This window comes from Mauremys reevesii, linkage group 16 (genome assembly GCF_016161935.1).
Source record: "Mauremys reevesii isolate NIE-2019 linkage group 16, ASM1616193v1, whole genome shotgun sequence".
Classification (NCBI taxonomy): domain Eukaryota; kingdom Metazoa; phylum Chordata; order Testudines; family Geoemydidae; genus Mauremys; species Mauremys reevesii.
This window is the reverse complement of record NC_052638.1, coordinates 40,085,557-40,191,569: the sequence shown is the minus strand read 5'-3', so window position 1 is coordinate 40,191,569 and position 106,013 is coordinate 40,085,557. Positions and strand designations below refer to the sequence as shown.

At 45.6% G+C, this 106,013-nt stretch overlaps 4 protein-coding genes across 12 annotated transcripts; 2 read left to right on the top strand and 2 right to left on the bottom strand.

Moving 5' to 3' along the window:
- Positions 1-2,295: 2,295 nt before the first annotated feature.
- TRAPPC2L (trafficking protein particle complex subunit 2L) lies at positions 2,296-7,274 on the bottom strand. The gene is made up of 5 exons (XM_039502520.1): positions 7,127-7,274; positions 5,763-5,935; positions 3,530-3,617; positions 3,294-3,373; positions 2,296-2,462 (listed from the first exon to the last, which is right to left on the bottom strand). Exons 1-5 carry the CDS (start codon positions 7,157-7,159, stop codon positions 2,417-2,419), a joined length of 420 nt encoding a protein of 139 aa, XP_039358454.1. The 5' UTR covers positions 7,160-7,274; the 3' UTR covers positions 2,296-2,416.
- A 25-nt stretch (positions 7,275-7,299) lies between these two features.
- On the top strand, positions 7,300-81,574 carry GALNS (galactosamine (N-acetyl)-6-sulfatase). Of its 9 annotated transcripts, none has more exons than XR_005588658.1 (15): positions 7,300-7,446; positions 12,929-13,052; positions 14,199-14,273; positions 16,030-16,132; positions 21,666-21,809; positions 24,203-24,269; positions 24,396-24,523; positions 25,362-25,501; positions 28,227-28,330; positions 36,689-36,825; positions 38,958-39,060; positions 50,665-50,786; positions 63,763-63,880; positions 66,756-66,941; positions 81,483-81,574. XR_005588658.1 is itself a non-coding variant. In XM_039502513.1 (15 exons), the coding sequence occupies exons 1-14, from the start codon at positions 7,333-7,335 to the stop codon at positions 66,840-66,842; spliced, it is 1,566 nt and encodes a 521-aa protein (XP_039358447.1). In that variant the 5' UTR covers positions 7,300-7,332; the 3' UTR covers positions 66,843-66,873; positions 81,488-81,547. The 9 variants fall into 9 exon arrangements, 7 of the variants coding, with proteins under 7 accessions (XP_039358447.1, XP_039358448.1, XP_039358446.1 ...); XR_005588659.1 differs by lacking the exon at positions 81,483-81,574 and adding an exon at positions 72,341-72,929; XM_039502513.1 differs by having other exon boundaries at positions 66,756-66,873; positions 81,488-81,547.
- A 664-nt stretch (positions 81,575-82,238) lies between these two features.
- APRT (adenine phosphoribosyltransferase) lies at positions 82,239-88,859 on the top strand. Its single transcript, XM_039502519.1, has 5 exons — positions 82,239-82,448; positions 84,230-84,333; positions 85,292-85,425; positions 86,533-86,611; positions 87,064-88,859. The coding sequence occupies exons 1-5, from the start codon at positions 82,258-82,260 to the stop codon at positions 87,204-87,206; spliced, it is 651 nt and encodes a 216-aa protein (XP_039358453.1). The 5' UTR covers positions 82,239-82,257; the 3' UTR covers positions 87,207-88,859.
- A 3,347-nt stretch (positions 88,860-92,206) lies between these two features.
- CDT1 (chromatin licensing and DNA replication factor 1) lies at positions 92,207-100,984 on the bottom strand. Its single transcript, XM_039503990.1, has 10 exons — positions 100,286-100,984; positions 99,218-99,376; positions 98,576-98,781; positions 97,402-97,596; positions 96,358-96,503; positions 95,599-95,702; positions 94,797-94,985; positions 94,372-94,506; positions 94,075-94,276; positions 92,207-93,224 (listed from the first exon to the last, which is right to left on the bottom strand). Exons 1-10 carry the CDS (start codon positions 100,835-100,837, stop codon positions 93,061-93,063), a joined length of 2,052 nt encoding a protein of 683 aa, XP_039359924.1. The 5' UTR covers positions 100,838-100,984; the 3' UTR covers positions 92,207-93,060.
- Between the last annotated feature and the right edge of the window lie 5,029 nt (positions 100,985-106,013).

The window sequence follows — 106,013 nt, the reverse complement described above, 5'->3', positions numbered from 1 at the left end:
TTGGAATCTTTGACTCTAGAATCCTTTATAACCAGGGCAACCTACCCATGTTGTGTTCTGTTGTAATGGTGGTTACACTGGCATGGTATGAGCACTGGTGCTAGATGCCCTGAATTTACTACTACCATCCAGCCTCCCATCTAGTGTACCTGTACTGGTAAGTCTGTTCTAGTAATAGCTCGCAACACCTTGCATCCTGTGGGTAGGATACACCTTGTTGCAATAGGTACAGTCCTTTGTTTTGGTGCATATACCTGCTTCTAATCTGATTTCCATTTAAGAATTCACCTTAATTTGTTCAAATGCCTACTGCCTTTGGTAGGTTTGTATGTTTATTTCAACCTTTCACCTATTCTGAGGGAAGAAAACAGGAGACTAATGGATGTTAGACAGGTATTAGTGGGGTTAGTGTGCAATCCTCAACGTAGTCCAGAAAATGAACAGAGAATTCCCTAACACACCCTGTTTCTCTTCTGACCAAAACAGGATCGTCATGTTACGGTCCCCTCTGCCAGCCACTCAGGTATCTGTATATTCATGCAGTGCAGTGAGATTCTGACATGTGATCCATACAATGGGCTCTTAGACTGATACAATGACAAGCTGGAACGGGAAATACAATGCACACTATCTCTGCCCTCAGGGTGGCTATTTTTCTGCTACCTCAGGACTGTAACCCCACCTTCTTGGGCTTTGATCTTAAAGTGGAATTAGTTATGTCTGGATTAATTTGATTAAAGCAGCATGCATGTCTCCGGGGCTGTTGAAATGCAGATGGGTGAGCAAAGAACACAGACGAGGTACCTGCATAGGCTGTTCTAATGCCCCAGTATAGTATGAAGGAATGCCAAGCTGTTGGCAATAGTGAAGATGAGACAAAACAAGAAAAAGTAGAGGGTCAGTAACCCCCTTTGTAACATCAAACGCTAAACACTTCAGTTTAATGTGGCTAAGGGGGGGTGGGGGATAGTTAGGTGGTTTGAGCATTGATCTGCTACACCCAGCATTGTGAGTTCAATCCTTGAGGGGGCCACTTAAGGATCTGGGGCAAAAATCAGTACTTGGTCCTGCTAGTGAAGGCAGGGGGCTGGACTTGATGACCCTTCAAGGTCCCTTCCAGTTCTAGGAGCTAGGTATATCTCTCTCTCTCTCTCTATATATATATATTTTAAAACATCTTCCATAGCTGCTATAGAACCACAGACTGGGTGTTTGCAACTACTGGTCAAATTTCAGGCAGGTTTGCAAGCACTAAAGAAAATACCAATGTATGGTTTGAGTAGACTCTTGCACACTACCCATACTTAATGCCATGTGGATCGCCTAGCACTCTCCCCCATGAAGGAGGGGATTAGGTGAAGGCACTGGATGGGGTTGCTGGAAATTGGGGTCCACTTACTGGCTCTGCCCCAGCCATCTTGTGTGACCGTGGCAATCTGTGCCTTGCATAAAATGAAGCCAGGTGTGTTATGGTACTTGGGATGTGAGTATCCAGTGATGGGACCTGTTGTATTAAGCACTTGAAGCTGTTGTCGCCTCTTTTCAAGTAATACAGTTTTTTTGCTGTGGTAGTTATGGGCTTCAGTATGTGCCCATCTCACTGATCTGGAAGCTCCTACCACGATGAGGAAATATGGCTAGGGAGCCAGACTTGGTTTAGTTTAAAACATTGTCAGAAAAGAACAGCATGCTCTGGCTGCAGCTCAGGGAACGCAGTGTTGTAAGTGGCAATGAGCAGAAAAGGCTGGTCCAGATTCTGCCTGAACTGCATCTGTTAAAGCCAGTGCGTCCTCTTATGACTAGATTTAACAACTGCATACAGCAAGAGGAGGTGTTCCCAGTCCTGATGAGAGCAGTAAACCAGTCCATTGCAACTCTCCCAAGAGTGGGATCAACCTAAATTTGCCATTCACAGTCTGCATTAGATGTCTATTTTGCTGAACAGTTGAGCTGGCTGCTGTTCTCTGATCATACCACACCAGGCACAGCTATTTCAAGCATAAGTTAGGGGCAAGATTTTTACAGAAGCATCTCAAGGTTGCACGCCTAACATACAGCTACGTCCACATACACTCAACTCTGCATGCAATTTGAGCAGACAACTGTGTGTGCAATTTAACATGCAGCCCTGGGCTTTACTAAGATCGGACATGGACAGTGATCAATAACTCACTACCTTTGTCTTTATTTAGGAGCAAGAGACCCTTCCATACTTTTGTATACTAGTTAAGAACAAAGCCTATAGTCTACTAAGCAAGTTGTGCCACTGGCCACAAGAACACAAGCAGACATAGATCCAAACAGCAATGGGTTTATTTTACATAGAACAAGTTTAAAGACTATATACACACAGCTTCAAAGATACACTTCTGTACAATAGAGAATGTTCTCAAACACAAAGAGAATGGCTGGAGCTTCAGCACACCTGCATCATCATGGAGGTCACCATATTATCAAAGGCCCTAGAGAAGGAAGAGTACGAAATATTAAAGGAAGAGAAGACAGTCCACCACACTGAGATCTCTCTTATACAAAGTAGGTAAGACATAACTTCTATTTAAGCATTTTTAATGGCAACTTCCCACAGGCTTGACTATAAATATTTCATTCCTTACCACTTCACAAACAATTACTTTCCTTCTAATAAAGCTGAAGTAACCGTGGTTCTCGCCCTGTCAGTAGACTACAGTCATTTTAGTGGCAGGAATATAGAATCTGCTTTTGCATATGCAATGATGGTGGGAGGGGAACAACACTCATTGGTCCCATAAAATGATTTTTAATATGAAAAGATGGGCACTGTCCTGCCAACTGTTTTGAGAATTATGCATTCTGGAAACAGTCTCCTCATCCATACTCCTCTACAGAGGCTGAATTTTGGAAAGCTACAGCCTGCCTATTTAGAGGTGTCCAGCCGACAAGACTGACAAAGTGTTATCCACCACGTTTCAATAAGAAGAATATTTAAGTGAGATCCATTGGTAACTTTTTGTAAGTAACCTCAGGTTCCTGAGTCAGCATTTCTAATATCAGTTCATAGAGCTACTGAGTGTGAAGTCTGTGGGAGATGGTTAAATGTAGCCTCTAATGAGGATGGTGCAATGGTAAATTTTCTATTATGTAGAAGTAGTCCAAAGAGAGTACAGCTGCCTGTTTTTGGAAAGGAGTTTGCAGCTCCCAGCTTTAAACTGATCACTCACAGAAGTTACATTCTTAAGAGCTAAATCCTAATAGCTTTGCATGGCCCAGAAAGGCAACAAAATCAAAAGGCTTAGTGGAAGCAGCTCACTCACCTGGAATGAATGCAGTCCCCAGGGTTATAAAAGGGGTTGCACATTACATCTGTGTATGAATTATGCAGCTTTCGGAACATCTGAAAAAAGATCATGGTTTGTTTTTAATTAAAACCTAGAAAATTACTGCTGTGGGGGAGGGGTTGTTTGTTTCTTGGCTTCTCAGCATTTTATGAATAAGTGGAAGGAACAAAAATACTGATCTGGCAAGTTACATTCTGATTTCCTGCACTTACGCTGCGGATCTCATTGTCTCGAAGTGCTGTGTTTGAAGAATCTACCACCATAACAAACTTCACCTTGGAATTTGTCACGTAGCCATATCTGTGCAGTTGATTAAGGAACACATTTTTGACACACAAGTGCCTGGAAAAGCAACTAAAATAAGACTTGAGTACAGTCAAAAGAAAAATGTACAAGTGGATGTCACCCTTCAACTGGTCACAATATAATCTATGTGTAGATGAGCTAAGCAAGGGATGGGTCCTAGAAATTGGACTTATTTTCTACCTTAGTGTTACCGTTTCTGAAAGGATGATAATAACTGAGCCTCACAAGCATAGAGAGGGCTGTTTGTATAAAGATTTATAACTAGAAAGTTATGACAGGTTGTATTTTTAGACAGAAGCTACCTTGCCTGCCTCCCAAGGTATGTATTACTGTTCAGTAATTGCATAAATGGCCTTCAATCATCAGTCATTTTGATGATAATTTCTTTGGCTCTCAAGAACCTTCCTTCATCAAAGAATTCTGATTATTCTTTGCAGCCATGGCCATTCGGGTAGCTAATATCACAGACTCAGTGATCACTCAACAGCAATGTTACAATATGGAATCTTCGAAGTTAGCAGCAGAATTATGAAGACATGGCTATCTGCTGTCAGTTATGTTAGTCAGAAAGTGAGGACATGTGATTAAAAGAGAAGCAGAAGGCTAGCCACAGAAATGTTAAAAGATCCACTAGTCTCATAACTATCAGGTATAGCTGCAGTCCTGAAATACCAACTTTGTATCTGTGAAAGCTTCTGCAGTCTTACCACAGTCAACAGCATTACCATAGGGAGTCCAATTCTGCAGCCTCAGTCACAGACAAGTTGTCATGATTTTAGCTTTGTGAAGAACTAGATACTATATTTATAAATTGTGAAATCTGATCAAACCATAGCTAGCTTCAGATGCACCAAACTTCCTTGTTGCAGACCGGAAGAGTAGGTCACTACTGCTTAAGTCGATCTATCGTGTGCCGTTCAGGTGTGTGAAAAAAGACACCCTCCCTGAGTGACGCAAGTTAGATTGACCTACGCACTGTCTACACTGGCACTATACTCTCCCACCGACATAGCTTCCGCCTCTTGCGGAGGTGGAGTAATTGTGCAGACGGGAGAGAGCTCTCCTGTTGGCATACAGCGTCTTCAGCAGACATGCTACAGCAGCTGCATCCATGTAGCGCTTCTAGTGTAGACCTGCCCTAAGAGACCGGGCCAAGAATAAAGAGAACTGATACTATTCAGACAAAACCACAGCTAAACAGCCCTTAGGACTAGGGCTTCTATATGACACTGCAGCAGCAAATCCTGTTTTGAAATACCTGCTCTGTGTGAACAGACCAATGCATGTTGCCACAGTGCCTTCAATGTGGCTTCAAAAAGCCACAGTGGTTGCCTGCGCAGAGCAGCTTGCAGGACTGGGGCTAAGCTAACCCATAATTGCATTGCTCAGTTGTATGGATGCTGAATGTCAGATGCCAATACCCACTTAATGATTACAGATACTGTGGTATAAAAATTAATATTTGAAGTGAAGGGTTTCTAAAAAAATAAATTTAAAAACACAGGACCAGATGTTCAGCTGCTGTATAGTTCCACTGACTTCAGCTGATTCACACCAGCCAAGGCTCTGACCCCTTTTAATCTTCACCTTTTGCAACAGTCATTGGCTATTTACATTCCTTGTATCAACCTAGTTTTACAACAGCCAGCAAAAGGGATGGTTGTCTGTTTAAAGGTTTCATGTCTAGGTTTTTTCTTGCTGCAGTGTTTGTGTTTCAAACAGTTTAAAAAACAACCGTTTTCATTGTTGTTGTTTTCCTTTAATGGAGGAAACATTTCTACTGGTCTTAAGTTTCCAAAACACTGGTTTTCACAAAATGTTAACTGACAGTGTCCCTTTAAGCTCTCTCTCAGGTGGTTTTGGTCAAATGAAAGTACCAAAATCTATAAGATATATGCATACTTATCCTCAGCACACTCACCCATTAACCACTGTGCAGTTTGCTTTTTATTTCACAACACAGGATTTACAGCTGCAATGTCAAATGAAAACAATGGTAAATTCTAGAACTGGAAGACAGATAAATTTAAAACCTAACCCTGCATTCCTTGCTTAGAGAAATCAGTGGAGTTCTGACTGAATAAGGACAGATTGTAGGAACAGGCCCTATAGAGCACACCTGTTAGGCATTAAAGATACACTTTGTAGTCTTCAGTTGGGTACAGAAGTCCCAGATAGAGCTCTCTCTGATCCACAAGGGCCTTCCCCATGGCAGAGATCTTTTCATCCACAACATCCAGGGAAGTGTGCACTGTATAATGGAACTTCAGTTCATTTTCTGTTGGGATGCTTCGGATGTACAGGGGGTAGTTCTAGAAAGGATGACAACAAATTGTGCTAACTGGGGCTACCTATTCTGTGCCCGAATAGATTAGCCATTGTAAGTGTAGTGCTCTGAGGATGCAAACTGCTATTATTTAAAAACTAGCTATTTTTAACCACAAATTCTATTTAAAGATATCACAGAATGCCACTGGTCTACACTTGTATAACACAACATGTATTTACACTGCAGATCTAGCTTTATCCTCTACTATTAACAGTCTTTAGAAGGGGATTATTGCCAGGTTTACATTTTCTCATAACACAAAGGTAACAAGTGACCATCCATCCATCCCCCTAGGTGAGACTGTCCCCAGCTCATTTGGTCATCTCATCGGAACCATCCTTCCTGGAAGAAAGTCCATAAAAGGCTCCCACAGAGCGACAAAAACCTGGGGCTTCCCAACCACTGCTCCACCAACCCCTATGCCAGCCTCTAAACAAGCTCCTCACTTCCCCTCAACCCAGTATCACTGCTTCCCTAGGGCTCCTGCCCACCACTACTGCTCCTGCCTTCTCCCCCATCTCCCAACCCAGCCCCCCATCCCTACTGCTCCTGCCTCCTCTCCCAGCCCTGAGCCCTACTGCTCCTGCCCACCAGCCCAGCCTCCCCATGGCCCACCCCTACTGCTCCTGCCCCCAGGACCCACATCCTATTACTTCTGAGTCGTGCCCCCTCCCCCAACCCAGCCCTCCACTCCTACTGCTCCTGCCCCCCCGCCTAGCCCCATGACCCACCTCCTATTGCTCCTGTCCCCTCTCCCAGCCCCCCATCCCTACTGCTCCTGTCTCCTCTCCCAGCCCCCCATCCCTACTGCTCCTGCCCACCAGCCTAGCCCAGCCCAGCCTCCCCATGGCCCACCCCTACTGCTCCTGCCCCCCAGCCCCCCCCATAACCCACCTCCTACTGCTCCTGCCCCAGGACCCACACCCTATTACTCCTGTCCCCTCTCCCAGCCCCCAGGACCCACCCCTACTGCTCCTGCCCCCGCCTAGCCCCATGACACACCTCCTATTGCTCCTGTCCCCTCTCCCAGCCCCCCATCCCTACTGCTCCTGCCCACCAGCCCAACCCCCGACCCACCTCCTATTGCTCCTGTCCTCTCCCAGCCCCCCCCAGCCCAACCCCAGGACCCACCCCTACTGCTCCTGCCCCCCAGCCCAGCGGGCCCCGCCCCCACCTCCTTGGCGATCACGGCAATGCACACCGCCATCTTGGACGCCGGCGCCCCTCCCCTATCACGTGATCAGGCGGGACGCTTCCTCCTCTTCCCCCGGCGCGCGGGATTCAGGTCATGTGACTGGCCGGGGAGACGGGCTCACGTGACCCGGTCCCGCTCCCGGCGGGCGAGGAGGAGGGGGGAGTGGGCCGGTGGTGTCAGTTGCCATGGAGAGGCGCCTGCTGCTGCTGCTGCCGCCCCTGTGCCTGTGCTGGGCCCTGAGCGCGGGGGGCGCCGAGCGCAGCGGGCCCCCCAACCTCCTCATCCTGCTCATGGACGATGTGAGTGAGCGGGGGAGGGGCGCTCTGTCGTGGGGGGGCTGAGGGGTTGTCCCTGGGGGTGTTTCACTGGGGGTGTGGGGGCTGGGGAGGGGTTTCACTGGGACTGTAGGTGGGGGCTGGTCACGGGGTGAGGTGGGGGTTCACTGGGGTGTAGGTGGGGGCTGGGGAGGAGTTTGCTGGGAGTGTAGGTGGGGGGCTGGGAGGGAGTTTGCTGGGAGTGTAGGTGGGGGCTGGTCACGGGGCTGGTGGGGGCTGGGGAGGGGTTCACTGGGGTGTGGGTGGGGGCTTGTCACGGGGTGGTGGGGGCTGGGGAGGGGGTTCACTGGGAGTGTAGGTGGGGGGCTGGTCCCGGGGGGGTGGTGGAGGCTGGGGAGGGGGTTGTCACCTGGCTACTTGGATGAGACAATGGTGTAGGGAGGAGGGGTTTAGATTTACTAGGAACTGGGGAAACTTTTGGGATGGGGGAGCCTATACAGGAAGGGGGGGTTCCACCTAAACCAAAATGGAACCAGATTGCTGGCACTTAGTTTAAAAGCTGCTCTATGACCTTTTTAATTTTAAGGGCTGGGGGAAAGCTGGCAGATGCAGAGAAGTGTATGGTTCTGATCCCTTAGGGAAGGGGTCTCCATTGGTAGATCTTCCCCTAAGGCGGGGTCGGCAACCTCTGGCACATGGCTCGCCAGGCTCAGCACCCTGGTGGGCTGAGCCAGTTTGTTTACCTGCCGCGCTGATCGCGGCTCCCACTGGCTGCAGTTCACCGTCCCAGGCCAATGGGGGTGGTGGGAAGCCACGGCCAGCACATCCCTCGGCCGCGCCGCTTCCCGCCACCCCCATTGGTCTGGGATGGCGAACCGCAGCCAATGGGAGCCACGATCGACTGAACCTGCCGACATGGCAGATAAACAAACTGGTCCGGCCTGCCAGGTGCTTACCCTGGCAAGTCACGCGCCAGAGGTTGCTGACCCTGCCTTAGGGGAAGATCTACCAATGGAGATTCTCTATGTCAGGGGTTCTCAAACTGGGGTTCGGGACCCCTCAGGGGGTCGCAGGGTTATTACTTGGGGGGGGGGGGAACGCAAGCTGTCAACCTGCATCCCAAACACCACTTTGCCTCCAGCATTTATAATGGTGTTAAATATATTTAAAAGTGTTTTTGACTTGGGTTAACTATTTGAATGACATTTTATCTGATACCAGTCATTGTTTCTGTATCAGATTAAAAAATCTTCACTTGTATTTTGAAAATTGGAATGCTCTGATGTTCCCTTTCAAGCCCTTTCCAGATTTTATGTAAAAGTTATAAAGAGGTGAAGAGGAGTGTCTGGGCCCTGAATAGTGTGTTTGCATTAGTGCATTACTGCCCCAGTCTCTACGCTGGGTACGTCTACACTGCAGTTAGACACCCACGGTTGGCCTGTGTTGCCAGCTGTCTCGGGCTTGCAGGGTTTGGGTTATGGCACTGTTTAATTGTGATGTAGAGGTTCAGGTGCCAGCACTCTGGGACCCTCCCATCTCGCATGCTCCTAGAGCCCAGGCTTCAGCCTGAGCCCAAACATCTACGGTGCAGTTAAACACAGTCAAAGCCCACAAGTCTGAGTCAGCTGGCATGGGCTAGCCACAGGTTCCTGATTGCAGTGTAAACATACTCACTAAGGCTACTACTATCTTGCAAAAAAACTTATGCATGAATTTAACTTCACACACACTTCAATAAGACACCCATTAGTAGTCTTATTGAAGATAAATGGGACAACTCAGATGCATAAAGTTAAGCATGTGTGTAAGTCTTTGTGGGATCAGGAGCTAAGCACCTATGCATTTTTTCTAGTAGTCTAATCATTGACACCCCTAGTTATTGTGATTCAGCTACAGCCTTTGGAAAATTATTCCATTGACTGACTGATCTCACTGTTGGAAAATGTTTCTGAATTTCTCACTTGATTTTTTCAGGGTATTACTTCTTCTTGTTCCACCCTTAACCTCCTGAAATAAGTGGCTTCCCCTTTTGAAGAGTCATTGTCACCAAAGCCTTGTCTATGCTACAAGAATATCTGTTGGTGTTAGCAATGGGTGTGGTTGAACCAGGGCAGAACAGAGTGCAGCTGTAAGTGTGACAAGGACAAACCATGTTCAGCACAGTTTCAGAAACTGGTTAAAATTCATAGAATCATAGAATATCAGGGTTGGAAGGGACCTCAGGAGGTATCTAGTCCAACCCCCTGCTCAAAGCAGGACCAATCCCTAGATAGATTTTTTTAGAACACCATTTATTTAAATATTTGTGGATATTTTCTACATTTTCAAATATATTGATTTCAATTACAACACGGAATACAAAGTGTACAGTGCTCACTCTATATATTTATTTTTGATTACAAGAATTTGCACTCCAAAAAACCAAAAGAAATAGTATTTTTCAGTGCACCTAATACACAGACTGTAGTGCAATCTCTTTATCATGAAAGTTGAACTTACACATGTAGAATTATGTAAAAAAAACCTGCATTCAAAAATAAAACAATGTAAAATTTTAAAGCCCGCAAGGCCACTCAGTCTTACATCTTGTTCAGTCAATCACTCAGACAAACAAGTTTGTTTACATTTGCAGGAGATAATGCTGCCCACCTCTTGTTTACAATGTCACCTGAAAGTGAGAACAGGCGTTCTCATGGCACTGTTGTAGCCAGTGTCGCGAGATATTTACGTGCCAGATGCGCTAAAGATTCATGGCCCTTCATGCTTCAATCACCATTCCAGGGGACGTGTCCATGCTGATGGCGGGTTCTGCTGGATAACAATCCAAAGCAGTGCAGACTGATGCATGTTCAGTTTCATTCTCTGAGTCAGATGCCACCAGCAGAAGGTTGATTTTCTATTTTTGGAGGTTCGGGTTCTGTAGCTTCTGCATTGGAGTGTTGTTCTTTCAGGACTTCTGAAAGCATGCTCCACACCTTGTCCCTCTCAGATTTTGGAAGATATTTTAAATTACCTTGAGTGCTGTAGCTATCTTTAGAAATTTCACATGGTATCTTCTTTGCATTTTGTCAAATTTGCAGTGAAAGCGTTCTTAAAATTAACATGTGCTGGGTCATCATCTGAGACTGCTATAACATGAAATATATGTTAGAATGCAGGTAAAACAGAGCAAGGGACATACAATTCTCCCCCAAGGAGTTCAGTCACAAATTTAATTAACGCATTATTTTTTTAATGAGTGTCGTCAGCATGGAAGCACGTCCTCTGGTATGGTGGTTGAAGCATGAAGGGGCATATGAATGTTTGGCATATCTGGCACGTAAATATCTTGCAGTGCCGGCTACAAAAGTGCCATACAAATGCCTGTTCTCACTTTCTTGTGACGTACATAAGAAGAGGGCTGAACAAGAAGAAGAGCTGAGTGGACTTGGAAGCTCTGAAGTTTTACATTGTTTTGTTTTTGAGTGCAGTTATGTAACAACAAATCTACATTTTTAAGTTGCACTTTCATGACAAAGAGATTGCACTACAGTACTTGTATGGGTGAATTGAAAAATACTATTTTTTGTTTATCATTTTACAGTGCAAATATTGGTAATAAAAAATAATATACACTTTGATTTCAGTTACAACACAGAATACAATATATATGAAAATGTAGAAAAACATCCAAAATACAGTATTTAATAATTTTCAAAACGGCAATTAATCGCAATTAATTTTTTTAATCACGATTAATTTTTTGAGTTAATCGGGTGAGTTAACTGTGATTAATAGACAGTCCTAGTTAAAATCCAAACATTGCACCACTAAGAACTTCAAAATGAAACAAACAATAAGAAGGAAGCTGACTTCATTAATTTTCAGTGCCCATACTGAGAAAAATGCAAAGAAAATCAAATTAAATAAAGAGCAAAAATAATCACAGATGAATTAATCTTAAAATTATTTGCCTTTAACCATCTATGATGGTGTTAGTAACATAGTTAAATAAATGTATTTGTTTACAACATAGGATTTTTAAGTGTGCAGTATCCCCTCAAGTAACTTCTCTTCGAAGATCTGCATTTCTTTCTTTCGATTCTTTCTTGGCAGGAATGTGTTGCATGTAGTTTTGAGCTTCTCAGAAAGCTAATTGAGGGTGTCTATGGCACAGAGGTAGTGTGCCAACTCACAGCTATCACCTACCTGGCCACATTGTGATGACTTGATATAGCTGCCCACCTATGTTTCCCATTTCGTGTTCAGGATTATTTTCTCCCAAGTGAACTTTAATTTTTTTCTGTATGTAAAGCCCTTTGGGGCAGGGATAATCTCTCCATATATCTGTGTAGAGCACCCAGCATAATGGGGCACAGTAATAAAGATAATACCTTCCCTTGGGCTTTTGCCTATTTCTCTGATCTTACTGAAGTGTCTGTGCCTCCTCCGTTGTGTCAGTGAATTTGATTACTGGACTATTCTTTTCTCCTTCCTTATCATTGGTAAAGATATTGAACAATACGGAACTCAACACTGACCCCTTTGGAACTCTTCTGAATTCCACTTCTTGGTTTTATGTTGTACCATTTCATTTCTCTCTGCTCACAATCCATCAGCCAGCTTTGTATATATTCTGCAGGATTCTTTTCCAAACTGCATCGTTCTGATGTCTCTATTAGACTCTCAAGTGGGACTGCACTGAAAGCCTTCCCAAGGTCTATATGTATTATGTCCTCTGCATTTCTTTTGCCCACCTGATATGTGACTGTAGTAAAGAAAGCTTTTGAATATTTAAGGTAGAGTATAATCTTTAGGCAGGCACAGTGCCTAATTCCTCATTAAGTTGCTCCCTTTTTGGTTCAGTATTATTTTTCAATATTGAAATTAGCCAGATGGGTTGGTAATTTTCTAGAGCTCCCTTTTTTGCACAAAATAGGCTCCTGAACAGGAGCTGTGTGGTCACATTAGCCACACATCTTTGTCCTAAGCCACACTATGGTAAGGCCATCATGTGGCACACTGGCAGAGAGAAATTATGTGGTAACGGTGCACTTCTCTCCTGAGCTTCGCTTTTAAACTGTACCCCTCAATGCCCTCAGTTATTATGCAACCCTACTTTTTTACTTAGATCTTCACTGTGCATTTCTGGTTGCATATATCTAGTATTTGGAAATGTAGGCCTGCAGTGGATAATTTTATAATGAAGACACTGGACTGAGACTGAAGAGATCTGGGTTCTGTTCCCAGTTTTGTAATAGATTTTTTTGTCACCTTGGGCAAGTCACTTAATCTCTCTCTGTCCGTTAGTTTCGCTCTGTAATTGGTGACAGTAATACTTCCTTACATCACAGAAGAGTTGTGAGGATAAATTCATATTGTGTATGTGAAGTGTTCAGATATTATAGTGATGAGCACTATAGAAAAGCTTATAAAAATAAAAATGTTACTCTGGTCTGGAAGGTAGTACAGTAGTTTATAGAAAGCGAAAATACTTTAATGTATTTTTGGTGTGGTCTTTCTGCAGATGGGTTGGGGTGATTTGGGAGTGTTTGGAGAGCCCTCTAGAGAAACCCCTAACTTGGACCAGATGGCTGCAGAAGGGATGCTCTTCCCAAATTTCTACACTGCTAACCCTCTGTGCTCTCCATGTAAGTAAACTTCAGCTTTAAACTACCATGTAAAATTGCTACCTTCTGGGAAGATCAGGATGTTTGCCAGCATCTTACATAAACTAGCAACCAAACTAGTGATTACCCTTAAGGAAGTGTTAGGATTTGGAGCTTTCATCTTGCATTTTGCTTCCTTTTTATTTTTTTCTTGAGGAAAAACTACAATCTTCTGTTCATACAAAACAGTATTTTAGTCATCAAAACACTTCATTTAAAGGATTTTTTTTTATTCTGTTTTAGCCTTCAGGCCTCTGCAGCTGAATTATTTCATCTCTTCCCTCTTTGGGGCAATCAGACAAAACAGTATCTAAATCTTTGTTGGAGAAATCCAACAGGAAGGAAGCGCACAATGGGCTTGATTCTGTTCTATAGGCAGAACTTCCATTGACTGGGACTTTCATGCGTGGAGCAACTACACGTTCTGGCCCATTGTTGTCATTGTTAGCCACTAAGAGATTTAGAGAGGGGGAAAAGGGACAAAGCCATTTGAGTCCAATGTAGATTTTACATCTTTGTCACTGTGTCTGGTTCTTCAAGTCTGATTGCCAGCTGACAGCTAAAATGTAAAGGAGAAAAGAGGACTTTCTGAGGCCTCCATTTGGGAAAACATGTAACCATATGTTCAAGTCCATCCCCATTCAGGAAAGCACTAAAACACCTGCGTAAGTCCCATTGACTTCAGTGGGATTTAAGCAGATACTTAAAGCTAAACATCTGCTTAACTACTTCGTGAATCAGAGCCTTGATCTCTATCATGCTAGAGCTGGATACCTTGCCTTTGTTACTTGTAGAAGTAGATTAAATGGTTTTGCCAAGGCAAGATAATGAATGGAAATTTAGCAAATAACTGTTTGCTAATCTGAGCTAGATTAAGATGTGTCTCCCATATACTCACCCCAGAAATGCTGTTTAAAGTTACTTGGCCAAGTATGTGCATCACTTTAGGATCCTTTGGGTTGATTATTACTCTTATCAGCTAAGCAGTAATCTGTAGCAAAAATTCCCTATGATCTCCAGTCATCATGCTGTCATCAGCCGAAACATGACCTCTGAAGCAGAGAATTTGTATAAAGAAAAGAAGACACCCTATTCATGCTTTCTTTGTTTTGATTGTTTTATCTGCAGCACGAGCAGCGCTGTTGACGGGACGTCTCCCCATCAGGAATGGGTTCTACACCACGAATGCACATGCCAGAAATGGTGCGAACATCAGTGCTGCTTCTCCTAGAAATGCCTTTTCTTCCTTTATTCTTTGCCTTTTGGCTTGGCAGCAGGCGTGGCTGAATATTGGCATTTGGCCCTGTGCTCTCCCTTCATGGGTTTTCCAGGAGGTACATTTTCAGAGTGACAACATGCGATTGGCATGTAGCTCCACTGCAGTTAATAAGAAGTCTATTGCTTCTTAGACATGATACTGGAAAGGAAGGACATCGCTAAAGATGTTAATCTGTTTGCTTCTTCTGGCTGAGATGTTGGTTCCTTGAGTGGGCTAATTAACGTGAGTGAAAGAAAGTGACATGGGATGTGGTGTTAACGTCTTAACTTAAGAACAAGCTGTTTAAAATCAAGTCTGTCATGGGGTTTACTACTCACTGCTGGGGCGTCTCCTTGTAGTTCATCTGGGGATTAGCTCTTGATCAGTCTAACGCCCCCTCCTTCAGTTGCTCACCGCATGGTCGGTCTCTCTGGCTCAGGGAGCTCCCTCTTTGTGTCTCAGGCAGTCTTCTGATCCTCTGGCCAGTCAGTGCCACTTTTCCAGTGGCCAGTAGGGGAATCCAGACATGCCCACTACTCGGGGTCCCAGCCCAGGGACTCCATGCCCAGCAACAACAGTCTGCTCCAGCTCCAACCTTGTTGCCAGTTCCATGGCCTCTTTCCTGCCTTTCTTCCCTACCTTCTGCCCCCCCTCTGCTCCCTGTGGCTATTTCACCCCTCCCTTGGGTTCTTGCCAGAGTTTGTATTCTAAGGCAGGATCCCAGGGCTTACTCCCTGCTAGGCCACCTCCTCAGCTCTGACCAACTGCCCTCCTCTCTAGGGAGTGAGGGCAGAGCTCCTCCCTGCAGCCCTTCTCCTCCCATCAACTTCCTCTCTTTATAAGCCTATCCCAACTCCTCCCCCAGCAGGGCTTCATCAGCTGTTAGGCTTTAGTAGTCCCTGCCTCTCTTCCTGATGCAGCCTGTCCTGTAAGGTTAATTGGCCATTTTTAATGGTTTCAAGTCTTGTGTGGGGTGAATACCCCATCATACAGTCTTACAGAAGTAAACCTTTCCCGGCCAGTTAAACAAGGAGTTACATAACACGATGCTGCCTGCCAGGAGAGCTCTCCTCCAGCACTCATGAAGGAATGTACCTGCTCAGAATGTCTTTGGGTTGGTCTAATTCTAAAATTACAGCTGCTTTATGAGACCACACAATCTGGGCAGACACTTACAGCTACCTGTTGGTTCACACTATCCATCAGTGGGAGAACTTGGGTATCTCCTAACTCACTGACGGTTGTGCCCTGTGTTCTCAACTAGAAAATATTGGAGACACACTATTTTGAATCAACCAGTGCACTTTGAGCAAGTCCATTTGTCCTTTATTTAACTAATCCTGTGAGTTATAAAAATGCACTAATTGTAGATAACTTCAAGCAGTTTGGCAAAAGTATAAATCAAACGGCCCCAACTTGCTGTCCTTACAGCCACCTGCATCCACACCGTCCCTCCAGCCAACAAAGGCTGCATGTGTGAAGGGCTCCCTTCCCTGGGGCAGTGAGTTTGCTGAGTCAGCTTGTTCTGAGACCTGGTGGGCTGGAGAATTTGAATCCTTTACTACAGTATTGTTGGACCATTGAGCTAGCCCAATTTTTGGTCCTGTCAAATAAGCTTCTAAGGATGAGTGTCCATAAGCTTTCATGACCTGCTTGCTAGCCTTAGTGATGAGTTAAAATACATGTTCTTGTTTTATACAGCCTATACACCACAGGAAATAGTAGGGGGAATCCCAGGTTCTGAGCTGCTGCTTCCAGAATTGCTGAAGAAGGCAGGATATGTCAGTAAGATCATTGGCAAATGGTAAACTTGTCTTGAAATATCTTGTTTGTATGTGTGTGCGGTTTAGTAGTGTGGAGAGACTGGGAGAACCAGAGTTTGAAAAAACTCTTTTGAAGCTCAAACATCTGTCTTTTCAAATCTGGGCAGGATTTTTCCACCTGCTGTGATTAATTTCTCAGTAGAGTGCTATTGTTTTATAGATAGATATAGCAAAAAAAAGGCCCCAAACCCTCAACCCTTTGTGCTTTCTTGGCACCACATTGTACTTACTTTAATCAGAAATTGCAGAGATGTTTTGTTGGAGCATTTCCCTTACCCTCTACAATTTTTTTGTCTTTGGCCCCTGCTGTATATCATTGATTCTCTGCAGATAAGTCTGACTTGTAAACTCTGGAGGCATATTTTTTTTTTTAGGCAGCAGAATGTTAGGATAGAAATTAAGATACAGTCACATGAAGGAAACATGCTGATATTAGACAGAGCTACAGAGAAGAGTGATGACTTAATCTAGCAGAGCAAAGGGTAAATAAATAGACAGTGAAAGAGTATTGACCAAAGATCTGAGTGAACTACATCCCAAGAATTTTAAGAGGACTAAGGGCTTGATCCTGTTCTCATTGAAGTCACTGACAAAACTCCATTGACTCTTATGGATGCAGGCCCAGATCTTAGCAAAGGAAACATCAGAACTTGTGAACCTAATCTTCAATAAATCATGGCAGGCAGGAGAGGTACCTGGCAACTAAATGCAACTGTGGTTCCTGTGCAAGGTAGGAGGGAAAAGCTGGAGAGCTGCCAAACAGATACAATAGTCTTCTTTGATGGGATTACTATTGTAGTAGTTGAAGAGAAGCCAGCGGGCATAGAACATCTGAATTGCAATAAAGAACTTGTGTGACGTGATTGAGTCCCATTGGGTTTCTAGGTCTCCATGCTGGTAATTCACAATTCATAGTAGTACTATGTAATAAATAAATGCATAAATAATAAACTTCAAAACTGCATAGATACCAACTGGATATAACATGTCATCAACAGAGTAATTGTTAATAATACAACCTTCAAGTGGGGACCAGTATTAAGGTAGTCAGTTATGGAATCCGTGTTATTTAACGATATTAACAATATAAAGAAAGGTATAGATTCAACTGTGATCAAATTTTCCAGCAACCCAGAAATTGGAAGGAAAGTAAACTAACCTAAAACAGTGAATTATTTATTAGCCCAAATCCAAACAACAAAATGGTCAGGAAAAATCGGATCAGTGGGCTGAATGCAATGAGATGCATTCAGTGCTAATAAATGTAAATCCATACAGCTAGGGAAAGGAAATAAGCAGCACAAATACATATTGGTTCCAGACAGTTATCTGGAAAGCAGCGAGTCTGGAAAACCTTCTAGTGATAATAAAAAGCAAAGTAAAAATGAACTCACAATGCAATGTCATTGTGAACCTAAGAATTGCTGTACATCAGCTGCTTCAGAGAAGGGTACTGGAAACGGCAGATGTGAGATAATCTGACCCCATTAAAGTTTCATCGTAACCCCTATTGGTTAGAGACACTAGCCTTAAACATGAGGTTTTATATCTCTTTTAACCCTGTCTTTTAAGTATTTGCTATTTCAACTCGGTATATCATTTGCAATGTTGTTATAGCCATGTTGGTCCCAGGATATTAGAAGGTGGGTGAGTGGTGGGACCTTCTACCACCTGCTGAGGGTGCGGAACCCCCGGTGGGCCAGCCTGTATGCCACCCTGGACTCATAGCCCACCGGGGATATTGGTTGGCAGCTTCTTCATGGAGCCATGAGCACGGGTGTGTATCTAGTGTGGTTCATCCCCATCCCAACGCCCGCCCCTTTTGCAGTGTGAGGTAGATCCTGGTACATGCCTATCTAGAATGCGCCAGGTTGCAGCACCTAATCTGACTCCTCCAGAACCTCCTGTTGAGGTTCTGGCTGCACTTTTCCTCACATCTTTTCATATATGCACACCCTGTCTGTGGCCCCACGAGATCGTGAGACCTCCTCGTCAACCTCCTCCTGGCACTGGCCAAAATAGCCATCTTCAACACCAGGAGGAGGATGCTGGATGGGGAGGTGCTTTGCATCTGTGGGGCCTATTTCTGTTCCTCCCTGGACTCACTCATCCATGCAGCGTTCCTCTGGGCGGTGTCCACTGGCTCCCTGAACAGCTTTGAGGAGCAGTGGGTGCTATCCGGGGTTCTCTGCTTGGTGTCCCCTTCTGGATCCCTAGTTTTGAACCTGTGACCTCCACTCCCTGCCTTGTTATTTCTTAGTTGTCCCCTATATTCAGTTGAGTCCTAAGTCCCGTGACTCCTCCCCAAAGACTGTGCCCCTCCGCCTCCTGGAATTTCAATAAGGCCTCTTATTGGACCACTTCTGTTGGTGAGAGACACAAGCTTTTGAGCTTATGCAGAACTCTTCAACTCTGGGAAAGATGCTCGGAGTGTCTCAGTTAAATACAAGGTGAAAAAGATAAGGAGTTAACACATGTTGCAAGAGGCCATTCAAGGTGAAGTTGTTAACTGAAGGAGAAAAGAGGGTTTGTGGGTTCCAGATTGTTGTAAATGAGCCATAAATCCAGTGTCTTTATTAAGCCCATGATTTTTGCTATCTAGCAGAGTTATGAATTTAAAAGCTTCCAGGCTCATCTTTTGAAGGTGTTTATGCAGAGGACTGAGAGGTCAGATATGGAGTGATCGTTCTGTAAAAAGTGTTTGCCCACAGGTGATAGTGTTTTTGTCTTATCATTTTTCTGTGTGAGTTCATTTGACAGCATAATGACTGTCTGGTTTCACCCACATAGATTCTATTGGGACATTTAGTGCACTGGATGAGGAAACCATATGTTGTGATCCACATGTGTAGGAACCATGGATCTTGAAAGGTGTGTTGTGGGGGTGTTGATCATCGCAACAGGTGGAGATATGTCTGCAGGTTTTGCATCTGTTGTTCTGGAAGGGTGTGGTGGTGCTTTGAGGTAGTGTGTCCTGGTCTGTAGGGAGCTTGCCTCTGATGATGAGCTTGGCAGGGTTGGGGGGTTGTTTGAAGGCCAGAAGAGGGAGTTCAGGAAAGATTTCTTTCAACATGTGGTCCACCTCGAGTCTGAGTTATAGTTGTTTGATGACATCCTGTATGGGTTCCAGTGCGGGGTGGTAAGTGACAACTATGAGTGTGCAGTTGGGCGGGGGGAGGGTTGCTGTATTGAAGCAGGTTCTTTTGGAGTATTTGGGTGGCCCATTCCATGATGTGATCTACTTCTTTGGTGAAGTGTCCTTGTGTGGTGAAGGTGGTTTTAAGTGTGCTGCGGTATGTATCCTGGACTTTCACAATGGGGCATATTCTGTGGTATCTGAGTGCCTGACTATAGATAACAGATGTCTTGGTGTGTTTGGGTTGGTTACTGGATTGGTGAAGGTAGGTGTGGTGATCTGGGGATTTCTTGTATGTAGTTGTCTGTAGAGCCCCATTGTTGAAGTTGATCATGGTGTCCAGGAAGTTGGTGCTGGTGTGGGAATGATCTAGAGAAAGTTTGATGGATGGGTGCTGGTTGTTGAAGTTCTAGTGGTAATCTTTGAGGTAGTTTAAGTTGTCTGTCCAGAGGATAAAAATACCATCAGTGTATCTCAGATATATCACTGTTTTTGTGGTGCATTTGCCCAGAAATTCTTCCTCAAAGTGGCTCATGAAGAGGCTGGGCAAACAAAACCTGCACAACGCCTTCAAAAGACAAGCCTGGGAGCTTAAATTCATAACTCTGATAGACACCAAAAATCATGGGCTTAATAAAGACTCTGGATTTATGGCTCACTATAACAATCTGGAACACACAAACTCTCCACCCGCTTCACCTCAAATGGTCTCTTGCAACGTGTTAACTCCTTATCTGTTCTACCCTGTAGTTACACTCTGAGCACTTTTCCCAGAGCTGAAGAGGAGCTCTGCGTAAGCTTGAAAGCTTGTCTCTCTCACCAACAAAAGTTGGGCCAATAAAATATATTCTCACCCACCTTGTCTCTGAATTTCATGTTATCCTTATAAATCTTCAGTCCCTCTTTGAATCTTGCCAAGTTCTTGGCCTCAGTAACATCCTGGGGCAGTGAGTTCCAGTCATATTATGCTCAGTGTTGATAAATGCAAAGTAATGCACATTGGAAACATCCTAACTATACATATAAAATGATGGGGTCTAATTTAGCTGTTACCACTCAAGAAAGAGATTTTGCAGTCATAGATAGTTCTCTGAAAACATCCACTCAATGTGCAGCAGCTAACAGAATGTTGGGAATCATTAAGAAAGGGATTGATAGAAGACAGAAAATATCATATTGCCTCTATATAAATCCATGGTACCCCCACATCTTGAATACTATGTGCAGATGTGGTTGCCCCATCTCAAAAAAAGATATATTTGAATTGGAAAAGGTACAGAAAAGAGCAACAAGAATGATTAGGGACAGCCGGAACAGCTTCCATGTGAGGAGAGATTAATAAGACTTGGACTTTTCAGCTTGGAAAAGAGACAACTAAGGGGGAATATGATCGAGGTCAGTAAAATCATGACTGGTGTGGAGAAAGTAAATAAGGAAGTGTTATTTACTCCTTCTCATAACACAAGAAATAGGGGTCACCCAATAAAATTAATAGGCATTTGTTTAAAACAAACAAAAGGAACTATTTCTTCACACAACGCAAAGTCAACCTGTGGAACGCCTTGCCAGAGGATGTTGTTAAGGCCAAGAGTATAACAGGGTTCAAAAAAGAACTAGATAAATTCATAGAGGATAAGGTCCATCAATGGCTATTAGCTAAGATGGGCAGGGAAGCTGGGAGTGGGCGACGGGGCAGGGATCACTTGATGATTACCTGTTCTGTTCATTCCTTCTGGGGCACCTGGCATTGACCACTGTTGGAAGGTCAATGGGCTAAATGGACTAGGCTAAATGGACCTTTGGTCTGACCCAGTATGGCCGTTCTTACTATGTGTTGGGTGGTAAAAGTATTCCCCTTGCTCAGTTTTGAATTTGCTGACTTTGAGTTTCATTGACTTCCTTCATTCTTGTGTTTTGAGAGAGGAAGAACAGGAGCATCTAATCTACCTTCTCTACCCCATTAATTATATATTTATTTTTGTATGCTTTTCTCATTTTCCTTCTTACTCGCCTCCTTTGTAAACTGTCCCACTTTTTAAAGTGCATCCGACGAAGTGGGTATTCACCCACGAAAGCTCATGCTCCCAAATGTCTGTTAGTCTATAAGGTGCCACAAGACTCTTTGCTGTTTAGAGAGAAGAGAAGTTGGACATTGACTTAATGGAGCTACTGGAACAGTGGCAGGGATTTCGATAATCTCCTTTGAATGCATGGTTTTGTCTAGTCATTATTTATTTGGCTATCTAGAGGACTGTAACTAATCACTGAAGTTTTCCTTTAACGTCATTGAAAGATGTTTCTTTCTACACAGTTCTGGTAAGATTACTATTTACTCCTTTGCAATGGACTCCTGAACTCTTTGTGGCTTTTGTTCCTAGGCATCTGGGTCACAGACCCCAATTCCACCCCTTGAAGCATGGATTTGATGAATGGTTTGGATCCCCTAATTGCCATTTCGGACCTTACGATAACAAAGCCACCCCAAACATCCCTGTTTATAGGGACAGGGAAATGATTGGCAGGTAATTCAGCTGTTTGCTCCATGGCTCGTTTAAAAAATATATTTTGGAACTTATCAACGGCTCGTTTTCTTTGCTTTCTCTGTGGTCTTACTCAGCTGTCCTGTGGTCGACTGAAAGACAAGCATTCAATCAGCAAGCTGTCTTCAGTTAGGAGAGGCAGGCAAATACTCCTGGATCAGACACAGCAGTAACCCCATGGCTAGGTTGGATGGGCAGCAATCTCCAGAAACCTCACGCCATGCCAAGAGTTATTGGACATGAGCGAAGGAAATGTCAGTCATCAGGGATGAACTGGTTCAAATATCATCTGACATGTACCACACGGCGTTTTCAGCACATATAGTGAATTGGCAATCCTAGAATTGTTAAAGTGGGAAAGGGACCCACTGAAGGGGATGTATTTCCTCTCCCTTCCTACCCCCATTCTGTTTGCTCAGGACTTTTGTCCCTAGACCAGAGATGGCTGACTGTGAGCAGTGTAAGGCCCAGGTGACTGTTGCAATCATGCCAAGCCAGAGGTGGGCAAACGACAGCCCGCGGGCCACATCCAGCCTGCAGGACCGTCCTGCCTGGCCCATAAGCTCCTGGCTGGGGAGGCTAGCCCCCAGCCCCTCCCTTGCTGTCTCCCCTCCCCCGCAGCCTCACCTCGCTGTGCCACCAGTGCTCTGGGCAGCGGGGCTGCAAGCTCCTGCCTGGCAGCACGGCTGCGAGAGTATTAAATTGCTCCCCGTAGGAATGTGCTGCTTACGGCTGCCAGTCCTGGTGCTCCGTAAGTACCACATTCCTACGGGGAGCAATTTAATACACTACACCTGGCCCTCCATACAGTTTTGGAACCCCGATGTGGCCCTCAGGGAAAAAAGTTTGCCTACCCCTGTGCCAAGCCAAAGTGAGGAGGATTTCTTATAGGAGAGAGTGCAAGAGGATTTTGGCATCTGTGGGAGGATGGTGTTAGATTTAGAGCTTTTGTCGCTTAGGGTACGTCCACGTTACCCACTGGATCAGCGGATAGCGATCGATCTATCGGGGATCGATTTACCACGTCTTGTCTAGACGCAATAAATCGATCCCCGACTGCTCTGCCTCGACTCCGGAACTCCACCAGGGCTAGAGGCGGAAGTGGAGTCGACAGGAGCGCTGTGGCAGTCGATCCCACGCCGTGAGGATGGGACGTAAGTCGATCTAAGATACGTCGATTTCAGCTACGCTATTCTCGTAGCTGAAGTTGCGTATCTTAGATCGATTTCCCCCGCCCCCCAGTGTAGACCAGGCCTTGGAGTAGGAGGATTTTTGCAGCTGAGAGGGCAAGTCAAGATGGGACACTTATTATTGGAGGCGGAAATTGTTTATGAAGGAGGATCTTGGCAGCCAGAAGGATTCAGAGCGTTTGTGTCTGGGCAACACCTGCTAGATCTTCCAGCTTCCTTTCCCATTCCCAGACTTACCTGCTTATTGAGAGAGATGCATAATCCAGTGGTTAAAGCACAGGGCTAAGAAACAAATTCCTGAGTTCTAAGCCTGGCTCTCATATTGTATCTCAGTTTTCCCATCTGTAAAATGGAAACATTAATACTGCCCTACTTTTATGGGGTTGTTAATGTTTTTAAAGCACCTTGACGATTATAAGCACTAGATCTGTGCTAAATTTTAGTCTGAACTCCTCAGCTGTTCCCTGCTGGGATCCTGGCATCCTCATCCCACCTCAAAAGATGAACTTAAAGCCCCGCTGCTTTAGTGCTGGGCTTTTATCTGGCATCTTGCTTTTTAATGATGCAGTGCTCTGGTGCTCAAGTCTGAAAGGCTTCAAAGGGGCCAGAGCACTTAAGAAAGGGACAAGGGAGTGCCCAATATTCCCTGATGTGCCAGAGTGTTCACATATTCAAACCAGGTATTGCACCAGGCATTTGTCACAAGCGATGCAGCTACGGCAGGGGTGCATGTTGGCTGCCAGGGGTTGTGGCAGGCTAGAGAGCCAAGAACAAACTGCATGTTGCCGAAATGTGCTCATGGACCACTAATAGGCCATTGCTGCTCTAAACTATCCCAGAGGTGCTCATCCAGCTGTGCCTCCTTTGGAAACTGATTCCATTCCCTTAGTGAAGGCATTTTTATTTCTCCCCTCCCTGTTTGTGGTAACCCTTTCTATATTTTCATCATGACAGCCCACCATTTCTTCTGACCTTGCAATTTCACTGTTCTCGCTAACATAAAAAACCATAATGAACTTCTTTTCAGTTTCTGAAGAGAAATGGCTGGTTACATAAGTGGTGGGTCTCTGCCCTTTTGTTGAGTAACAACAATGACCTGCCCATATAAGTAATAGGGAAGAACAGCCCTTTCGTTCTGTGTTCCACGGGTATTGATTTTTTTTCGTGGCTCTGCTTTATTTTAAGATATTATGAAGATTTCAAAATTAATCTGAAGACAGGGGAAGCAAACTTAACTCAGATCTACTTACAGGTATTATACATTTTCTTTATACTCCTATAGCTTTATAACCCACAGCCCTTTTTGGTTACTTTTGGTTGAGGGTTTTAGGTAGCGGAGGAAGATCCTGTTAACATTAATTTCTGTTGTCATTTACAGGAAGCTCTCGACTTTATTAGCCGGCAGCAAGCCAGTCATCAGCCGTTCTTTCTCTATTGGGCTATTGATGCCACTCATGCTCCTGTTTATGCCTCCAAACAGTTCTTGGGCACTAGCCAGAGAGGGTTGTAAGTCACCTTTATTTGATTTATGCTGCCTACTGTGATAGTAGAAAACCACAGCAATATTTATTGGACTGAAGTAACATAGATCACTTGTTAAAAGTGTGTGTGCGCATGCGTGTGTAAATACACATACTAGCTAGCATAGAATTTCCTTTCAGTATTTTTTTTTCAAAAAAACTGTGTCTAGTTTGATCCTTAATATATTTGTTGTATTTGTTGTAAGCCAAAATAAAGAGCGTGACACAAATGTGGGTGAAATCTAAGCTCCCTGCCCCACCGTGTGAGTAATGAAACGCTGGTCTGTGGAATGGGTGCTTTTGTTAGTCTGTTGACATAGTTTGATTAGAGCCTGGCTTAAAAGCCTGTAAATCAGAACAGCAAACAGGCTCCACATGATGGAAAATGCAATTTACAGTGGGAGAAGGATAGCTCTATAGATATAATGGACCTTGCTTTTAAGATCACGGTTTCAAACTAGCTTCTATAAACAAAATTACTTTATTAGCCTCAGTTCATGGCAAAAGTGGCCTCTGCTTATACTTGGCTTCATTTATCTCAGTTGCTGGTCTCTATCCAAGAATGCTCAGATCTTAGCAAATTGGAGAGTCTGAGTATCCAAGAGAGGCTGCTTTCTGCAGATAAGAGACATAAGTTCCGAAGTGACACTGGTAAACTTCTATTCTGGTACCTGATGTGTAGGTGAATTATTTCCCTCTTCAGCACAATTAATTCAGTATTCTTGTGGGTTTCAGTGGAGTGCTTTGTGTTCTGTAAGGCTACCTGGTTTAAACTCTTTCTCCTCCTTGGCTGGCTTACATATTTGTAATCTCTACTGTCTCAGGTATGGTGATGCTGTGCGAGAAATTGATGACAGCATTGGGAAAATCCTAAAGTCCCTTCAAAACCTGGGCATCAGTGAGAACACTTTTGTGTTTTTCACATCTGATAATGGAGCTGCTCTTATTTCAGCACCTAAACAAGGTAAGTGTCTAATGAACAGAGCTGGACCCCAGCTATGAAGTTCGGGTCCAGATCCAAACAGTCTCAGAGTTTGAAGAGAAAGACATCTGAGGTTTTGGTTTGGTCCCTTATATAGATGAGAAGCCTCAAAGTTCAGGAGTGTTCAGAACTAGAGTTCTGCCTCCAGTCCATGCTCGTGTTAGTTGCTCACCTGGGCACACTCATATTTAGACAAGCACGTGTGCATTCTATACTGTGCCCTGGTGCTGATGGGTATATTGTTTTATTTTACTCTTAAAAGCAGTACATTAGCTTCCTACCGACTGTATGTTTGCTCCCACCTTCTCTCTTCATCTATTATTGGTACTGTGTGTGCAGAAGTGACACATACAGGGAACTGCTAGGTCTCCTGTACTAGTTAATTAGGAAGACGAATTAGAGGGCCATTATTGAATGCATATCTGAGTTTTCTGGATCATTATAAAAGATCCAGGAGTCCCAGTGTGTTTAGCTCTATGAAACTATGTTAAAGAGAATAAACATTCCCTGCTATGGACAGCGTTGCTGCACTTCTCAATTTTTCTCTTGTTTTCAAGCTTCTGTCCTTGAGCAAACTGATTTTATTTCCCCCCACTCTTTCCTCCCCCCCCCCATTTGGAGGTCAGGTAGTCTTGTGATTATCAGGCCACAAGATGTGAGGCTCCTGAGTTCTAACCTTAGCTGAGCCACTGAATCTGTGTGGCCTTGGGCAAATCACATGACTTTCCTGGCTGTTCCTCAGTCAGTGCAGTTGTAAGGCTGCATAAAAAGTGGGGACCTTCCATGCAAACCAGCTGCCGTCTCTGAGCCGAGCTTTCCTGGGGAAATAAAATGTAATCTCACTTTTGTCATCATCATGTCTATATCCAACGAAACTCATATCTTAAAAGGACACTAGAAAATCACATTTCAATCTGAAAACGTTCATCGAATCATAGAAATGTAGGACTGGAAGGACTCGAGAGGTCATTTAGCCCACCCACCTGTGCAGAAGCAGCACCAAGTTTACCTAGACCAGTGGTCACCAACCAATCGATGGTGATTGACTAGTCGGTCCTGGAGACTCTCCCAGTCAATCGCAATCTCCACTGATGCAGCGGGGCTGCTGCTAAGGGAGGCTCCCTGTTAAGGGAGGCTCCATACCACTCTCAGAAGCGACCAGCACACCCCCGCAGCCCTGGGGGAAGAGAGGCGGCAGGGGTCTCCGCACGCTGCTCCTGCCTGCAAGCACCTCCCCCAGAGCTCCCATTGGCTGGGAACAGGGAACTGTGGCCAATGGGAGCTGAGGGGGTGGTGCCTGCAGAGAGGGGCAGCACACAGAGCCAGGTGCCCCCCCCCCCATGGGCCACAGAGGCGCGTTTGCCCCTTCCGGGAGCGGCACAGGGCTGGGGCAGGTAAGGAGCCTGCCTTAGCCCCGCTGCACTGCTGACCAGGAGCTGCCTGAAGTAAGTGCTGCCCAGCTGGAGCGCATACCCTGTACCCCCTCCTGGAGCCAGCATCCCATATCCACTCTTGCACCTCATACCCCCTCCTGCACCCCAACCTCCTGCCCCAGCCCTGACTCCCTGCCCAGAGCCAGCACCCTGTATCCCCTCCTGGATCTCAACACTCTGCCCTAGCCTGGAGCCCCCTCCTGCACCCCCTCACCCCCTCCTCCACCCCAACCCCTTGCCCCAGGCTCAGCCCGGAGCCCCCTCCCACACTGCAAACCCCTCTGCCCCAGCCCAGAGCCCACATCCCCTCCCAACCCCCTGCCCCAGCCCAGTGAAAGAGAGTGAGGGTCGGGGAGAGCAAGCGGCGGAGGTTGGGGGGATGGAGTGAGCAGGGCAGGGCTTCGAGGAAGGGGCAGGGCCTTGGGGAAGGAGTGGGGTAGATCCTGGGTTGCCCTTAAATTCAAAAAGTGATCTTTGGCGTAAAAAGGGTGGAGACCACTGTTCTAGACCATCCCTGACAGGTGTTTGTCTAACCTGTTCTTAAAAACCTCCAATGATGCGGTTTCCACAGCCTGACTTGTCACCTGTTCCAGAGCTTAACTATTCTTACAGTTAGAAAGTTTTTCCTAATATCTAACCTAAATCTCCCTTGCTGCAAATGACGCTCATTCTTTTCCTGCCTTCAGTGGACATGGATAACAGTTGATCATTGTCCTCTTTGTAAGAGCCCATAACGTGTCTGAAGACATATCAGGTCTCCTCTCAGTCTTTTCCCAAGACTAAACATACCCAGTTTTTTTAACCTTTCCTCATAGGTCAGGTTTTCTAAATCTTTTATCATTTTTGTTGCTCTCCTTTGGACTCTCTCCAGTTTGTCCAGGTCTTTCTAAAAGTCTGGCACCCAGAACTGGACACAATACTCCAGCTGAGGCCTCACCAGTGCTGAGTAGAGCAAGGCAGTTACTGCCCATATCTTAGATCCAACACTCCCGTTAATACACGCCAGAATGATATTGGCCTTTTTTGCACCTCTGTCCCATTGTTAACTCATTCAGTGTGTGATCAATTTTTACCTCCTTCATTCACGAGAAACATTTAAGATTCCTATAAATGAAAGAAGTTAACAAAAAATTTTGTTTTGTTTGTTTCCTTTGTGCATTTGATAGCACTCCCTATCTAGTCTACTAATCAGTCAGTTTCTTCCCTGCTGAAAAGACCTTCACAAGCATCCACAGGAAAAACATCATAGTGTTTATCAATTTTCTTTCCTATAGGAGGTAGCAATGGTCGCTTTCTGTGTGGTAAACAAACCACTTTTGAAGGTGGGATGAGGGAGCCAGCTATTGCTTGGTGGCCAGGCCACATACCTGCAGGACACGTAAGTATCTGGCCTTAACAATTTTAGGCCCAATCCAATGCCAACTGAAGTCAATGGAAGGAGTCCCATTGGCTTCAATGGTCTTTGGTTCAGGGCTTTTAGCACATTCTCAATGGAATCACTGTGTCAAAACCTGGGATCTGATTAAGTAAAGTATTGGTTGATGTATATACAATAAGATCAGTTAATTACATTATTGCAGTCTTATACCGTGAATGCACACGACTGGATTTTTTATGAACAGTAAGGGGTTTGACTTTAGCTAGCGGATACCTTTTTGTTTTCCTGGTCTGTTTAACCCCTTCACCTCTGTATCCCTAGCATTTTTAGTGGGTTGTCGATGCGATCAAATGTGTGTCCTGCTGCAGTGGAGAAACATGCATTCTGGACATACTCTGCGTGTCCTGCAGCATCGAGTGATTTTAAGCCTGACACTCTTGTTTTTTGTGGCTAGATAGCAGTTTCACTCAGGGAGGTAGGTCTGTGTACCAGAATGTTGCTATTTCCTGCCTGCACAGAGATTAAAATGATGCTCATTCTAAAATAATCCTCAGATGGCAATACCAGCATGTGCAGGAAATTGTCCCAATACTCATTAAAGAAAGATCTAACCAGCTCTCCAGGAGGCATTCCCTCCCCTTTGTAGATGTCTTTTATTCAGAAAGAAGTGATACTTCATCAACTCGACACTGTGCCCAAGATCGCAAAATGTTTATAAAACATTTATTTTTCTAATTTACATTCCTTTTCAATGTTGTAAATCCATTAAATCGGATAAAGATAATTTATAGAGCATATTTAGAGGGTCTCTGTCAGATTTGGCCTAAAATTTGGAGCACAAGAGCAGTTTGAGTTTCTCATTTTTAAAGGTTTTACAAAACCTAATAGGAATGTTTTTATGATTCTTTAAAATTTGAAATGAAAACAGTTTATTGTTTGAATTTAAACATTCCCATGAAGTCCGTGCAAGCCAAGCATAAGTAACCTTGGACTAGTGCATGAGAACACAAAATTGAAACTGACTATTTTGTTTTGTATGTACAAACTTGAGTAAAGTGCCAAAAGTAAACAACCATCATTAATGGGAACAGGTACATTAGATATGAAAAAATAACTCTACGGTATAATTAGGAACAAAGGCAAGGAATTTTTTATAGCAATAACTTAACAGTAATCTTGTACATGCAGTGTAGCTAGCTATTTTATGTGATGGGAAGAAATGTTTGCCACAGATTGGAGCTCAGTGTGGTAGTTTGTGGTGAATTGCTTGCTCTCTTAGAAACAGCTGAAAGTTTAACCTAAATTTGTATGATCAACCATTTATGTATGGTTAACACATTGGCACACCCAAATGAGGTGCCATACTGCCATGGGTACACACACAAAGGCAAGCTACCTCTATTTAGAAAAGTTCTTATGTATATGATTAACTTTAAGCACATGCTTAAGTCTTCTTATTAGGCAGATTCTCACCTGGTGTAAATTGGCATAGCTCCATTGACGGATCTGCCTTCATTGACTTCAATAGCACTTAAGTATATGCTTCACTTTAGGCATATACTTAATTCCTAGCTTGATTTAGCCCCATTTCAGGAAACTGGCCATCAAATGGTTACACATATAGAGGTCTGATCCTGAGAGGAGTCGTGCTCCCACAATTCCCATTGGACTCAGACTGCTTTTCAAACCTATGGTCCATAATGTGCTGCTTCATTCTGCTGGGTGGATGTGCTAGTATGAGTGATATCTGTAAATAAATACATAACAGATATTGATAGGTCTTCTATGCTTGTATTCTTGCAATCAAGGCTCCTGCAGTCTGATGCCCACAACAGCACTGTCCTCAGGTGAGAAGTACAGCATTGCTTCAGGTTTTTGGGTAGTGCAACTCTGCCATTGCCTTCTAGTGTTACAGTTGCATGTATAGTTTTTATAGTGCATAGTTATTTCTCAACAATTGCCTTTTCTAGACATAGTCGGTGGAGAACTCCCTTCTACAGTTTTTTTGCCTATTTTACATATAGTACACCTCTACCCTGATATAACGCTGTCCTCGGGAGCCAAAAAATCTTACCGCGTTATAGGTGAAACTGCGTTATATCGAACTTGCTTTGATCCCCCGGAGCGCACAGCCCCGCTCCCCCAGAGCGCTGCTTTACCGCGTTATATCCGAATTTGTGTAATATCGGGTTGCGTTATATCGGGGTAGAGGTGTATGTTGAAGCTTTTACCTTCCCAACCTGACCAGGAAGGAGGAGTCAGAGGTTAATTCAGGGTTAGTGCCCATGAAGTTGTTGAATTCTCTGCTAAATCAGTCGGGAGCTCTGCCTGCTAGTAATAGTGCTTTTACTATGGACACAAGTCCACCAGGAACTGGAGTGAACCCACAAACTGTCTCATAGAGATGACCAGACATCTATCAGATGGTGACAACTTTTGGTTACTGTTGACCGAGGCCACGTTCAAAGCAGTAACCTGCTGTTGAAAGTTTCCCTATCCTGTTGCCTGCACCATTCAGTTGCTCAGCCCCACCAAACTACTGGAGTTAAAGCATTCTCTGGAAGGGTCATGCCTCCTTGTTGGTGGTCAGAAATTTGATAAATGCAGAGTAATGCACATTGGAAAACATAATCCTGACTATACATACAAAATGATGGGATATAAATTAGCTGTTACCACTCAAGAAAAGATCTTGGAGTCATTGTGGATAGTTCTCTGAAAACATGCGCTCAATGTGCAGCAGTCAAAGAAGCTAACAATGTTAGGAACCATTAAGAAAGAGATAGATAATAAGACAGAAAACATCATAATGCCACTATATAAACCCATGGTATGCCTACACCTTCATTACTGCACGCAGTTGTGGTCACCCCATCTCAAAAATACTACATTAGAATTGGAAAAAGTACAGAGAAGGGCAACAAAAATGATGAAGGGTCTGGAACAGCTTCGGTGTGAGGAGAGATTAAAAAGACTTGGACTTTTCAGCTTGGAAAAGAGATGACTAAGATTGTATGACAGAGGTCTATACAGTCATGACTGCTGTGGAGAAAGTGATTAGGGAAGTATTATTTACTCCTTTACATAACACCCAATGAAATTAATAGGCAGCAGGTCTAAGAGAAACATAGAGAAGTATTTCTTTACACAATGCACAGTCAACCTGTGGAACTCTTTGCCAGGGAATATTGTGAAGGCCAGAACTATAACAACCAATTCTTTTTTGAACTAAGTTCATGGAGGATAGATCCATCAATATCTATTAGCCAACATGGTCAGGGATGCAAACACATGGTCTGAGTGTTCCTAGTCTCTGATTGACAGAAGCTGGGAGTGGACAATAGCGGATGGATCATTCAATGATTGCCTGTTCTGGTCATTGTCTCTGAAACACCTGGCATTGGCCACTGTCAGAAGACCGGATACTGGGCTAGACGAACCATTGGTCTGCCCCAGTATGGCCATTATGTTCTTATGCTGACAATCTTACTGACTTGTAGCTTTTTTTTAGTGGGTGTATTTCTTTATTTCAAATAAAAGGAATGTTGAGTAGAAATTATAAAGGAAATCAAGTGGCTGGTTTTAATAGAAACATCAGTAGCACTATAGGTAACCAGTTTGGGGCTGGGTGGGAGTCATGCCACAGGAGGCTGCTGCCGGTGTTGGCATCAAAATTCAGTTCGTTTTGGCATGTTTATTCACACACAAACACCCTTTCTGTAGCTTCCTCCCCCACTCCATTTTCCAGGTGAATTCATAACAAGTCAACATTTAAACATTCCCTGCATCACGTCTGCCTTCTGGAAAGATCCAGCTGAAAGAAATTCATATTCTGCTGGTATTTGAATCCTTCTTCTCTCTTTCTCCGTGTCTCCTCCCTTTCCCTCCCAGTTCCTGCTCCCTGAAGGAGAAAAGAGCATATCAACCCAAAGACAGCATTGCAACCTTTTCTTCACTATCTCCCATGGGGCGCAAATTGAAATTGAATTAGACAGGGATATCAGGTCTGCTCGCTGTGATAACTGTAAAAGGATTTTATTTAAAAACACCCTGACATTTGTTCACCCAGTTTCAAATATTTAGCTTTTCTCCTTTCGTTTCCTGGCGGGGGCGACTTTATTAATTGTCGCCTTTGATTCAGAGTTAAAGCTTGAAAGCGCTGATAACAGCAGTGGTGACTATTTCTTCCCGCAACGTGGCCCACAGCAAAAGGATTTCATTTTCTTAAAGACGTTCTGTGTTCACTGAGAGTTTATTTAAAAAAAAAAAGGGGGGGGAGCCCTTCTTACGTGCGTAATGCCAGCTGTTCCTCACTGATACGAGGAATATCTGATCTCGCTCTTCTTTTATATGTTATTTATTTTCTCTGGGCTGTTACTCTCTCTGGATTTTTATTTTCTTAAGAAAAAATGGAAGAGGCAGCTAGAATGAGGGTGCTGTTGACAGGAGAAAATGGTAATTTAAAAAAAAATTATCTGAAAATACTTCAAAGTTTTTATAAATATTAACCTTTTTTTATTTTTTTTTCTCTCTTCACGATGCTGCAGAGCACAGATAAATTCAAGTGGCTGTGGCACTGGCATTTAATTTCCTTAAGAAGTTTTCTCTGCTTCACGGAAGAATGTTGTCTGAGACCAGAAACGTAATCGGATGATTAAAGGGAGTCATCTACATCTGGTTATGTTTAATAAAGGCTGGTACAAGAAGTCAGTGGTGGCCCCATAGGACTGTCACAGTGTATAAATTAGATAGTACATCTGAACTTGGCTATTGCTTCTTGCTGTCTGTTAGCCAAAAGATTTAGGTGACAGGATTGAGTGGCGACATGAAAAGCAATTTTTTTTTTTTTTTTTGGATTTGCCTTATAAACTGTGAAAGGCCTAATTACAAAAAGTCTTACATGCTAGCTATCCTGTTCATTCCTGCTGCAGCAGGAGTACATGGAGAGCAGGCACGTTAATAACTATATCATGTGCCAAATATCCCTTTTATTAATCTCTCAAATCCTTCACATGGCATTTCTCCAACCTCACAATGCCTGCGACGTGCAGGCGAGCATACAAGACACTCAGCACCTCATGGTATGTGAAGTAGTCCACCTTTGTCAGGAATGGATGTGATAGCTTCTTTGAAGGAGGATAACATTGTTATTATTTAATGTCTGTGCACTCTTAACATGTGCACAGCCCTTTACAAAACACACACACAAGGCAAGATCTTTGCTCTAAGGAGCCTACAATCTAAGGGTCTGTCTACACTGCAGCTGGGAGTGAGCCTCCCAGCCCTCGTAGACAGACTCATGCTAACTCTGTGAAGGGGATGGGTCTTAGAGCCGGACTCCAACCCAAGCAGGAATGTCTGCACTGCTATTTTTAGCCCTGTGGCATGAGCCGAAGTCAGTTCTGAGACGCGCTGCTTTGGATCTTTTTTCATTGTATGGTTATTTTTGGCAGTGTAGGTGTAGCCAAAGGAGCAAAGTGGAGACAGTAGAGAGTAAGGAGCAAGAGCAGCAACATCTAGCACCCATCAAAATGGGGTCAGCGGGGCCTGACCCCTCCCCAGATCTCTGTGTCTGATAGCTACACAACAGCATTTTTCTTAGTGTTTGAATCAGCAATAAAAATGCGTGTCTGTCATTCTTGCAAAGGAACAGGGAGTGTGTGTGTAACCATTATGTATTTGCAGTGAGCTGCAGTCTCATTGGGGTCTGACGTAGTTGTTGGCGTGGAAGGCAATGGGAGGTTTGCCTGGGTAAGGACTGCAGGATTTGGTGCAGTGTATGTAGGTTTGTTTTGTTTGGAGCTCCCAGTACCAGTGCACATTGTAAAACTAAAACAGTACGTCCAGTTTCATTGTAAAATGGGACTGTTCCAGTTCCTTCTCAGAGGCTGTGTAGCAGAGAAAGCTGCAAGCAGCTTCCCTCCATCCTCTCCTCCAAATGAGGAGATGAACCTTTAGAAGAGTTTGTGTACATTCCTGCCTCTTATGTTGCTCATGTGGAGGATTGTTTAATATTTCAAGTCCTGTGATTTAACCCCTTCCCATCCCTTACTGCCCACAAAAACAGGCTGATCCTAGCCTCTTCTAAAGTACCCCAGTGCAGCAAAAGCTCTGAATCAAACTATGGGCCTGATCCCACACAATCTTTCACATGCCATTAATCCCACTAATTTCAGTCAGATTACTCTATTGACTATAGGCTATTTTCATAAATAAAGGTTTCCAGGATCAGGCCCTCTCTAGGCTTGCTGCTTTGCATTCTGTTTCTCCTGCCTGGGGACAGGGGAAGTTTTGCCCATATCCTACCTCAGTATTAAATGCTCCTGTCAGAGTTTTGTGATGAATTCAAATGGTTAAGAATTGAAATGACTGTAATCCAGCAGAGTGGCATTGCAATGTTAAACGCTTAACCCGTCCCACTAGTGCAAGCACAGCATGCAGCCTGTTGTTTTTGGAAAGAGGAAAATACTGTAATTTTCAGAAATATCTTTCAATTCCCCGCTTAAATCCTTAGATGTTCACTTTTTCAACCTATTGGCCATCTAGCCACTTAGAGCAAGAGGTTTAATAATTCAGAAAAAGGTTTGTTCCCCTTAATAGGGCTGCAGAATCTAAAACAACTGAGCTGATATGTTGCAGAGTTCCTCTTTTATCATAATTTGCTCCAGTATTTAAATACTCCTTTTTAGAGTCAGCTTAGTAAATGGAGAGTCATTACTTATTAGTGGGAAGATTCATGGATAAGGCAGGCTTTGATGGTCATGATGTTATGACAGATATATTGGTATCCTCGGTATATTGGTCTAACATGTGAATCTGTCTTGGATGGAAAAGAAAGAAAATGGTTTTTCTCCACTGTATAAGTATGTTGACTTGGGTCACATGGCTCTTTGTTTCCGAGTTTGCGGTATGCCTGGGAAGGTTCTGTTGTGTCACATCTGGTACTGATGCATCTGAGCGCAGAGCGCTCATACTCTCGCACTTGACTGAAGAGATCTGCCTTAACTCTGTGTAATGTTGGTTAATTCCCCATCCCAAGGCCGACAATAGTCTCCTAACATAGTAGCATAGCACAGAAAGATATGTAACCCTTTTGGGGTTGAGAGAGCACGGCCCCTTTACATCTTTTTCCTGGGGGGAGGGGGAGAGTGAGGGAAACCGGGGTGGCTCTGCAGCTGGGGGGGACAGAGGCAGCAGCCCGCAGGCCCTGCAAAGGAAGCAGCAGAGAACCCGCACTGAGCACTTCCGAGGCCCCCCCGTCCCAAGCTGTGGAGACCCCCCAAGAACATGAGGAGGAAGGTTCAGTGCAGGCAGAGAACCCTGTACCGCAAACTACCATTTAAACCCAGATGCCCTGGAATTCGTGCCTCAAGGATCCATCGTCTCGCCTCCATGTTCAGTGGTATCACCTCAGCCAGTACCCGCCAGCCAGCCAGCCTGGAGTTCCTCTAGGGAGGGGAAGCCCGGGTGTGGGTTCTCTGCTGCTTCCTTTGTGAGCCCCTCCCCCAGCTCCAGAGCCACCCCCTGGAGTGTCCCTCCTTTTTTCTCACTCCCCCTCCCCCTAGGAAAAAGATTTAAAGGGGCCATGCTCTCTAAACCCCAAAGGGGTTACAGATGGAAGGGGTTGGTGTGTGTGTTTGAGAAAATCAGTCCAAACAAATACCGTGTGGGATGCTTGTTTTTAAAACAGGAATAATTAAGACTGAAGGAATTCTAAATATGGCTACTAGTTAAATTAAAAACCTCTTAAAAAACCACTAAAGCCAAAAAATGGTGGTTTTTCCTCCCTGATAAAAATGCTCTAAAATATTCCAGATTCACCATTCTAGAATTGTTGAAAACTGTTTGTAGATAAGGTCATTGGGCCCTGAAGATCACTCCCCATCCACCCACTTCTGTACTTGCAGGGAGCTCACCCCTGGCAATGGAGGGCTCCGGAGGGGGCCAGTGGATGGAATAAATCAAGGGGAACTTTGTATGGAATACTGATTTTTCAATCTCAGAATGAGTAATAATTTGCCTGTGCATACCAGGGGGCCCTAAGCACCACGAAGTATGAATGAATGAATGGAAAGTGGGTGAAGTAAAGAGAGAGGTTTTAAAAAAAAAAAAAAAGCTCCATAAAAAACAACATGAAAGGAGGAAGGGCCTGATTCAGCCCTCTAGAAGCTAATGGGGACTTTGCATGTGACTCTGATGTGAGCAGGATCAAACCCCAAGTGAGAAATTTTGAGAGATGAAAAAAAGGAATGGGACTGAGAAAGCAGCTCTTTCGTAGCAGAGAGGCAGGCAGACTTGTCTGCTTGAATGTGTATGGAAAGTCTGTGCAAATGCTCTTCGTTGTCTTGTCAATTTCAGGTGAGTCATCAACTGGGTAACGTGATGGATCTCTTCACCACCAGCCTCTCCCTAGCGGGATTGCAGCCTCCCAGTGACAGACAGATTGACGGTATTGACCTTTCTCCTGCCATCCTGCAGGGCAAGCTAATTGACAGGTTAGTTATGAGCACGGAGCTCACAGCTCCTCCCTCGTGATTATTGGAGGGGGGCAGAACTCATTTGCTTATTTAAAAAATCTTTTAAAATTTATTACTTTAGAAACTGGCCTGGTGCACTTTGTGTTCCTGATGGCTGAATTGGGGTGAGCAACAGAGATTTACTTCCTGTGCTAATTATGTGCTGGAGCTAATGAGGTGGGATTTCTTGAAACTCAGCATATTGCCATCAAATGGATTCCATGGGCATATTCATCTGTCCAGGGGTTAGCACAGATCCCTGGAACAGCATAAGGTCACAGTGAGGATAAATTCCATGATCTTTAACCTGGTTAGGGAAAAGAGGTTTAATTGTTTATTACTGTATAGCAACCAAGAGTGTCTGGATACTTCACAGAACACAGCCACTGCCTAAAAGAACATACAGTCAAAGGCCTTGACCCTGGAAAGGGACTTCACTGAAACCCCATTTGCTCCTCTGGGTCTGCTTGTGTGGATCCTTTTTCATGGTTGGGCCCGAATTTTAGACTTGGCTTGAAGAGCTGGGATAATGAGCAGCAGGGAGTGGGGATGGGCTGGGTGTTAAAACAAGACAAGATTAGACAGTGAACATTCTTGACTTCCTTTCCTGGGCAATGTAGAACTGGTGAGTATTTCCAGGAATGGTTTAATTGAGCAGAGGGAAGCAGCCTGACAAATCAAAGTAGAAGGGGAAGTTCCATAAGTAGGGGAGAGCATGAAATAAGGCACAGGGATGCTTGCAGGATTCCTCTGTGTTGACCTTGAACTGTAGGTCAGTAAAGCTATTTTTGTGCCCATTAGGGCAGAAAACACCTGCATAGCACTGCAGGTGATTCACCTTGTGTCTAATTTAGGGCGTTACTGGATCTGTGAGTGCTGTGAAATGTTTGCAATTAGCATTACTTTATTTCTTTAAGGTTGAAGAGGTTCTTTATTGACATAAGAGTTTTTTCATTGGAGAGGCAAACATTTCATTACTCTGCCACTTGCACTACAATAATTGTCATTTCAGTGCACAAGGTGAACCAGGTCAGGTCTTCCAGAGCCAAAAACTCCATTAATATTTTTTCCAGTGGGTTAGATTTTAACATCCTTTTTGGCTAAGAAGCAGGAACAGTAAAGATGATTTGGGGATGGAAAAGATTATTTAAAACAAAAGATCTTATACAAACACCCCCAACTAAAGAAGGCTCCTACTGGAAAAAGCTGACCAAGCTGGAGTCCTTGCATGAGGAACTCTGCCAACAGAGTCTGCCCTCTATAGATGCTTCAGTTCTGCAGAAATTGGGTGGTCTGGTTTTACCTTCCGTTCCAAGAGCAACAGAGTGCTTTGTCGGTGAAACCAAAGGGAAAAGGGGGGACAGTGCTGAGCTCGCCACAACATTTTTTGAAAGGGGGACACAGGCCATTAACTGGTCTGAATAGAATATATTTTCCAAATATATCCCCAGTGTGATCCCTAAGTTGAGAACCATGGCGTTTGAGAAAAGGCAGCACCCAGAATTACATTAGGCCAAGTTAAAGGGAAGGCTTTTTGAGAACTTGATGGGGGTGGAATCTAAAGCATGTTGGAGTGCTGGCATTTGTGATTTGGGTGCATTCTGAGATGGCACTGGAAAGCAGAATGTGTCTTTAATGCCATTTTCCCCCTTCTCTGGCTAATCAGCCTGTGTGACAGTAACAGCTGGCAGCCTGGTGCTCTCTAGCTGTCCCCAGCCATAAACAGGAGACCAAGCATCACATGTTCTGTGAATCCCCATCACACACCCCACTCTTCTGAGACATTTGGTGTTTAAATCGTCACGCGCTAGAGAAAATTACAGGGGCTGATAGTTCAAGGATTAACAGTCACTGGCAGCCCAGTTGTATAATGTTTCATTCTTGCGCAATGTGAGCTCTCAACTTGATGAACACTTTAAAAAATGTTAATTGAAAACCTTGCAGTGGAGACGCTGAGAAGGCAGCCTGTTCCTGACTGATAGCTGAATCGGAAGTCAGACTCCATTAAAGTGTTTGTCTCCCTTATCAGTGTGCCTGCCCAAGCGCGTGTTTAGGCACATTGCATTTCTCATGCAGCTGCACTTCCCCTCCCCCTTCTGCTTCCCTGTCAGGCCGATATTCTATTACCGTGGCAACGAGATGATGGCAGTGAGACTTGGGCTTTACAAGGCTCACTACTGGACCTGGAGCAACTCCTGGGAGCAGTTCAGTCAGGTAACCGAAAACAAAACCCCCTCGTTTAGTTCATTTTCCCCATTCCCAGTTGCATCAAGTGACATTTTCCTCATGGGGGAAAAAAACCCATTAAAGGGGAATTTGAAATCATTGGCATGTCCCTGTGCTCCATTTTAAACCAGCCCTTTATTGGAGACATTGATGTGTCATTACTGCTGGATCTGTAGTAGAAAGTGAAAGGAGGAAGGAGACTAATATTTCAGCACCTTCATATTGAAGTCAATGTCATTCCAGGGCAATAACAGGAAATTGTTCTCTTGGGTTGTTTTGGATGTTGAGGTTGTTTGTTTTTTGTTTTTTAAACATCTAATATACTCCAATGTTAAGCATCTTTTCTTGATCAATTCTTACCAAGCTTATAAGTCACTCCATTTGGAGTGTTACATTAAGTTGTTGGTGTGGCTCCAGTGTCTGATATGAGGAATTCAATGCCCCTCACTATTTAAACGAATATAAGGCTGCTTTGCTAAGCGGTGCATGGAGAGGGAAGGAAGCCCAGCCGTTACCAGCTGCACTGTGCAAAGAACTGCAGTCGCTGAAGACAGAGCACTTGTGTTTCATCTCTTACAAAAGCATGCTCAGACCTAAATCATTCTAATCACATTTTTGAGCTGTCTCGGTTGCTCATCCCTTTGTTCTAAGTTATACACTCTTGCTGTTTTTCTGGGTTTGTATCTTGTTCCAAACTTGGGTAATAAACTCTGGGGCATTTCACAAATGGCAGCTCACAATTGTGCCATGCTGATTATGCCCTTAAAAGTGAAGTAAATGTGCTATGGCACAGCTCTCAGCAATTTCAACAGCAGGCTGGTGGTACAGGGGGTTGTTTGTAAGATTATTACTATTTGTTATGTATGGGAGGTCCTCAGGGCTTCACAGGTGCAGAACAAAGTGCTGCTGGCATTTGTGGATGTGAAAACGAGCATGTAGTTTGTCAGGGCAGAGGGGGTGGGGGGAGAGGCAGCATCAAGGGAGTCTTACATTCATGGCGGTAAAGTTTGTACCTAGAAAGACTGTAAGGCTCAAAGAGTCGAAGTTGCAATTTTACATGGCCCCAAAGAGACTTACCAACTGGGAGGGAAACTTGCATCACGTACTTTACGCCATTGTTAACCCTTCGTGAGGGGGATGATGCAATATATTGTCGACACTTGTATGCGAATAAAGCTCGGATCTTTCAAGTGACATGGAAAGAGTGGAAGATTTTCACTGTGAGTGGGGACATTGGAAAAGGGTGTGCACATGCACAGGTGTGCACTTCCCACGTGTACAGAAGACAATGTCAGATGTGAGTAACTGCTCTCCATTGTAATATAAGCACATATACACACTTACACACCTAGTTCAGACAAAAATAAATACTTACACTGATCTAACCTGTTTGTACATGTCTGAATATGTGTGTAGCTGTGATAATGGAGACCGGTTACTCATTTCAAAGCCTCTCCCACTGTGAGCAGTGGCAGTTGTGTAATTAAGGAATATTTCTTTCTTTCTAAGTCTTTGTTTAACTACTGGCTGATTAAAGTCAGTAATTATGCTGTACATCAGAGAAATGATTAAAAATTCACTTGCTTTCCTGCAGCTTGTATCACATGTGGTTGATGTGGGTAAAATTGGAGCACATTAGTGGACAGAATAGCCATTAACAACATGCAGAGGAAGCTGGGGCTGAAATTTTGTTCCGATTCCTTCATGTCCTCTAGACGTTAATTACAACCCTCACGAGCTTAAAATAAATAAATAAATCAGTTGGAATGCAGAATATTTTTACAGTTCTGATTTTTGTTTTCTTTTTTGCAAGCTTGTCATATATGACCGCTACACAGTTCCTCCTTGCAATTACTGCTTTGTTATCAGTAATATTTATACTGTGGTTGGAGTTATCTTGGCAGAGTAGGAGGAGCCAGTTTTGCTTGCTGGCTTCATTGCAAGTGGACTTTAATGTACACTTGTGTGACATCAGAAATCCTGCTTGTCGACAGAACAGATGAGTTTGCCTTGCCAAGCCACTGGGGCTTTTGGCTAATAAGGCAAGTTTTTACCTTGTCTAATGGTGGGGTCTCCTGACTGGCTCATTACCTGATTATCTGAGTCAGATGTGGAGATGTATTAAACTCCCTTTGAACTTGGAAGCCTTTCACTCATAAAAATGATGGGGCCAAAGTCAGATCTGGTGAAAGCTGGTACTGTTCCATCATCTTTATTGAAGCTGCAACCATTTAAACAGGCCTGAGGTTGGCCAGATATGTCAAAACAACTCTCTGTTTATTTTCAAGAGGTTTACTTTACGGATAATTTAGTATCTTGTTATTTTTGTAGAGTTGCTTCATTGTTTCATGTTTCAGCCAAACCTCCATTTGCTCTTAAAAGCCCCTTGTTAATTGGCAGAGTGGAAAATTACTAAATATAGATAGTCTTGTCAGAAGTCAATTTTTTTCTTTAATTTCAATTATGAATATCACTTTTTATATTTACATTTTTACTGTTGCATGATATTAAGTGGTGGGTAGGGTGGGGGCAGGGCTGTAGATGGCTCCCTGTGCCACTGAGGGGCCCAAAACACAGGTGCGAAGGAGATTGCAGTCCTGACCTGGAGCCAGAGACCACTTGATCAGGACCTACACAGAGGAGGATGAGCCCCTGGCTGCTGGGGAGGCCACCCCACTGCTGAACAGTTCCTGCCTGGGGACAGTTCCCACACACCTGGCTGGTGGGTGAGTGAGTGGGGCCATGACAGCGGAGCTGCAGAGGATTCCCCAGGTGGTCACAGGCCGGTGACACCCGATCCCTGCACCTGCAAGGTGTGGAGAAAGCTGCAAGCCTGGGAGGGCAGAGTGGAAACCCTTGGCCAGGATGGTGCAGGACCCTTGGTCAGGATGGCACTGAGGAAGGAAAGCCCCCAGCCACAGCGGAGGCCACCCTGCTACTGAATGGTGTTGTCCCCGGGCAGGAGCCTTTCAGCAGCAGGGTGACGTCCCCCACAGCTGGGGACTCATCCCTCACAGGCCTGACTGGGAGTCTCTGCTCTGCCCTGCAGTGGTGCTGGAACAATTTGTACAGTGAGGATGCTGAGAGCCATTGAACCAAACTGTAAACCCTGCGTATGATGGAAACCACTTTAATCCAGGGGGTTCGGCAGCCCACTCAGCGCCTCTAGTTCCAGCACCTATGCTTGCCTGCTAGGACCGCAGCCTCCCCCACACCTTGCTCCTGCAGCGATCCAGTGTCGCCGTGCAGGAAGCCCTCTGCAGCTCTGCTGTCATAGACCTGCTCGCTAATTCCCATGACTGCGCTGCCAAAAGGCCAGTGACATTGGATCCCTGTAGGTGCAGCGTGCAGGGGAAGGGCAGGCTGCACTCATGCCATTACTGATGGATGCTTTTTTATGTTGGTAAATGTCAATTTCAGCTGACACTGAAATCAACATCTATCAGTTTAAAACGAATCCCGCCAAACCGAAATACAGACAACTTGCGCTATTTTTAATCCATGTTTGGTGTACTTTTGTTTTAAGATTTTTAAACCTGTAAATGCCACTGAGCGAACCAGAATCCAATCGATGTTAGGATTGGAAAACATCACATTGTTATCCTTCTGGCCCCATGTGTGTCTTCTGAACACCTCCATGCTTTTCACCGTCAAGCTTGGTTAAGAAGAATTTGTGCAAGTTTAGGAATTTTCGCCTCTAACCTGGAAAGCTACTTGCTTGATTGCAGCATTAGGCAGCTAAGTAATAAAGTATGTGTAAAATCGAGCGCAGAGGAGACGCTTACAGACAGCTAACCCCAGGAGATAACTCGGTTGTGCATGCTTCTCCCCATATGGCACTTGAAGTATTTACACTGCAAAGATCCCATGCCAGCAGTCCATTGATTTATAGTCTCTTTGCCTTATTAAACTCTCATGACATTAACATGCTTTAACTGGTACCCATCATCTTGTATTCTAGTTTGATATTCAATTTCATGTCATCAGTCACAAAGATGAAATGTGTTGGTTTTTTGGTTTTTTATCCTCCAAAGCCAGTATTTTCTAATCCGATTCCTCCCATAAATCGTTGTAATCTATTTCCTAGCACTACAGGACTATTTGGTGCTATCTTCCCTGCTATTTCCACTTGATTATTTAGATAACTTATATTCGTGAACGGCTACTCCCTTGAATAGCATAAGGGAAAGAAATATAAATCCACTCAGCGGAAATAAGTGAGACTAAGGACTTGATGGCACACACCACTCCTGCTTGTAAATTACATGGGACGCTCACATGAGGAATATTTACCTAGCTGCCATTTTTGTACAATAAAAAGCCTTTGTGATTTACAAGTGGTTCATGTTTATGCAGTTTGAATTGTCTAACATCCAGGAGCTGATGAATAGGCCAGAGATAAGTGAATTTACTGAGAGAATATATTTATATTTGTAAATAATTTGAGATGTAATACGTATTCTATTCCTGAGTTAGATTTGGTTTTGGACTGAAAAAAAGGAGACACAGAGAAGTTTAAGAATTCTGTAGTCTCAGACTTCATTGGAGAGTCAGTAAATAAATGATTTAACAGGAAAAATACTTCATTATTGACCTCTGGAGTTTAAAAAGAAGCTGTGAGAGCACAGGAAGTATAGTCTGCAGTGGTGTGACAGAAACCTGTAACTGGATTCACCTGGAAGGCATAGGGCCAGATTTTCAGCTGTGGTAAATCGAAATAGCTGTGTTGAAATCAGTGCAGCTATGCTGCTTTAGACTTGCTGAGGATCTGGCCCGTACTGTCCTTTGCTTTGGTGTTTGTCTATCAGAGCGTAGGCTCTTCCACGGCCCTATCAGCATTGACAGCCTTGCTCTTCCAGCCAAATCCAGCAGAAATGAACACAGCAGTGTACATGACACATCCAGTGCAAATTGGTCAGAGGATCTGTGTCACCAGTCAGGTAGGGTAGTTGGCTGGAAATCGAAGCTAGACAAATTTAGACTAGAAGTAAGGCACAAATTTTTACCAGTGAGGGTAATTAACCGTTGGAACAACTTACCGAGGGCTGAGGTGGACTCTCCACCATCCAGATTTGGATGTTTTTCTAAAATACATGCTGTAGTTCAAACAAGAATGAATTCAGGGGAGTCTCATGGCCTGTGTTATGCAGGAGAGCTGATTAGATGATCACAGTGGTCCCTTCTGGCTTTGGAGTCTAGGACTCTCACCCTACTGGCATTCAGTGGTTGTGCTGAAAGCCAGTTCAATTGTAAGCTAGAGCAGCCCCCCATGCACCCCACCACTTTGCCTTACAACCGCCTTTTAGTGGCTTTTCCTGCTGCATTCCCCTGCCAACCCTGTGGCATTTAAGTTGCATGTATTTGGCCCAACCACAGAATGCCAAACAGATACACTACCACTTGTGTGTATATCTTGTATCATATACCACTGTTTGTCACCACTGCATTTAGCCCAGAAGAGGTCCCTGAGAAGAGGCAGATCCTGGAGGACAGGCAAATTTACTCTACCCACTCTGAAATACATATGCCTCATGCTCTGCATTGCTCTCCTGCTGCCCTGCCCAGCTGATCAGGAGCAATTCTGAAGGGCTTAGAGGGAGGGAGCTGCATTTAGCCCTCCTTTGTTGGAAGGACAGGTCAGCTTTATGCAGGGCTGGGGGGAAGGGAATAAAGGGGAAAATTGTGGATCCTTGAAGGAATCTACTTGACTCTTTTTTTTGAGGGGTAATTAAATTCCTTCCAAAATCCCGATTTTAGTGCTTCATTAGAGGTGGCAAGAACTTGAGCCACCAGGAGGGGTAAAGCTCTCTCCTCTGCTTACTCCTGAGATCACTCCAACAGAGCATAGCTCTTCGGTAGCACTGGTGAGTTGACCTTAACTGGATCTTTGCAAAAATATTTTTTAAAAAGCCCATTGGTTTAGTGGATTGTGGCTGATAAACTTCAGCCTCTCTGCTGTCAGCTTAGTATCTTGTTAGTAGTTTTCAGTGGTTTTTCATAAAGGGTGTGTGTGTGTTTGTGCACAAACACACCCTATTGTTTCACTGTAAAATGCCAAAGGGGTTATTTGTGCTGCGGTCTGTTCTGATTGCCCTTCTCATCAACATGAAGGAATCGATAAAGCCTTTTCTGTGAGGGGGGCTGTGAAGTCAAGTAGAACCTCACAAATAATGACATTTGATTGTGGTCCTCTGAGCATATGAGCTAGCTATCGATCGCTTCTGCTTGAGAGCCGATGGAGACTTTTCGATTTGCCCCTTTTCTCCGCTCCTTTCCAGACAGTTAACACATTAGAAGCGATTTTTGTTCAACAGGGCTGAAGCGGCTACCAAGAGAAACCAGCACCAGCATTTTCAGGTGTTCGGTCACTCTGAGTCCCAATGCTGGAGGCTTTTGCTGAGAACTGCCATGAGTGAGAATTGCTGCTTTCCGGTGCTGTGGCAAGGACAAGAAGAAAGAGCAGATTGCTGCAGTGTTGGGGATACCTGCCTCAAACAAGCTGGTTTTTTCCTAATATTAATATTTGTTTTGTTGTTCTGTGTTTTGAGCATTGGAATGAGGAAATGTTGACAAGGAGACAGTCCAGTGTTTGCTGTGCCACTATCATAATCCACAGTCACTTGTAAATTCAGAATGCTCTGGGATCGTGCCAGGGAGATGACTCGCCAGAGGGCTTACATTAACACAAGTGCTGATTCCATCGCTTGGCTAGGAGCCCAAAATGGCGAACTGTTGTATTTGTCTCATGTCATTATTGACATAACATCTGTGGGCCATTTACTCTGGAAATTGAGTCACAAGCCATATAATCAACAGTCAGTAGTTCTTGCTGAGGGGCTTACAGTGGGGCTGGAGGGGCAGACACTCCTGCCCCCTTAAAAATCCACTTGTCCTGTCTGGAGGAAAAGTTTATTTTTATTTTTATATGAGGAACTCAATGAAATTCAGTGAAATTTCTCTTCACTGTGCAATGGTACAAAACATCATCCCTGTCCAGGAGATTTGGTCTGCTAGCAGACATGCTTCTGGTTGCTATTTGCAAGTAATCGGGTGCTCTTTTAGTTGGCTGTTTCTAACAAGGCACAGAACTGTGACTAGCTGTAGACATGTCCCTCGTGTTTTTATAAGTGCGGAAAAAGATCAGAGAATTTGTCTAAATACAAGCAATTACCTTTCTTCTATGTGAGGTCACTGTTTATTGTAAATGAACATCTTACCTCAGCTAAGGTGCAGAGTAAACTATATTAGACTTGTGCAGGGAATCAATAGCCAGTTAAAAGCACATTGTTAGTAACAGGCTCTCGTAATACAAATGTTTAAGGAAACAATATAATAAGTCTAATGATGGTTTTGGTTTTGTTGTGGAGACGGCAGGAATTGTATCAACCCATTTCCCTAAAAGGGATTCTTCATTCTTCTCCTGTATGAATTTCATTTTTAAGTGAAGCTGGCCATCCTCAGCAAAAACACTGGGCCAGATACGCATCAAAGCTCCACTGATTTCAGTGGAAGGATGTTGATTTACATCAGCTGAGGATCAGGCCCACTGTATCTGACATTAAAGCCTGCAAAGCTCTTAGTTTCTATGGCCTGTGTGATTAGCTTGTCCCTTTAAAAAGGAATGTCTAATTTGCCGAAGAGTGGGAAATCATTCTGAAACAGTGGCATGATTTCAAATTCCCTAACAATCTTCACCAGTACAAATATCTAGAAAGAACAGTCCCGTTCTTCACCAGTCATGTATGCTTCATCAGCACTCACTCCAGCTTGTGCAGAGAAGGCAGAAGAACCTTCTGTGAGGCAGGAATGAAAAGTAGTAATTCCTTTCATCCTGATAAAGGAAGATCTAGGGACAGTCCCCATCTCACTTCCCCCTCTCCCCTCCCAAGCAGCATACACAAGTCTAATCTACATGTTTCCCAAGACACCAGAGGCACAAATGTGTGGATTGTCTGTTCCTGAAAATTCTTCCCAAATCTAAGGCAGAATTGATTAAAAATTCTTTGCTCTGGAAAAGGGAAGCAGTGCGGACCGAGCATCCTAGACTTTCAGTTTATTCATAGAGGATATTGTGCAGTTTCCTTCTCAAGAACTGGAAACAGCACTGAATTTACAAAATGTAGGGACAGGCAGAATTACCGTTACGATACTTAAATAAAGTGATTTTCCTGCAGAATATAAGATGTTTTATTGCCTCTTAAACTGCGCAGTGATACTGCTGGTGTCTCAGATATTGTCAGTTTTCAGCAATCGGGCTCCGTCAAGAGGAGGCTCAGAATGTCCATTTTAATGGGAAATTGGGGGTTGATGCATTGTATGCAACCAACATATTTTTCCCCCATCAGCACGTTAATTGCTCTGGCAAAATCTTTGATGCCATCAGACCTCCTCACTTGTCTTGTACAATGGCAGTGGATGTGCCTCAGTCATCCTACTGTGTATTGTACTCTGGCGCATAGTATAGTGTGTATATATAATATTCAGATTATCAACAGGTTATTTATAATGTTTTTTACAGCCTCAGTCCTGCAGTCAGATTGATGTGAGTGAACCCTTGAAGTAGATGGGCCACACAAGCGTTCAGGATCTGCCTGTGCCGTTTCTATTGCAATACTGGGTTTTTCAGTTGCAAATGGGGCTCTGGTTAACTTGACTCATGAGCCAGGTGGAAGTGTGCACGCTACATATGCCTGCGTTCTTTATATTGGCCACCAGTAAAGTAGAGGCTTGGATTTTTAAATTGGTTTTGAAAGCTCTTCATGGCATAGGACCTGGCAGCATTTGAGACCAGGAACCTTGTCCTGATGGTTAGCAGCACTTGTTCATCATTTGCCTTTAGGGATCCCAGCACAGCCCCATAACATCCTGTCTGGCACTCAGATGTATGCTGATGGACCTTTGTGCCCAAGCCGCTCTGACTGCAGGATCAGGGCTTTCCTTAATAACCACCCTGATGTTCTGGGTCAGTCTGACCTGGAACCTGCTTCCCCTGCTATCCAGCTCAGTCCATCCCTCCCTGTCTTTAGAAGTCAGCTAACAACTGTTTTTACCCAAAAAGGTGGTGGTGGGGTTTTCGGAGTGATAGCAGTTGGTTCCCTATTTATTACCATCCCTCTGGTTTGTACTGGATCCTCCCATTTGCTGTTACCTCTTCCTGTCTCTTTCATTTACCTAGATATTTATTATGCCAGGCTCATTCCCGTTGGATCTCAGGGCCTGGACTTCTAAGAGGATCATTTTTAACTGTTGATGTTGTATTTTGATGTAGTGGTGGTTCTGCTGGACAGTGCCGTCAGTGGAGATGGAGGGGGAATATTATTTTACTTAGAAGTTGATATGCAAGTAGGAAAGTTTTGAGGCCATCTCTGGGCCACAGCTGGACTTTGATGTCACACAGAACATCATAAAAATGATTCGTATTTCACTTTTTATTTGTGGAGATAAAGTTGAAAGGCCGTAGAATGTAAATGGTAGTTTCAGCCACGTTTTTGGGGTGTTATTTATCAATGTCACAGAATGTTATGTTTGAGGGATTTTCTTTTTCCCTCTAGTAAATTAGATTTGAAGAGGGAATTGGCTTTTGAAGCTAGAGAGACAGGTAGCTTTTTGTTGGTTCTGAGACACCTTTGTTGAAGATTTATTTCTCAGGAATCTGGGGATATAATCTGGAGCGTGTTCTGGAGCACCTCATTATGTGAATTACATTTCACCATTTGCTTCTCATATAAGCAAAGCAATGTAGAAGCAAATGCCCAAGAGAATAAATTCTTCCCTCAAACTAAAACATTTGCAGTAGAGGAGCAGTGTATCAATTAACAGGCTCTTAATTAAATAGCTTGTTTGATTTACATCCAAATTATAATTTGTGTGTTATAGCTGGGCTTTGATACCTTTCCACTAACTGTTCCATGTATCTTTTTCAAGTTAAATTCTATTTTCCACTGTCAAAATCTCATTCAGTCTCCGAGGTCTATGGTACGAGAAGGTTAAAAGGTCAATCATTTTTGTATCCATTTAAAGTCCATTATTAGTTGCCTGCTACAACCTATCAAGCAACTCTCTTATTTTTTCCAGCCACTGATTCAGGAATCTATAGCTCTGTGCAGATAAATGGGATTTCATGGGCTTCTAACCTTCTTGCTTTATTGAAAAGCAGAATATTAACTGCTCCGCTGACCAGCTGTCCATTAAAAACATACAGGATATTTTTAGAAAATTGTTTGCCAATCAAATCCTAACATCTGTGGAGAGCCTTTCAGTTTGTTGTTTGTTTTATAAGCAAATGGTACAACTGCTTTTCCCCCCTCCATTTAAATATTACCATTTACCTTCTCTCTGGGTCTCTGTCCATGTCTCAGGGCGTTATGAAGTACTGTAAATAGCGCAGCATGTTAGCTGGAATTGTAAACCTGTGAGGTTTAACAAGTCCATTAGGTGCTAGTTCTTGCTAGTCAGTGGGGCCTCCTGCTTTATTTTCTCTTCAGTGAAATTAGCACTTAAATTTTTTTGCTATTCCCAGAGCTAAAAGTGTTCTGTTAGCCCGTAGGACCGTAGGCCAAGCTCTAAGTTATTAGGGAGTTGACATCTGGCTGCTAATTGGCTGGAGTTCAGGAGACATACAACCTGGCAAAGCATACAAATGCACAGATGCAGAGAGCGAACTGCTCTGGATTTCTGAACAGACAGCTCTGGGTGTCCCTGGGCTGGTTCTTGAGGACTTAACCCATTGATGTGAGCAACTGGAATGTCCAGATACTTATGGACCAGCCGCTACTGCTGGGGAAATCCTGATTTGTGCTTCCACAGAGTTTAATGATGAGCACTGGAGTTTTTTTCAGACCTAATTCAGATCTTCCAGCCTACCTAGCATTACCAGCTTAATAACCTAATACCAGGACTTCGAGAAGCTGTAAATCAGAAAGACAAACATCTTTTTTTTTAGTATTATTAAAATTTACAGCTTTCTTCAGTGAAATATGGCTTTGGGTCAGATTCAGAGAGACACTGAGCTTTAACATCTCCCCTAGAAGCTAGCAGGAGTTGTGGGTGCTCATTGTCTCTTGGGATTATGCCCTTTAATGGTACTGGATTTTTTCGCCTTTATAACATTGTCACCAGCCAATCAGAACCCATCTATGCAGCTCTGTACTGCAGTAATCAAAGGGAGAAGATGGTTTTCATGTGCAGAGTTGTTATGATTAAATGATCTCCCCTTTTGTCTTTCATTTGCCATTTCATTTTAATGAATATTTTATAGAGATGACTTCTGCTTTTTAATAGTACAGAAATGTGAGTCCTGCTTCAGTTCTCACTCCAGCTTTACACCATATCAGCTCTGGTAGTTACTTTTTTCACCCTAGCATAAATAACAGCAGAATCCAGTTTGCCAACTCAGAATCAACTCTGGGTTAGAACTTCTTTTTATAGGGGGGAAAAAAAGTCACAGTTAATGACGGGAGAGTGGGGAAAGTGGTCTCAGCCAAAGTCTTGAGAGCTGAGGAGTTCATATTTACATCTGTTATTAAATAATAAACTCAGACCCATTCTCTCATCTCACATTCCCAATGACCCACTTGGTTCTCTCCAATGCAGGGTATTGATTTCTGTCCTGGGCAGAACATTTCTGGAGTAACAACCCATACTCAGGAGGAACACACCAAACTGCCTCTGCTCTTCCACTTGGGAAGGGATCCTGGGGAAAAGTATCTGATAAGGTGAGCAAGAAAGACACAAATGGAAATGTTCATTGGTGTAAATGTTCTGGTCCAGAAGGAGCTCAGAAGTGAGGTGGCAGGAAGATCTTCAGTGAGCACAGTGTGACTTTAACACAAGGCTTAGTTCATCTGGCATTTACTCTCCTGTTACAGATGCATTTGGTCCCATTATTTCACTGACCTGAGTCTTTTGATTGCTGGACAAGGTGGGCGAGGTGATATTTTTTTTTATTGCACCAACTTCTGTTGGTGAGAGAAACAAGCTTTCAAGCTTACACAAAGCTCCTCTTCCGGCTATTCAGGTTCTGTTTCATATGGGTAAAATAAGCTGTATTAAATGGTCATCGTGTCATTGTGAGCATTATATTGTTTTCATGTCTTGCTGTCCATCTTACTAATTCATTATTAATGGTATGGATTTTGTTAATTGGTGATTATTTTGTCTTAAGAGGGATGTAAACAGGCAAATGCACCGAATGAAACTGATATGGCAATTGTGGCAGTCTAGCAGTGAAAGCAGAATCCACGACGATCATATAGCTATGTGTGGAAAGGAGACAGACACGTCTTAGGGAACAAGTGGTGGTGTAGTACAAAGATTACATCAGCAGAGATATCACCTGGGGTATATGGCAATACCTATATATTTATCAATAGACTTGCTAGCTGTTTCTGAAAATCAGGTGTTACACCTCAGAAAGCTTAGACGGGTGACCACAGTTCTAAACTAACAAATAAAAAATGGAACAAAATATAGTTTTCAAATGGTTTGGCCAGACACTGGGTTGGCACCTGTCCTAGCTTGACTTAGACTGTCTAGTGGCTCTTGTCCCATGTCCAATACCCCTTAACTTTTGTGTCCCATGGACAGGACTGACTCTAGGGTAGCTGCAGAATAGCAAATCAGTGAACGTGGGCACCCAAGCTAGTCTGCTGTCTGCGCTTGTTCTCCAGGGCCAAGCCTCCCCTTTCCCATTGCAGCACATTCTGAGAGGTTTTGCCACCAGTGCCTTCCTCCTGCATTCTGTGACGGCGAGTGGGGAGCTTTCAAGCCTGTGGGAGCTTCCTCGGAGAGTAATTGAGTTGGTGGACTCTCTTCCCACCCCGCCCACTCTTTGGACTATGCTGGCCTCTTAATCTCCCATAACTGTATCACTGCAACCTGCACCTCTAGCAGACTTCCTGCCCCAAATGATTTCTGCAAGGGTTTAAGCAGGCATCAGCTAACCCAGCCAGAAAGTGAATCTGGCTGTGTAAGTTTAATTACAACCACCCTGTGAAAAGTTTGTCTGGCTCCGCCCTTCTCCATTGATTAGGAAGAATGTTACGGGGGTTTTAGCACAGTCAGATGGCAGACTGGGATATGCTATATTTTCCATTCCCATTGGCTCTGATTTATAGAATGTATAAGTAAATAAGGAGGAAAGTGAGGCCGCCACGACCACCTGCACAGAAATGGTTTTGTGCAGTGGCTTTTACAGAGAGATGTTTTCTGAACTGACAGGACTGCAATTACTCAACCATTTTAAATAATTGAGTGGATGCACTCACTCCATTATTTTCAACAGCACTGAGCCTGTGCTGTCCACTAAGTGTTCTCGCTAGAGAGAGAAGGGGAGAAAAAATATTTTCACTTCTCTCTCTCATAACATATGAGCACCCTAGAGGTACATTACACAGTGTATAAAACTCTCCAGAATCCCATTGCATTTGCTCTCTTTCTATTGCATTTCAGCACTAATGAACAAACCAAATCATATCACATCTTATTCTTTGCTGCTGCGTTTTAAATTCAGCTCAGTAAAATTACATTACTGGATTGGGATTCCAGATGAGATTATATCCTGTTGGTTTAATGGCTGTGTTTTTTGTGGGAGGTGGAAATCACCCCATTCCAAAAATTAGATAATCAGAAATCTTATCTTGGCTATGTTGGTCTGTGTTTTGAAGAGGCTTATCTGGGAGGTGTCTGTCTGCAGGGCACCTGCTGCCTGATAGTTTAAGCATTCCTTTCAACAGCCATGTTTTGAGGATTGAACTGAATTGCAGTGATACATCTGTAGTCATTTCTCATATGGTTCCATTGCTTTCTGGACACACACAAGCTGTTTCCTTGATTGAATTTTATGGTAAGATTATGACATGATTATGGAAAGCAGTGATGTTATTTGATATGCAAACCATAGTGGAAAGGATATTTTTAGTAAATGAATATTCCTTTCTGCAACATGTAATGTTACTCGTCTCTGGTCACACTGGAAACATCGTGGAAAGTAGGTCTCCTATCCTATGTAGTACTTAAATTACCCTCATTTATGGGGATGTTACTGGTATGGCTGGTGTGTATTTTTATTTAGTTTAATTATCCCCTTTGGCAGCTTGCCCATCGGGAGTCCCTACACTAATGCTCCTCAGAGGGAAACCCAGCATTCTGTTGCCAAAAGGGTAATTTAACTCTGTACTGGTCCCAGTAAGAACCTTGATTACCTGCATCATAGCTCTTGTGTGGCAAGGATTGAGCCAGTTTTGTGTCTCTGTCATCTGAGATGTTAATGATCATGTCTAGGAAGGCGAGGGACAGACACTAATTTATGTCTTATGTTGTTTTTTGTAGCTCTGGGAGTTTATTTCTTAAAACATAAGATCATACATTAACACTGACGGTGTGGGGGAGAAGCATTTCTCTAAGTCCAAGCAATATTCATTCTCCTCTCAGAACACAATTCCTTGTCCTTCAGATTAATTTAAAACCACTGGAACAGTAGAAGGCCTTAGTTACAGAATATATCAGAGACTGGACTAGGTGATTTAATAAGTCTTTTCCTTTATTAAATTCTTTGATTCTCTGAGTATTGCACATCCCACAAATACCATACAGGGAACGGTTCTTTCCAAGAATATGATGCATCCAAGTAACATTTTAGAGAGATTAAAATAATCTGTTGCTAGCACCTTCAGAACCAATTGTGGGGGAAAATACTTCAGCTTTATTCACACACGCCTATATTAAGATGCTTTACAATACTCACTAAGAATACAAGCAACCAGCAAATAAAACTAAACTTGGCACAGCATAAAATACAATAAACCCAATACAAACTGCAATAAAGAAGGTGTTTGGAGTCAAACTCTGAAGGTGCAGAAGGAATTGTCAGGATAAATCTCCAGAGGTGCAACATCTTAACAAACCAGCACAGAAAGCTAAAGCCATTGCTTGTCATTAATGGCCGTCAGTACTGCCATCTGATCTGAGTGATTGATCCTCATCCAAACTAGGAGTCCCCTAAAACTCTGGGCCTAGAGAAGCACTGACCTCTGATTTCAGACAATATAGTTGACTAGAATGGAGGAAACAAATGGAATCCACAAAATTGGCTGATATTTACTAATGGGTTCAGAATCCAACAGGAATGTGTTTAAAACAGGGTTTACAAGAGCATGATGGAAAAATCCTAGAAACCATCAAAGAATTAACAATGCTAGTTATAGGGCCAGAAAAGAGAGGAAGAAGCTTCTGACGGAACTGATAGGAGAAAGATTAGCTGCTCTTCTGTCAGATCCTGACTTCACAGGTCAGGGCAGAAATGTCAGAATGAGCAAAACCAGTGTATAATTTCACCCAGGGGATAATCAGAGGGAAAGTTATTCTGGATCCTCGCCATCTAACCAGAGGGAAACAGCAGCGGCTGCATTGAGGGAAAGCCCTGGAAAATTACCTGCAGCCCAAAGAGGAGTGCCGAGGAAAGCATTAAAACTATGAAAAAGTTGCTGAGAAGTATGGTTAGACGCCTCGGTCAAGCCAACAGAAACCTGCTGCCTGGTATCAACCAAGCAGGTGTTAGACAATGAAAGATTACTAGGAAGCACTCAGGTCAGGCACATGCCTGGAGTTCTTCCAGCAACACCTCTTGCAACAAACAAGTCATCCCACTGCCTGGGGGGGTCTGAAGAGAAATATGACTGTGGAGGACAGCTTGTCTAAGTACATCTGTGGGCTTTTGCCCACTGTAATCCAGACATTGGTACCTCTGTGTTGCAGTGAGCCATTAAATCAACCTCTCCTTAAGTAAGTACACCTGCAAGTATTTTGATGAGTAACCCTCTTAGCAGAGAGTGACACTTCACAAAAAGGAATATTAAAAGAAACAAACTCATGAATGAAGTTCAAGTGAAAAATTATCTGAAAAGGGCAAAGTCAGCTAATAAAAAGATCCAGACAATGTCTAGACGCATGAGTGGCTACAAGAAACGGCTGCCTCAATTCCAGACTCTCAAATCAGTATTGAAACAAATACAGAAATATCAGGTGAATAATCACCATCATTTTTGTTGAAGTGGCCCATAATTAAGCAGTGGACAGTAAAAGGCTGAAAGGTCAGCAAACCACTCACAAATTATATTGGTGAACTAGGTTGTACAACGCCTCGCACAATGGGGTCCTGGTCCATGACTAGGGGTACCTCCTAGGTAGTATGTTAATATTGCTGCTACTGCCAATAATAATAGGTGGGAAATAAACTACTTCTGCCTTTTTAAAATCAGCAATGGGAAACTGCCATCTGGCACCTAGACGAGCTTACAGGGCAGGCATTAACTTATAATAAGGCTCTACAACTAGAAACACCAATAGTGCAACTCCTCCAGCCCAACCAGCCATTGTAGAAGAATGTGGAAAATAGTGCCACCCTAATCTGTAACCCTACAGGAGTGATAAGATTCTCAGAGACAGGTAGATCTCTGTCACTGCCAGGAGGTCAATGATGATGGACCAGATCAGATTTGTTAACCACAGACTGTGCATTCTGGAGTAAAACCATCCATGCTCAGATGATTGAGGAAAGAAAATACAGTCAACAGGAGGTGTGGAAAGGAAATTAGCCAAACATAAGGCAGAGGAAGAAAAGTCCCACTGGCGGATGACACAGGAGAACCCCCAGCAATGATCTGCTACCCCCAGTGATAAGTCCTGGGAGCAAAAACAAAACTTAGCACCCCCAAGTAATTAATAATAAGACACAAACATAACTGTAAAAGCAGCAGCACCACCTATCCTCCAACTTAAACAATGCACTTAGCTAAACAGCAGCAATAAGGGCTCAGATGGAAAAAAGACAATACAGGAGCGTTCAGCTCCAAGGCAACATCTGGTTTTCAGTGAGCTAGTTTCACAGCTGTTTTGACTGAGGTGCAAGAGGCTGTGACTTGTCTGAGATCATGCAGTGATCCTGGGGACTCTGCAACCCAGGAACCTCTTGTTTTCCAGGCCTTGGCTAAAACTGCTAAACCACACTCCCCCCTTCTTTCTATGATCGTGGCCTTCCCTGATTAACATGTGCTTGTTGAGCTCTTCTGAAGACAGAAAATTGATGTAGGAGGTGTGGGGGAGGGGACTACCCATCTCATCTTCTGAAAGATTTAGGGCTCATCTGGTGTTTCCATGCTTGGTAACACCTAATCAGTACAACAGTTACTTCCCTTTCCCACATGGGAAGGAAGGTGATGGTATGTCTGGGCTGCCTCTGCTTTCCACTGGGAGGAAGGGCTAACTCCAGACTAACACCCTGAATCAGCCGGGACTGTAGCTCCGTTATACAGGCCTACACTTGCCACAGTCCAGCCCTCCCTTTGGTTTCCTTTTATCCAGTGTTATTGCAACAGCATTTCTTACGGCGCTCTGTTTAGAATTTAAGGGTACATCTTCACTACCCGCCGGATCGGCGGGTAGCAATCGATTTCTCGGAGTTCGATATATCGCGTCTCATCTAGACGCGATATATCGAACCCCGAACGCGCTCCTGCCGACTCCGGAACTGCACCGGAGCGAGTGGCGGTAGCGGAGTCGACGGGGGAGCCACGGACGTCGATCCTGCGCCTTGAGGACGGGTAAGTAATTCGAGCTAAGGTACTTCGACTTCAGCTACGCTATTCACGTAGCTGAAGTTGCGTACCTTTGATCGACCCCCCCCCCCCCCCCGCCCAGTGTAGACCAGACCTAGGAGTAGTAGCCCTGTATAAATGGATACGGCCCGCTGTCACCCACATTGATGTCCATCTCCAGAGCTGCCACTGATACTTTGTACAAGGGCTTCTCTCCCTCCCTCCTCCACGCCTCACCACCGCCATGGCAAAGATTTGAATAGCAATAGTGCTTTAAAATCTGCATTTGATCAGTGTGTGCAGCTTTCATAGACTTTAAGGTCAGAAGGGACCATTATGATCTTCTAATCTGACCTTCTGCACAACTCAGGCCACAGAATCTCATCCACCCACTCCTGTAACAAACCCCTGACCTTTGTCTGAGCTATTGAAGTCCTCAACTTGTGGTTTAAAGACTTCAAGGTGCAGAGAAGCCTCCAGCAAGTGACCCATGCCCCACGCTGTAGAGGAAGGCGAAAACCCTGCAGGGCCTCTGCCAATCTGCCCTGGAGGAAAATTCCTTCCCGACCCCAAATATGGCGATCAGCTAAACCCTGAGCATGTGGGCAAGACTCACCTGCCAGACACCCAGGAAATAATTCTTTGTAGCAACTCAGATCCCACCCCATCTAACAACCCATCACAGGCCATTGGGCATGGTTACCACTAATAGTCCAAATAGCCAGCTCACGCTTCAGGGACACTGTACATTCTAAAGTCGGCATTTAAACAAAAGTGGTGTAAAGGGGTCCAGTACTGATAGCGGAGCCCCAAGGAAACACAATTGTTGGAATTAATGATAATATGGGAGACCATCAAACACATTCCTTTATTAAGTCCAAAGGCCAAATGGTAGTTTATACAGTTGCTCTAAACATGTCCAACAGCGTAAAGAATAAGCAATTACAACACCCAATACAGTAACGAAGTATGTCATAAGCATGTGATCAGTATGCTTACAAACAGGCCAGACCTAGGGAAAACTTGTCTATTCCTGGCATGCTCCAGCATGACAAAGAACCCTCACATTCATAACTTTTTTAAACCCCTTCAACAAACAAACAATGTCCTAGGTAATTAATACTTTCACTAACCACCAGTTTGAGACACTTCGCCCTTATTTCCAGTCTTAATCCAGATAAGATATACAACCTCCCTTCTCCCCAAGGTCTCTCCTCTTTCTCCCTTCCCACCCTTCCCGCTGACCAATAGCTTTTTTTGTTGCACCTGGGTTCCCATCGGTCTTCCTTTTTAAGATAACATTGGTATCCATGTTGGCTCCTTCTAAGACAGATTTTTTTGTCTTCTTTAAAACCATCGGCAGCCCCCCTGTTGGTCAGAGGCCCTCTTTTTGGAAACTTTCCCATATCTCATTAGTTATTTTTTTGAACCAGACATCCTCTCTACTTCATTTCTTTTGCCTTATAACTTGTTTCTTTCAAGGGCTTCCTTTTACTTGCTAGCCAGGGCCTTTCTTTACAACACACATATTTCCAAATTTAAGCTAACTCTGATTCCCTAATTTTGTATTTACTCTACAATGATGGTCAAAAAAACAAACAAACCCAACACTAGAAAAAGAAGAGCAGTGAAAAATAGGCTGAGATTAATTGGACCAGATGGACAATCCTTTTGCTGATTGCTGGAGACAGCCAGCCACCAAGAAGAACCTAATTGACATACTCAGGAAGGGTGCTCCCTAGATGAGCCTCTGAATTCAGAAAGCCTCACTCCCAGAGAGAGCCAGCTAGAACCTCAGACAAAAATCAAGGACAACATGGTTGATTGTAAGTGCCTTGGAGAGAAAAGGTGTGAGGCAGTCACTCCGACCTAGCTCTTTGTAGGCTTTCTATGTTGTCAGCAGGAGAACTGTAGAAGGAGTGTGATAATTTTGCACAGCAAGAGCCAAAAGGATTTAAGAGCAATTGTATTAAAATGCCCCAAAAGCTACCAGAATAAAAGATGATTAAAATATGGGTTTCAGGGTTGTTTTTTTATTCTAACCCTCTTCCCATTTCCGTTTACGTCATGCCTCCTTCCAGTCAGTGCAACTTGCTGCATCTGAGAAGCAGAGCCCAGTCCGGTTGTCTCCATCTCATCTAATACAGATTTTACACTGAGAATAAACTTGACAATGGAAAATAGCAACAAAGGAAGACTGAATAATAGCAGAAGTTTAAGTCTTAAATAATATAGTGGTGGATGCTATAGGAAACCCGGAAAGTACCTGAAGTAGATAAGATTAGCTCATCAGGGTCTGGGTGTGATTATTTAATTATTAGAAACAAAAAGGGATTTTTGTTAAACCATTCCTATAGAGAGAGAAGTAAAATACAGAAGCCACTTTATTAACCAGATTTTATGTTGTTCCTTCACATATGTCTGATTTAAAATACACTGTAAATCTGAGCACTGGTATTAAATAGCTTGGTGTCAGACTTCTATGAAGCTTGTTATACTATCAGGAGGAGTCCAGTGGCACCTTAAAGACTAACAAATTTATTTGGGCATACGCTTTTGTGGGTAAAAAACCCACTTCTGTCTGACAAGAAGTGGGTTTTTTACCCACGAAAGCGTATGCCCAAATAAAGCTGTTAGTCTTTAAGGTGCCACCGGACTCCTTGTTGTTTTTGTGGATACAGACTAACACGGCTATTCCACTTATACTTGTTATATTATGACCATTTGGTAACATTTCTCTCAATAATAAGGTAATCCTATGGTTCCCAAGATAGAGGTATTGGAGTCTGCTTGTATATAAATCACCTGGAAAAGGTATAATTTAAAAACCAAGACCTAGCTCAAAAACGAAGCTAGCTAGAAATGTTCTGCCTGATTTGGGTATACTGTTTATTACGGGTTTGTGTGTGATGAGAAAGATAAAGAAATTGTCTCATAACTTCTCATATAATTCAAAATTAGTAGCAAACCTGAAGATGGACTGTGAGGATTCTAAGATTAAAATCATACTCTGTTAATCAAAGTAGTACAGTACATTAAAGACCTCTCCATCCCCTCCCCCAAATGTTAATTTCACTGTAGGGCATGGGGGAGGGGGGTTAACAGCGGAGCAGTTTACACGTGGATTTGTTTGGGGAGGGAGGAGATGAGAACAGATTGCCAAAGCACAATTACTCTAAATGAACTAAGCACAGGCCACACCTGTGTCTGGGACCTAGTGCTTGCAATGCAGCCCTGATTGGCTCCCAAGAGACTTCCTGGAGGTAAAGTGTCAATTAGTGTAATGACCCTGGACTTCGTCCACTCCGTTCTTTCATTCTGAGCATGGAATAACTTCATGTACACAGGGGGATCTCTTTTAGCAAACTCCTCTCAACAACACCTGCTCAACCCTTGCTCACGTTCTCTCTTCTTTCACTGCTATTCCCAGCTCTTCCCTTCAGCAGGATTGTTGAGCTAGAATACAAATGCAGTGTGCCCTGGAGGCAGAGTGCTCTGAACCTTCACTCAGACGGTAACATTCAAACAGCTGGATAGATAATATCATTTTTATAGAAAATGCTGCAGACTCTGCACTTGGGGTCTGATCCTGCATTCCAACTGAAGACAATGGGGCGACTCATAAGAGATAGAGAAGTTCCTAGCTATGTTAACGGTTCACAGGTAGATTTCAGGTTCGTTAGCAGGAAATATTTACCCCCTAAACCTTGGGTACTAATCAAACTCGCACTCCTAATACAAACTCCTTCTCCAAACATGCTTCTGCCATGAGGCTGTGGGCAGTGGCAACCCACTACATACAGTCCCTAAATACTGCTCTGTAAAAGCTCGGCACATGAGCGTGGGGATCATCAGGCATATTGTAGATAGGAACAGGTCAGCCGGCAGGTCTGAATAAGTTGTGAACTCCATGGGGCAGAGAGGCTCTATCTTCCTCCGTTTTTGACAGGGCCAGCCACACTGGCACTCAAATAATAACCCCAAAGGAGCGAATGATGACTTCATGGCATGACTCCAATTTAAAGTGAACAGTAGTCACATGGCCAGGGCACTCCCCTAGTACCACCCCCACACACTTGGGACAGGACTAGATGAGAAACATGGGGTGTGTTTTAAAAACATGTTATAGCCAACACATTTTAGGGCCAGACTGAGAGAACCTTACATTGACTAGTATGCTGGCCTACAGCATGAGGAGTCCTGCGGAAGTCAGACTTGTGGAGTAGAGTACTTCAGGTGAGTAAGGCTGTCACAATTCAGCATGTTTTAAAACACTTGCAGAGGCTCAGTGTAACTTTTAAGAACTTGTCTATATGGTACTTAACTTGTTTTCACTAACACCTTTTAGGTCCTATGTTTTCAAACACAGACTAGACATGGCCTTGAGGTGTGAAACTATTGTCTGCTTCAAACAGACCATGCTTCTGGAAATTGTTCAGTCTGTGCCACATACTGAAAGGATCTAACTGTTGAAGTACTACAGTGATGGATGGTTCGAATACCCCAAGATAGATAGACAAAGGGATAGGGGTGTTCCCATTCCACTTTCCTTGGCTGATCTGAACAGGTTTCCTCTGGTTACGGAACTAGCGAGGGACACAAAAACAATGGCCTGCATGTGCAGATTCGAGCAAGGAAATGCTGTAAATGACACTAGCCTTCTCCATTCTATTCGGCACCATGCAGACTTGTAACAGATGGCTGGTGAGAAGCAGAGCTGTGGGCAAACCCAGTGGCTGTAATTATGACAAAAAAATTCACCATCGACAGCCTTGACGTGTATGGAGCAAAAAGCAGCAAAATCACAGCAACACATTGTTACCTGTCAGCCAGTCCACAGCTTGGGTTTCCAGCTAATTTTGAACCCTGTGCACCAAATGCACTTTTGGTGGGTGAAGCATTTAACCCTTAGGTATTTTACAAAGAAGATGTGAAGCTTAAAGTTCCACTTATAAATAGTTTATAAAAGGTTAGTAAATGCTGAATAGGGGTTAAATGTGTTACAGACATAAGTAGTATGTGTGTTTAGATCATTATAACCACATCAGTAAAAAGCGTGGTGGTTCTGAGCAACCTATTGATCTGTTGGACTCGAACAATTAATTAACCATTTATTAAAGCATCTTTAATCATTTATTAACCCTTCTATAAACGGCACCTAAATACAAAGTGTGATTAAATAAGGTTTTCAAAGCGCTTTGAGATCGATAGATGAAAGGTGCAATAGAAGGACAAAGCACTATTGCTATTAGAATGTATTTTCATGTGAAGTACACAAGCTATCTTGGTTTCTGATATGCCAGTCACGGTAGCACTTAGGCTTGAGAAGCGTTCGCTCTTTTCAACTTTGCAGCATAGTGACATTCCCCCTTTAAAGAACTATCCAATTTTAATGGCTCCGGTACCCAATTTATTGTATAAGTCATTGTACATCTCCTCTCTTACTACATTCACAGCCTTTGTGAGCTTCCCTTTGTGATGTCTCCTGACAGTGCGCGGGCGTTTCTTTGTGATCTTTTCCCTGTATGTCAGTATAGATTAGCTTTTAACGCTGAACAGCCGCAGCTAAATAACTTTTTTTAACAAACGGTCATCCTGGGAGTCCCGTGTGCTGAATGTGACCAGAGTACCTCCAGATACAATGTGGCTGTGCGGGTGCAATGCTGTGTCAACTCACTGGCCATGTGGCTGCTGCTTTGAATGTTCCTATCAAGAGTGGTAGCCAGAAATGGTCTTTGGGGCCTGCAAAATGTTTGGTCTACCCTCAGATTTCAGAATAGTCTCAGGTGTAACACAGAACTGGAGAACCTGCTGCAATTGGAGAAAAAAGGAAATAGAGTGTGATGGAATGGGAACTTCACAAGAATAATCTCTCCTGGTGGTCCAACCAAATCATACCACTGGACCTGGTGATTAGTCTCTACATTTGTTCTCTAATCCAGGATACAGGTAGCTAGGTGTGAGAGAGACAGATTAGCTTGCTTGAGCTTGTCAATTCCCTTTAGTTCTCTATCAGCGTAGCTCAGACCCATCCCCACAATCAGTTTCTCTCTGGAAGGCTGCCGAGGAGATGTGATATTTATAGGGTTTACTGGAAACAGTTGGCACATTGCTGGGCTTCAAGATATGATTGTTTTTTAGAGAAGGAAATTAGCTGGAGTGTGGGGCTGGTGGCCAGGTTGGGCTGTTAGCAAAGAGAGCCTGGGGTCAGGACCACGTTGCATTGTTTCCCTTTTATCTCCAGAAGCAATTTGCCGTTCTCTGTTTCTTAAGTGACTCTTAATATGGGCAAAATGAGATCATTGGGTATTAATCCTCCATTTTAGAAGTACTTGAAGTATTACCACAGTGAAATATTGTGTAAGCCACTTAAACAATACCTACTGAAGTAATAATGCTGATAAAAGGGAGATAGGTTCACAGTTCTTTGCATGGGGGTTTTAGGCTGCCAAATCCCCATTAAGGTCAATGGGAGAAGCTTGGATAGTGTCCTGTGTATGAATGTGACAGGTTGGTGCCAGCCAGCAACAAGAATGTTGCTGAAGAAAAACATTCTTGTGGTTTAAACATGGGGTGGGGAGCTGGGAACTCCGGGTTCTGGCTCTGTCTCTGTCTCGTGAGTTCTCTCTTTCTCGGGTTCCCCATTTGCGGAGTGGGGTTCGTGATATTTGCCCACCTTGCCAGGGGATTGTGAGGCTGAATTAGTCAATGTTGGCAAATAAAATACTAAATCCTTGGGTCAGGGGTGCAACAAAGATGCAAAGTATTGTTGTTTCCCTTGTTACAGGGAAAACGGGTGGGGTGTTCCAAGCACCGAGGGCCCCAAATCCGATTGAAAGGCAATGGAAGTTTGACACTCAGCACCCTCCAGTGCTTCTGGAAATCCTTCCCAGCTTACTCACTTATTTAGCTGTGTTACCAGGTGCTTGTAGAGTGCTCTAGACACTGTCCCAGGGCATCCGTACCAGGCATCGGTTTCCCAATGGCCCTAAGTCCCATGCGCTGTACAGACTTCTGTCCCCTAAACATACCGTACATCGAACCAGACACCAGGGTAGTGTCTGTCTAATAACGCCTGTTGCTTTTCATATTGTTCTAGTTTTTCCAGCTATGAGTACCAGGAAGTTATGGAACAAATATCCCCCAAAGTCCAGCTGCACAAGGAGACCATGGTGCCAGGGGAGCCACAGCTGAACGTGTGTGACAAGGCCGTCATGGTAAGGGATTAAAACATAAATCAATTTGAGCATCCTTGGCTTATAATGTATTTCGTAAAGCGTAAAAGTCTCACCTAACACTGAGGAGGGCTAGAGAAGAAACGTCATTCAGTCCTTTCGAAGGGCTGGCTGGCTACTGCATAGAAGATGCAGCCATTGGTTATCTGTGGAATGCCGTAGTACAAAGTGGGTGGCCTTAGGCCTGGAAAGTCTACCAGCACACTGTGATAAACTCTGTGACTTCCTTCCTTACAGATAGTACAGTATCCACAGCTCTAGTGCCTTCTCCTCCTTCCTAATCCCCTCCACAAATCTCAGAAGCCCAGCTGCATTGTGAGCAATGGGATTGGCACCTGGGCTCTCGTCGTTCTCAATGGCTTTGGGTATCTTTGGTCTTGGTCCACCTCTCCAAGCTCAGCCCACAACTGTTTTTCCAAAGTCCTCGTGGTCTTACACACAGCAGCTGGAGAGCAGTGCTGATTTTCTGTTCGGATTGTATTTGAAACTGCACGTCTGATAGTTGTGCTTTGGCATTTCAGTCGAAAAGTCCCTGATTTCTCCTGAGCTCCTTCTGAATGTGATGGTTTGGGACATTGAGAAGGGCCCGTAGCAGTGTGCAAGATTTGAAGCATATAAACCCCAAAGAGGGAGAATTATTTAGTGTAGTCCAAGATGTGTGTCTAGGATACGGGGATGAAACTGAAAAAAGGAAAATGTTGTAGGTTGAATAGCAGGAAAAAATCTTCCTGACAGTGAAATAATCTTCCAGGGCAAATTCCAATGGCTACAGAATATAACATAGGGAACAATCTTGCATTAGTAGGGAGAAGGGTAGAGTCACCTAGTAAGTTTTTACCATCTCTAATTTCTAGGATTTTCATGTCTTGGGTGTTGTGCAGGGGAAGCAGTTGAATCAGTTCTTCTGTGCTGCCTTTGTTTCACGTTTGCTTTAATAACTGTCATCTCTCAGCAATGGTATTGCATTGCCTGCTTTGATAAATGGATTGAAAGGTGCTCCAATTTCTGCACGTACCTAGTAGTGGGTCCTCATATCTGTTCTTAGTGCCAAGCCCATTTACTTGGGTTGTGCACTGAAGACCCCTGGGGGGACTGGGAAGAGGAATCTTTCCTATTTAGCCATGGAATAAAGCAGATCAACCACTCTGTAGCTGTTACTCCAGTCTCGGGACAGGAATAGACGCTGCAACTTTAGCACCTCTGCGCCACCGATGTGGCAAATCCTCCACTCTTGTGCCCCAGTGTTCCCTGTCATTAGTGTGCAGGGAACCTCTGTTGAGCTGATCTCTCAAATGTGCTGGTTTGAAGAAACTGCCCCTATGCCTGGACCCACTCCAGTTTTGTTGGATGTGGGACTTGGCACATGAAGGGGTCTCAGGACGTGGTGTTTCAAGAATGGATCTATGAAAGCTGAATAGACTTAAATCTTGAGTCTAAAGCAGATGTAATCCAGTTTTTCAAAGGGATGAAAATTCCCTTTGTTTGTTTGGATCTATACTGCTTCAGCAGAATGTTTAGCCTGTGAAATTTCCAGTGGGTTTTCCTTGTTCTTATGTATTTTGAAAGTGAGAAACATATTTAGAAAGCAGAATTAATTGTTCCTAAATTGTCTGGAACCCTTCATTTCAGGAGACGCTCATATGAAATCCCTCTGCCTTCCCGTTCGCCGCCCACAGAGATTGTTGGTGCGTCACTGCCATCTGTTGTTAGTTACGTGGAATGTAAACCTGCTCCAGCATTTTTTATAGCATTAATCTTTTCCCTGGAGGAATCTGATACTAAACAAATGCAAATGACTAGATTATATATATATGGTTTGGGACATTGAGAAGGGCCTGTAGCATGCATAGAGAGAGAGAGAGACAGTAGGTCAGAGCAGACTTGACCTTTAATAACTGACCAGAAGACTTTCCTATGGAAGTATGGGCACTGAGAGAGAGGAAAGAAAGACCATCATTTACCAGGCTACTGTTTCACAGGAGGGAGGCTGAGAGCAGAGGATTTCTGGAGACAGAACAGGAATTGTAACTTTTCATTCATTTTACTGCACTCCCACATTTCATTTTGGGTTTTTTTTTCATCATTTAAATGCTCACCCCCACCCCAGCTCGCCCATTTCCTAATAGCCCTTTGGAAGCTGGGTTTCCTCACTGACCAGGTTTATCCTCTGCCACCTGCCCACTGGGATAAGATCATTCAAGAAGCAAGAAAATAAGGGAGGCAGATAGCCTTGGTTCACATGCTTTGGCATGGTCGTTATCTAAGCCCCTCCTAATCCATCAATTCATAGGCTAATCCCCCAAAATGCTCATTAAAACGCAAATATTCTTCTCTCTCTCACCCTCAGTCTTCAGAGGCTGCTGCCTTGTACTTGGTTCCTTAAGAAATTTTACAAAATACCTTACTGCTAATAATTATAGCTTCTTTCTGGATCGGGGGCAGGGGTTTCACCAGACATGAAGATTTGCTCCCTCATCATGGTATTGGAGAGAGGGGTCACCACAGCTCCCTGCAAACTGCAGATCCCAGCGGGGAGGCTAATGCAGGTGTCTGTTACTGAAGGAATGTGGAAGGCAGTTTCATAACCATCTGCTGGAAAGGGATTTGTGGGCTTGCCTGAGGACTGTAGGGATGAAGTTCCAAGGGTGTAGCTAGACGGACCCTGCTAGCTTCAGCCACAAGTGAAGGTTCCTTTTTCAATGAGAATATAAGAGTGGTCTTGTGTACTAAAAATGTAAATGGGTCTGTTGTGGCTCAGAGCTCATTGTCCAGCTCCTCTTCCAGACGTTGACAGTTTAATTCCCCAAGGCTGATTTTATATGTTTCTCTCCCTCTCTCTCTTTTTTTTTTTAAACAGAATTGGGCTCCTCCAGGCTGCGAGAAGCTAGGAAAGTGTCTGGAACCTCCCAAGTCCAATCCAAAGAAATGCTTTTGGCCGCACTAATATTCCAGCACGCAGGGTCTGCTCGAAAGCCGTAAGCAGCTGAGATCATGGTTCACAATGCACATGGACACTTGTGTTTACGTCATGGAAGGGAGTGATGTAAGATATCATCACCTACTCTTCAGAAGGGACCCATGGTTACAGTATTACTTCTCAGGGTTTTAGCAATTAGTTTTCATTTAATTCAGTGTCTCTCTTAATGGGTCAAATGAGATGTTGCTGCAATACATGGTAAATTTTCAGTAATTAATATAATTTTTAAATGATATGACTAGAGAAGATTTTCAGCCAATCACAACTTTCACATTCCCTCAGGAATGACTTGGCTGTCCAGTCAACTTCCGCTTTTCCCACTCAGGCTGTTCCCTTGGATAACTCTTCATTAAAGTGGCTGAAAGTGGCCTCAAGGGAAGGTCCCAGAAGAAGGTTGCCCAGAACTTTCATACCCTCCAGATAGAATATGCCAGATTTGCTTTGCTTTACTTTCTGGTCACATAGGAATAAAGTTTGTAGCTAGCTGCAGTCATTTTCAGTAACTATTTTAAAATTAGCAAAGAATCCTGTGGCACCTTATAGACTAACAGACGTTTTGCAGCATGAGCTTTCGTGGGTGAATACCCACTTCGTCGGATGCAAGAAGAAGAAGTGGGTATTCGAAGCAGTGGGTATTCACCCACGAAAGCTCATGCTGCAAAACGTCTGTTAGTCTATAAGGTGCCACAGGATTCTTTGCTGCTTTTGCAGAACCAGACTAACACGGCTACCCCTCTGATATTTTAAAATTGTACTTCTAGTGTAAGCTCTTCGAGGCATGGCCTTTTTTTTTCCCTTATCTTTTTTTAGTGTGTGTACATAGCACCTATCACAATGGTCCCTGCACCCACAGGCGTTGTCTCCCTGATGCAAACATTACCAGCAGGTTCCAACAGGAGAATGCCCTGTATTTCTCAAGCATGAATCTGCAAACAGAGCTGTTGTGAGCATGAGCTAGGTAATGTTTGTAATGCACTTCGAAGATGAAAAGTGTGATGTAAGTGCTAAATTTCCCTACAGTATTACACAGAGTCCCTTTGGGACCCAGGAATGGGCCTCAGAGGCTTAGTCCATGATCCATTCACTTCAGAAACTCTGGGTTTAGATATGGATTTGGTCACGCTTCCAGCCTGCCACAGGAAGTCACTTTTCAGTCATATGGGCACAGCCAGCTGGAGGCTCAGAAAGGCCCATTTGCATCAGGATCTTTGATCTTGGCAGTGTTCCCAGTTTATGCTCTATGGGGACTTCTTCTCACAGTGCAAACTGTCCAAGTGCCGCACTCAGCATTCTGGGGCCAGCATTCCTGGAAGTGTCGTTCTCAGGAAGTGTGGATCCCCAGCAGAATTGCACAGAGAAGGCTCTTCCCCTGGCTCTGTATCTGGTACTCATGCACCTCGCTAGTGCTAGTGGCTTTCTGGTGCACGAAGAAAAGCTAGCAAGCCATTTGGGGATTGCTGAGGACACACTAGCAGTAGTTCTGGACAGCCTGTGTGGGCCACTTCTGCCACTCCAGAGCACTTGATGCTATTCCCATTTGTCTTGATGCAGAGGAGAGTTGCTTCAGGAAGGAAACAACTCTTCCACTCCTCCCCCCACTAAAGCCCACAGCTCCAGATAAATGGAGACAACCAGCTTCGGTGCGAACCATTATACCACCCGTTGAGACCCTGGCTCTGCAACTTTTGCCCACACAAGCTCTTCCCCTGCTTCCAAGCCTAAATAACCCAATCCCTCTGTTCCCTCAAGTACTTACCTCCTCTAAACCCCTTTGCAGAGGCTGGACAGGCCCACGAACGTAGGATTGTCAAGAAGTGACACTGGAGTTGGCCGTGGCCCTTTGTGTCAGGAATTATAACCAGTACCAGAGCCTCACCCTCCAGCAGAGCCCTCTTAGTATCTCACAGATCTGCTCATCTGCCGGGGTGATTTTTCTGCTGCTCTTCATCTTATTTACCTTGTGGGTTAGAATGTTCCTTGTTATCCATCAAAGATCTCAAGGCATCTCTGTTTGAGTCCTAACATATTTTGTGTATGTCATCCCGGTATGGCTGGTGCACAGGGCCCATTTTGAGTGATATGCTGGATGACAGGAGGTGATGGATTGGATCCTGACTGTAGCCAAAGGAATCATTACAAAATCGGCACCCCCATTTCAGATCTCTCTCCTCTCTAAGCTTGACTGCCCCTGGGGTCTGTCATCCAGAAATGCTCAGAGCTCTACTAGCCATATTTGTTTAATACTCTGCACTATCGACAGGCATGGAGATCAGCAAATGTTGGATTCCTTTATTATGATGCTCTGAAAATCCTGTCAACCTAAAATGTAATTGTTATGAATGCAATGCTATGAGATCCATGGACGAAAGGCACCATATAAACAGAGGTCAATGCTTGTTCTTTGAGCTCCAGCCCACTAAGTTATCGCTCATTCTAAGCATTTATACCATGCTTGTCACAGGAGGATCTGGGTGCTTCTTATCCCATGTATTCCTTACCCACCTTTTTCTTTCTTTCCCAGTTTATAATCTCGAAGATGCTGCTTTTCCCCTCTCTCTATATCTTGCTGATACAGGCCCATCAATTTCTTAATGCCCTCAGTATTTGATCAGTTGATTTTCATCACTCTGACAACTCAGTTGCTTGAGATAACACTCCCACACTCCTGATTTCTGTGATCAAAAACAAAGGAACAGTCAGACACCGCAAGCCAACATCCTTAGTACATCTGACTGTTCCTTTACTAACTTTAGACTTTGCCAACTCCAGGTGGGTCGCATCAGCTGAAACATTCCAGAGGAGCACATAATATTGACATTTTCCCTCCTTTCTTTCTGGTTCTCTAAGCATCATAGTGTTGTATTATTGTCTGGAAAAAAAGGGAGGTAGGGAGAGAAACCAAGTTAGAGAATGTGCAAAAATAAATGAAACTGATGCACAAGCTTGTAAGGCAAAATGACTGTGCACCCAGCCAAGGCCCCTTAATGGGGGCACAGTAAGAGATATGTAGCAGCCTTGAGATCCCAGGATGACTTGTTCTGATTACACAGATATCAAGAGTACTGAATTGATTAGAGTTTTACAAACAGCCATAAGTATTCATTATAATATTTCTAGGATGACATTGAATTTATAACAACGTGTCTGTGGTGTGATTTGGAAACAATCATGCTGAAGTGATGAATGCTGAGAAGTGCAACATTTAGAGCCAGTTTTTTCAAAAGTGTGCACGCAAAATGTCTATGTGCACATTTATTTGCAGTAGTTCTGCATAAAAATAGCCGTTTAGATGTCTAATTGATTTAATTAATCACTTGCATGTGCAGTTATGACAAGTGAATATACATAGCACTCTTATTTTAAATCAATCCCTTTTCCAAAGAGAGACAGATTTTGCGCACATCTGCATGCAGAATTCTGGATGCTGTAAGTAAATCTACAGTGATATTTGTTTAATTCTCTGCTCTGCACTTGTTTCTTTATAAGAGACAGAAATTTGATATGAAGGAGCTACTGCTTTAAATTAAAATAATAATTGTAGCAAATGGAAATTAGCTCCATAGCTGGATTGTTAAGAAGTATTTTTAATCAATGCCTCTTTCAAAGGTGGACAGTTTTTAATGTTGTAGTGGGCCCAGGGGAATTGAAGAACAAAATAAAAAGGTGTTTGATCAGCATGTGCAGCGTGTATTTTCTGAGGCTGACAAAACTAAGAGCACTGCAACCGAGATGCCAGCACTAGCATTAGAAACCTGCCTCTCTTCTCCTGAGCAGAGTGAGAGGCAGTTGGGGTGAATGGCAGGATTCTGGCCAGGTGCTATTACAGCTCTGAGAGATGCAGCACAGTCTAGGATGGGACTGGAAATCAGGAGAGTTCTAATGCCAGCTCAGCCAGTGACCTGCTGCATGACCCTGGGAAAGTCACCTCCCCTTTCTGTGCCTTTGTTCTCCTCCCACCCTTTATCTTGCCTGTTTCTTTGGGGCCATGCCTGTCTCTTACTGTGTTGGGGGTGGGGGGAGAGGGTTCCATTATAATGGGGCCCTTTACACACTACTGTCATACAAATAAATACCGCACGTTGGGACAACTTCACTGATGAGCTCCAACTTTTGCACCACTCTGGTCACACGGAGCAGCTGTAAACTTGGCTTACCTGGCTGGGTAAGCTGTGTTTATGGTTGGCTTGCGTCACTGTTGCAGCACAAAGTAGCCAGAACATATTGGTAAATCCTGCCCTTAGTATTTATATAGGACCCTCGATGCAAGTTTGATCCAGGCTCCCGCTGCCCAGAACGCTCAGTGAGTCAGTGCGCTCACAGTGACCTCTGTGGCTTGGGAACTGCCCGCACTGAGGCAGGAGTTGGTTTTCTTGTGGCTGTTGGCAGCTCACTCTTCTTTCAAAGAAGGCAGGTGAGTCTGGCTGACTGGCTGGGCTGTTATTGGCAGTGATTGTTTCTTGGTGTTTTGCTCTTTTAAGATGTGTAGTTTGGAGCCGCACATAACACGAACAGAGAGAGGACTTACGTCTTGAGTTCATTCATGGGTATGTGATGTTCCCTTCTTCTTTATGTTTAAATATGCCTCCTAAGTGGCATAAGCTTAAAAGCTGCCCAGGCTGAGAATCCAGGGAATTCCTTCCTTGACTTTAATTTCCAATTAGCTGATCCAGGAGACTCCAGAGATGGCCCCTTCCTCACCCCCCGAGGCTATGTTATCAGCCCCTCAGTGCGAAGAAGCGTCTGAAATTGATGTAACTAATAATCATGGGAAAAGTCCTACGATATTCACAGTCTATGGCTCCAAAATTGGAGGCTTGATTTGAAAACCTGCAGCAACAAATGGATTATCTCGGTGGCAAATTAGTCTCTGTGGACCAACAATTTGGGTATCTGCGCACTGGAATTGGAAACCAGCAGATCAATTCCAAACACTTACACCCAAGGCTAATGCCCTGCAAACTGTGTTTGAATATGGTGATGAAAGATAACATACCTCTGCATTTTAAATGTGAATCCTTGGAAAGCAGTATTAAAAGTGAAAACGCAAAGGTTCTGAACTGACCTGCCAGAATGGAAGGCAATGACAGCTGTGCATTTGCTAATAAAATGTTGAGCCAGGCCTTGGGATGGAGTCCTCAGATGGGTTTTGAGGTTGACAGAGGCTAGTGGGTTTTTACTAATGGACCTAGAACTAATACTAATGTGGAAGAGACTGTTGGACTTCAGGGGATGTTCATTTTAGCATCGGATCCTGCAAGGTTCTGAGCATTTTCAGATGCTGTTAACCTCAATGGGAGCTAGCAGTTCTCAGCACCCTGCACATTGAAGCCTTTTACTGAGGTATGGGATACACCCCCTTGGTCACTATCTTTAGTAATGACTTCCCAAAGCCATGTCCCTCTTTGTAAAGTGAAGCTGATAAGGTGGGTAACTTTTGGAAGGTTGAGATTACATTTTTTTACTAGGGATGGCAACGTCTACTCAGTCATAACATTAATGATTCTGAACAAAGAAGCACTAATGAAGAAAGAACTCATGAGGATGAGGAGCTGTTGTTTTCATCCCCTTTTCAAGAATATTCTTATTCAAATTGGGGAGAAAAAAGTTGAGTGGGATAAGGCGAAATGTTCTGCAGCGTCGATAGTGGCTACTTCATCAGACAGGGAAGAGGAATCCCACACCAGTGATCTTGCTGCTATACTGTGCACTGGAAACTTTACAAACTACCACACAGAATAATTTCCCTTTTTTACCAGTTTTTATAGTAGTCACTCCCAGAACTTGAACACCCTAAGAACTGTGGTGGATTTCGATTGGTGTCAGGACGGTGGTCTTCTTAATGAGTGGCTTGATTTCTCTCTCTTGAGACTTATTTGGAAATGTATGGTTTTGCTTGAATGTTTCTGGTAGTATCAGTGTTTGACACAAATTTCCTGTGCATTATTAGAAGAGGTAATACAGAGTGCGCTAAAGTTATGCTTTGTTTCCTCTTGACTAAACTGTGGTCTTTTTTTAAAAGCATGTAAAGAATAATGAAAAAATATTTGCCTCTCATTTGGGTTGCTTCCTCTTCTCTTGGTTATTTTTGACCTGTGGGCATTGTTTGCTGGATTCATGGCATAACCTCTTCTGTGGTTTATATTTATTCCTTGTTCAAGATCTAGTTAAAATCCTATAGATAAATTATGGAATTATTTTTATAAGAAGGTGGATTTCCAGGCAGGAATCTGTCACCTTTTAGGAGAGAAGAAACATGAAATCAATCACACTCCCTAACTCCCTGAGAGAGAGCCAAGTCAGCAGCTGGCTTTTGGCTTTCAGTGCATTTTATTTCCCTGGAATCAGTTAATACCCTTCTGGGTGATATCTAGGTTGGATGGCAACAAGATTCCTCCATTGAAAGGGATACAGGCTATAAGCACCGGGAGATGTGATTTGAGACATTTGTGCCAAATCCACCAGTTCTGGATTACTCTCAAAACCCCATTTTGGACGACTAGGCCAGCTAGGGAGAGTAAGGAAGCCAGTGGGAGGCTTTCAATTAGACCCTATGTCGTGAAGAGTCTAAGCAGTCATGGATATGGCTGACTGTAAAATGACAGCATTAGACTATGGTGCATTTGTCTTTATTACAGAAACCTGCCTAATTATCCAGTACCGAAGCTGCAGGCTGCATCATAGAGTTTGTTGGAGGAAAAAAACATTGACCGACCCCGATTCCAGCAGAATATCCGGTTCCATCAAAATCTAAACCCTGTGTGAAATCCGGTGGATTTCACTGGAATTTCTTTTCAGAAGAAAACCAGGAAAAAGTTTTGACAATGTTGAATCAGTTTCCAACGTATTTGGAAGGGAACAGATCAGTGTTTTTGTTCTGAAACTCCGTTTCCAAAACTTTTTGTGTTTATAATTCTAAATTTCAAAAAATAGAAATGAAATGTTTTGATTATCCCAAAATGAAGGGTTTTTTGTGTGGAATGAAGCCAGATTTCCAAATCCTGAAATCCTTAGTGAAATGAAACTTCTGCCCTCTGCACAGCTCTACTACTTTATCAATGAGTAGTTAATCAGATTAAAGTTATCAATGACTTGTAGACAGGTGTGTATATAATAATACTTTGTACTTCTCATGTCAGGATCTCAAAGTACTTTTACAGGCTTAACTAATTAAACTTCCCAGAACCCCTGTGAGGGAGGTGTAGCCTGGTTAATTTGATACGTTTGGGTTGGTACTACAAATGGGTATCATAAACCACAGTGACTTGTGCTAAGGATTCAGCCTCCTGAACGCCTACAGTATCCGGATCAGTAGAGTGAGAATCACCATTAAGAATTCTATTAGGTTTAGAGACTCTAGGAGGACGAACTGTGAGTATATGACGTGTGGTCACAGGTTATCAAACATTCTCTTATTAACAATTAAGCAGATGAACAATGCCCCAACTACTGACACAGAGAGAGAGAGAGAGAGAAACGAGATGTCCAGCATCAAGGATTTCATACTCTCATTCCTTAGGGAAACATCGAGATGGGTAAAAAGATCATCAGGTGGCCTTCCTATTGGGTGTCCCTGACATGCTTCCCTCCACACTCAGCCTGGGCTAGACCTTTTATCCTGTTACCCCCGCTATGCTTATGCATCAGAGTAAGAGTATTGCCCCTGTTCCTTATTTGTACTTCCACACTTTACTAACTTAGCATGCCCCCTTTCTCATAGCTTATCCCCTTCACTTAGAATTGTTTAGAATGGCTGGAAGGGACCTCGAGAGGTCATCTAGACCAGTCCCCTGCACTCATGGCAGGACTAAGTATTATCTAGACCAGGGCTCGGCAACCTTTCAGAAGTGCTGTGCCGAGTCTTCATTTATTCGCTCTAATTTAAGATTTCGCGTGCCAGTCATACATTGTAACATTTTTAGAAGGTCTCTTTCTATAAGTCTATAATATATAACTAAACTATTATTGTATGTAAAGTAAATAAAGTTTTTAAAATGTTTAAGAAGCTTCATTTAAAATTAAACTAAAATGCAGAGCCCTCTGGACCAGTGGCCAGGATCTGGGCAGTGTGAGTGACACTGAAAATCAGCTCACGTGCCGCCTTCGGCAGACGTGCCATAGGTTGTCTACCCCTGAACTAGACCATCCCTGCTAGACCATCATCTAACCTGCTCTTAAAACTCTCCACTGATGGAGATTCCACAACCTCCCTAGGCAATTTGTTCCAGTGTTTAACCACCCTGACAGGAAGTTTTTCCTAATGTCCAACCGAAACCCCCTTGCTGCAATTAAGCCCATTGCTTCTTGTCCTATCCTCAGAGGATAAGGAGAACAATTTTTCTCCCTTCTCCTTGTAACAACCTTTTATGTACTTGAAAACTGTTATGTCCCCTCTAGGTCTTCTCTTCCCTTATTCTCATTAACATACACATGAGTTACTATGGCAACTTTAAGTTATTACAGAATTCTTTGAAAAGTTACTACCGGTCATCTTGTGGCATTAACTGGTGCATTGAGGCCTGTTTCCCAGGACATCAGAAACTAATACATCAATTACTGTATCTCTCAATCTTACTGGCCCAGGGTTGTTCCTCAGCCAACTTGTCATGCCAACCTCTTTCAGGCCTGAGACCTTCGATGGCCAAGCTAAATCTCTTCTTGGCCTAAAGCCTGTAGGCCTCAGGTTCACGCTTTACCTTACTTATCCTTATCCTACAACTTAAACGTATTAACCGCACATTGATTGTTTTATGTATTCGTATATTAATCTAGCCTTGCAGTTAATTTCGATATAATCACATAACTATATAATTATATCAAACGATTAACTACAGAGGTTAGTAGTGGTTGCAGGCTGCTGTAATATAGTCACGTGAAACATAGTCTTTCCAGGGTTAGCCATATAACATCCCAAGCGTTTCTTGACTTAAGGAGGAGACACAATCCATCTCTGTCTCCCTAGCTTGTCTAGTCAGACTAGGTGCTCCACACCTCACTAGTGATAGTCCAGAACTAAAGCATTTTGGCATGAATGCTTTGCCAGTGGAGAGGTCTCTGCCTGGCTCAAGCGGGCAGGAGAAAATTAGTCCTAGGCAAATTCTTTTCAGATGAGACTCACGCTGCCCACCCCCACCCCACCCCCATTCTCACTCTCAAAGTTATTAACTGGTTGCAAGGAGTAGGCGGGGGAAGCATTAAACACCAAAACCCAATATATTTGTCAGTAGAGCAGTGTTCATCTTGTCTCCTTTGAAATGGAGGAACAGAGGGGTGAAAAGTTTGTAGGGGCTGGGGCAATTTGATTTTTAAGGTGTCTGATGTGTGATCTGGGGCATGGCAGAGGGTAGAAACATTGTTTTTCAGAAGTATCTTTATCAGCTCTCTGGCAGGGCTGATCTAGCATTATCCAGGGAGGGATCTGAGCCTCTATCAGAGGCATGAAAATCCCCTCCCTTCAGATTGCGGGTAGAATCCTAACAAAGGGCTCCTGGGAGGTCCCTGCAGCACATGGGTGTGAGACATTTGCTTCTCTAGGAGAACATGGCAGAGCATCATGGGGATACCTACTTGGCAAAGTGGTGTGGTGTCTTGTGTTATCAATGCTAGCAGCGCTTTTGCAGATAGCATGGGAGGGTTTCAAAGGAGAAAGGAGAGGCAGCCCAAACGGGAGAGGATGGTGAAAAGTAAAATGTGTGTTCAGGGGGCATAGATCCATCAGTGATGAACAGAGGAGGATGGAGATGATTTAAGTTTTCATGGATGGCACATTGCAATGTGGAGCTCCCACTTCCTAGCCAGTTTGCTATCCCTGATGGGCAGGAAAATTACCTGAATAATTTCTTTCTGCTGAGAAAGCTGCCAAGATGCTGGAATAGCTGACTACACTGTACTTCAGTTGGTAAAACAGCAAAACAAACTCCTCTGATCCATCTAGAGGAATTAACAAGAGAGCCGAAAAGCCTCCGTTCCAATGGGAAGTTATGTGCTTGATCTGTGTTTGTTTCTTCAGTTGTTGAAGGGCTGGTTGACTTGGGCCAGCTGTTACAGAGAGGATTTGCTGGTGGCAGATAAGCTAATTTGACTTGGGAAAGTCCTATTCCTAATGGGAACTGCTATCAGAATAACCCACACTGACCTTCTCCTGCTGTTGTCTCTCTCTCTCCATAAAGCGCTTTCTAAGAAACATAAATCCCTCAGAAAGGACAACCTTTGCATTGACCTTCAGCTTCCCCCAGGCTTACACGTAATGCCAGGCGGTCATTAAAACAGGTGTCTTTTTGTCACTTTGCCAAAGCGGGTCCATATCCCTCCATGTATGGAATAGATAGGAAATACAGCCGTGTAGCCTGCAGTATGTGGTGCACATCTCCCCTAGGGGGTTGCACCAAGAATGTCTGATTAGAGCAGCCAGATATCCATACTGAGGGAGAAGTCATATAGGACCAGGATAGGGTGACCAGACAGCAAGTGTGAAAAATCAGGACAGAGGATGGGAGGGTAATAGGCGCCTATATGCGAAAAAGCCCTGAATATTGGGACTGTCCCTGTAAAATCAGGACATCTGGTCACCCTAGAGCAGGATGAAGACAAACTAAAGCCAGGTGCAGGCTATGCGCTGTGTGTCAATGCAGCGTGCCCTAGTCACAAATCACCATGGCGTTCTTTTTCCTGGAGGCTTCACTTCCTGTGTAGGCACACTCTGATTTCCACCTCCCTGCAAAACGGGACTGCTGCCCATGGGCTCTGAAAGGGCTGTGAAAAACAAACACCATTTTCTTTAGGGATACATACCAGAAGGCACTTTGGCCACAGCAAGCTGCAGAGTCTAGACAGCAAGTCGCATGACTCTTGGGTTCATTGACAACCACTGGCATTGCTACATCCCTGAATTAAGTCAGTGCGACCCTGCGTTTCTGCAGCAGGTCTGCTCCAGCCTGCTTTCATTTGATTGGTCATAAATAGCCAGCTTGGGCCAGGGCTGACTCGCTCCTAGTTTACTGGCTAGCCCACAAACGCATGGAGACCTTCCAGTAAAACCCCTTGTGTGATTTATTGAATGTTCCTCTCCACCGCCTCTGCAGACTAAGCAGCCTCATCCCAACAGTAACGTGGAATCGAGCCCTCAGCTCCTGATCGAGGAGAGGTCTCTCAAGGCACATCCCCGGCTGCTTTTCAGTCCCTTTACACCTCCTTCCCGTGCCTCTTGTGCCATCTGGGCTAATGAGATAATTAGCCTTCACCAGCCCATCTCTCTCTCTCCATTGGGCACAGGTCCCATAGTCAGGTGCACTCTGGGGAACTAATTGGAGTTGCAGTGATCAGAGCCCTGGCCCAATTGCGGTTACCCTGCGTCACATCCCCACCCGGCCAGGACCCTCTTGCTGCCTCGCTGGCTGGCTGCTGCCTGGGAGCCCTGCTGCTCTTGCTGACATCATGGAGGAGGAAGACAGAGCTGCTGCTGCTGGACTGAGTGGCTATAGCATCTTTGTTACCTCCTGGGCCTGTGGTGCTTGTTGCTTTCATTGTGGGGGAAGGGGGAGCAGTGCAGAGCAGGGTTCTCTGCTCAGTGTCTCCCTCTGGCTCCCTGCTTCGGACCCTGTGACCATCGCATCCTGGCAGAGTCCCTGCTATACAACCCCCAACTTGGTGCGTAGGTGGTGGAGTCCCCCTTGGTGTGCCAGAGGTTGGTCCTGGCAGGTACCACCCAGATTGGAGACCTCCTGGACTATGACCGGGGGGGATCCCCTGGGGTTTCCACCCTTCATGTTCCTGGCACGTACTGCAGGAGGAGAGGGCAGCCTTACCACCCACCCCTCGGGCTTTACTTGAGTGGCTCTTGTGGGAGGGTGTTTCCCACCCATCCCTCACTCCTGGCCCTCTGGATCTTGTCATCGGGCCTCTGCCCCTGAGTCCTCCCTCCCCCAGCTGCTCCCCCTGCATGACCTGCAGCCGGTTTGTTTCTGAACGCACCTAGAACACAGCTGTACATGCTCGTGCTCCATCCTTTCACTTCCTCACCCTCATAACCCACCCCGACACCAAGGGGCGGGACCTCCTACCATCTGTGCTGGCCGGGTGAGCAGCCCCAGTAGGCCAGTCTGTATTCTACCCTGGGCCTGCAGCCTGGCGGGGATATCAGCTGGCGGCTCCTTCCCGGAGCTGTGAGCACGGGCGTGTGCTTGGTCTGGCTCACCCTCCTCCCCGACACCTGTTCCTTATGCGGAGACCCCGGCGCACGTCTACCTCAAGTACGCCAAGCTGCAGCCCCTTTTCTGGCTCCTCCAGAATCGTCTCCCGAGGTTCTGGCCGCACCTCTCCCCACACCTTCTACTCTACGCACACCCCATCTGTGGCCCCACAGAGTCACGAGAACTCCTCATCCCCGTCCTGGTGCTGGCCAAGGTGGCCGTCCACCACACCAGGAGGAGGCTGCTGGATGGGGAGGTGCTCTGTGACTGCGGCCTATTTCCGTTCCTCCCTTAGGTTACGCCTCCAGGCAGAGTTCTGGGCCATGTCCACTGGCTCCTGGACGCCTCCGAGGAGCAGTGGGCCCTGTCCAGGGATCTGTTCAGTGTCCGCCTCTGGCTCCCTGCTTTTGACCCTGTGACTCCCACTTCTGTCCCTGTTTAATCATTTGTTGTTCCCCGTCTTTACTTGAACCCTGGGTTTAGGGGCTCCTCCCTTTAGGCTGAGTCAGTGAGGGGCCTTCTGATGTTGCAGGCAGCTTGGGCCCACCCGCTCCCAGGAATTCAATAGGTGCTGTTGCTCAGCACTCTGTTGTAAAGCTGCGTATTCGTCGTGTTTTCTGTTACATGTACAACATCTGCCACCGTTATTGTGTGTTTTTAAAGTGTGGGACTTGCCTAAGGCTGCAAAGATGGTGGCAAGTTAGGATCAGCAACAAGGGAATCCTGCCTACTGGGACCTGTCATTGCTCTAGGCTGCCCAGGGACCATCTTTTGGCCATTCAATAGGCTTGTTGTCAGTGCAATGGGAAATCTCTGAATCCAAGTCTCTCGGCTAGTATGTTCTTTGTATTAGTTAGCTGAGGTTTGAACGTGCTGCAGAAGAAACAGGAGTTAAGAGTCTGCTGTCAGGATGCTCTGCCCTGGGGTGGGCTGATGCTGAGCCATGTCGCTGTCTGGAGTGGCTCACGGACAGTGAGTGCCAACCTCAGGGCAGACTGTCAAGAGGCAGGGCAAAAATTCCAGACTGGTGGTGACAAATGTGAACTCCTGGATCCCTGTGACAGTCTTACCATGGAGTCACACACAGTCCCCTTAGACTCTCCAGTCTATCTTGCCAGCCAGGCAAGCTAGACTTAGTGATAAATGGTCACTTACACCAAAAATCGCTCCCCGGCCCAAGAGACCAGTCATTTACCCCAGATCAATTTGTATCTTAGATCTCTCACCAAAGACAACACCTGTAGCCAACCCTGTAATAAACTAACTTATTTATTAACTAGGAAAAAGAAATGAGAATTATTTACAGGTTAAAGCATGCAAACATATACACAAATGAGTTGCAATCTAAATCCTAAGAGTGACAGAGTTGTTGTGATCTTTCAATTCAAAGTGTCCTTCAGAGCAGACCCAGAGGTAACCCATGGAGATCTCTGGCTTCAGCTTAGTGTCTCTGGCCCCGTGAGAGTTCAAACAACAAAGAGATGGAACATTTTCCTGTGTATCTGTTTCATTTCCTTCATTCAGCCTCCAAGTCCATAGGATGAGCTTCCTTGCGTGTAGCATTTCCAAGGTGTGATAGGGCCATTCACCAATCCTTTGTATTGCGATGTTCCTTGATGGCCCATCTGATTTTGATAGTCCGGAGGTGGGTACACACACTCTTCCTATCTGAGTTCACAAGTTTAATGCAAACGTTTTCAAAGTTATAACGCAAAATGTATATATTTCCTCATAGCCTGGTAAAATACAGATATTTACAAATAAGATTAATGCATGCTGCAACTTACAAACATTCTTTAGAGTCTAAACACTAAATATGTTCTTGTAAGACTAATACCTATTTCGAGCAACACTAATGTATTGTTCCGATTAAGTGGGTTTTAGCCCACAAAAGCTTATGCCCAAATAAATTTGTTAGTCTCTAAGGTGCCACAAGTACTCCTTGTTTTGTTTTTGCTGATACAGACTAACACGGCCCCCACTCTGAAACCTGTCACTAATGTATGAGTGACCTGATCTGGGCACCTGCTGTGAGTTTGTCAGTTCTTAGCTAATGCCTGCAGACTTTACAAGAGCTGGCGTCTGGCCTGCCAGCATCACAAGTCATTAGCCCAGAACTGAGCATCCTCACACTTTCTACTTGATTTTTTTCCAGTTTACACAAATTAAACAACAGATTTTAACTGATACAAAATGCATACTCCAGGACGTACTAGTTTGTGCTTAATGTTCAGGTCATGCTGTGACCTATTTTATCAAGCATTGGAGAGGGTGAGAGAGGTAGCGGGGTAGAGCCTGTGGCAGACCAGGGAATGGGTTTGCTTGGTATTGAATAACTATGGCTGACTTTTGGTAGAGGGCGAAAGTGACAGGTCATCCTGAGCTTTTGAATTGGTAACTTCTTTCTTTTCTGTTTTTTTAGGCCAGAACCAAGTTCAGACTCCTCTCAGAGATGCTGCGGAGTTAGTGCTGTGTTGCTTCTAACACTATGCTGCTGAAGTGGCTTCCTGCGTGGTGCAGCGGGTCCTGCTGTAGTAGGACTCGCTCTTCTCTTGGCACAGAGCATAAAGGTGAACAGTGTCATGGCAGGGGCGGACAGCAAGGTGGCATCACAGGTGTAACCTCATAGTGGTAGGCAGGTGATATGGCCGGAATCAGTGTCATGAGGTCACTGTGTGTGTGACATCACCGGAGTGATCACCCAGTGCTGATGTCATCACGGGGTGGCTGGAAGGGAGTGATGTCCTAGTGCTGTCACAGTGACCTCACAGCAGGAGTGACAGCATGACAACGTGCAGGTGTCAGTGTCTTCATGGTCATGGTGGAAGGGAAGGGAACACCCTGGGGACGTTGTCACGGGGCACCCATGGATGTGAGCTCATGATGCCACTGGGAGGGCAGGTGCTGATAGTGCGGGGCCACACCCCCAGCAACAGCCCCCAGCTTCCTCTCTACCCCTTCCAGCTGCAACGGTCTCCCCCCCTCACACTCCCCCCCTTCCAGCTGCAACGGTCTCCCCCCCTCACACTCCCCCCCCCTTCCAGCTGCAACGGTCTCCCCCCCTCACACTCCCCCCCCTTCCAGCTGCAACGGTCTCCCCCCTCACGTTCCCCCCCTTTCTAGATGCAATGGTCTCCCCCACACACTCCTCCCCCTTCCAGCTGGTCTCCCCCGCATTCCCCCCTCCGCCTCCAGCAATGGTTTCCTCCGAACTCTCCCGTCTCCGCCCCCCGAGCAGCGCGCGAGGCATTAGTCCGGCCGAGGGGCGCCTGCGCAGTGCCGGAGGGGTACGCGGCAGCATGAGCGGGGAGCTGGGCGCGCGGCGGCGCCTGCTGGAGGAGCGGGTCCGGGCCTTCCCGGACTTCCCCGCCCCCGGGGTGCTCTTCCGGTGTGGGTGTCGGGGGGCTGGCGGTCAGGAGGGAGGAGGGGGGAGCGGGGGGGGTCGGGAGCGAAGGGGGCTGGGGTGGGGCAGGGAGCGAAGGGGGCTGGGGGTGATGAGAAAGGGGTGAGGAGGCTGGGGGTGATGAGAGGAGGTGTGGGGCAGGGAGCGAGGGAGGCGGGGCAGGGAGCGAAGGGGTTGGGGGTGATGAGAGAGGAGGTGGGGGCAGGGAGCGGAGGGGTAGGGTGGAGGGGTGGGGCGCGAAGGGGGCTGGGGGTGATGAGAGAGGGGTGGGGCAGGGAGCAGGGGCTAAGGACGAGGAGGAGGGAGGGAGCGGGGCTAGGGAGCGAAGGGGGCTGGGGGTGATGAGAGAGGAGGTGTGGGGCAGGGAGCAAAGGCAGTTGAGGTGATGAGAAAGGGGTGAGGGCTGGGGTGATGAGGGGAGGAGGTGTGGGGCAGGGAGCAGGGGCTAAGGACGCGGAGGGAGGGAGCGGGGCAGGGAGCGAAGGGGCTGGGGTGATGAGAGAGGGGTGTGGGGCAGGGAGCGGGGGCTAAGGACGAGGAGGGAGGGAGCGGGGCAGGGGGCGAAGGGGGCTGGGGGTGATGAGGGAGGGGGTGGGGCAGGGAGCAAAGGCAGTTGAGGGTGATGAGAAAGGGGTGAGGGGGCGGGGGGTGATGAGGGAGGAGGTGTGGGGCAGGGAGCGGGGGACTAGGGAGGATGAGGGAGGGGCAGGTCAGGAGTGAAGGGCTGAGGGGTGATGAGGATGAGGAGTGGTGGGTCAGGAGCGAAGGGAGGCTGGGGGTGATGAGGGAGGGACATGGGGGCAGGATAGGTTGTGGGGGGGGGGGGGAAGCCCTGTGCAATTACACTTGTGCAGCATGAAGCTTGGCCCTGGCACATGGATGGCGCAGCTGCAGAGTCTTACTGCCCTGGCACTGGGGATAGACCCACTTGGCCAGCCTAGGTTTGTCCTTGGATCTGTGCTGGCCTTTGCCCTGCATGCTCTGCAGCAGGCAGCCCCTGTCCACCTCTGCCCAGTGCGCTGAAGCTGAGCTCGTGCATGGCTCCTGCAGTCACTTGGTCAGTGAGCAGCCAAGTTACACTTGGGAGTAAAGTCACATGGTGTGAAACTGAACTGGTGTGTAGCTTTGTAGAATCCGGGGCCAAACTCTCTCCCAGATGTTCTTATCTGAGCACCTTATCAGCTGTGCCTGAGATTGGTCAGGTATATGTAAGGGTTATATCTCAGCAAATAAAAAACACTTTGCAGATGCCCAAACAAAGGCATTTCTTAATGAGGGCGGTTTCAGCTTTTTTTTTTTTTTTTTAAATAGCTGTGTCAGTGCTAGAACTCTTTTATTAAAAAAGTATGAATTTCATTATAATAAAAGTTATTTTTCCATCACACACATTTTCAAAACATCTGAATTGTTTTGGGTCACACATTCTCAGAAATAGTCACCATCTGGAAATTCTCAGCCTGGAGTGTGAACACTTTGGAAAGTTCTGAGCATCTGAAAAAAGGGTTAGAATACAAGTGCTTAGGGAATCGTAGCAGAAGTTGCTAGCTAGATTTCTTCACTCGGTGCTGAGTCCAACCACTGTTTCAAGAGATCTTGTAAGTAGCCCCTTTTGCAGCTATTATGAACCCCTGGAAATGGAGTGAGGACTCAAATTCACTTGTTTAAGAAGCTTGGTTTCTGCATGGAGAGGGTAAACTGTGGGCTCTGATCTGGGTAATGTAGCTTTCAGGTTCCAGGGAAAACTCATTTTGTTCTTCTGTTTTTAGTGATATCACCCCTTTGCTAAAGGATCCTATAGCCTTCAGGACTGTGATTGATATTTTGGAAGCTCATTTGAAGACACACTATCCACAGATCGACTTCATTGCGGGTGGGTAGCATGATAAATGTTTAGTGAAACTTCTATAAAATACCATACAGAACATTACTGTCCATCCATACCGAGATGGCATGGTCAGAAACAACCTCTTTGAGGAGGCAGGAAAGATGGTATAACATCATGGTATTGCAACTTTATGACTGGTTATCATAACATTTTATTCTGGACCAAACTACATAACACTAGCGTGTGATGGTGGTTTTATTTCTGTTCTGTAGTTTTCTGACATGCTGTTTTGAGTGTTGAACATACTCAAACATTTGGCAATAATTTCCTTTATTTAAAAAGATTTAATAGCAATAAGCAGTGAATTAGCCAATATAAGTGAATTACTACTCTGCCTTCCTCAGTCTATAACTTGCCTTTAAGCCAGGTCTAGTGTTATATAAATAGCAAAGACACAAGCTGCATTTCCATTTTCTGCTTGTCTCAGAATGACTGGTTACAGACCAACTATAGCTGTGCCTTGTGGAGATAACTGTTCTATTCCAACTAACATGTTGTTTAAGGACATGGAGAGTAATAAGTACTGAATGAAAGGGGGGTGATTTGATGATAACCCAATGTCAATGAGTCTAGTGGACTCTATTCAATTCTTAGTGGGTGTAATCATGTAAACCCATCCTGATGTGATACTGAGTTTCTGGCCCTACAGTTGAATTGATACTGAGACTTAATTTCTTATTGGTACAGACAAGAACCAGTTCACAAACAAATAGAGATACTGTGGTGATATATGTGGAACTCCAAGTTCCGGGCCGCATTTCATAGTAAGTCTGTGTGAATACAAACATACAATGCAAAATAGGTGGGATTGCAAGTCAGTACAAATAGTTGCTAGACTCCCTGAGTACAGGAAGATAACAGAAACATTGAGCATTTGCTGAGAGTGTGAAAGCTGAACGGTTTCCCTTTGTTAACCATGTTTTTGCTGCTCTGCTTTCCGTAGGTCTGGATTCTCGTGGTTTCCTCTTTGGCCCAGTTCTAGCACAGAGACTAGGGATTGGCTGTGTTTTAATACGAAAAAAGGGGAAGCTTCCGGGTCCCACAGAATCTGTCTCATACGCTCTTGAATATGGCCAGGTAATAGCCAGAAGAGAACCCTTGGTGGACACTGCTGTAATTGCTAATATCTTGTTTGTTGAGATCACTGAGCTACTTTGGGGATGAGGATGGTGGTGAGGTAAAGCCCATCTAATAATATTTGGTGCTAGAGATTTTTCAACCATTGTAGCCCTTCTGAGAACACAGCATTGGGAGTCGGGCATTCTAAATTCCATTCTGGTTGTGCCCAGTGACTAATTCCTACATCATAGGGGTGGTGTGAGGCTAAACAGAGTTAATTTTGCAAACTAGTCTGAGATCTTTGGAGAAAAGGCTTGAATCTGAGTGTATGTATTATTAATAGTACTGAGCATAAAAACTAATGGCTGCTGATTTTCAGAGGAACCTAGCTAAAGGACTGACAGCAAGTCCTGTGCTTCTGGAGAAAGGCCAGTGGGAAAGAAAGAAAGAAAGAAGTGGGGTTGCGTGAAGATCTCCATTACTTTTTCCTACTCTTGCTTGTTTCAGTAAATGCTCTTTTTTATGGTTTTAAAGCAGGAAACACATTGCCCAGCAGCTGGGTTCATGCCTGGTCTTATTGGAAGAGATGTTGCATAGACTTGATAACTCTGCCTTAGCTAGCTAACTAATGCTGCTGAATACTATGGAGGCAAGCCTTCCCTTCCATAGTACAAAGTACTGTGGTAGTCATAAGCATTGCATGGGTCAGTCCTTAGGGAGAATGGGTTCATCTCTCTTGGAGGACAGAGAAAAGATGCTTCCATGGCTGGCTCCACATATATAGATACTAAAGGGCTGAAACCAGGGACTTTCTGCACCAAAACCACAAGAGTCTTGATCATGTATGCTTAGGCCAGTGTATTACATACAGGAGTTCCAGTCCCATCCAGGCTGCTGTTTTGGGAGAGCTTATCTAACAAAAGGAATAGAATACACTGTGTTAATGTGCATGATTGGGACTCTAAAGATCTCCTTTAGCTCGAGGCCTGTGTATTTAGGTTCTGAAAGTCAGGATTTCATTATTGCTGATGAATGTGATATCTGCATTTTGCTACACACTAACATTTTCAAAAGCAGTGCGCTATAAAGTGAGACTAGAACAAAGTTGTCTTTTCAATCCTGCAGGCTGAACTTGAAATCCAGAGCGATGCCTTGGAACCAGGAGAGAAAGTGGTCCTCGTCGATGACCTGCTTGCGACTGGAGGTAAGAGCAGTCGCTTAGTTAAGTCTGCTTCCTGTGTAGTTGTGCTGTAACTGGTATTGCTCATTCTATCTCAGGGTGTTCTCTGCTAAAGCTGCTTTGAAGAGGACAGAACCGCTTTGTAAAAGTGTCCTTGTGACTTTATGGGGAGAGGGATGAAGCGGTTTATACGGTGTCTGAATAACTGTACTATAGTACCTGAAATCCCTGCCCTAAGGCCTGCCAGAGTTCAGCTTGGTTTAAAAAAAAATAAAAGCCATGTTGGAATCCATTGTCTCATTCTTGGCTTTGCAATGTGCTGTCTGACACTTTCTGAAAATCGGAAGTTACCTGTTTGTGTGATTCTAACCATGTGATTAGCGATGGCTTAAAGTTGGAACTAAGACTATGTGCTTATCTGCTTGTAATACTTGGAGTGATTGTAACTCTCTCTGCTTAACATCCCTGTTGTGCAGGTACCATGTGTGCAGCCTGTGAGCTAATGAAGAAGCTGAAGGCTGAAGTCCTAGAGTGTGCGGTGGTCATAGAGTTAAAATCTCTGAAAGGGGCAGAAAAACTGAAACCCTTCCCTGTCTACTCTCTGCTGCAATATGACTAATGAGCTTCAGATCAGAGAAGGTTGCTATGGTCTGATTGCAGCTGCCTTCTTGCTGAAGATCTGCTGCTGTTTCTTATCTTGATCAATTGTTTGAAGGCAACAAGCACAATTAACTATTTTTGGGTGAGAGGAATGGGAGGTCTGAATAATACGTTCCTATGTGTTTTATTCCATTATTTCCTTGAGAGACGATAATGCTAACCTTGACTTCAGTGTAGGGATTGAACAGGTGCTATATCATAACTACTCCTGTTTATTTTCCAAGCCAAAGATTAAAACTTCCTTTTAGAGAGATCAGTGTGTAAACGGTGCTGCTAAGGGCAGTAGCAACTAGATGGAGAACTGAGGTGATGCCTTTTGTGGGACCCATGTACTGGTTTTTGATTTCAGCCAAAAATAGCCAGTACCATGCTGAGACTTTGTAATAGGCTCCTTAGAAATACCAGAGATGGAAATGAATGATTATAAAACAGGACAGCGTTGTATCTGGCTTCAGAAGATTGGCTGCAATGTTCTCTGCTTTCCTTTGGGACGCTGTGTGCGTTTGTGTTCCTTCCTGGCAGCGGAATGGGCTATTCATGTGGGAAAGGCAGGGACTGCAGATGGCAATGCAGAGTTGGTACAGATGAATCATTAGACCCACCCCTCCTCTGTTCCCTAAAGAAGGGAGGAAGCGTCTCCCAATTACAGCAAGGGCAGCTAGGCCTCTCTTGTTCCAGCTCAATTCTCCTAAATTGCTGTGCCGTTTATGCCCCCTTATTCTGGGGGAACTGACAGAGCTGAAAGTAGTTTTGAGAGGGGGGGGAAAGTTGTCCGTCGATCCAAAATACCATTTAGAAGCCTTTGTATCATTCCAGTCTTGTGTTAGGTTTTGCTGTGTACTGCTACAGCTGTGGGTTTGGTGAGAAATGAGGAAGGGCTTTGAGATTTACTTGTGGTCGGGTGGAAGGAATCCATTTCTCTAGATCAGTGAAAACTAACATGGTATTGGATGTCTGTATGATGGTCTTTTTACCGCATCCACATGCTTGGGTTACAGCTGTTCTGTCAACCTTGTGGACTGTACACATTGGAATTCTTCAATTTGCAATGCTAATGGCGCAGTGGTGACTTGTTCAATATGAGAAATGGGTGCAAGTCCCCAGCGTGTCATGCTCACCCATGCAAAACATGCAACTTTTTACATGCTCCTTTACATATAAAGTTCCCTGAACTCTGCCTTTATCTTCAAGTTCCAGTAAATGGAAAGGTTACTCAGAGCTTGGGTTGATACTGTTGTCTCCCCTCCCCCGACCCCTTCCAATCAACCTCCTTGTTCCAAAATACCCTCCGGTATTGGCACCGCCTAAAAAGGGAAGGGAAAGTGGAACTATGCTCACTTTGCCTGCTTTAGCAGGGGCGCTAATATTAACAGCATTCTAGTTACTGTGCTGGGCAAAGTTTGATAGGCAGACTTTTAGAAAAAAGACTCCTCCTTGCAGTGTGTGATCTAGCTGTAACATCCAACTCTGTCACAGATGCTTACAAATCAGAGCCAGGGTACCCAAATCTCCTTATGGATGCTTTGAATTGTAACTAATATTTGTAATGGCTGTCTTCAATTGAATCTGTAGCTGATTAGTAAATAAATTGACCTTTTAATTCTCAAAACTATTCTGGTAGCAGGATGAAGTTGGTGTGTATTTCTATGCCCATTTCTCTTCAAGAAACCAATATCCAGTGAAACAAGACATCTTGCGACTTCAGTGAAATGCAAAAGGGTTGGAAATTGGGCCAGCCCCACTGCTTTACATGCTGAGCTGAATCTTTAAGATATCTTCCTCATATCTGGTCTTACTGGATTTTTCCCCAAGCCTTGCCCTGTGAGCGCTCCCTGGAAGATGCTAGAGAAGCCAACTTTGGGACTTGCTAATCTCACCCTCCTAGAACTGTAACACTTACTATCAAATCCTGAAAGGTAAAGAAAGGCAGTTATTTATTCAGTGCCTTGAGCACACAGGGCAAGGAAACTGTTGTTCCCCCACAGGTTTGTGAAAAGTTTGTGAGAATCGCTCAGGTGCCACATTAAATCAAATAGGCATGCACTTAGAGTAGGAACTGTAGAGAGGGTTTGGGCATTTGCTTCATTGTAGGCTGCTGTATGCTCCCCCTCGTTTGGATAGAACCACCTGTAGGGTGACACTGCTGAAGCCATGCAACTTGTCTACAACCTGAGTTGTGGGGTTTAGCTTGGAAGGGTGGGGTTTGAGTGGTATAGGCCTCCCCCTAGTTACAGACCTAGCGTCCTTTACAATTCCCCAGGCCTGCTTGCTTACCAGATGCAGGGCCGGTGCAACCCATTAGGTGACCTAGGCGGTCACCTAGGGTGCTAACATTTGGGAGGTGGCAACCGCATCTTCAGCTGCCCCAGTCGTCGGTGGTATTTCGGGTGCGGGACCTTCCGCTGCCTCTGTCAGGGGTGGTATTTTGCAGGTGGGACCTTCTGCCACCTAGGGTGCCAAAACTGGCAGCACTCCTGACCAGATGTGTACCCAAGCACTTGTAGTTAACCTTAAACATCAGATGTTCAGTTTCTTAGGTCTCTAGGAGTACTGGCGTTAATTTGCTCCAAGCTTCAGAACCAGGTAGTGCTAAAAGAGACACCAGTCCCCACTAGGACATTACAATTCTTTGGGAAGCCTCCAGAGGATGTTTAACTTTGACACCCAGCCTGTGTAACAATCAGTACCTCTGCACACTTGGCACTAAAGGCAGGAGAGTTGCTGTAAAGTGGAGAAATTAAGTTCCATCCAAAAGACCCATGGAAAGTAGCTGCAGCACTGTCCCAATTATGTTTTTTGACTGCCAAAGCACAGCTCTGGACCCATGCAGTGCCAGAAACTGATAGCAGGCAAGGCGTGGACTGTACCCTCTCTCTGGCTTCAGGGCAAGTTTTTTTTATACTGAGATAGCTGATAACCCACTACCTTCAGACCAGTCAAATAGCCCTGTAGTTTTTACCTTAATGTAGCTAGTTGTGGCCAGCCTTGTCTCTTCCCCCTCAACCTTCTCTTCATTAGGATTTTACAGTAAGAGGTAGCTCCTCTTGGGTATCTCACTATAAAGAAAACTCTTTTTGCACTGTAACCATGCCAGTCTCATAAGGGTAGGTGAAAGCCAGCTTTCTGTTTCAGGTTCTTAGCATAGAGCTCTGGCCAGCAGTCTTATCTTGGGGGAGGGTTTGAGTATCTCCATTTTAATAGAAGCAACATTGCTAATCCCCAAGTGGTCAAAAAGCAAGATTTTTATTTGCCTTTGAGCCTTTAGAAGTCAAGTTTTCAGCTTTTTTTCCCTGTACCTGGGCAGAAACTAGGCCTAAGTGATGGACAAAATAAGAACATAAGAATGGCCACACTGGGTCAGACCAAAGGTCCATCCAGCCCAGTGTCTTCTCTTCCGACAGTGGCCGATGCCAGGTGCCCCAGAGGGAATGAACAGAACAGCTAATCAAGTGGTCCATCCCGTTGCCCATTCCCAGCTTCTGGCAAACAGAGGCTAGGGACATAATCCCTGCCCAGCCTGGCTAATAGCCATTGATTGACTTATTTTTTATAAGTTTATCTAGTTTTTTTGAAGCCTGTTATAGTCTTGGCCTTCACAACATCCTTTGGCAAGGCATTCCACAGGTTGACTGTGTTGAGTGGAAATAATACTTCCTTTTGCTTTAAACTTTCTGCCTATGAATTTAATTTGGTGGCCCCTAGCTCTTGTGTTATGGGAAGGAGTAAATAACATTTCCTTATTTGAGTAATGGTCTCAAGTTGCAGTGGGGGAGGCTTAGGTTAGATATTAGGAAAAAATGGTGAAGCACTGGAATGGGTTACCTAGGGAGGTGGTGGAATCTCCTTCCTTAGAGGTTTTTAAGGCCTGGCTAGACAAAGCCCTGGCTGGGATGATTTAGTTGGGGATTGGTCCTGCTTTGAGCAGAGGGTTAGACTAGATGACCTCCTGAGGTCCCTTCCAATCCTGATATTCTATGATTCTATAAACTTGAAGCTGAGATTTTCATCTGATCCTGTGACTTAAAGTTAGGATGTTAAGTGTTTTCCTTAAAATCCAAGAGGTGGCAGTAGTGTACAAGGGATTTGCTCAAGACCCCACAAAGGTGTGTATGTCAATGTTCAGACTAGATGTGATCAGATTTATCTGCCACATCTTACTGCTGTTTCCTACTCTTAGTGAAAAGCAACAATAAGTTGGCTTTGTTCTGTTGACACAAAAGAAGCTGTTGTGTCATTACCTAGTGCTAGCTCCTGCACGTGCACGACCAGTCTGTCTCCTGCAGTCATTCTGGGGGCAAATGGGCACCTTCTGAATCTGCTCCCTCACTTTGATGGGCCAGCCTGGCTGTAGTTTACCCCATGTAAAGAACAGAGCTGCTCACCCTTTGTACTTCTGGTATAAACGAGCAATAACTCACATTCATGTCCTAGTGCTTGAGGCAAGGAAGACTTGTTCCTTACCTGCACCTCTGAGGTAACTCCTCCAAGCAGTATTTGTATATCCTGAGGCCTGGTGAGCTGACAAAGCCCTTGCTAGCACCCGCCTGGATGGCACCTCAGTGATGTGTAAGTGCAGGGGTTTAGGGTCCCCCCTCAGACTTACAGCATGGACCATCCAGAACAGGGTTCTATCAACAGGAGCTTAATGTTCTAGCAATTCACAACACATTTTAAAAGTGGTACATGAACCAACAGTTAGGGGGTACAGAGCATTCTTCATTTGTGCTAATTAGATTATGCTGCAGTTGCCAAAAGCTGTCAGCAGTTCCGTTCCCTTCCCTTGAAGGCCTAACCTTTGATTAGGCACCAACCCCCCCACACACACACTAAACTGTGCTCTCAGCCAAGCCTGTATGTACAAAAGCTGGAGTCATTTCTCTGCAAACCCCTGCTCATTTTTTCCCAAGAAGTCTCTTTGCATGAATTGGCTGACAACCCAAGCCTTCCCTCTACTGGTAATTCACAAAGTTCTGCTGCAGAGAAACCTCAGCACCTACCGCTGGAGTTAAGGGAGCCTCAGGCAGCCCACTGTTTAAGGCAAGAGCTTTCTTTAAAGCAGAGGGGACTGCTACTGCCAATCATTTAGAAGTTTAATAGCAACACATTTCAACAATATGTACATGGAGTTGAACACAGAGTTGGAGTAGTCTGAGATGCATATTCTTTCTCTCTCTAAAACACAACAGATTAAAAAAGAGCCCCTGGGATTTTTTTTCCAAAGGAAATTCCATTTTTCTCACTTACTAGAAATGGCATACGATTCCATCCACCCCCACAGCACCTTCAGCTAATGGAAGAAATGGAGGCAAGTTGTCACACTGGAAACTTGTTCAAGGGAATTAAACATTACATCATTGTTCAGAGAGGGGGGTCTGGCTTATGTAACTAAGGCCATGCCAGCCAGAGATGCTCAAACACCCCTGCTCCCACTGTGGAGTGAGTAGTTTTATTTGTTGTACAAAGTTCCCCATAGTAACTAAGCAGTGAGAGCTTAAAAAAAGGAGCAATTTAGGTGGGAAAGCCAAATGCAGCCTCCTCCTGGTGGAGGGCATGCAGTAGTGAACATAACACATCAGCCCTCATGTTTGAGGGCCAGAGGAGTTGCCCAGAACTGTGCCAAACATACACTTTAGGATCAATGAGGCTTGTCTACCTTCTTGGTTTCCTGTGGATAGGTAGAAACCAGTGAGGTCACAAGTAGCCCAACAGGGAGTTCTCTGCAAGCCCTTAGAGGGCCCCACTTGTGCTACATTCAGAGGCACATCTAATTAAGATCAAGGTCTAACCCCCAGCCATCCTCCCCCCCCCAGGAATCAGAGCTTCTCCTCCTCCTTAATCATCCTTGTCAGTCTCTCCACAATGATATTGAGGTCCATGCTCTTGTCCAGCTTGATGTAGGTGTCTTTCCTGATTGGATGGATGATGACCCAGTCAGGCAGCAACTCTGAGAAGAGGTGTAGGTGTTTCTCCATTTCACCTGGAGAGAACCAGAAGTGATCAGCAAGTTCGTTTCAAACAGCTGTCAGCCAGTGTATTACACATTGGGCAGCAGTTCTGGCTTCTGCTCCCTACCCAAATCACAGAACCATGAAGGTGAAATTCCTCCCAGCCATTGCTTCCAGGCTTTGAGCTTAGCCATCAATTACACAGCTGTGCTTGGCACCGCTGGTACACAGGGGAGCCCTATAAAAATATCCCCACTCCTCTCTCCATCAGATTACAGATGGTTTTTTAGGAGTTTAGACTACCCTGGGGTTTCTCATGTCTGGGGGAGAGGCTACAGAACTCACATTACCACGCAGATGAAGTAGTGTCAGCTTCTACATTGACAGGCAAACTAGTCTCAAGGGTGAGTGCAGCAGCTAGGCATTTTGAGGGAGCACAGAGCTGCCTGATAAAGACTAGACCCTTAGCTTCCACCAAGGTAGATCTTAGGGAGACCACTGAAGGAAAACGAGTGTTTACTATTGCTCCAGTGACAGGATAAGCACTGTTCCAGGAAGCCATCAAGACTAGCAAGCTGAGCATGTTAGAAGTGAGGCTAGAAAGCAAAGACTCTGTCCATAGGGATCCTCCAACTACAGCTAACTCCATGAGCACTTTTCAGCTACCAAAAATGTAGTTTAATATGGTAGCCATAACAGCGTCTAGAGGTAAGTGGGTATTATGGTACCCATTCCGTGCTTCCTAGCATTCAGCTATACCGCTACTCTTGGGGTGGCAGGAGATGTTGGATTTTGTGACTCAGAACTCACTGTAGGCTCTTTCGTTATCTAAGAATCTCACGTGCCAGAGGCAAAAACCCCTCTCCAATCCCCCTCTATTACCAGCTGTCATTGTGGTACGGTAGCTGTCGAGCATCCGCGTACATGCCACCTCCACAGTCAGCGCCTGCTTCTTCTCAGCCACAAACACATTGCGTAGGAAGCGTGCCATCTCTGGCAGCCGTGAGATCATGACGAGACGCTGCTCCTGTTGTGGGTTCCGGGTCATCAGAGCCTGCAGTTTCTGAGCCTCCTTTGCTCTGATCTAAGGGAACAGAAGTTAGTGGGGGTTGGGTCAGGCACCCTCCAGACACCCCTTGTCGGGGCCACTCCCTCTGCAGTCACAACCAGGTTACTCACCCTCTCTAGCAGGGCCTGGGACACCCCTTTCAGGGCACTGGAGGTGTTGGCCGTGGTTGTTGCTTTGGGGTCCTCATGCTTTCCTGGGCTGGTTTCAGCTGTTCTTAGAGCCAGGTTGGCAAGAGCCTTTTCCATCTGTTCACACGAAGGAGAGTCAGAGGTCACATGGGGGAGCTGCAAGGTGTACCCAGGGAGCGTACGCTTGAAGCTAGGGGTATGGTTCCCAACTGCAGGGTCTTTGATCAACAGCATGGAAGAGTCTAACGTGGAGTCTCCTCCCCAGGGAGGAGTGGGTGCTTGAGTATTACTGTGACTGGGTCACAGGAGTACCAATGATCACGTAGATGTGAGAGGGCGTAACACGTTCAGCACGACCAGCCAGTATTGGTGCCGTGTACTCCAGCCTAAGCAGCTCTGGCTCTTACCTTTGGGGTCATCATGCTCCGGGCCTTGGTCAACACCTCCTGCGCCGTGGTCAGCTTGTCCACCTGAGGGGGCTGGGGCAACTCAGCGGGTATTATGTCTGGCACCTCGTCTACATTGAAGCGAGGGTGCCATCTGGTCAGCTTGTCATCTGGTATGACCATTGGGGGGCTGAGGGAAGCCATGAATGTCTGGAATGAAAAAGAGGCGTGTGTGTGTCAGACGCTGCAAGTCAGATACCCAGTAAGAGGCTGGTTTTGTTACCCTTGCGCTAGCCATTACCTCACTTCAGTGTTGTGCTTTTAGCATAGTTTAGTGTCATGTGTCTATGAGAAACCAGAGCCAGGAGATTCCAGGACAAGTCTCTCTCGTTAGGAGAATCCTGATCCTTGTCTCAGTGTTTCAGATTCTCTCCCCTCTCTGCCTACGATTCCACGGACTGAACAGTTTGGTGGTCCAACCATGTACTTTTATTTTGGATCCCAGGCCCCTCAGTTAAGTGGATTCTCATCTCTGCCTCTAGATATCAAAAGTGTCTTGGGGAATCCCAGATCCCTTAGGGTCACCTGCTGGCTTTCATCTAAAACAGAGCAGGTCTCATCATTGCATGATGGGGAGCTTCTGAATTGGAGATATTTTTAAGGAGACGATTGCTTAGCTTCACGAAGTACAGGAGAACGCAGCACCCCTGAACAATAGCAAGGTTACAGATGGCTGCATGCACAGATGGCAGATTCACTCAGTCTGCATGGCCCATGGTCTATACCAGTCTCCCCATGATACCAAAAAACCCGAGCCATTCACCTTGTGATGCTGTTTGACAATGTTCACCAAGTTCCTGCTGAACACCCTCCTGCGTTCCAGCAAGCGCGATGCGGACAGGTGCAGGCGGCCATCTACCTTCTCCTCTAGAGACAAAAGACGTTACTTCATTATCTCCAGGACCTGCAGCTGGGAAAGCTACAGGGGGAAGACTGGCAGGAAGAGCTGGCTGCAGCACCCCAGATCTGACACATGCCATCACACTGCTGCAGCTGTAAGTACGGGAGCATGAAGCAATAGCCTCCAGGGCACCAGAGCCCCTCTCTGCTAGTCATGCTGAATGTCATCATCTGCTTCAGAGCCAGCCCTCCGCCCCGCCTGCTATGTCACTGCATCCCAGGGAAATAAACAGACCACCACCTGGATGAATACAGAGCACCAGTGTAGCCAGAACCGGGAGTGCCATCGACAGGTTATGTTCTGAGCCGAGTTTCAAAGGAACCCCTGGGAAAGACGGGCTTAGAAGTCCATTACCAGGCCAATAGTTTTATATGCCTGACCCAATGCTGGAACAGGTCAGAGCTGCTCCGCACTCTTCCCACGTTCAGGGAACCAGCCAGTCAGATTGTCTTAGTTCTGTCAGACGCAGTGAACTCATCTGGGGAAGGTTTCCAGAGACCCAGACATCCTTTCCCAACAAGCCCCACTAGGGATCATATCAGAGAGAGAGCTTAGAGCCCAGCCTGCCAGCAAGGTCTCCTCCACAAGGGCTCTGAGCAGACAGTATCCTGCAGCACATACCTTCCCCCAGCACTGGCTCTATGGTGAGCTGGTAGCTGGATTTCTTCAAGAAACTGCTGAAGGTTGGGACGTTCTTCTCCTGGCGGAATTTGTATGAAGTGGGGTACACGGCTTTGATCTGACCCACATTCCTCTCTTCAAACTGCCTGTGGCATTGCAGGAAGAGTCAGAAATTAGGTAGCAGCACTGACACAAATGAGCATCAGCAACAAGTGCTTAAACTCAGCAGCCCTGATGGAAACCAGAGCAATGGGCGGGCCCCAGGAATCAGTGACTCCCATGTGACACGCAGGGTACTAGCAGTCAGAGTCCCTGCCTGCAATACATATGGGAGTCAACAGCAAGGGACAGAGAAGCTGCAAGTTAAAGAGCAAATCCTGTCCTGGGAAGTGGTCTGGGTACAGGTCCCATAGCCAAGGGCTCTCCAAGTCTAATCCCAGCCTTGACATTGGCTTCCTCTGTGGCCTTGGACAAGTCATTTAATGTCTGTGCCGCAGGTCTGCTCTCTAACATGGAGAGAGTCAGGGGTTCCCCTGTGATGGGAAATAGGTTTGTAAGAGGTGCTGCAGGTAGAGCAGTAAGGAGTGGGAGTCACTCCATTTCCTCTAGCCAAGTTTCCCTTGTGCCAGCATCAAAGACTCCTCCCCCTCCCACATGGACACATCCAGCAATGCCACAATCCTCAGCTATGCTGAGCCTTTCCTCATGTAGAGGGAAAGGTTACAACCAGCATTGATCACAGGTAGCCAGAACAGGTGCAAACCCCCTGCCCCGCAACCCTTCCATGCATGCTTCTATAGGTCCCTCTTTGAAGGCTTGGGAAGTCTGCATAAGAAAGCACAAGCCCTTCCAGTGCACTTGAATCCTGACCTCCTTAGATGTTGCTCATTGTGCATCTGCTTTGTATTAGGCACAAGACTGGAAAAGTTCACAGCTGTTGTGCTGCTGGCACAATTACAGCGAATGCAGAATTCTGAGTCCTACAGCTCTACAGCAATTGCTCATATACAGAGCTACCCACCGGCAGGAGGAGGAGCAACTTACTTGTGCATTATATCTTGGACACCCTGTTTGACCTTGGCAAAGGTTACAGTCTCTGAGCGATTGAAGAGCATCCCCACAATGGTGTCCATGCTGCGGAACATCTCTGCCAGTACCTTGTATTTATAGGGCAGTGAGACCCCTGGGGGAATATCCTGAGCAAGGGTGTGGAATCGCTGATAGGCAGGTGCCCTCTCACTGATAGAAGGGAAAAGTGACCAGGAATTAGACCCACAAGAAGCAGCTTCAACATGAGATTAACACCAGGTGTCTGGGAGTAAGTGTGTGAACAGACTGGCAATTGGTTTGCTACTCAAAAAGGAGGCCAGTAGGAAAGCCTGCCAGTTTCAGGTGTGGCAGAACTCTGAGTCAGCGCTGACATGGCGATTTGATGTTCATACAATCCCCAACCTCTGCAATCTTTTCCCTCTCTGTTGCCCAAGGAACAATCCTGTGCTGGCAGGATGGGGATGGATTAGATGAGCTGAAAAGGTCCAGCTCAAATTCTGAGGCTGTGCTACGCATTTCCAGAAGCAGAGTCTCTTTCCTTAGCCATCAGAATAGCAGTAGGATACAGGCAAGTTTCATCCCAAGTTCACAACAGCATCTGTGTAGCGCTTTCCTCAAGTGACCCTGCTGAAGGCTACCCCCACCCTGATTGGCGTGCTCTGCTTCAACAGAGAAGCCCACCTGCTTCTGCTGTCCAGAGCGTAGGCGGCAGCAGGTCACCTCTCAGGGATCCCTCTCGCGATGCCATGTTAGTGCCCAGGAGCGGACGTTCTCAGAAGTAGCCGCTCATTTTCAGCCACTTAGTGCTGCCACACATACTTGGCTGAACTGGGCAAGCAGAAGATGTTTGGTCTCGAAGTATAAAGATCCCACCTATGCTGAACCCCAGCTACTGGATATTAAACCTCAGAAACATGGATGTTTGAGAGACCACTGGAGAGCTGCAGCATTTTGCTACCCAAGTGCCTTGGGCTACATTCGACCTCTGCCTTGTGGGTGGTAATTACCCCTTCAGGAAACCCAGAGCAGCATTAGTTTTACCATTGCTGACTATGGCAATTAACCGGAACCCCAGGGCTACTGTCCCAGACTTTGTTTCAGCGCCAGGTTAAAACACACACCAATGGTGAAGTTCTGATCCCAGCTATCCCCAAAGGTGGCTTCTCACCTGGCTTCTGCAGTTGGCTCACAGGTCTCTTTGCATGGTTGCGGCCCCTCTGCCTTCCTGTTGCGGATTTTGGATTCTAGCTCCTGCACTTGTTTCAGGCGGCTTTTCAAGTCACTGCAGGTCTCAGAGGGGCAAGCTGGCAGTTTGGCTTTCCAAGTCAGCTCCTGGAGTCTCTGCAGGCGGTGTTTCAGCTCCTTGGATGAAACCTGGGATGGGGAGGGGGAAGGTAACAGACACAGGGCTTTTAGGATGGAAGACTGTTTACAAGTAACGCTCAGTTGTTCTTCTGGAAGGTCAGTATAGCTCCCAGTGTCGCTTATACTCCTACACAATCATTTATTTAGCATGCAGAGGGCCAATCTAGGTCCAGCACACTTGCTGAACATACCAGACACTTGCTGGTATCTCAAGGACAACAGAAGTGGGTTAGTGATAAGAGATTCTGTGGGAATTCTACCCCAACCCAGCTTGTGTTCCATTCCCCTTGGCGTTCACATGTAGTTCGATGCTGCTGCAGAGCTAAGAGTGAGGGGGTTTGTATGCACCATCAAGCCACTTCCGAAGGTGCGAGAGCAGAAGAGCCCAGAGTTACTAGCAGAGCCATTCCCAGTCTCAGGGAGAGAACTCATGCTCTTTCCATACCTGCTTAAGGCTTATGTTTCCCTCTAGTGTAGCCAGGCCAGACTGCAGCCCACTCTCCGGACCTGGTGAGACGGTCACATTCACCAGGTTCTTCACGTTCTTGTTAAGGGAGGACGGGGTTGGGAGTCTGAGGGCAGCACTGAAGCAGGGGCTGGAAACCTGCAACAGGAATTTGTTCTGTTAGAACATTTTGCCTTCCCTGCCTGGTTGTTACTCACCAAGGAGTCTCCCAGCTTTAGTGGGAGATAAACCTTCCTGTAGCTACGAGTCAGCAAGTTACTAGAGCTATAGTCAAAGTCAGATTTTCTAATACACAGTGAATCCAGGTCCAAGCAGTGTGGTGCAACTAACAGACAGCATTTGTTCTTCGGCTTCCACCCCTGAAGCGCACACTTTGTAACATCAGCCTTGCACCGGCTATTACAGACTGGGATTAGGGATTCCATCCCTGGCCCTATCTACACTAGGCGCATTTTCAAAACGTTTTCTACATTAGTTCTGCTCCACCGAGTTTTGCAACATCCGAAACCCTAGCAGAGATGGGCCACCAGCTGCTGCAGGCGGGTAATACTGAGTCACTGCCCTTTATCAAAGCAGATCTCTCCAGACTGCACAAAATACCAGCAGCCTGTCTACACTAGAACTCCCAGTGTTCTTAACACCAGTATGAGCAACAAGGGAAGATTCCTTCCCTACAGGACCCCAAACTCATTGCTCGGGTTTGTTGCCCGCAGGGATGGGCCCTGTTTGCTTCAATGGGGTGTGAAGTAGGAAGCACAACAACGTTAAAAGACACGCTGTTAACCATTTCCCTGCTGATATTTTTGTCACTGGATCGTCAGCGCAGGCCGGGCAGGTCAGGGGAGCATCTAGGGTCCCGTTCACTGGCAGCTCAGCAGCAGGCGGTATGGCAGGTCCCAAGGCCCCCCCGTTCGCAGGCCTCAGACCCGGCGCTGCCCGGAGAGGCCCCATTATAAAGGGAACCCAGATCTGCGGAGCCAAACCTGCCCCCGTCCAGGGGGCTCACGTGGGTCTGGGCTGGCCGAGGGCCTTCAGGGAGGTACCTACCGTGACTGCCGCCTCCTGCTCTGTACCCTGGGGGTCTCCATCTGCGGGCAGTACCAGCTTCTTCCTGGCCGCTCTCCTGCTGTTCCCCTGGGGCGGGAGCCCAGCTGGGGGGCCGGCGTTCCGCTCCGTCTCCCGGTCAGGGTCCAGCTCCTGCCTACCCCGCTTTCTGCCGGTCAGTGTCCGTGCCGGGGGCTGTGGGGAGCCGGGGTCGGGGCGCACCGGGGTGCGGGGGGAGGCGAGCAGCTGCTGCTGGTGGGGGCTCAGGGGAGGCAGCCCGGCTGCTGCGCTCACCGCCGCCCTACGGTTATTTTCCAGTCCGACCAGCGTGGCTCCCGGGCTGGCTTCTCGGCGGCTCGCCCGGGGCTCATGGCCGCTCCCTCCCGGGATCGCAAGCGGGGCTGCGTTAGGCCGGCTTTGGGAGCGGGCGGCCCGGCGCTTCTCCCGGGCCACTGCTCCCGCGGGCCGGGCCTTGCTCCGCTGCGTGCCCAGCGCTCCGTCCCGAGCGGGTTTCTTACTGTGGGAGAAGAAATCGGTCACCCGGAGCTGAGCCATGCTAGCGGGCCCGATCCGGGGGGGCCGCCCCGCACGTGCTAGGCGCGCCCGGCTCCCTAGAACGTTCGCACAGCAGCGGGTCTCCCGCGTTCCACCGCGCGCCGAATGTATCAAACTTCCGCGGGAGCCCCGCCCCCTGCCTGCGGCAGCTGCGCACATGGCCCCGCGCGGAGAATTGGCGCCAGTTTTCTCGGGAAGGCACCGCCCGCAACCCCGCCCCGCCGCTCTGCGCCTGCTGCCGGGTCTCCTGCAGCGGGGAGAGCCCCTTGTGGGCGCCGCGGTCGGTGTCTCACGGACATTGCAGTCACTTGGAGAGGAAGGATGGTGCAGGGGCCAGGCTGGGGCCAGGGGCGATCTGGAGTCAAGTCCTTGCTCTGGCACAGATTTCCCCTGGGACCTTGGGCATGTCACTTAGTATAGAAAATCATGAGTGATGTGGAGAAAGTGGATAAGGAAAAGTTATTTACTTATTCCCATAATACAAGAACTAGGGGTCACCAAATGAAATTAATAGGCAGCAGGTTTAAAACAAATAAAAGGAAGTTCTTCTTCACGCAGCGCATAGTCAACTTGTGGAACTCCTTGCCTGAGGAGGTTGTGAAGGCTAGGACTATAACAGCGTTTAAAAGAGAACTGGATAAATTCATGGTGGCTAAGTCCATAAATGGCTATTAGCCAGGATGGGTAAGGAAGGATGTCCCTAGCCTCTGTTTGTCAGAGGATGGTGATGGACGGCAGGAGAGAGATCACTTGATCATTGCCTGTTAGGTTCACTCCCTCTGGGGCACCTGGCATTGGCCACTGTTGATAGACAGATACTGGGCTGGATGGACCTTTGGTCTGACCTGGTACAACCGTTCTTATGTTCTCTCCTTGCCTTGGTTCCCCAGCTGTGCAATGGGGATAATTAAATGGGGGAGGGCATTAAAGGCTGTGAAGTGATCAGACATTCCAGCCAAGAGGCCCCCCCACCCCCAGGCTCTACCCCTCCCCCTGCTCCACACATCCTGTGGACAGGCAGGCCTCTGTGAATTCTAGAGGAGCTGGTGCTATACTTTGGTGTTTGAGACCTCTTCCAAGTGCATAGGGCATGATACACTCGGGGAACAGATCAGAGACCTCGTATCCAGTCACTTTTCTACTTAAAAAGCTCAGTGTCTTCTGCTGTCAGGTCGGTGCCAGGGACATTCATGCCCTTTCAAAGACTAATATCTTCAGTGGCCTCAGGAGCATGTGTTTGTTTGTACCTCCCACAGTGGACATGGCCGGGGTTCCTGGGCCTACTAGAATACAAGCAATAATAATAATAATTAATAATAGAGAGAAATGAATGAATTGTGTAACTAAGCATGAAAAGGGACCTATTATGCGTTCATAAGAAGGTTAGGGATGATCCTGTGAGACCTTCAGGCAATGGGGAAGGATGCACAGATAGGCTGCAGTCAGAAGCACACCACTTTGGCTCCTTCCCCCTCCACCAGACTTTATCCCTCCAGCCCATTGCTTCCCTCCAAGCTTATCAGAGTTTCCAGCATGTCTGTTAGCAAACAGATGTGGGTTTCCAGTGAACACACGGATACACTTTAGACTTGGCTTTTTAATGGCTTGTCAGCATGACTAGTTCTTTTTGCTTCATAGTCCAACCCTGAATTCAAGTTGTTGTCCTAAAACTCGATTCCCCCTCAATGATTTGCAGGGCCGCCCACAGGGAGGGGCAAGAGGGGCAATTTGCCCCAGGCCCCGAGCCCCACAGGGGCCCCCACCAGAGTTTTTCGGGGGCCCTGGAGCGGGGTCCTTCACTCGCTCCGGAGGGCCCGGAAAACTCTTGCGGGGCCGGGCGCAGGAGCTTCTTCCGCTCCCGGTCTTCGCCGGCGGGGGGGTCCTTCCGCTCCAGGGCGGAAGGACCCCCCGCTGGTGAATTACCGCCGAAGACGGAGCAGGACCCGGCGCCGAAGTTCAGCTCGGTCTTTGGCGGTAATTCAGCGGTGGGGGGCCCTTCCGTTCCGGGACCCGCCGCCGAAGTGCCCCGAAGTGCCCCGAAGACCTGCGGCGAGGGCCCCCCGCCGCCGAATTACCGCCGAAGACCGGGCTGCACTTCGGCGCCGGGTCCCGCTTCGGCAGTAATTCGGTGGCGGGGGGGGGGCCGCCACGGGTCTTCGGGGCACTTCGGCGGCGGGTCCCGGAGCGGAAGGGGCCCCCTGCCGCCGAAGACCCCGGGCCCCCGGAATCCTCTGGGCGGCCCTGATGATTTGACATGTCATAACAGCCCTGACCTATTCACATTTTGCTGTTTTGCCCAAACACCCCATAGCAATTTAACAATATCTATTAATAAACCTCACAATATCCTTGTGAAATATTATTTTTTTATTTTTTACAGAGTGGGAAACCAAGGCACAGAGGCATCAAAGGCCAACATTTTCTAACGTTGGTGTCTAAAGTTAGGCACCTAAATTCATATTTATGCACCTAAATAAGCAACCTGGTTTTCAAAACCACTCAGCTCTCACAGCTCCATTAACTTAAATTAACAACAAGGCTACGTTTATGTCACAGAGTCATGGAATCCATGACTGCCAGAGACCTCTCTGACATTCTCTGCTTCAGCCCCAAGAGCTGCGGGACTCGAACTGGCAGCCAGTGGGGCCCTGGCAGGTTTCCAACGACAGGCAACAGCAGAAGCAGGAGGCCCCCTGCAAGGTTCCAGCGAGGGGGGGATGACGGCCTCACATGTGTGGGGGGGGGGGCACCTTGGGTGAACGGCTGGGGATGTCCCGTTTTCTCTTTGGGAAATATGGTTACCCTGCAGCTGTCACACAGCTCGGAAACCATGGAGCCGCAGCAGCAAAAGTCACAGACAGGTCACGGGCTTCTGTGAATTTTTGTTTATTGCCTGTGACCTGTCCATGACTTTTACTAAAAAATAGTCATGACAAAATCTTAGCCTTAATTAACAATCCTCCAATGGGTCCTCAAGTAAATAACAGAAGTCAAGTCCTGTGATTTCTAATGCAAAACAACAACACAATCCAAGAACAAACCCCTCTCTTAACAACAAAACTCTTTTGTTTTGACTTATAATCATGCAGAACACAGGAAAGATACCGGCACATTTTCCTTTGTGAATCATCTTTAAGGTTAATTAATCCATTCAAATTCCTTAGCTAGATCAATGTCCGTCAAATCTCTGGTGAAGGGCTGACTAGCTGTTGGACCCAACTATGAGTCGAAAGATGCAAGGGCCAAGGTGGTTAAAGACCTTATCATGGTTTCAGAATCAAGTGTACCTATTAATGCCCCTCGGAGACCTCATGGTGTGACGAACTGGGAATGTTCTTAATGTTTTCTCTAAATACTGTGTGGGTGCCTCAGTGTCCCCTCTGCAGTTCTTAAGTATCTAGGTGGTGGGATAAGGGTGTGCGATTGCTGCAGAGCAAGGGGCCAGTGCACCTAAATGCCTGACACCTGGTCTCCTAGCAACTGATGGCCTGGGCCCCTCCTCTGCAAAGGCGCCAGCTGAAGGTGTTGGAGACAAAGAGGTCAGGTGACCTTCTGGCCGGGGAAAGGAGCTGAGCAGAGGAGGAGGGGCTGGAAGGGGTTTGCAGTCTGGAGCTGGCTGGGGACGAGGAGTTGCAGGGGTCTGGCTCACTGCCCCCCAGAATGGACCCGGCCGAGGGGGTCCCGTTCACTGTATCTACAAGCTCTGTTTTAGACCGTGTCTAAACCTCTGTGTCACTGGCTGGCTGAGAGTCACGTCTGACTGCAAAGTGGGGGTGCAGGACCCTCTGGCTTCCCCAGGACCTCGCCGGGGCGGGTTCGCTGTGGGAAGCGCACGGAGGGGCAGAGGATGCTGAATGCTCCAAGGTCAGACCCAGGAGGTGAAGCCGTGGGAGCTTCTTACCCTGCAGACAGTCTGCTCCGAGGGAGAGGAGGCTCCCCAAAGTCCTGCCTGGCTTTGTGGGGAGCAGTTCAAGAGCATCACCCGGGGACTCCGTGACACATGGCAGTTACCTTACGGTTCAGTCCAGAATTCTGCAAGGACAACTGGCAACCAGCGCAAGGGGCTGAGAGCCCTGTGTGTGGGTAACTCCTTCCAGACTTCAGAGACTCTAGAAGGTGGACACATCTGGGTCACAGCTGTTTCCACATCCACGTGGCTGTGTTCTGCTTCCAGGTTTGTGTCAAGGTGAAGCCAAATCTGGGACACAGCTGCTTCCGCGTCCAGCTGAGCTTGAGCCTTCAGGAAAGAAGTCCCTGATGCAGTGCACAGTTCAGCATTCTGCAAACATGTACAAGTCATGGCAATACTTTGGAGAACACCCTTCCTCCCAAGGGATCCCAAAGCACTTCACAAACATGGAAATATAAACACCTCTGGGATACAAGAGGGCAACCAGCCAGCTCACTGCACAGCCGCAGGGGAAGGGAAAGTTTGAGGTTGACGACACCGAGGCAAAGTTTATGGGTTCTTAGTCCAGGACTAGGAGCCAGCAGCTCCTGGGGCTCCTGGTCCTAATCCCTGGTTCTGACATCACCTCTCCCTGCAGCCGTGGGCAGTCACTGCTCATCTGACAAATGGGAATAAAGTTACTAACCCACCACCCAGGGGATTAGTCTGATTACACTAGTGCTCTGGTTGAGCTAGGTGTGGACAGTCCCTGTCCTGAAGAGCTTGCGTTCTAACGCAGGGATAGGTAACCTATGGCACGTCTGCCGAAGGCGGCATGCGAGCTGATTTTCAGTGGCACTCACTGCCCGGGTGCTGGCCACCGGTCTGGGGGCTCTGCATTTTAATTTAATTTTAAATGAAGCTTCTTAAACATTTTGAAAACCTTGTTTACTTTACATACAACAATAGTTAAGTTATATATTATAGACTTTTATAAAAAGAGCAACAAAGAATCCTGTGGCACCTTATAGACTAACAGACGTTCTGCAGCATGAGCTTTCGTGGGTGAATACCCACTTCTTCAGATGCAAGACTTGCATCTGAAGAAGTGGGTATTCACCCACGAAAGCTCATGCTGCAGAACGTCTGTTAGTCTATAAGGTGCCACAGGATTCTTTGTTGCTTTTACAGATCCAGACTAACACGGCTACCCCTCTGATACTTATAAAAAGAGATCGTCTAAAAACGTTCAAATGTATGACTGGCGTGAAACCTTAAATCAGAGTG

Bases quoted from the DNA above. Each gene is read 5' to 3' on its own strand.
- TRAPPC2L (XM_039502520.1), bottom strand. From the start codon at position 7,159: ATGGCGGTGTGCATTGCCGTGATCGCCAAGGAG. The intron at 5,936-7,126 runs GTGGGGGCGGGG...CATCCTTTCTAG, and splicing joins TTGCCGTGATCGCCAAGGAG to AACTACCCCCTGTACATCCG. The intron at 3,374-3,529 runs GTAAGTGCAGGA...ATCTTTTTTCAG, and splicing joins GAGACAATGAGATCCGCAGC to ATGTTCCGAAAGCTGCATAA.
- GALNS (XM_039502513.1), top strand. From the start codon at position 7,333: ATGGAGAGGCGCCTGCTGCTGCTGCTGCCGCCCCTGTGCCTGTGCTGG. The intron at 24,270-24,395 runs GTATTATACATT...TGTCATTTACAG, and splicing joins TAACTCAGATCTACTTACAG to GAAGCTCTCGACTTTATTAG. The intron at 36,826-38,957 runs GTTAGTTATGAG...CTTCCCTGTCAG, and splicing joins CAGGGCAAGCTAATTGACAG to GCCGATATTCTATTACCGTG.
- APRT (XM_039502519.1), top strand. From the start codon at position 82,258: ATGGTTTCCTCCGAACTCTCCCGTCTCCGCCCCCCGAGCAGCGCGCGA. The intron at 82,449-84,229 runs GTGTGGGTGTCG...TTCTGTTTTTAG, and splicing joins GCCCCCGGGGTGCTCTTCCG to TGATATCACCCCTTTGCTAA. The intron at 85,426-86,532 runs GTAATAGCCAGA...TCAATCCTGCAG, and splicing joins ACGCTCTTGAATATGGCCAG to GCTGAACTTGAAATCCAGAG.
- CDT1 (XM_039503990.1), bottom strand. From the start codon at position 100,837: ATGGCTCAGCTCCGGGTGACCGATTTCTTCTCCCACAGTAAGAAACCC. The intron at 99,377-100,285 runs GTAGGTACCTCC...TTCCTGTTGCAG, and splicing joins AGCAGGAGGCGGCAGTCACG to GTTTCCAGCCCCTGCTTCAG. The intron at 93,225-94,074 runs GTAATAGAGGGG...GGTTCTCTCCAG, and splicing joins CCGTACCACAATGACAGCTG to GTGAAATGGAGAAACACCTA.